This window comes from Salvelinus fontinalis, unplaced genomic scaffold, assembly GCF_029448725.1.
Source record: "Salvelinus fontinalis isolate EN_2023a unplaced genomic scaffold, ASM2944872v1 scaffold_0137, whole genome shotgun sequence".
In the NCBI taxonomy this organism is placed as follows: Eukaryota; Metazoa; Chordata; class Actinopteri; order Salmoniformes; family Salmonidae; genus Salvelinus; species Salvelinus fontinalis.
In genome coordinates this window covers 235,567-365,566 of record NW_026600346.1, presented here as the reverse complement: position 1 = coordinate 365,566, position 130,000 = coordinate 235,567, and the positions used below count along the sequence as shown (strand labels likewise).

The following is a 130,000-nucleotide window of genomic DNA, read 5'->3' as shown; positions in this document are numbered from 1 at the left end:
ATGGTTGAGTTGTTCCAGGGTCTCGTAGGGGGGAACATATGTTATCCAACAGTCAGATGGTTGAGTTGTTCCAGGGCTCGGAGAACATATGTTATCCAACAGTCAGATGGTTGAGTTGTTCCAGGGCTCGGAGAGGGAAACATATGTTATCCAACAGTCAGATGGTTGAGTTGTTCCAGGGCTCGGAGAACATATGTTATCCAACAGTCAGATGGTTGAGTTGTTCCAGGGCTAGGAGGAGAAACATATGTTATCCAACAGTCAGATGGTTGAGTTGTTCCACGGCTCGGAGGGGAAACATATGTTATCCAACAGTCAGATTTTGAATCATAACCATCTTGAATCACAAAGTCTAGTTGTAATTTAAAGATCACCTGCAGAGGGGAAAAAATAGCCTTTCAAATAAACAGATCTCACCTGGGAGGATTTAAAGGCTGAGGGTTTTAAATGTCAAGTGTTTGATGTCTGCCTTCAGCTATTCATTAGACCGGTACGTCACCGTAAGGCTGCTCTCGCAAATAATGGCACACACACAGATGGGCTGCGGATTCTCTCTCTCCCTCTCTCCCTCTCTCCCTCTCTCTCTCTCTCTCTCTCTCTCTCTCTCTCTCTCTCTCTCTCTCTCTCTCTCTCTCTCTCTCCCTCTCTCCCTCTCTCTCTCTCTCTCTCTCTCTCTCTCTCTCCCTCTCTCTCCCTCTCTCCCTCTCTCTCTCTCTCTCATATTTATATATATATCATCTCCTGTGGAGAGATGGTGTTTGTTCTTCACTGTGTGCCCTTTTCTTGTGGCAACAGGTCACAAATCTTGCTGCTGTGATGGCACACAGTGGTATTTCACCCATTAGACATGGGAGTTGATCAAAATGTGGATTTGTTTTTTGAATTCTTTGTGGGTCTGTGTAATCTGAGGGACATATGTGCCTTGTTTCAGGAAACTAAGCGTATGTCGCAGGTCACTACTTCACAGGAGAGCCGTTTGAACGAAAACTTTTAACATTTTTTATCAAAATGCGTTTTTGAGCAGAAATGTCTTCTGGAACATGTGAACTTTCATGTGCCTTAATAACAAATGTGTATGTTATCTGTAAATACGAATAAAATTGTTAAATTCCGAGCCTAGTTGGTTTAGCCTCAGAAAAAGTCAGCAACCTATCCGCTAGCCATGATTGGCTGAGATAATGAGTGGGCTGGACATGCAGAGAGATGAGTTTGGATTGGTCTGCCATATAGCACGCTTCTGTCTATTTGAGCAGGTCAGTATGTAATCCTGTCTAACGCTGATTTGTTTATTTATTATCTCGTAGTAAAACTGCCTAAGTGTCGCTCTCCACTTTCTGGAGGACCGAGTTTTTAAATCAGTGGAATTCGAGTATGATAGCTAAGGAGACGAAGGAAACACCTGTCTCCGGATTACATCTTCAAACTTAGGGCAACCATGGCATCCGACAGGACACACGTCCATCAATGATCTTACGGGTAAGATAGTCTAGCTAGCTTCATTTTCAGTTATTACAGGTTTCTAATTTTGACAAAGTCGTTTTAATTTCAAGTTAACGTGTACTGTTACGTGTATGATCTTATTATTCGAATCTGAGCCATTTGCTTGTCTAGTTATAGCTAGCTAACATTGACACTGATTGGTTACCTACCTGCAGATTCATCCAGGGTAGTAACATCATGAGTTGGGATTGTTTCCCTAGCTAGCTAACTAAATGTCTTAACTCCACTATGCAAGTAACCATTTCGGGTGCGTTCGTAAATTCAGTCTGGCCATCTACTCCGATTTCAGAGCACTCTCGTCTGAGTGTGCCAGAGCGCAGAATAACTGATGAATTTACTAACGCTCAACACCTGTTGAATACGGCCGGTGTCAGAAAACCGTTGGCAGAAAAGCGTAATTAAATTGTTGCCAGCAGCACAGTTACAGTCAACCAACGCACTGCATAACATGAAAACAGCCTAACCAGCTCTGCTACGGTGAGTAAAATGATCAGAGTGAGGTGTTCTCTCATTTGTGCTCTCTGATCAACCCTACTCCTCGACCAGTGTCCAGTGTGCTCTCAGATCAACCCTACTCCTCCTCCAGAGTGTCCAGTGTGCTCTCAGATCAACCCTACTCCTCGACCAGTGTCCAGTGTGCTCTCAGATCAACCCTACTCCTCCTCCAGAGTGTCCAGTGTGCTCTCAGATTGTCCAGTGTGCTCTCAGATCAACCCTACTCCTCAGCCAGAGTGTCCAGTGTGCTCTCAGATCAACCCTACTCCTCGACCAGAGTGTCCAGTGTGCTCTCAGATCAACCCTACTCCTCAGCCAGTGTCCAGTGTGTTCTCAGATCAACCCTACTCCTCCTCCAGAGTGTCCAGTGTGCTCTCAGATCAACCCTACTCCTCAACCAGTGTCCAGTGTGCTCTCTGATCAACCCTACTCCTCGACCAGTGTCCAGTGTGCTCTCAGATCAACCCTACTCCTCAACCAGAGTGTCCAGTGTGCTCTCAGATCAACCCTACTCCTCAACCAGAGTGTCCAGTGTGCTCTCTGATCAACCCTACTCCTCAGCCAGTGTCCAGTGTGCTCTCTGATCAACCCTACTCCTCAGCCAGTGTCCAGTGTGCTCTCTGATCAACCCTACTCCTCAACCAGTGTCCAGTGTGTTCTCTGATCACTCCGAGAGCGAAACGCTCTGAATTTACGAACGGACAATCTGACAGCACAGTTTCAGTCACCAACACTCTGGATAACTTAACAGCCTAACCAGCTCTGCTAGGGCGAAGTAACGTTCAGTGAGCTGTTCTTTAATTTGTGTCTGGAAGTAGCTAGCAAGTTAGCTTGGGTGCTTGACTGCTGTTGTTAGTTGAGAGTGCTCGGATCACCCCTTAAAGAGATGGGTGGGACTAAGGCTTAAGAGGGTGTGAACGATGCTGAATGGGTGTAGACAAAGAAGAGCTCTCCAGTAGGTACCAAAAACATTCAAGGCCATTTTCTCAAAAAGTTCAACTTTCAAAGCAGAATTACTTTCCCATTGTTCCTCAACTATAGTGTATGATATACCATGTTGTAGCTCTGAGTCTCTACTTTTATCCAATGTAAAAAAAAAAAAAAACATTTCAAATTCCGATTTGAGCCGGTCGGTCACATATGTGTTTCTAATATGGTCATACATTTGGCAGGAGAATAGGAAGTGCAGCTCAGTTTCCACCTCATTTTGTGGACAGTGTGCACATAGCCTGTCTTCTCTTGAGAGCCAGGTCTGCCTACGGTGGCCTCTTTTGATAGCAAGACTATGCTCACTGAGTCTGTACATAGTCAAAGATTTCCTTAATTTTGGGTCAGTCACAGTGGTCAGGTATTCTGCCACTGTGTACTCTCTGTTTAGGGCCAAATAGCATTCTAGTTTGCTCTGTTTTTTTGTAAATTCTTTCCAGTGTGTCAAGTAATTATATTGTTGTTTTCTCATGATTTGGTTGAGTCTAATTGTGTTACTGTTCTGGGGCTCTGTGGGGTGTGTTTGTGAACAGAGCCCCAGGACCAGCTTGCTTAGGGGACTTCTCTGATAGTTTTTTGTGTGCTCTAGGGCAATGGTGTCTAGATGGAATTTGTACTTGTGGTCCTGGCAATCGGACCTTTTTTGGAATGCCATTCATTTTGTCTGACTGAGATTTAATATCAGGGCCCAGGTCTGACAGAATCTGTGCAGAAGATCTGGGTGCTGCTGTAGGCCCTCCTTGGTTGGGGACAGAAGCACCGGATCATCAGCAAAAAGTTCCCATTTTAACCGCACACTTGTTGTTTGTGTACATGGATTTTATAATGTCGTATGTTTTAACCCCAACACCACTTTCCATCAATTTGTATAGCAGACCCTGATGCCAAATTGAGTCGAAAGCTTTTTTGAAAGACTTTGCCTTTGTTTTGGTTTCTTTGCTTGTCAATTAGGGTGCGCAGGGTGAATACGTGGTCTGTTGTACGGTAAATTGGTAAAAAAAGCCAATTAACCATTTGAGGCTGACCCTTCGTTAGAGTCCTAATTGTATTTTCATATGGTTCATTATGATGCAGTTGACTCTGGCCTGGTGAAACGAACAAGAAGAGTGCTATATCAGAAATGGGGGCCATTTTGCCCACACTGTGTTTTTTATCCTTCTGCAACACTTCAAAGCCAGCATCCCCTCCCTCCAGTGAGAAGGCTTTCTGAGCTGTCCTCCCCTCCCCCCCATCTGCTCTAAAGCTCATCAAACGAAGGGTCACGGTTTGAGGGGTTCAGCCTCTACTCTGTCCACAGCTGGGAGCTGCTGTGTGCTGGGCTGATGGCTCAGGGCTGGGAGCTGGGATGCTGTGCTGGGCAGACCAGGTGCCAGGGGACTGCGGTGGGGCTCAGAGCTCGGCTGGAGAGGAGTCACTCAAGGAGAGCTAGGGGAGAGGGAGTTTGAGGAGAGGAGGATTGGATGAAAAGGAGTTTGGGGGGAGGGGGATTAGAGGGGGAGGGGGATTAGAGGAAAGGGAGTTTGAGGAGAGGAGGATTGGAGGAAATAGAGTTTGAGGAGAAGAGGAAAGGGAGTTTGAGGGGAAGAGGATTGGAGGAAATAGAGTTTGAGGAGAAGAGGAAAGGGAGTTTGAGGGGAAGAGGATTGGAGGTAAGGGAGTTTGAAGGGAGGGGGATTGGAGGAAATAGAGTTTGAGGAGAAGAGGAAATGGAGTTTGAGGGGAAGAGGATTGGAGGAAAGGGAGCTTGAAGGGAGGGGGATTGGAGGAAAAAGAGTTTGAGGAGAAGTGGATTGGAGGAAATGGAGTTCGAGGGGAGGGGATTAGGGGAACGGGAGTTTGAGAGGAGGGGGATTAGAGGAAAGGGAGTTTGAGGGGGAGGGGGATTAGAGGAAAGGGAGTTTGAGGGGAGGGGGATTAGAGGAAATGGAGTTTGAGGGGAGGGGGATTAGAGGAAATGGAGTTTGAGGGGAGGGGGATTAGAGGAAAGGGAGTTTGAGGGGAGGGGGTTTATAGGAAAGGGAGTTTGAGGGGAGGGGGATTATAGGAAAGGGAGTTTGAGGGGAGGGGGATTAGAGGAAAGGGAGTTTGAGGGGAGGGGGATTAGAGGGGGAGAGGGATTAGAGGAAAGGGAGTTTGAGGGGGATTAGAGGAAAGGGAGTTTGAGGGGAGGGGGATTAGAGGGGGAGAGGGATTAGAGGAAAGGGAGTTTGAGGGGAGGGGGATTAGAGGAAAGAGAGTTTGAGGGGATGGGGATTAGAGGAAAGGGAGTTTGAGGGGAGGGGGATTAGAGGAAAGGGAGTTTGAGGGGAGGGGGATTAGAGGAAAGGGAGTTTGGGGGGAGGGGGATTAGAGGAAAGGGAGTTTGAGGGGAGGGGGATTAGAGGAAAGGGAGTTTGAAGGGAGGGGGATTAGAGGAAAGGGAGTTTGAGGGGAGGGGGATTAGAGGAAAGGGAGTTTGAAGGGAGGGGGATTAGAGGAAAGGGAGTTTGGGGGAGGGGGATTAGAGGAAATGGAGTTTGAGGGGAGGGGGATTAGAGGAAATGGAGTTTGAGGGGAGGGGGATTAGAGGAAATGGAGTTTGAGGGGAGGGGGATTAGAGGAAATGGAGTTTGAGGGGAGGGGGATTAGAGGAAAGGGAGTTTGAGGGGAGGGGGTTTATAGGAAATGGAGTTTGAGGGGAGGGGGATTAGAGGAAAGGGAGTTTGGGGGGAGGGGGATTAGAGGAAATGGAGTTTGAGGGGAGGGGGATTAGAGGAAAGGGAGTTTGAGGGGAGGGGGATTATAGGAAAGGGAGTTTGAGGGGGATTAGAGGAAAGGGAGTTTGGGGGGATGGGGATTAGAGGAAAGGGAGTTTGAGGGGGATTAGAGGAAAGGGAGTTTGAAGGGAGGGGGATTAGAGGAAAGGGAGTTTGAAGGGAGGGGGATTAGAGGAAAGGGAGTTTGAGGGGAGGGGGGTTAGAGGAAACGGGTTTTGAGGGGAGGGGGATTAGAGGAAAGGGAGTTTGAGGGGAGGGGGATTGGAGGAAAGGGAGTTTGAGGGGAGGGGGGTTAGAGGAAAGGGAGTTTGAGGGGGATTAGAGGAAAGGGAGTTTGAAGGGAGGGGGATTAGAGGAAAGGGAGTTTGAAGGGAGGGGGATTAGAGGAAAGGGAGTTTGAGGGGAGGGGGATTAGAGGAAAGGGAGTTTGAGGGGGATTAGAGGAAAGGGAGTTTGAGGGGAGGGGGGTTAGAGGAAACGGGTTTTGAGGGGAGGGGGATTAGAGGAAAGGGAGTTTGAGGGGAGGGGGATTGGAGGAAAGGGAGTTTGAGGGGAGGGGGGTTAGAGGAAATGGAGTTTGAGGGGGATTAGAGGAAAGGGAGTTTGGGGGGAGGGGGATTAGAGGAAAGGGAGTTTGGGTGGAGGGGGATTAGAGGGAAGGGAGTTTGGGGGGAGGGGGATTAGAGGAAAGGGAGTTTGAGGGGAGGGGGATTAGAGGAACGGGAGTTTGAGGGGAGGGTGATTGGAGGAAAGGGAGTTTGAGGGGAGGGGGATTAGAGGAAAGGGAGTTTGAGGGGAGGGGGATTAGAGGAAAGGGAGTTTGAGGGGAGGGGGATTAGAGGAAAGGGAGTTTGAGGGGAGGGTGATTGGAGGAAAGGGAGTTTGGGGGGAGGGGGTTTAGAGGAAAGGGAGTTTGAGGGGAGGGGGATTAGAGGAAAGGGAGTTTGAGGGGAGGGGGATTAGAGGAAAGGGAGTTTGAGGGGAGGGGGATTAGAGGAAAGGGAGTTTGAGGGGAGGGTGATTGGAGGAAAGGGAGTTTGAGGGGAGGGTGATTGGAGGAAAGGGAGTTTGAGGGGAGGGTGATTGGAGGAAAGGGAGTTTGAGGGGAGGGTGATTGGAGGAAAGGGAGTTTGAGGGGAGGGGGTTTAGAGGAAAGGGAGTTTGGGCTAAAGTTTTAGTTATTATAGTTATAGTCATAGTTAGTTAGATAGTTTTGCCACAAACTGTCGCGTTAAATAGACAATGTGCCTCCTCTGTTCTTGGCATGTGCACTCTAGCCAACAGCGCACAGATCCAGTGCTGGTTGGCTCTGCAGCTAGGCAGACACAGTGCTGGTTGGCTCTGCAGCTAGGCAGATCCAGTGCTGGTTGGCTCTGCAGCTAGGCAGACACAGTGCTGGTTGGCTCTGCAGCTAGGCAGACACAGTGCTGGTTGGCTCTGCAGCTAGGCAGACACAGTGCTGGTTGGCTCTGCAGCTAGACAGATCCAGTGCTGGTTGGCTCTGCAGCTAGGCAGACACAGTGCTGGTTGGCTCTACAGCTAGGCAGATACAGTGCTGGTTGGCTCTACAGCTAGGCAGATACAGTACTTGTTGGCTCTACAGCTAGGCAGACACAGTGCTGGTTGGCTCTACAGCTAGGCAGATAGTGCTGGTTGGCTCTACAGCTAGGCAGATACAGTGCTGGTTGGCTCTACAGCTAGGCAGATACAGTACTTGTTGGCTCTACAGCTAGGCAGACACAGTGCTGGTTGGCTCTACAGCTAGGCAGATAGTGCTGGTTGGCTCTGCAGCTAGGCAGACACAGTGCTGGTTGGCTCTACAGCTAGGCAGACACAGTGCTGGTTGGCTCTGCAGCTAGACAGATCCAGTGCTGGTTGGCTCTGCAGCTAGGCAGACACCGTGCTGGTTGGCTCTGCAGCTAGACAGATACAGTGCTGGTTGGCTCTGCAGCTAGACAGATCCAGTGCTGGTTGGCTCTGCAGCTAGGCAGACACAGTGCTGGTTGGCTCTACAGCTAGGCAGATCCAGTGCTGGTTGGCTCTGCAGCTAGGCAGACACAGTGCTGGTTGGCTCTGCAGCTAGGCAGACACAGTGCTGGTTGGCTCTGCAGCTAGGCAGATACAGTGCTGGTTGGCTCTGCAGCTAGGCAGACACAGTGCTGGTTGGCTCTACAGCTAGGCAGATACAGTGCTGGTTGGCTCTACAGCTAGGCAGATACAGTACTTGTTGGCTCTACAGCTAGGCAGACACAGTGCTGGTTGGCTCTACAGCTAGGCAGATAGTGCTGGTTGGCTCTGCAGCTAGGCAGACACAGTGCTGGTTGGCTCTACAGCTAGGCAGACACAGTGCTGGTTGGCTCTGCAGCTAGACAGATCCAGTGCTGGTTGGCTCTGCAGCTAGGCAGACACCGTGCTGGTTGGCTCTGCAGCTAGACAGATACAGTGCTGGTTGGCTCTGCAGCTAGACAGATCCAGTGCTGGTTGGCTCTGCAGCTAGGCAGACACAGTGCTGGTTGGCTCTACAGCTAGGCAGATACAGTGCTGGTTGGCTCTGCAGCTAGGCAGACAGTGCTGGTTGGCTCTGCAGCTAGGCAGATACAGTGCTGGTTGGCTCTGCAGCTAGGCAGACACAGTGCTGGTTGCCTCTGCAGCTAGGCAGACACAGTGCTGGTTGGCTCTGCAGCTAGGCAGACACAGTGCTGGTTGGCTGTACAGCTAGGCAGATAGTGCTGGTTGGCTCTGCAGCTAGGCAGACACAGTGCTGGTTGGCTCTGCAGCTAGGCAGATACAGTGCTGGTTGGCTCTGCAGCTAGGCAGATACAGTGCTGGTTGGCTCTGCAGCTAGGCAGACACAGTGCTGGTTGGCTCTGCAGCTAGGCAGATACAGTGCTGGTTGGCTCTGCAGCTAGGCAGACACAGTGCTGGTTGGCTCTGCAGCTAGGCAGATACAGTGCTGGTTGGCTCTATTGGAAAGGAGCATCAAGTTCATCACCGTGCACTTTCACCACCCTGTGAAGTTCATCGTAATGTATTTAATCTGTAGCCTAAAAAAACTGCATGGTTTCCTGAGTCGTAGTGGGAGAATCACACACCGTGTCATCGTGTGACAAAAAGATCATGCCATGTCAAACAAACAAATTATCTATTGGTTTTTATACAATAGAACCAAAATGTCCTGTTTCCATCACACCTGTATTGATACAATAGAACCAAAACGTCCTGTTATCACAGCTGTCGTAATTTTGTTTTATACTGTCTGATTTTCCTCCATAAAATCCGTGGATGTTGTTACTGTTGATGCAACAGGTCAAGACTATTGATACAAGTCAAGACCATTGATACAACAGGTCAAGACTATTGATACAACAAGTCAAGACTACTGATACAACAAGTCAAAACTATTGATACAACAAGTCAAGACTATTGATACAACAAGTCAAGACTATTGATACAACAAGTCAAGACTATTGATACAACAAGTCAAGACCATTGATATAACAAGTCAAGACCATTGGTACAACAAGTCAAGACTATTGATACAACAAGTCAAGACTATTGATAAAACAAGTCAAGACTATTGATACAACAAGGCAAGACTATTGAGCTAATGGCACTGATACAACAAGTCAAGACTATTGAACTGATGGCTTTGATACAACAAGTCAAGACTATTGATACAAGTCAAGACTATTGATACAAGTCAAGACTATTGGTACAACAAGTCAAGACTATTGATACAACAAGTCAAGACTATTGGTACAACAAGTCAAGACTATTGGTACAACAAGTCAAGACTATTGATACAACAAGTCAAGACTGTTGGCACAACAAGTCAAGACTATTGGTACAACAAGTCAAGACTATTGGTACAACAAGTCAAGACTATTGATACAAAAAGTCAAGACTATTGATACAACAAGTCAAGACCATTGATACCACAAGTCAAGACTATTGATACCACAAGTCAAGACTATTGATACCACAATTCAAGACTATTGATACCACAAGTCAAGACTATTGATACCACAAGTCAAGACTATTGATACAACAAGTCAAGACTATTGATAAAACAAGTCAAGACTATTGTTACAACAAGTCAAGACTATTGGTACAACAAGTCAAGACTATTGATACAACAAGTCAAGACTATTGAGCTAATGGCACTGATACAACAAGTCAAGACTATTGAACTGATGGCTTTGATACAACAAGTCAAGACTGTTGATACAACAAGTCAAGACTATTGGTACAACAAGTCAAGACTATTGATACAACAAGTCAAGACTATTGAGCTAATGGCACTGATACAACAAGTCAAGACTATTGAACTGATGGCTGATACAACAAGTCAAGACTATTGATACAACAAGGCAAGACTATTGAGCTAATGGCACTGATACAACAAGTCAAGACTATTGAACTGATGGCTTTGATACAACAAGTCAAGACTATTGATACAAGTCAAGACTATTGATACAACAAGTCAAGACTGTTGATACAACAAGTCAAGACTATTGATACAAGTCAAGACTATTGATACAACAAGTCAAGACTATTGATACAACAAGTCAAGACTATTGGTACAACAAGTCAAGACTATTGGTACAACAAGTCAAGACTATTGGTACATCAAGTCAAGACTATTGATACAACAAGTCAAGACTATTGATACAACAAGTCAAGACTGTTGATACAACAAGTCAAGACTGTTGATACAACAAGTCAAGACTATTGAGCAATTGGCACTGGTACAACAAGTCAAGACTATTGATACAACAAGTCAAGACTGTTAATACAACAAGTCAAGACTATTGATAACCCAAGTCAAGACTATTGGTACAACAAGTCAAGACTGTTGATACAACAAGTCAAGACTATTGATACAACAAGTCAAGACTATTGGTACAACAAGTCAAGACTGTTGATACAACAAGTCAAGACTATTGGTACAACAAGTCAAGACTATTGATACAACAAGTCAAGACTATTGAGCAAATGGCACTGATACAACAAGTCAAGACTATTGATACAACAAGTCAAGACTATTGGTACAACAAGTCAAGACTGTTGATACAACAAGTCAAGACTGTTGATACAACAAGTCAAGACTGTTGATACAACAAGTCAAGACTATTGGTACAAGTCAAGACTATTGATACAACAAGTCAAGACTATTGATACAACAAGTCAAGACTATTGATACAACAAGTCAAGACTATTGATACAACAAGTCAAGACTATTGATACAACAAGTCAAGACTATTGATACAACAAGTCAAGACTATTGATACAACAAGTCAAGACTATTGGTACAACAAGTCAAGACTATTGATACAACAAGTCAAGACTATTGATACAACAAGTCAAGACTATTGATACAACAAGTCAAGACTATTGATACAACAAGTCAAGACCATTGATACAACAAGTCAAGACTATTGAGCTGATGGCACTGATACAACAAGTCAAGACTATTAAACTGATGGCTTTGATACAACAAGTCAAATCACATTGAATGTTAAAAAATCTGAAGCATTTCAGAGGAAACAAAGTAATGTATTTGAATGGTTGTTGGATCATTCTGGATTTCTAGGAATTTAGAGTCTGAATCGTTCAGATCCTTCATTAGGAAAACCAAAACATTAGATATGAAACAGTTGAGTTGCTGACATTTCCAATGATACATCAACACCAAAAACAGGCACATTGAATGTAAATAACATCATAAATAAATCTTACCTTGATCATCAATGTTTAGGTTTTTGATCATCCACTGTACAATGTCAGAACCTGCAAGACAAAACAAAACACTCAACATTCTGCAAGACAAAACAAAACACTCAACATTCTGCAAGACAAAACAAAACACTCAACATTCTGCAAGACAAAACAAAACACTCAACATTCTGCAAGACAAAACAAAACACTCAACATTCTGCAAGACAAAACAAAACACTCAACATTCTGCAAGACAAAACAAAACACTCAACATTCTGCTTCTGCTGGTATGAAAAACATGTGAGCGGAAAAAATAACATATTTAAATAACTTTACATAAATGTCTCTTCTCATGTACGGTATATTGTTACGTGCATATCAAAAGGAGAGGTGAGTCTGGAACATCAGCACGGCTCTCCTTTCCTTACTGTAGCCAATCTCCTGGCAGTCTATATTCACCGCTCCCCAATCTCCTAGCAGTCTATATTCACCGCTCCCCAATCCAATCTCCTGGCAGTCTATATTCACCGCTCCCCAATCTCCTAGCAGTCTATATTCACCGCTCCCCAATCCAATCTCCGAGCAGTCTATATTCACCGCTCCCCAATCTCCTAGCAGTCTATATTCACCGCTCCCCAATCCAATCTCCTATCAGTCTATATTCACCGCTCCCCAATCCAATCTCCTGGCAGTCTATATTCACCGCTCCCCAATCCAATCTCCTAACAGTCTATATTCACCGCTCCCCAATCCAATCTCCTAGCAGTCTATATTCACCGCTCCCCAATCCAATCTCCTAGCAGTCTATATTCACCGCTCCCCAATCCAATCTCCTAGCGGTCTATATTCACCGCTCCCCAATCCAATCTCCTAGCAGTCTATATTCACCGCTCCCCAATCCAATCTCCTAACAGTCTATATTCACCGCTCTCCAATCCATTCTCCTAGCAGTCTATATTCACCGCTCCCCAATCCAATCTCCTAGCAGTCTATATTCACCGCTCCCCAATCCAATCTCCTAACAGTCTATATTCACCGCTCCCCAATCCAATCTCCTAGCAGTCTATATTCACCGCTCCCCAATCCAATCTCCTAGCAGTCTATATTCACCTCTCTCCAATCCAATCTCCTAGCAGTCTATATTCACCGCTCTCCAATCCAATCTCCTAGCAGTCTATATTCACCGCTCCCCAATCCAATCTCCTAGCAGTCTATATTCACCGCTCCCCAATCCAATCTCCTAGCAGTCTATATTCACCGCTCCCCAATCCAATCTCCTAGCAGTCTATATTCACCTCTCTCCAATCCAATCTCCTAGCAGTCTATATTCACCGCTCTCCAATCCAATCTCCTAGCAGTCTATATTCACCTCTCTCCAATCCAATCTCCTAGCAGTCTATATTCACCGCTCTCCAATCCAATCTCCTAGCAGTCTATATTCACCACTCCCCAATCCAATCTCCTAACAGTCTATATTCACCGCTCCCCAATCCAATATCCTAGCAGTCTATATTCACCGCTCCCCAATCCAATCTCCTAGCAGTCTATATTCACCTCTCCCCAATCCATTCTCCTAGCGGTCTATATTCACCTCTCTCCAATCCAATCTCCTAGCAGTCTATATTCACCGCTCTCCAATCCAATCTCCTAGCAGTCTATATTCACCGCTCTCCAATCCAATCTCCTAGCAGTCTATATTCACCGCTCCCCAATCCAATCTCCTAGCAGTCTATATTCACCTCTCTCCAATCCAATCTCCTAGCAGTCTATATTCACCGCTCCCCAATCCATTGTCCTAGCAGTCTATATCCCCCGCTCCCCAATCCAATCTCCTAGCAGTCTATATTCACCTCTCTCCAATCCAATCTCCTAGCAGTCTATATTCACCTCTCTCCAATCCAATCTCCTAGCAGTCTATATTCACCTCTCTCCAATCCAATCTCCTAGCAGTCTATATTCACCTCTCTCCAATCCAATCTCCTAGCAGTCTATATTCACCGCTCTCCAATCCAATCTCCTAGCAGTCTACATTCACCGCACCTCAATCCATTTCTTAAGGACCAGACAGAATCAAGGGAAAAGAGAGTCAGAGTCAACCTGCAGAGACTACATTACAGAATAAAGGGAAAAGTCTGACTAGGATTCAATCTGCAGAGACGACATTAGAATGTAGATTAGAACACAGAACACACAAAGCCAACTGCTGGGTTTGGATAAACAAGTCAAGTGTCTATATTTACCTGAATGCCGTTAATCACGGTTAGCTAATCAAATAAAATGACATACAATCAGTGTAAATTCTATGGAGCATTTTATTTTACAACGTAATTTCACAGTGAAAAAAAAGCAAGGCCTTGCCGAAATAAAATCCAAGGCACAGAATACAAACCTGGTCCGATCTAAATCACATAAACATATACTGTAGAGATGCACACACACAAACACTCTACGGAACCATACAATCCTAGTAGACCCTCTATGGACCCATGTGATTCTAACAGACCCTCTATGGACCCATATGATTCTAATAGACCCTCTATAGACCCATATGATTCTAACAGACCCTCTATGGACCCATATGATTCTAACAGACCCTCTATAGACCCATATGATTCTAACAGACTCTCTATGGACCCATATGATTCTAATAGACTCTCTATAGGCCCACATGATTCTAATAGACTCTCTATGGACCCACATGATTCTAATAGACTCTCTATGGACCCATATGATTCTAATAGACCCTTTATGGACCCATATGATTCTAACAGACCCTCTATGGACCCATATGATTCTAATAGACCCTGTATGGACCCATTTGATTCTAATAGACCCTCTATGGACCCATATGATTCTAATAGAATCTCTATGGACCCATATGATTCTAATAGACCCTCTATGGACACATATGATTCTAACAGATTCTCTATGGACCCATATGATTCTAACAGACCCTCTATAGACCCATATGATTCTAACAGACTCTCTATGGACCCATATGATTCTAATAGACCCTCTATGGACACATATGATTCTAACAGACCCTCTATGGACCCATATGATTCTAATAGACCCTTTATGGACCCATATGATTCTAATAGACTCTCTATGAACCCATATGATTCTAATAGACCCTCTTTGGACCCATATGATTCTAATAGACCCATACGATTTGAATATAAAAGGCTCAATCCAGCACCATGAACAGCACTACTCACAGCTCCTACAGTATTGACAGTAGCTCCTATCAGAATAATGGCTCCATTCAGAACCATGGACAGCACTACTCACTGCTCCTCCAATCAGAATAAAGGCTCCATTCAGCACCATGGACAGCACTACTCACAGCTCCTCCAATCAGAATAAAGGCTCCTTTCAGCACCATGGACAGCACTACTCACAGCTCCTCCAATCAGAATAAAGGCTCCGTTCAGCACCATGGACAGCACTACTCACAGCTCCTCCAATCAGAATAAAGGCTCCATTCAGCACCATGGACAGCACTACTCACTGCTCCTCCAATCAGAATAAAGGCTCCGTTCAGCACCATGGACAGCACTACTCACAGCTCCTCCAATCAGAATAAAGGCTCCGTTCAGCACCATGGACAGCACTACTCACTGCTCCTCCAATCAGAATAAAGGCTCCATTCAGAACCATGGACAGCACTACTCACTGCTCCTCCAATCAGAATAAAGGCTCCATTCAGCACCATGGACAGCACTACTCACTGCTCCTCCAATCAGAATAAAGGCTCCATATAGCACTACTCACAGCTCCTCCAATCAGAATAAAGGCTCCATTCAGCACCATGGACAGCACTACTCACAGCTCCTCCAATCAGAATAAAGGCTCCATTCAGCACCATGGACAGCACTACTCACTGCTCCTCCAATCAGAATAAAGGCTCCATTCAGCACCATGGACAGCACTACTCACAGCTCCTCCAATCAGAATAAAGGCTCCATTCAGCACCATGGACAGCACTACTCACAGCTCCTCCAATCAGAATAAAGGCTCCATTCAGCACCATGGACAGCACTACTCACTGCTCCTCCAATCAGAATAAAGGCTCCATTCAGCACCATGGACAGCACTACTCACAGCTCCTCCAATCAGAATAAAGGCTCCGTTCAGCACCATGGACAGCACTACTCACAGCTCCTCCAATCAGAATAAAGGCTCCGTTCAGCACCATGGACAGCACTACTCACTGCTCCTCCAATCAGAATAAAGGCTCCGTTCAGCACCATGGACAGCACTACTCACAGCTCCTCCAATCAGAATAAAGGCTCCGTTCAGCACCATGGACAGCACTACTCACTGCTCCTCCAATCAGAATAAAGGCTCCATTCAGAACCATGGACAGCACTACTCACTGCTCCTCCAATCAGAATAAAGGCTCCATTCAGCACCATGGACAGCACTACTCACTGCTCCTCCAATCAGAATAAAGGCTCCATTCAGCACCATGGACAGCACTACTCACTGCTCCTCCAATCAGAATAAAGGCTCCATTCAGAGCCCTATTCCCTATATAGAACACTACTGTTGACCAGGGCCCTATTCCCTATATAGAACACTACTGTTGACCAGGGCCCTATTCCCTATATAGAACACTACTGTTGACCAGAGCCCTATTCCCTATATAGAACACTACTGTTGACCAGAGCCCTATTCCCTATATAGAACACTACTGTTGACCAGAGCCCTATTCCCTATATAGAACACTACTGTTGAAAGGCACTAGACTTTAATTACAGCCTTATCAACCCTCATGGTGCAGGACACACCAGGTGACAGACACTTCAACTCCAGTGTTCTGATTCTATTCCAAAGTTCTAGTGTTCTAAATTCAACACCAGTGTTCTGCAGACCCTCTTGCCAATTTGTAAGTCGCTCTGGATAAGAGCGTCTGCTAAATGACTTAAATGTAAATCTATTCTAATGTTCTAGTGTTCTAAATTCAACTCCAGTGTTCTGCAGACTATTCTAATGTTCTAAATCCTACTCCAGTGTTCTGCAGACTATTCTAATGTTCTAAATTCAACTCCAGTGTTCTGCAGACTATTCTAATGTTCTAGTGTTCTAAATTCAACTCCAGTGTTCTGCAGACTATTCTAATGTTCTAGTGTTCTAAATTCAACTCCAGTGTTCTGCAGACTATTCTAATGTTCTAGTGTTCTAAATTCAACTCCAGTGTTCTGCAGACTATTCTAATGTTCTAGTGTTCTAAATTCAACTCCAGTGTTCTGCAGACTATTCTAATGTTCTAGTGTTCTAAATTCAACTCCAGTGTTCTGCAGACTATTCTAATGTTCTAGTGTTCTAAATTCAACTCCAGTGTTCTGCAGACTATTCTAATGTTCTAGTTTTCTAAATTCAACTCCAGTGTTCTGCAGACTATTCTAATGTTCTAGTGTTCTAAATTCAACTCCAGTGTTCTGCAGACTATTCTAATGTTCTAATGTTCTAAATTCAACTCCAGTGTTCTGCAGACTATTCTAATGTTCTAAATTCAACTCCAGTGTTCTGCAGACTATTCTAATGTTCTAAATTCAACTCCAGTGTTCTGCAGACTATTCTAATGTTCTAAATTCTACTCCAGTGTTCTGCAGACTATTCTAATGTTCTAAATTCAACTCCAGTGTTCTGCAGACTATTCTAATGTTCTAAATTCTACTCCAGTGTTCTGCAGACTATTCTAATGTTCTAAATTCTACTCCAGTGTTCTGCAGACTATTCTAATGTTCTAAATTCTACTCCAGTGTTCTGCAGACTATTCTAATGTTCTAGTGTTCTAAATTCTACTCCAGTGTTCTGCAGACTTGCGTAACCATCTGGAGAGCAGGGCACTAGCTACCTGTGTTATTGACAGAGTCCTCGACCCTCCTCTACTCCAAAAACACTCTCTGAAACCATCTGATCCTCTCTGATAACTTTAACCTACATTCAACTACATGACAGCCCCCACAGGAAGCAGTTCCAGTAGTATCAGAGAGAGTAGTACTGCGTCAGACCTGTACCTTCTAAGATCATGTATCCAGCAGCATGGTTCCATAATTCTGCTGGTACATTACACAACACTCAGTTAGGAAGCAGCGTCCAGGGTTAGGGTTACACAGGAAGCAGCATCAAGGGTTAGGGTTACACAGGAAGCAGCATCAAGGGTTACAAAGAAAGCAGCATCCAGGGTTAGGGTCACACAGGAAGCAGCATCCAAGGTCACACAGGAAGCAGCATCCAGGGTTACACAGGAAGCAGCATCCAGGGTTAGGGTTACACAGGAAGCAGCATCCAGGGTTACACAGGAAGCAGCATCAAGGGTTAGGGTTACACAGGAAGCAGCATCAAGGGTTACACAGGAAGCAGCATCCAGGGTTACACAAGAAGCAGCATCCAGGGTTAGGGTCACACAGGAAGCAGCATCCAGGGTTAGGGTTACACAGGAAGCAGCATCCAGGGTTAGGGTTACACAGGAAGCAACATCCAGGGTTAGGGTTACACAGGAAGCAGCATCCAGGGTTACACGGGAAGCAGCGCCCAGGGTTAGGGTCACACAGGAAGCAGCATCCAAGGTCACACAGGAAGCAGCATCCAGGGTTACACAGGAAGCAGCATCCAGGGTTAGGGTCACACAGGAAGCAGCATCCAGGGTTAGGGTCACACAGGAAGCAGCATCCAGGGTCACACAGGAAGCAGCATCCAGGGTTAGGGTCACACAGGAAGCAGCATCCAGGGTCACACAGGAAGCAGCATCCAGGGTTAGGGTTACACAGGAAGCAGCATCCAGGGTTACACAGGAAGCAGCATCCAGGGTTAGGGTTACACAGGAAGCAGCATCCAGGGTTAGGGTTACACAGGAAGCAGCATCCAGGGTTAGGGTTACACAGGAAGCAGCATCCAGGGTTAGGGTTACACAGGAAGCAGCATCCAGGGTTACACAGGAAGCAGCATCCAGTGTTAGGGTTACACAGGAAGCAGCATCCAGGGTTAGGGTTACACAGGAAGCAGCATCCAGGGTTAGGGTCACACAGGAAGCAGCATCCAGGGTTAAGGTTACACAGGAAGCAGCATCCAGGGTTAGGGTTACACAGGAAGCAGCATCCAGGGTTAGGGTTACACAGGAAGCAGCACCCAGGGTTAGGGTTACACAGGAAGCAGCATCCAGGGTTAGGGTCACACAGGACGCAGCATCCAGCATCCAGCATTAGGGTTACACAGGAAGCAGCATCCAGGGTTAGGGTTACACAGTAAGCAGCATCCAGGGTTAGGGTTACACAGGAAGCAGCATCCAGGGTTAGGGTCACACAGGAAGCAGCATCCAGGGTTAGGGTTACACAGGAAGCAGCATCCAGGGTTAGGGTTACACAGGAAGCAGCATCCAGGGTTAGGGTCACACAGGAAGCAGCATCCAGGGTTACACAGGAAGCAGCATCCAGGGTTAGGGTTACACAGGAAGCAGGGTTAGGGTCACACAGGAAGCAGCATCCAGGGTTAGGGTTACACAGGAAGCAGCATCCAGGGTTAGGGTCACACAGGAAGCAACATCCAGGGTCACACAGGAAGCAGCATCCAGGGTTAGGGTTACACAGGAAGCAGCATCCAGGGTTAGGGTTACACAGGAAGCAGCATCCAGGGTTACACAGGAAGCAGCATCACTAAAACAGCACTAAAACACACTTCCAGCTCCACCAGTCCATAGACCAGCCAGTTCTCAGACAGCCGTCAAATCAAATCAAATGTATTTATATAACCCTTCTTACATCAGCTGATATCTCAAAGTGCTGTACAGAAACCCAGCCTAAAACCCCAAACAGCAAGCAATGCAGGTGTAGAAGCACGGTGGCTAGGAAAAACTCCCTGGAAAGGCCAGAACCTAGGAAGAAACCTAGAGAGGAACCAGGCTATGAGGGGTGGCCAGTCCTCTTCTGGCTGTGGTTAGGGTTAGGGTTAGCCAGCTCTCTCTGACAGCCGTCCAGCTCCACCAGCCCATAGACCAGCCAGCTCTCTGACAGCCATCCAGCTCCACCAGTCCATAGACCAGCCAGCTCTCTGACAGCCATCCAGCTCCACCAGTCCATTCAGGTATTTTGGTTCAAAATCAAGGTTTTAGGTATGGAATATGGATTTGGAAGGTTTTAATGTTGAGGTTAGTATTCTGTGAAGTGATGTACATTATATCTGATGAGTGTTATTTATTGAATCCACTATGTTTAAATGTTACCCGATTTAATGAACTATGAAACATTTAACTCATTAGGAATTTGGGGGCACCACGGAAGAAGTTGTTTAACGAGTTACCGTCTCCAGAATTAAACTCTAGAAGATATATATAAGTTATATATATCGATAACAGTCACGTATTAATCATTACCTCATATCAGTCTCATTCGGAACAGTCGTAACCTTCTTGGATCTGCAAGAACCCCAACCTCATCATTCAGTACTATACAAATTAGTTTTAATTATCTATTTACTAACTAACTAAATAATAACACAGAATACACATACATAGAGAAAAAGGGGACATTTATCGTGGAAACATTCTAGGACTGTCTTCACATTAATCTAATACCTTCCACACGAACCGCCACATGTTTTGGTAATAAGTAGCAATGAATGTATTTACGTGTTTGAATGTCGCCGTTCGTCATCTATCTCTGTTGAAACCTTCTTGAAAGGTTTTCTTCCGTTTTGTCCACACATTTTCCATGGGATTGAGGTCAGGGCTTTGTGATGGCCACTCCAATACCTTGACTTTGTTGTCCTTAAGTCATTTTGCCACAACTTCGGAAGTATGCTTGGGGTTATTTTCCATTTGGAAGACCGATTTGCGACCAAGTTTTAACTTCCTGACTGATGTCTTGAGATGTTGCTTCAATATATCAACATAATTGTCCTTCTCATGATGCCATCTATTTTGTGAAGTGCACCAGTCCCTCCTGCAGCAAAGCACCTCCACAACATGATGCTGCCACCCCCGTGCTTCACGGTTGGGATGGTGTTCTTCGGCTTGCAAGCCTCCCCCTTTTTTCTCCAAACATAATGATGGTGATTATGGCCAAACAGTTCTATTTTTGTTTCATCAGACCAGAGGACATTTCCACAACAAGTACGATCTTTTTCAGTTGCATGTGCAGTTGCAAACCGTAATCTGGCTTTTTTATGGCGGTTTGGGAGCAGTTGCTTCTTCCTTGCTGAGCAGCCTTTCAGGTTATGTCGATATATGACTCGTTTTACTGTGGATATAGATACTTTTGTACCTGTTTCCTCCAGCATCTTCACAAGGTACTTTGCTGTTGTTCTGGGATTGATTTGCACTTTTCGCACCAAAGTACGTTCATCACTAGGAGACAGAACGCGTCTCCTTCCTGAGCGGTATGACGGCTGCGTGGTCCCATGGTGTTTATACTTGCGTACTATTGTTTGTGCAGATGAACGTGGTACCTTCAGGCATTTGGAAATTGCTCCCAAGGAGGAACCAGACTTGTGGAGGTCTACAATTGTTTTTCTGAGGTCTTGGCTGATTTCTTTTGGTTTTCCCATGATGTCAAGCAAAGAGGCACTGAGTTTGAAGGTAGGCCTTGAAATACATCCACAGGTACACCTCCAATGGACTCAAATGATGTCAATTAGCCTATCAGAAGCTTCTAAAGCCATGACATAATTTTCTGGAATTTTCCAAGCTGTTTAAAGGCACAGTCAACTTAGTGTATGTAAACTTCTGACGCACTGGAATTGTGATACAGAACATTTTAAGTGAAATGATCTGTCTGTAAATAATTTTTGGGAAAATTACTTGTCATGCACAAAGTAGATGTCCTACTAACCGACTTGCCAAAAATATAGTTTGTTAGCAAAGAAATTTGTGGAGTTGGTTGAAAAACGAGTTTTAATTAATGAATCCAACCTAAGTGTTTGTAAACTTCCGACTTCAACTGTATATACTATATATATATATCTTTCTTTCGCACTCACTCTCTCACACACAAACATATTTTTACTGTAACTATAAAAAAAAATTGTCTTACCTGAAAAAACACTTGGGATCTTAGATAAAAAACTCTTGACTGTGCGGACCGGAATTCCATTTTTCTCATCTTGCATATGAGCCATGACATCTTCCATCTGGAAAAGAAAGGAGATGGTTGAATGAATATCTCAAACATCAGCAGCATCAATAGTCAGGGGAGAGTAGGGGAAGATGAGCCACCGATGTTCCTAGGAAACAGTCAAATGAATCATGTGATCAAATATGTAGGAAGAGGTCATCATTTCATGGAGTCTGTGAAGGAAGAAACCACATGGAAAAAGTGACCAGCAAGTTAGGGCCAAAAAAACAGATTGAATGAATTTGTGTTAGTGGTTTCATTATGCTTGTATCTAAACCAACGTAGATCATTTTAACATTGTTATAAACATCAGTTGGGGGGTCTCTATTAGCTTCGATATGAGGTCCTAAATCTGGGGTCTCTATTAGCTTCAATATGAGGTCCTAAATCTGGGGTCTCTATTAGCTTCAATATGAGGTCCTAAATCTGGGGTCTCTATTAGCTTCAATATGAGGTCCTAAATCTGGGGTCTCTATTAGCTTCAATATGAGGTCCTAAATCTGGGGTCTCTATTAGCTTCAATATGAGGTCCTAAATCTGGGGTCTCTATTAGCTTCAATATGAGGTCCTAAATCTGGGGTCTCTATTAGCTTCAATATGAGGTCCTAAATCTGGGGTCTCTATTAGCTTCAATATGAGGTCCTAAATCTGGGGTCTCTATTAGCTTCAATATGAGGTCCTAAATCTGGGGTCTCTATTAGCTTCAATATGAGGTCCTAAATCTGGGGTCTCTATTAGCTTCAATATGAGGTCCTAAATCTGGGGTCTCTATTAGCTTCAATATGAGGTCCTAAATCTGGGGTCTCTATTAGCTTCAATATGAGGTCCTAAATCTGGGGTCTCTATTAGCTTCAATATGAGGTCCTAAATCTGGGGTCTCTATTAGCTTCAATATGAGGTCCTAAATCTGGGGTCTCTATTAGCTTCAATATGAGGTCCTAAATCTGGGGTCTCTATTAGCTTCAATATGAGGTCTTAAATCTGGGGTCTCTATTAGCTTCAATATGAGGTCCTAAATCTGGGGTCTCTATTAGCTTCAATATGAGGTCCTAAATCTGGGGTCTCTATTAGCTTCAATATGAGGTCCTAAATCTGGGGTCTCTATTAGCTTCAATATGAGGTCCTAAATCTGGGGTCTCTATTAGCTTCAATATGAGGTCCTAAATCTGGGGTCTCTATTAGCTTCAATATGAGGTCCTAAATGTAGCATGAAAGTGTATCCTTGTAGCTGTGTAGGCTGATATAGTCTAAATGTTTGCCTTGGGGTAAGTTGAGCCAATGGCCATGGGGTAGGTTGAGCCAATGGCCTTGGGGTAAGTTGAGCCAATGGCCATGGGGTAGGTTGAGCCAATGGCCAGGGGGTAAGTTGAGCCAATGGCCATGGGGGAAGTTTAGCCAATGGCCTTGGGGTAAGGTTGACCACCCCATACCCAGGGACCACCCCATTCCCAGGGACCACCCCGTACCCAGAGACCACCCCGTACCCAGAGACCACCCCATACCCAGAGACCACCCCGTACCCAGGGACCACCCCGTACCCAGAGACCACCCCGTACCCAGAGACCACCCCGTACCCAGGGACCACCCCATACCCAGAGACCACCCCATACCCCATACCCAGAGACCACCCCATACCCAGGGACCACCCCGTACCCAGGGACCACCCCATACCCAGAGACCACCCCGTACCCAGAGACCACCCCATACCCAGAGACCCCCCCGTACCCAGAGACCACCCCGTACCCAGGGACCACCCCGTACCCAGAGACCACCCCGTACCCAGAGACCACCCCATACCCAGGGACCACCCCATACCCAGAGACCACCCCGTACCCAGGGACCACCCCGTACCCAGAGACCACCCCGTACCCAGGGACCACCCCATACTCAGGGACCACCCCGTACCCAGAGGGAGCTATGGCTCATAAATTTTTATTTCAGATTTTCACAACTACCCATCAACCAGAAGTGTTTTAGAATCCCTGCCAGAAGACAGTAAACAGGGGGTTTGAGAAAGATAACAGAGAGAGAGAGAGAGAGGGAGATGATCAGTGACAGGAAATGCAGGATAATCCCAAAACAGGGATGACATTTGGATCAGGAGGATCCCTCCCCCTATCTCTCTCCTGGAGGGGCTTGGCAGCCATCTCCTCATTCTCTCTTCTCCTCCTCACCTCTCCTCTCCATCAATTCCCTTCCTAATTTCCCTCCCTCTTCTTCTTTTCCCTCTCTCCCCTCTAACGCTCCTCTCCCTCCCTGAACGCCCTCTCCCTCTTAATCTCCCTCCTCTCACCTCTCTCTCCCTCCTGCTCACTTCTCACTCTCTCTCCTCTTTCCCCCTCCTCTCTTCCCCTCTCGTTCACTCTTCTCTCCTCTCTCTCCCTCCTGCTCACTCCTCTCTCTCTCTCCTCTTTCTCCCTCCTCTCTTCCCCTCCTCTCGTTCACTCCGAACTCTCTCCATCCTCTCTCTCCCTCTGGCTCTCTCACCTCTCTCCTCTCTCTCCCCCTCTCATTCTCTCCTCTCGTTCACTCCTCTCTCGCCTCCCTTCCCACCCCAAAAGCCATCTTAGAGCCAACATGTTTTTCACTGCAGTAATCTTCTCTGATTGACTGAGAGAGTCAAGGAGCTATCATCGTTAACTACAGGATCAGAGTCCCTAAATCGGGACAGTTGCTTCTCAATATGCGATATGTGACTAGAATGGTGTTGTAAACAACGGCCAACTTTTCCGGGACATTGACATGTCTTATATCGTCAGAAAGCTTAAATGATTGTTAATCTCACTGCAGTGTCCAATTTACAGTAGTTATTACAGTGAAACAATACCATTCCATTGTTTGAGCATACTGTATAACAACACAGCACTTCTATCCAACTGGTTTGTTACAGCTGTCACCAAGGCAACTGGTTTGTTACAGCTGTCACCAAGGCAACTGGTTTGTTACAGCTGTCACCAAGGCAACTGGTTTGTTACAGCTGTCACCAAGGCAACTGGTTTGTTACAGCTGTCACCAAGGCAACTGGTTTGTTACAGCTGCCATCAAGGCAACTGGTTTGTTACAGCTGCCATCAAGGCAATTGGTTTGTTACAGCTGTCACCAAGGCAACTGGTTTGTTACAGCTGCCATCAAGGCAACTGGTTTGTTACAGCTGTCACCAAGGCAACTGGTTTGTTACAGCTGTCATCAAGGCAACTGGTTTGTTACAGCTGTTACCGAGGCAACTGGTTTGTTACAGCTGTCATCAAGGCAACTGGTTTGTTACAGCTGTCATCAAGGCAACCGGTTTGTTACAGCTGTCACCAAGGCAACTGGTTTGTTACAGCTGTCACCAAGGCAACTGGTTTGTTACAGCTGTCACCAAGGCAACTGGTTTGTTACAGCTGCCATCAAGGCAACTGGTTTGTTACAGCTGTCACCAAGGCAACTGGTTTGATACAGCTGTCACCAAGGCAACTGGTTTGTTACAGCTGTCACCAAGGCAACTGGTTTGTTACAGCTGTCACCAAGGCAACTGGTTTGTTACAGCTGTCACCAAGGCAACTGGTTTGTTACAGCTGCCCTCAAGGCAACTGGTTTGTTACAGCTGTCACCAAGGTAACTGGTTTGTTACAGCTGTCACCAAGGCAACTGGTTTGTTACAGCTGTCACCAAGGCAACTGGTTTGTTACAGCTGCCCTCAAGGCAACTGGTTTGTTACAGCTGTCACCAAGGCAACTGGTTTGTTACAGCTGTCATCAAGGCAACTGGTTTGTTACAGCTGTCACCAAGGCAACTGGTTTGTTACAGCTGTCACCAAGGCAACTGGTTTGTTACAGCTGTCACCAAGGCAACTGGTTTGTTACAGCTGTCACCAAGGCAACTGGTTTGTTACAGCTGTCACCAAGGCAACTGGTTTGTTACAGCTGTCACCAAGGCAACTGGTTTGTTACAGCTGTCACCAAGGCAACTGGTTTGTTACAGCTGTCACCAAGGCAACTGGTTTGTTACAGCTGTCACCAAGGCAACTGGTTTGTTACAGCTGTCACCAAGGCAACTGGTTTGTTACAGCTGTCACCAAGGCAACTGGTTTGTTACAGCTGTCACCAAGGCAACTGGTTTGTTACAGCTGTCACCAAGGCAACTGGTTTGTTACAGCTGTCACCAAGGCAACTGGTTTGTTACAGCTGTCACCAAGGCAACTGGTTTGTTACAGCTGCCCTCAAGGCAACTGGTTTGTTAGAGCTGTCACCAAGGCAACTGGTTTGTTACAGCTGTCACCAAGGCAACTGGTTTGTTACAGCTGCCACCAAGGCAACTGGTTTGTTACAGCTGTCACCAATGCAACTGGTTTGTTACAGCTGTCACCAAGGCAACTGGTTTGTTACAGCTGTCACCAAGGCAACTGGTTTGTTACAGCTGTCACCAAGGCAACTGGTTTGTTACAGCTGTCACCAAGGCAACTGGTTTGTTACAGCTGTCACCAAGGCAACTGGTTTGTTACAGCTGTCACCAAGGCAACTGGTTTGTTACAGCTGCCCTCAAGGCAACTGGTTTGTTAGAGCTGTCACCAAGGCAACTGGTTTGTTACAGCTGTCACCAAGGCAACTGGTTTGTTACAGCTGCCACCAAGGCAACTGGTTTGTTACAGCTGTCACCAATGCAACTGGTTTGTTACAGCTGTCACCAAGGCAACTGGTTTGTTACAGCTGTCACCAAGGCAACTGGTTTGTTACAGCTGTCACCAAGGCAACTGGTTTGTTACAGCTGTAATCAAGGCAATGGGTGGCTACCTTGAAGAATCTCAAATATAAAAATATATTTTGATTTGTTTAACACTTTTTTTGGTTACTACATGATTCCATATGTGTTATTTCATAGTTTTGATGTCTTCAATATTATTCTACAATGTAGAAAAAAATTACAAATAAAGAATAACCTTGGAATGAGTAGGTGTATCCAAACTTTTGATTGGTACTGTATATATATACAGTTGAAGTCGGAAGTTTACATACACCTAAACCAAATACATTTATACTCAGTTTTTCACAATTCCTGACATTTAATCCTAGTTAAAAGTCCCTGTCTTAGGTAATTTAGGATCACTTCTTTATTTTAAGAATGTGAAATGTCAGAATAATAGTAGAGAGAATGATTTATTTCAGCTTTTATTTATTTCATCACATTCCCAGTGGGTCAGAAGTTTACATACAGTCAATTAGTATTTGGTAGCGTTGCCTTTAAATTGTTTAACTTAGATCAAACATGTCGGGTAGCCTTCCACATGCTTCCCACAATAAGTTGGGTGAATTTTGGCCCATTCCTCCTGACAGAGCTGGTGTAACTGAGTCAGGTTTGTAGGCCTCCTTGCTCGCACACACTTTTTCAGTATTACCCACACATTTTCTATAGGATTGATGTCAGGACTTTGTGATGGCCACTCCAATTCCTAGACCTTGTTGTCCTTAAGCCATTTCGCCACAACTTTGGAAGTATGCTTGGGTCCATTGTCCATTTGGAAGACCCATTTGCGACCAAGCTTTAACTTCCTGACTGATGTCTTGAGATGTTGCTTCAATATATCCACATAATTTTCCTGCCTCATGATGCCATCTATTTTGTGAAGTGCACCAGTCCCTCCTGCAGCAAAGCACCCCCACAACATGATGCTGCCACCCCCGTGCTTCACGGTTGGGATGGTGTTCTTCGGGTTGCAAGCCTCCCCCTTTTTCCTCCAAACATAAGGATGGTCATTACGGCCAAGCAGTTCTATTTTTGTTTCATCAGACCAGAGGACATTTCTCCAAAATGTACAATCTTTGTTCCAATGTGCAGTTGCAAACCATAGTCTGGCTTTTTTATGGCGGTTTTGGAGCAGTGGCTTCTTCCTTGCTGAGCGGTCTTTCAGGTTATGTCGATATAGGACTCGTTTTACTGTGGATATAGATACTTTTGTACCTGTTTCCTCCAGCATCTTTACAAGGTCCTTTGCAGTTGTTCTGGGATTGATTCGCACTTTTCGCACCAAAGTACGTTCATATCTAGGAAACAGAACACGTCTCCTTCCTGAGCGGTATGACAGCTGCGTGGTCTCATGGTGTTTATACTTGCGTACTATTGTTTGTACAGATGAACGTGGTACCTTCAGGCGTTTGGAAATTGCTCCCAAGGATGAACCAGACTTGTGGAGGTCTACAATTTTTTTTCTGAGGTCTTGGCTGATTTCTTTTGATTTTCCCATGATGTCAAGCAAAGAGGCACAAATTTTGAAGGTAGGCCTTGAAATACATCCATAGGTACCATCTCCAATGGACTCAAATGATGTCAATTAGCCTATCAGAAGCTTCTAAAGCCATGACATCATTTTCTGGAATTTTCCAAGCTGTTTAAAGGCGCAGTCAACTTAGTGTATGTAAACTTCTGACCCACTGGAATCGTGATACAGTGAATTATAGGTGAAATAATCTGTCTGTAAACAATTGTTTGTGTCATGCACAAAGTAGCTGTCCTAACCGACTTGCCAAAACTATAGTTTGTTAACAAGAAATGTGGGGATTAGTTGAAAAACTAGTTTTAATGTCACCAACCTTAACTGCTGCTCCAGTTTCAACTGTTCTGCCTGCGGCTATGGAACCCTGACCTTTTCACCGGATGTGCTACCTGTCCCAGACCTGCTGTTTTCAACTCTCTAGAGACAGCAGGAGCAGTAGAGATACTCTTAATGATCGGCTATGGAACCCTGACCTGTTCACCGGACGTCCTACCTGTCCCAGACCTGCTGTTTTCAACTCTCTAGAGACAGCAGGAGCAGTAGAGATACTCTTAATGATCGGCTATGGAACCCTGACCTGTTCACCGGACGTCCTACCTGTCCCAGACCTGCTGTTTTCAACTCTCTAGAGACAGCAGGAGCAGTAGAGATACTCTGAATGATCGGCTATGGAACCCTGACCTGTTCACCGGACGTCCTACCTGTCCCAGACCTGCTGTTTTCAACTCTCTAGAGACAGCAGGAGCGGTAGAGATACTCTGAATGATCGGCTATGAAAAGCCAACTGACATTTACTCCTGAGGTGCTGACTTGCTGCACCCTCGACAACCACTGTGATTATTATTATTTGACCCTGCTGGTCATTTATGAACATTTTGAACATCTTGGCCATGTTCTGTTATAATCTCCACCCGGCACAGCCAGAAGAGGACTGGCCACCCCTCATAGCCTGGTTCCTCTCTAGGTTTCTTCCTAGGTTTTGGCCTTTCTTGGGAATTTTTCCTAGCCACCGTGCTTCTACACCTGCATTGCTTGCTGTTTGGGGTTTTAGGCTGGGTTTCTGTACAGCACTTTGAGACATCAGCTGATGTAAGAAGGGCTAAATAAATACATTTGATTTGATTTGTATGTAAACTTCCGACTTTAACTGTATATATTTACAAAAATATATGGGGGATTGGAAATGATGCAGACAATTACATTGATGGAAGATCTGCAATATTAATATTACACCCTAAAAACATTACTACAAACCCTGATTCATTATTATCAGCCATGATGCTCTCATTTAAAATAACCCTGATTCATTATTATCAGCCATGATGCTCTCATTTAAAATAACCCTGATTCATTATTATCAGCCATGATGCTCTCATTTAAAATAACCCTGATTCATTATTATCAGCCATGCTACTCTCATTTAAAATAACCCTGATTCATTATTATCAGCCATGATGCTCTCATTTAAAATAACCCTGATTCATTATTATCAGCCATGATGCTCTCATTTAAAATAACCCTGATTCATTATTATCAGCCATGCTACTCTCATTTAAAATAACCCTGATTCATTATTATCAGCCATGATGCTCTCATTTATAATAACCCTGATTCATTATTATCAGCCATGATGCTCTCATTTAAAATAACCCTGATTCATTATTATCAGCCATGATGCTCTCATTTAAAATAACCCTGATTCATTATTATCAGCCATGATGCTCTCATTTAAAATAACCCTGATTCATTATTATCAGCCATGATGCTCTCATTTAAAATAACCCTGATTCATTATTATCAGCCATGGTGCTCTCATTTAAAAGAACCCTGATTCATTAATATCAGCCATGATGCTCTCATTTAAAAGAACCCTGATTCATTAATATCAGCCATGATACTCTCATTTAACATAACCCTGATTCATTATTATCAGCCATGATGCTCTCATTTAAAATAACCCTGATTCATTATTATCAGCCATAATGCTCTCATTTAAAATAACCCTGATTCATTATTATCAGCCATGATGCTCTCATTTAAAATAACCCTGATTCATTATCAGCCCGTTTGAAGAGCAAGACTGATTCAGAAGATGCTAAATGTTTCAGTGCAACGACTTTCAGAGCATCAGAGGTCGTCACCCGTTGCTGTATTCACAGCTGCCCTCCAGGACTATAATTGATTCAGCAGCTAAACTGTGTTGGAGAGAGAACAGAGGAGAGCAGAGAGAGGAGAGGACAGGAGAGGAGAGAGAGGAAAGAGGAGAGAGGACATGAGAGGAGAGAGAGGAAAGAGGGGAGAGGACAAGAGAGGAGAGAGAGGAGAAAGGAGAAAGACGAGAGGAGAGGACAAGAGAGGAGAGGAGAGGACAAGAGAGGAGAGGAGAGAGAGGCAAGAGGAGCGAGAGAGGAGAGGACAAGAGAGAAGAGAGAGACGAGGACAAGAGAGGAGAGGAAACTGAGGAGAGAGCAGATGACAAGAGAGTAGAGGAAAGCGAGGAGAGAGGGGACAAGACAGGAGAGGAAAGCGAGGAGAGAGGGGACAAGACAGGAGAGGAAAGCGAGGAGAGAGGGGACAAGACAGGAGAGGAGAGGACAAGAGAGTAGAGGAAAGTGAGGAGAGAGAGGAGGAGAGAGAAGAGAGGGATGACCTTCCTCCGTCTGACGTTAATCTGGATAATCACTAAGAAATAAGATCTAATAACAGCATCACTACATCACCTCTTACTGTTGATAAGGAAGTGATTCCCTGGAGAGAAAATAAGATAAAATAACACAAAGACACGGCAGGCAGCAGGGCTGTGGTTTAATCTGTCATTGAGCCATCCTCTGCCAGACAGGGTTGAGGTAGTTAGGAGATGGCAGACAGCAGGGCTGTGGTTTAACTTGTCATTGAGCCATCCTCTGCCAGACAGGGTTGAGGTAGTTAGGAGATGGCAGGCAGCAGGGCTGTGGTTGAATCTGTCATTGAGCCATCCTCTGCCAGACAGGGTTGAGGAAGTTAGGAGATGGCAGACAGCAGGGCTGTGGTTGAATCTGTCATTGAGCCATCCTCTGCCAGACAGGGTTGAGGTAGTTAGGAGATGGCAGACAGCAGGGCTGTGGTTTAACTTGTCATTGAGCCATCCTCTGCCAGACAGGGTTGAGGAAGTTAGGAGATGGCAGACAGCAGGGCTGTGGTTTAATCTGTCATTGAGCCATCCTCTGCCAGACAGGGTTGAGGAAGTTAGGAGATGGCAGACAGCAGGGCTGTGGTTTAACTTGTCATTGAGCCATCCTCTGCCAGACAGGGTTGAGGAAGTTAGGAGATGGCAGACATATAATAATATAAATTAAATCTGGTGATTAAAAGGTGTCCACAATGTGCATGATATTCAAACAGTATCAGACATCAAAGGACATTCGCCCAAAGAATTTGAATAATGATTTGCTTCCCAACAGATGAACTGGACGTTTCCATCCATTTTACTTCTGGTCCTGAAGGTGTTCATCAACCTGACTCCTCAGACATTAAACTGACTCCTCAGACATTAAACTGACTCCTCAGACATTAAACTGACTCCTCAGACATCAAACTGACTCCTCAGACATCAAACTGACTCCTCAGACATTAAACTGACTCCTCAGACATTAAACTGACTCCTCAGACATTAAACGGACTCCTCAGACATTAAACGGACTCCTCAGACATTAAACTGACTCCTCAGACATTAAACGGACTCCTCAGACATTAAACTGACTCCTCAGACATTAAACTGACTCATCAGACACTAAACTGACTCATCAGACACTAAACTGACTCCTCAGACATTAAACTGACTCCTCAGACATTAAACTGACTCCTCAGACATCAAACTGACTCCTCAGACATCAAACTGACTCCTCAGACATCAAACTGACTCCTCAGACATCAAACTGACTCCTCAGACATCAAACTGACTCCTCAGACAATAAACTGACTCCTCAGGCATCGACCTGACTCCTCAGACATTAAACTGACTCCTCAGACATTAAACGGACTCCTCAGACATTAAACGGACTCCTCAGACATTAAACGGACTCCTCAGACATTAAACGGACTCCTCAGACATTAAACTGACTCATCAGACACTAAACTGACTCCTCAGACATTAAACTGACTCCTCAGACATTAAACTGACTCCTCAGACATTAAACTGACTCCTCAGACATTAAACTGACTCCTCAGACATCAAACTGACTCCTCAGACATCAAACTGACTCCTCAGACATCAAACTGACTCCTCAGACATCAAACTGACTCCTCAGACAATAAACTGACTCCTCAGGCATCGACCTGACTCCTCAGACATCAAACTGACTCCTCAGACAATAAACTGACTCCTCAAACATCAGACTGACTCCTCAGGCATCGACCTGACTCCTCAGACATCAAACTGACTCCTCAGACATCAAACTGACTCCTCAGACATCAGACTGACTCCTCAGACATCAGACTGACTCCTCAGACATCAAACTGACTCCTCAGACATCAAACTGACTCCTCAGACATCAAACTGACTCCTCAGACAATAAACTGACTCCTCAGGCATCAAACTGACTCCTCAGGCATCAAACTGACTCCTCAGACATCAAACTGACTCCTCAGACAATAAACTGACTCCTCAGACATCAGACTGACTCCTCAGACATCAGACTGACTCCTCAGACAATAAACTGACTCCTCAGGCATCAACCTGACTCCTCAGACAATAAACTGACTCCTCAGGCATCAACCTGACTCCTCAGACAATAAACTGACTCCTCAGACTGACTCCTCAGACATCAAACTGACTCCTCAGGCATCAACCTGACTCCTCAGACATCAAACTGACTCCTCAGACAATAAACTGACTCCTCAGACATCAAACTGACTCCTCAGACATCAGACTGACTCCTCAGACATTAAACTGACTCCTCAGACATTAACCTGACTCCTCAGACATCAAACTGACTCATCAGACACTAAAGGATATCAAACTGACTCCTAAGACATCAAACTGACTCCTCAGACATCAAACTGACTCCTCAGACATTAAAGGACATCAAACTGACTCCTCAGACAATAAAGGACATCAAACTGACTCCTAAGACATTAAACTGACTCCTCAGACATTAAAGGACATCAAACTGACTCCTCAGACATTAAAGGACATCAAACTGACTCATCAGACATTAAAGGACATCAAACTGACTCCTCAGACATTAAAGGACATCAAACTGACTCCTCAGACATTAAAGGACATCAAACTGACTCCTCAGACATCAAACTGACTCCTCAGACATCAAACTGACTCCTCAGACATTAAAGGACATGAAACTGACTCCTCAGATATTAAAGGACATGAAACTGACTCCTCAGACATCAAACTGACTCCTCAGATATTAAAGGACATCAAACTGACTCCTCAGATATTAAATGACATCAAACTGACTCCTCAGACATTAAAGAACTTCAAACTGACTCCTCAGACATTAAAGGACATGAAACTGACTCCTCAGACATCAAACTGACTCCTCAGATATTAAAGGACATCAAACTGACTCCTCAGATATTAAAGGACATCAAACTGACTCCTCAGATATTAAAGGACATCAAACTGACTCCTCAGACATTAAAGAACATCAAACTGACTCCTCAGACATTAAAGAACATCAAACTGACTCCTCAGACATTAAAGGACATCAAACTGACTCCTCAGACATCAAACTGACTCTTCAGACATTAAAGAACATCAAACTGACTCCTCAGACATTAAAGGACATCAAACTGACTCCTCAGACATCAAACTGACTCCTCAGACATTAAAGGACATCAAACTGACTCCTCAGATATTAAACTGACTCTTCAGACATCAAACTGACTCCTCAGACATCAAACTGACTCTTCAGACATTAAAGAACATCAAACTGACTCCTCAGACATTAAAGGACATGAAACTGACTCCTCAGACATCAAACTGACTCCTCAGATATTAAAGGACATTAAACTGACTCCTCAGACATTAAAGGACATCAAACTGACTCCTCAGACATTAAAGAACATCAAACTGACTCCTCAGACATTAAAGAACATCAAACTGACTCCTCAGACATTAAAGGACATCAAACTGACTCCTCAGACATCAAACTGACTCTTCAGACATTAAAGAACATCAAACTGACTCCTCAGACATTAAAGGACATCAAACTGACTCCTCAGACATTAAAGGACATCAAACTGACTCCTCAGATATCAAACTGACTCTTCAGACATTAAAGAACATCAAACTGACTCCTCAGACATTAAAGGACATCAAACTGACTCCTCAGACATCAAACTGACTCCTCAGACATTAAAGGACATCAAACTGACTCCTCAGATATTAAACTGACTCTTCAGACATCAAACTGACTCCTCAGACATCAAACTGACTCTTCAGACATTAAAGAACATCAAACTGACTCCTCAGACATTAAAGGACATGAAACTGACTCCTCAGACATCAAACTGACTCCTCAGATATTAAAGGACATTAAACTGACTCCTCAGACATTAAAGGACATCAAACTGACTCCTCAGACATTAAAGAACATCAAACTGACTCCTCAGACATTAAAGAACATCAAACTGACTCCTCAGACATTAAAGGACATCAAACTGACTCCTCAGACATCAAACTGACTCTTCAGACATTAAAGAACATCAAACTGACTCCTCAGACATTAAAGGACATCAAACTGACTCCTCAGACATTAAAGGACATCAAACTGACTCCTCAGATATCAAACTGACTCTTCAGACATCAAACTGACTCATCAGACATCAAACTGACTCCTCAGACATCAAACTGACTCCTCAGACAATAAACTGACTCCTCAGACATTAAAGGACATCAAACTGACTCCTCAGACATTAAAGGACATCAAACTGACTCCTCAGACATCAAACTGACTCCTCAGACATCAAACTGACTCCTCAGACATTAAAGGACATCAAACTGACTCCTCAGACATCAAACTGACTCCTCAGACATTAAAGGACATGAAACTGACTCCTCAGATATTAAAGGACATGAAACTGACTCCTCAGATATTAAAGGACATGAAACTGACTCCTCAGACATCAAACTGACTCCTCAGACATTAAAGAACATCAAACTGACTCCTCAGATATTAAACTGACTCCTCAGACATTAAAGAACATCAAACTGACTCCTCAGATATTAAACTGACTCCTCAGATATTAAACTGACTCCTCAGACATCAAACTGACTCCTCAGACATTAAAGAACATCAAACTGACTCCTCAGATATTAAACTGACTCCTCAGACATCAAACTGACTCCTCAGACATTAAAGGACATCAAACTGACTACTCAGACATCAAACTGACTCCTCAGACATCAAACTGACTCCTCAGACACTAAAGGACATCAAACTGACTCCTCAGACATTAAAGGACATCAAACTGACTCCTCAGATATTAAAGGACATCAAACTGACTCCTCAGACATTAAAGGATATTAAACTGACTCCTCAGACATCAAACTGACTCCTCAGACATCAAACTGACTCCTCAGATATTAAACTGACTCCTCAGACATCAAACTGACTCCTCAGATATTAAACTGACTCTTCAGACATCAAACTGACTCCTCAGATATTAAACTGACTCTTCAGACATCAAACTGACTCCTCAGATATTAAACTGACTCTTCAGACATCAAACTGACTCTTCAGACATCAAACTGACTCCTCAGATATTAAACTGACTCCTCAGACATCAAACTGACTCCTCAGACATTAAAGAACATCAAACTGACTCCTCAGACATTAAACTGACTCCTCAGACATCAAACTGACTCCTCAGACATCAAACTGACTCCTCAGACATTAGAGAACATCAAACTGACTCCTCAGATATTAAAGGACATCAAACTGACTCCTCAGATATTAAAGGACATTAAACTGACTCCTCAGACATTAAAGGACATCAAACTGACTCCTCAGACATTAAAGGATATTAAACTGACTCCTCAGACATCAAACTGACTCCTCAGATATTAAACTGACTCTTCAGACATCAAACTGACTCCTCAGATATTAAACTGACTCTTCAGACATCAAACTGACTCCTCAGACATCAAACTGACTCCTCAGACATTAAACTGACTCCTCAGATATTAAACTGACTCCTCAGACATCAAACTGACTCCTCAGACATTAAAGAACATCAAACTGACTCCTCAGACATTAAACTGACTCCTCAGACATTAAAGAACATCAAACTGACTCCTCAGACATTAAAGAACATCAAACTGACTCCTCAGACATTAAACTGACTCCTCAGACATCAAACTGACTCCTCAGACATCAAACTGACTCCTCAGACATTAAAGAACATCAAACTGACTCCTCAGATATTAAAGGACATCAAACTGACTCCTCAGATATTAAAGGACATTAAACTGACTCCTCAGACATTAAAGGACATCAAACTGACTCCTCAGATATTAAAGGACATTAAACTGACTCCTCAGACATTAAAGGACATACACCAAAGAATTTGAATGGTTATTTGCTTCTCAAAAGCATACACTTTCCCAGGCGTGTTTCACTTGGTCCAGTGCACTCTGAAACACCAAGCATGAGACAATCCCAGACACTATGAATACCTACAGGAAGTGTCTTCTAAAAATACAGAGAACATAACGTCTACCTACAGGAAGTGTCTTCTAAAAATACAGAGAACATAACGTCTACCTACAGGAAGTGTCTTCTAAAAATACAGAGAACATAACGTCTACCTACAGGAAGTGTCTTCTAAAAATACAGAGAACATAACGTCTACCTACAGGAAGTGTCTTCTAAAAATACAGAGAACATAACGTCTACCTACAGGAAGTGTCTTCTAAAAATACAGAGAACATAACGTCTACCTACAGGAAGTGTCTTCTAAAAATACAGAGAACATAACGTCTACCTACAGGAAGTGTCTTCTAAAAATACAGAGAACATAACGTCTACCTACAGGAAGTGTCTTCTAAAAATACAGAGAACATAACGTCTACCTACAGGAAGTGTCTTCTAAAAATACAGAGAACATAACGTCTACCTACAGGAAGTGTCTTCTAAAAATACAGAGAACATAACGTCTACCTACAGGAAGTGTCTTCTAAAAATACAGAGAACATAACGTTCATGAGTAAAGTGCAAATGGGATGATGCGCCTGGAATCACCTCAGAGGACTAGAGGGACTGACTCCCAAATGGTGCACTATTACCATAGGGCTCTAGGCAAAAGTAGAGAGAGAGAGAGAGAAAGAGAGGGAGGGAGAGAGAGAGAAAAACCTGGACTAAACCAAATAAATAAAGACATTGTCATCCTACAAGAAACCTGCAGAGAAGCTCCTCCTACCTGCTAGCTTTTAGCAGGACTGTCCCTAGAGAAAACGATAGTCCTCAAAACGTACCAACAGCCAAGGTGTTTTTTGTTTTTTACCTTAATTTAACTACGAAAGTCAATTATCACCTGGGTGCTATTTAAGAGCGGCTGGCCCAGGTGATCATGGGACAGTCACTGTTGTATTGGTGATCATGGGACAGTCACTGTTGTAGTGGTGATCATGGGACAGTCACTGTTGTATTGGTAATCATGGGACAGTCACTGTTGTAGTGGTGATCATGGGACAGTCACTGTTGTAGAGGTAATCATGGGACAGTCACTGTTGTAGTGGTAATCATGGGACAGTCACTGTTGTAGTGGTGATCATGGGACAGTCACTGTTGTAGAGGTGATCATGGGACAGTCACTGTTGTAGAGGTGATCATGGGACAGTCACTGTTGTAGAGGTGATCATGGGACAGTCACTGTTGTAGTGGTAATCATGGGACAGTCACTGTTGTAGAGGTAATCATGGGACAGTCACTGTTGTAGTGGTAATCATGGGACAGTCACTGTTGTAGAGGTAATCATGGGACAGTCACTGTTGTAGTGGTAATCATGGGACAGTCACTGTTGTAGAGGTAATCATGGGACAGTCACTGTTGTAGAGGTAATCATGGGACAGTCACTGTTGTATTGGTAATCATGGGACAGTCACTGTTGTAGTGGTAATCATGGGACAGTCACTGTTGTATTGGTAATCATGGGACAGTCACTGTTGTAGAGGTAATCATGGGACAGTCACTGTTGTAGAGGTGATCATGGGACAGTCACTGTTGTAGTGGTGATCATGGGACAGTCACTGTTGTAGAGGTAATCATGGGACAGTCACTGTTGTAGTGGTGATCATGGGACAGTCACTGTTGTAGAGGTAATCATGGGACAGTCACTGTTGTAGAGGTAATCATGGGACAGTCACTGTTGTAGAGGTAATCATGGGACAGTCACTGTTGTAGTGGTGATCATGGGACAGTCACTGTTGTAGAGGTAATCATGGGACAGTCACTGTTGTAGAGGTAATCATGGGACAGTCACTGTTGTAGAGGTAATCATGGGACAGTCACTGTTGTAGAGGTAATCATGGGACAGTCACTGTTGTAGTGGTGATCATGGGACAGTCACTGTTGTAGAGGTAATCATGGGACAGTCACTGTTGTAGAGGTAATCATGGGACAGTCACTGTTGTAGAGGTAATCATGGGACAGTCACTGTTGTAGAGGTAATCATGGGACAGTCACTGTTGTAGAGGTGATCATGGGACAGTCACTGTTGTAGAGGTAATCATGGGACAGTCACTGTTGTAGTGGTAATCATGGGTCAGTCACTGTTGTAGAGGTGATCATGGGACAGTCACTGTTGTAGTGGTGATCATGGGACAGTCACTGTTGTAGTGGTGATCATGGGACAGTCACTGTTGTAGAGGTAATCATGGGACAGTCACTGTTGTAGAGGTGATCATGGGACAGTCACTGTTGTAGTGGTAATCATGGGACAGTCACTGTTGTAGAGGTGATCATGGGACAGTCACTGTTGTAGAGGTAATCATGGGTCAGTCACTGTTGTAGTGGTAATCATGGGACAGTCACTGTTGTAGTGGTAATCATGGGACAGTCACTGTTGTAGTGGTAATCATGGGACAGTCACTGTTGCTTTGGTAATCATGGGACAGTCACTGTTGTAGAGGTAATCATGGGACAGTCACTGTTGTAGAGGTAATCATGGGACAGTCACTGTTGTATTGGTAATCATGGGACAGTCACTGTTGCTTTGGTAATCATGGGACAGTCACTGTTGCTTTGGTAGTCATGGGACAGTCACTGTTGTAGAGGTAATCATGGGACAGTCACTGTTGTAGAGGTGATCATGGGACAGTCACTGTTGTAGAGGTAATCATGGGACAGTCACTGTTGTATTGGTAATCATGGGACAGTCACTGTTGCTTTGGTAATCATGGGACAGTCACTGTTGTAGAGGTAATCATGGGACAGTCACTGTTGTAGAGGTAATCATGGGACAGTCACTGTTGTAGTGGTAATCATGGGACAGTCACTGTTGTAGTGGTAATCATGGGACAGTCACTGTTGTAGTGGTGATCATGGGACAGTCACTGTTGTATTGGTAATCATGGGACAGTCACTGTTGTATTGGTAATCATGGGACAGTCACTGTTGTAGAGGTGATCATGGGACAGTCACTGTTGTAGTGGTAATCATGGGACAGTCACTGTTGTAGAGGTAATCATGGGACAGTCACTGTTGTAGTGGTAATCATGGGACAGTCACTGTTGTAGTGGTAATCATGGGACAGTCACTGTTGTAGTGGTAATCATGGGACAGTCACTGTTGTAGAGGTAATCATGGGACAGTCACTGTTGTAGAGGTGATCATGGGACAGTCTCTGTTGTAGTGGTGATCATGGGACAGTCACTGTTGTAGAGGTAATCATGGGACAGTCACTGTTGTAGAGGTAATCATGGGACAGTCACTGTTGTAGAGGTGATCATGGGACAGTCACTGTTGTAGAGGTAATCATGGGACAGTCACTGTTGTAGAGGTGATCATGGGACAGTCTCTGTTGTAGTGGTGATCATGGGACAGTCACTGTTGTAGAGGTAATCATGGGACAGTCACTGTTGTAGAGGTAATCATGGGACAGTCACTGTTGTAGAGGTGATCATGGGACAGTCACTGTTGTAGTGGTAATCATGGGACAGTCACTGTTGTAGAGGTAATCATGGGACAGTCACTGTTGTAGTGGTAATCATGGGACAGTCACTGTTGTAGAGGTAATCATGGGACAGTCACTATTGTAGAGGTGATCATGGGACAGTCACTGTTGTGGTGGTAATCATGGGACAGTCACTGTTGTAGAGGTAATCATGGGACAGTCACTGTTGTAGAGGTAATCATGGGACAGTCACTGTTGTAGTGGTAATCATGGGACAGTCACTGTTGTAGAGGTGATCATGGGACAGTCACTGTTGTATTGGTAATCATGGGACAGTCACTGTTGCTTTGGTAATCATGGGACAGTCACTGTTGTAGAGGTAATCATGGGACAGTCACTGTTGTAGAGGTAATCATGGGACAGTCACTGTTGTAGAGGTAATCATGGGACAGTCACTGTTGTAGTGGTGATCATGGGACAGTCACTGTTGTAGAGGTAATCATGGGACAGTCACTGTTGTAGAGGTAATCATGGGACAGTCACTGTTGTAGAGGTAATCATGGGACAGTCACTGTTGTGGTGGTAATCATGGGACAGTCACTGTTGTAGTGGTAATCATGGGACAGTCACTGTTGTAGTGGTAACCATGGGACAGTCACTGTTGTAGAGGTAATCATGGGACAGTCACTGTTGTAGAGGTGATCATGGGACAGTCACTGTTGTAGAGGTAATCATGGGACAGTCACTGTTGTAGAGGTAATCATGGGACAGTCACTGTTGTAGAGGTGATTATGGGACAGTCACTGTTGTAGTGGTAATCATGGGACAGTCACTGTTGTAGAGGTAATCATGGGACAGTCACTGTTGTAGAGGTGATCATGGGACAGTCACTGTTGTAGAGGTGATCATGGGACAGTCACTGTTGTAGAGGTGATCATGGGACAGTCACTGTTGTAGAGGTGATCATGGGACAGTCACTGTTGTGGTGGTAATCATGGGACAGTCACTGTTGTAGTGGTAACCATGGGACAGTCACCGTTGTAGAGGTAATCATGGGACAGTCACTGTTGTAGAGGTGATCATGGGACAGTCACTGTTGTAGAGGTAATCATGGGACAGTCACTGTTGTAGTGGTAATCATGGGACAGTCACTGTTGTAGAGGTAATCATGGGACAGTCACTATTGTAGAGGTGATCATGGGACAGTCACTGTTGTGGTGGTAATCATGGGACAGTCACTGTTGTAGAGGTAATCATGGGACAGTCACTGTTGTAGAGGTAATCATGGGACAGTCACTGTTGTAGAGGTGATCATGGGACAGTCACTGTTGTAGAGGTGATCATGGGACAGTCACTGTTGGTAATCATGGGACAGTCACTGTTGTAGAGGTAATCATGGGACAGTCACTGTTGTAGAGGTAATCATGGGACAGTCACTGTTGTATTGGTAATCATGGGACAGTCACTGTTGCTTTGGTAATCATGGGACAGTCACTGTTGTAGAGGTAATCATGGGACAGTCACTGTTGTAGAGGTGATCATGGGACAGTCACTGTTGTAGAGGTAATCATGGGACAGTCACTGTTGTAGTGGTAATCATGGGTCAGTCACTGTTGTAGAGGTGATCATGGGACAGTCACTGTTATAGTGGTGATCATGGGACAGTCACTGTTGTAGTGGTGATCATGGGACAGTCACTGTTGTAGAGGTAATCATGGGACAGTCACTGTTGTAGAGGTGATCATGGGACAGTCACTGTTGTAGTGGTAATCATGGGACAGTCACTGTTGTAGAGGTGATCATGGGACAGTCACTGTTGTAGAGGTAATCATGGGTCAGTCACTGTTGTAGTGGTAATCATGGGACAGTCACTGTTGTAGTGGTAATCATGGGACAGTCACTGTTGTAGTGGTAATCATGGGACAGTCACTGTTGCTTTGGTAATCATGGGACAGTCACTGTTGTAGAGGTAATCATGGGACAGTCACTGTTGTAGAGGTAATCATGGGACAGTCACTGTTGTATTGGTAATCATGGGACAGTCACTGTTGCTTTGGTAATCATGGGACACTCACTGTTGCTTTGGTAGTCATGGGACAGTCACTGTTGTAGAGGTAATCATGGGACAGTCACTGTTGTAGAGGTGATCATGGGACAGTCACTGTTGTAGAGGTAATCATGGGACAGTCACTGTTGTATTGGTAATCATGGGACAGTCACTGTTGCGTTGGTAATCATGGGACAGTCACTGTTGTAGAGGTAATCATGGGACAGTCACTGTTGTAGAGGTAATCATGGGACAGTCACTGTTGTAGTGGTAATCATGGGACAGTCACTGTTGTAGTGGTAATCATGGGACAGTCACTGTTGTAGTGGTGATCATGGGACAGTCACTGTTGTATTGGTAATCATGGGACAGTCACTGTTGTATTGGTAATCATGGGACAGTCACTGTTGTAGAGGTGATCATGGGACAGTCACTGTTGTAGTGGTAATCATGGGACAGTCACTGTTGTAGAGGTAATCATGGGACAGTCACTGTTGTAGTGGTAATCATGGGACAGTCACTGTTGTAGTGGTAATCATGGGACAGTCACTGTTGTAGTGGTAATCATGGGACAGTCACTGTTGTAGAGGTAATCATGGGACAGTCACTGTTGTAGAGGTGATCATGGGACAGTCTCTGTTGTAGTGGTGATCATGGGACAGTCACTGTTGTAGAGGTAATCATGGGACAGTCACTGTTGTAGAGGTAATCATGGGACAGTCACTGTTGTAGAGGTGATCATGGGACAGTCACTGTTGTAGAGGTAATCATGGGACAGTCACTGTTGTAGAGGTGATCATGGGACAGTCTCTGTTGTAGTGGTGATCATGGGACAGTCACTGTTGTAGAGGTAATCATGGGACAGTCACTGTTGTAGAGGTAATCATGGGACAGTCACTGTTGTAGAGGTGATCATGGGACAGTCACTGTTGTAGTGGTAATCATGGGACAGTCACTGTTGTAGAGGTAATCATGGGACAGTCACTGTTGTAGTGGTAATCATGGGACAGTCACTGTTGTAGAGGTAATCATGGGACAGTCACTATTGTAGAGGTGATCATGGGACAGTCACTGTTGTGGTGGTAATCATGGGACAGTCACTGTTGTAGAGGTAATCATGGGACAGTCACTGTTGTAGAGGTAATCATGGGACAGTCACTGTTGTAGTGGTAATCATGGGACAGTCACTGTTGTAGAGGTGATCATGGGACAGTCACTGTTGTATTGGTAATCATGGGACAGTCACTGTTGCTTTGGTAATCATGGGACAGTCACTGTTGTAGAGGTAATCATGGGACAGTCACTGTTGTAGAGGTAATCATGGGACAGTCACTGTTGTAGAGGTAATCATGGGACAGTCACTGTTGTAGTGGTGATCATGGGACAGTCACTGTTGTAGAGGTAATCATGGGACAGTCACTGTTGTAGAGGTAATCATGGGACAGTCACTGTTGTAGAGGTAATCATGGGACAGTCACTGTTGTGGTGGTAATCATGGGACAGTCACTGTTGTAGTGGTAATCATGGGACAGTCACTGTTGTAGTGGTAACCATGGGACAGTCACTGTTGTAGAGGTAATCATGGGACAGTCACTGTTGTAGAGGTGATCATGGGACAGTCACTGTTGTAGAGGTAATCATGGGACAGTCACTGTTGTAGAGGTAATCATGGGACAGTCACTGTTGTAGAGGTGATTATGGGACAGTCACTGTTGTAGTGGTAATCATGGGACAGTCACTGTTGTAGAGGTAATCATGGGACAGTCACTGTTGTAGAGGTGATCATGGGACAGTCACTGTTGTAGAGGTGATCATGGGACAGTCACTGTTGTAGAGGTGATCATGGGACAGTCACTGTTGTAGAGGTGATCATGGGACAGTCACTGTTGTGGTGGTAATCATGGGACAGTCACTGTTGTAGTGGTAACCATGGGACAGTCACCGTTGTAGAGGTAATCATGGGACAGTCACTGTTGTAGAGGTGATCATGGGACAGTCACTGTTGTAGAGGTAATCATGGGACAGTCACTGTTGTAGTGGTAATCATGGGACAGTCACTGTTGTAGAGGTAATCATGGGACAGTCACTATTGTAGAGGTGATCATGGGACAGTCACTGTTGTGGTGGTAATCATGGGACAGTCACTGTTGTAGAGGTAATCATGGGACAGTCACTGTTGTAGAGGTAATCATGGGACAGTCACTGTTGTAGAGGTGATCATGGGACAGTCACTGTTGTAGAGGTGATCATGGGACAGTCACTGTTGGTAATCATGGGACAGTCACTGTTGTAGAGGTAATCATGGGACAGTCACTGTTGTAGAGGTAATCATGGGACAGTCACTGTTGTATTGGTAATCATGGGACAGTCACTGTTGCTTTGGTAATCATGGGACAGTCACTGTTGTAGAGGTGATCATGGGACAGTCTCTGTTGTAGAGGTAATCATGGGACAGTCACTGTTGTATTGGTAATCATGGGACAGTCACTGTTGCTTTGGTAATCATGGGACAGTCACTGTTGTAGAGGTGATCATGGGACAGTCTCTGTTGTAGAGGTAATCATGGGACAGTCACCGTTGTAGAGGTAATCATGGGACAGTCACTGTTGTATTGGTAATCATGGGACAGTCACTGTTGCTTTGGTAATCATGGGACAGTCACTGTTGTAGAGGTAATCATGGGACAGTCACTGTTGTAGTGGTAATCATGGGACAGTCACTGTTGTAGAGGTAATCATGGGACAGTCACTATTGTAGAGGTGATCATGGGACAGTCACTGTTGTGGTGGTAATCATGGGACAGTCACTGTTGTAGAGGTAATCATGGGACAGTCACTGTTGTAGAGGTAATCATGGGACAGTCACTGTTGTAGAGGTGATCATGGGACAGTCACTGTTGTAGAGGTGATCATGGGACAGTCACTGTTGGTAATCATGGGACAGTCACTGTTGTAGAGGTAATCATGGGACAGTCACTGTTGTAGAGGTAATCATGGGACAGTCACTGTTGTATTGGTAATCATGGGACAGTCACTGTTGCTTTGGTAATCATGGGACAGTCACTGTTGTAGAGGTAATCATGGGACAGTCACTGTTGTAGAGGTGATCATGGGACAGTCACTGTTGTAGAGGTAATCATGGGACAGTCACTGTTGTAGTGGTAATCATGGGTCAGTCACTGTTGTAGAGGTGATCATGGGACAGTCACTGTTGTAGTGGTGATCATGGGACAGTCACTGTTGTAGTGGTGATCATGGGACAGTCACTGTTGTAGAGGTAATCATGGGACAGTCACTGTTGTAGAGGTGATCATGGGACAGTCACTGTTGTAGTGGTAATCATGGGACAGTCACTGTTGTAGAGGTGATCATGGGACAGTCACTGTTGTAGAGGTAATCATGGGTCAGTCACTGTTGTAGTGGTAATCATGGGACAGTCACTGTTGTAGTGGTAATCATGGGACAGTCACTGTTGTAGTGGTAATCATGGGACAGTCACTGTTGCTTTGGTAATCATGGGACAGTCACTGTTGTAGAGGTAATCATGGGACAGTCACTGTTGTAGAGGTAATCATGGGACAGTCACTGTTGTATTGGTAATCATGGGACAGTCACTGTTGCTTTGGTAATCATGGGACAGTCACTGTTGCTTTGGTAGTCATGGGACAGTCACTGTTGTAGAGGTAATCATGGGACAGTCACTGTTGTAGAGGTGATCATGGGACAGTCACTGTTGTAGAGGTAATCATGGGACAGTCACTGTTGTATTGGTAATCATGGGACAGTCACTGTTGCGTTGGTAATCATGGGACAGTCACTGTTGTAGAGGTAATCATGGGACAGTCACTGTTGTAGAGGTAATCATGGGACAGTCACTGTTGTAGTGGTAATCATGGGACAGTCACTGTTGTAGTGGTAATCATGGGACAGTCACTGTTGTAGTGGTGATCATGGGACAGTCACTGTTGTATTGGTAATCATGGGACAGTCACTGTTGTATTGGTAATCATGGGACAGTCACTGTTGTAGAGGTGATCATGGGACAGTCACTGTTGTAGTGGTAATCATGGGACAGTCACTGTTGTAGAGGTAATCATGGGACAGTCACTGTTGTAGTGGTAATCATGGGACAGTCACTGTTGTAGTGGTAATCATGGGACAGTCACTGTTGTAGTGGTAATCATGGGACAGTCACTGTTGTAGAGGTAATCATGGGACAGTCACTGTTGTAGAGGTGATCATGGGACAGTCTCTGTTGTAGTGGTGATCATGGGACAGTCACTGTTGTAGAGGTAATCATGGGACAGTCACTGTTGTAGAGGTAATCATGGGACAGTCACTGTTGTAGAGGTGATCATGGGACAGTCACTGTTGTAGAGGTAATCATGGGACAGTCACTGTTGTAGAGGTGATCATGGGACAGTCTCTGTTGTAGTGGTGATCATGGGACAGTCACTGTTGTAGAGGTAATCATGGGACAGTCACTGTTGTAGAGGTAATCATGGGACAGTCACTGTTGTAGAGGTGATCATGGGACAGTCACTGTTGTAGTGGTAATCATGGGACAGTCACTGTTGTAGAGGTAATCATGGGACAGTCACTGTTGTAGTGGTAATCATGGGACAGTCACTGTTGTAGAGGTAATCATGGGACAGTCACTATTGTAGAGGTGATCATGGGACAGTCACTGTTGTGGTGGTAATCATGGGACAGTCACTGTTGTAGAGGTAATCATGGGACAGTCACTGTTGTAGAGGTAATCATGGGACAGTCACTGTTGTAGTGGTAATCATGGGACAGTCACTGTTGTAGAGGTGATCATGGGACAGTCACTGTTGTATTGGTAATCATGGGACAGTCACTGTTGCTTTGGTAATCATGGGACAGTCACTGTTGTAGAGGTAATCATGGGACAGTCACTGTTGTAGAGGTAATCATGGGACAGTCACTGTTGTAGAGGTAATCATGGGACAGTCACTGTTGTAGTGGTGATCATGGGACAGTCACTGTTGTAGAGGTAATCATGGGACAGTCACTGTTGTAGAGGTAATCATGGGACAGTCACTGTTGTAGAGGTAATCATGGGACAGTCACTGTTGTGGTGGTAATCATGGGACAGTCACTGTTGTAGTGGTAATCATGGGACAGTCACTGTTGTAGTGGTAACCATGGGACAGTCACTGTTGTAGAGGTAATCATGGGACAGTCACTGTTGTAGAGGTGATCATGGGACAGTCACTGTTGTAGAGGTAATCATGGGACAGTCACTGTTGTAGAGGTAATCATGGGACAGTCACTGTTGTAGAGGTGATTATGGGACAGTCACTGTTGTAGTGGTAATCATGGGACAGTCACTGTTGTAGAGGTAATCATGGGACAGTCACTGTTGTAGAGGTGATCATGGGACAGTCACTGTTGTAGAGGTGATCATGGGACAGTCACTGTTGTAGAGGTGATCATGGGACAGTCACTGTTGTAGAGGTGATCATGGGACAGTCACTGTTGTGGTGGTAATCATGGGACAGTCACTGTTGTAGTGGTAACCATGGGACAGTCACCGTTGTAGAGGTAATCATGGGACAGTCACTGTTGTAGAGGTGATCATGGGACAGTCACTGTTGTAGAGGTAATCATGGGACAGTCACTGTTGTAGTGGTAATCATGGGACAGTCACTGTTGTAGAGGTAATCATGGGACAGTCACTATTGTAGAGGTGATCATGGGACAGTCACTGTTGTGGTGGTAATCATGGGACAGTCACTGTTGTAGAGGTAATCATGGGACAGTCACTGTTGTAGAGGTAATCATGGGACAGTCACTGTTGTAGAGGTGATCATGGGACAGTCACTGTTGTAGAGGTGATCATGGGACAGTCACTGTTGGTAATCATGGGACAGTCACTGTTGTAGAGGTAATCATGGGACAGTCACTGTTGTAGAGGTAATCATGGGACAGTCACTGTTGTATTGGTAATCATGGGACAGTCACTGTTGCTTTGGTAATCATGGGACAGTCACTGTTGTAGAGGTGATCATGGGACAGTCTCTGTTGTAGAGGTAATCATGGGACAGTCACTGTTGTATTGGTAATCATGGGACAGTCACTGTTGCTTTGGTAATCATGGGACAGTCACTGTTGTAGAGGTGATCATGGGACAGTCTCTGTTGTAGAGGTAATCATGGGACAGTCACCGTTGTAGAGGTAATCATGGGACAGTCACTGTTGTATTGGTAATCATGGGACAGTCACTGTTGCTTTGGTAATCATGGGACAGTCACTGTTGTAGAGGTAATCATGGGACAGTCACTGTTGTAGTGGTAATCATGGGACAGTCACTGTTGTAGAGGTAATCATGGGACAGTCACTGTTGTAGAGGTAATCATGGGACAGTCACTGTTGTAGTGGTAATCATGGGACAGTCACTGTTGTAGAGGTAATCATGGGACAGTCACTGTTGTAGAGGTAATCATGGGACAGTCACTGTTATAGTGGTAATCATGGGACAGTCACTGTTGTATTGGTAATCATGGGACAGTCTCTGTTGTAGTGGTAATCATGGGACAGTCACTGTTGTAGAGGTGATTATGGGACAGTCACTGTTGTAGAGGTAATCATGGGACAGTCACTGTTGTAGAGGTAATCATGGGACAGTCACTGTTGTAGAGGTAATCATGGGACAGTCACTGTTATAGTGGTAATCATGGGACAGTCACTGTTGTATTAGTAATCATGGGACAGTCTCTGTTGTAGTGGTGATCATGGGACAGTCACTGTTGTAGAGGTGATCATGGGACAGTCACTGTTGTAGAGGTAATCATGGGACAGTCACTGTTGTAGTGGTAATCATGGGACAGTCACTGTTGTAGTGGTAACCATGGGACAGTCACTGTTGTAGAGGTAATCATGGGACAGTCACTGTTGTAGAGGTGATCATGGGACAGTCACTGTTGTAGAGGTAATCATGGGACAGTCACTGTTGTAGAGGTGATCATGGGACAGTCACTGTTGTAGAGGTAATCATGAGACAGTCACTGTTGTAGTGGTAATCATGGGACAGTCGCTGTTGTAGAGGTGATCATGGGACAGTCACTGTTGTAGAGGTGATCATGGGACAGTCTCTGTTGTAGAGGTAATCATGGGACAGTCACTGTTGCTTTGGTAATCATGGGACAGTCACTGTTGTAGAGGTGATCATGGGACAGTCTCTGTTGTAGTGGTGATCATGGGACAGTCTCTGTTGTAGAGGTAATCATGGGACAGTCACCGTTGTAGAGGTAATCATGGGACAGTCACTGTTGCTTTGGTAATCATGGGACAGTCACTGTTGTAGAGGTGATCATGGGACAGTCTCTGTTGTAGAGGTAATCATGGGACAGTCACCGTTGCTTTGGTAATCATGGGACAGTCACTGTTGTAGAGGTAATCATGGGACAGTCACTGTTGTAGAGGTGATTATGGGACAGTCACTGTTGTAGAGGTAATCATGGGACAGTCACTGTTATAGTGGTAATCATGGGACAGTCACTGTTGTATTGGTAATCATGGGACAGTCACTGTTGTAGTGGTAATCATGGGACAGTCACTGTTGTAGTGGTAACCATGGGACAGTCACTGTTGTAGAGGTAATCATGGGACAGTCACTGTTGTAGAGGTAATCATGCAACTCCTGATTCTATGGTATGGTATCCAAAACACGACCATCCATAGAAGGCAACGAGTTATCATTCCATTATGGAGAGAGTACCAACACCCACCACCTGAACAATCTGGGTCGGGGACTGAGGAGAGGTATCAGAACCCATTAGGAGGAGAGGTATCAGAACCCAGTAGGAGGAGAGGTATCAGAGCCCATTAGGAGGAGAGGTATCAGAACCCATTAAGAGGTACCAGAACCCATTAGGAGGAGAGGTATCAGAACCCATTAGGAGGAGAGGTACCAGAACCCATTAGGAGGAGAGGTACCAGAACCCATTAGGAGGAGAGGTACCAGAACCCATTAGGAGGAGAGGTACCAGAACCCATTAGGAAGAGAGGTATCAGAACCCATTAGGAGGAGAGGTATCAGAACCCATTAGGAGGAGAGGTGTCAGAACCCATTAGGAGGAGAGGTGTCAGAACCCATTAGGAGGAGAGGTACCAGAACCCATTAGGAGGAGAGGTATCAGAACCCATTAGGAGGAGAGGTACCAGAACCCATTAGGAGGAGAGGTAACAGAACCCCATTAGGAGGAGAGGTATCAAAACCCATTAGGAGGAGAGGTATCAGAACCCATTAGGAGGAGAGGTATCAGAACCCATTAGGAGGAGAAGTATCAGAACCCATTAGGAGGAGAAGTATCAGAACCAATTAGGAGGAGAAGTATTAGAACACATTAGGGGGAGAGGTATCAGAACCCATTAGGAGGAGAGGTGTCAGAACTCATTAGGAGAGGTATCAGAACCCATTAGGAGGAGAGATATCAGAACCCATTAGGAGGAGAAGTATCAGAACCCATTAGGAGGAGAGGTATCAGAACCCATTAGGAGGAGAGGTATCAGAACCCATTAGGAGGAGAGGTATCAGAACCCATTAGGAGGAGAGGTATCAGAACCCATTAGGAGGAGAGGTATCAGAACCCATTAGGAGGAGAGGTATCAGAACCCATTAGGAGGAGAGGTACCAGAACCCATTAGGAGGAGAGGTATCAGAACCCATTAGGAGGAGAGGTAGCAGAACCCATTAGAAGGAGAGGTAGCAGAACCCATTAGGAGGAGAGGTACCAGAACCCATTAGGAGGAGAGGTACCAGAACCCATTAGGAGGAGAGGTAGCAGAACCCATTAGGAGGAGAGGTAGCAGAACCCATTAGGAGGAGAGGTACCAGAACCCATTAGGAGGAGAGGTATCAGAACCCATTAGGAGGAGAGGTATCAGAACCCATTAGGAGGAGAGGCATCAGAACCCATTAGGAGGAGAGGTATCAGAACCCATTAGGAGGAGAGGTACCAGAACCCCTTAGGAGAGGTATCAGAACCCATTAGGAGGAGAGGTATCAGAACCCATTAGGAGGAGAGGTATCAGAACCCATTAGGAGAGGTATCAGAACCCATTAGGAGGAGAGGTATCAGAACCCATTAGGAGGAGAGGTATCAGAACCCATTAGGAGGAGAGGTACCAGAACCCATTAGGAGGAGAGGTATCAGAACCCATTAGGAGGAGAGGTATCAGAACCCATTAGGAGGAGAGGTATCAGAACCCATTAGGAGGAGAGGTACCAGAACTCATTAGGAGGAGAGGTATCAGAACCCATTAGGAGGAGAGGTACCAGAACCCATTAGGAGGAGAGGCATCAGAACCCATTAGGAGGAGAGGTATCAGAACCCATTAGGAGGAGAGGTATCAGAACCCATTAGGAGGAGAGGTATCAGAACCCATTAGGAGGAGAGGTGTCAGAACCCATTAGGAGAAGAGGTGTCAGAACCCATTAGGAGGAGAGGTATCAGAACCCATTAGGAGGAGAGGTAGCAGAACCCATTAGGAGGAGAGGTATCAGAACTCATTAGGAAGAGAGGTACCAGAACCCATTAGGAGGAGAGGTATCAGAACCCATTAGGAGGAGAGGTACCAGAACCCATTAGGAGGAGAGGTATCAGAACCCATTAGGAGGAGAGGTAGCAGAACCCATTAGGAGGAGAGGTATCAGAACCCATTAGGAGGAGAGGTATCAGAACCCATTAGGAGGAGAGATATCAGAACCCATTAGGAGGAGAGGTACCAGAACCCATTAGGAGGAGAGGTATTAGAACCCATTAGGTGGAGAGGTATCAGAACCCATTAGGAGGAGAGGTATCAGAACCCATTAGGAGGAGAGGTTTCAGAACCCATTAGGAGGAGAGGTATCAGAACCCATTAGGAGGAGAGGTATCATAACCCATTATGAGGAGAGGTATCAGAACTCATTAGGAGGAGAGGTATCAGAACCCATTAGGAGGAGAGGTATCAGAACCCATTAGGAGGAGAGGTATCAGAACCCATTAGGAGGAGAAGTATCATAACCCATTAGGAGGAGAGGTATCAGAACCCATTAGGAGGAGAGGTATCAGAACCCATTAGGAGGAGAGGTATCAGAACTCATTAGGAGGAGAGGTATCAGAACCCATTAGGAGGAGAGGTATCAGAACCCATTAGGAGGAGAAGTATCAGAACTCATTAGGAGGAGAGGTATCAGAACCCATTAGGAGGAGAGGTATCAGAACCCATTAGGAGGAGAGGTACCAGAACCCATTAGGAGGAGAGGTATCAGAACCCATTAGGAGGAGAGGTACCAGAACCCATTAGGAGGAGAGGTATCAGAACCCATTAGGAGGAGAGGTGTCAGAACCCATTAGGAGGAGAGGTATCAGAACCCATTAGGAGGAGAGGTATCAGAACCCATTAGGAGGAGAGGTATCAGAACCCATTAGGAGGAGAGGTATCAGAACTCATTAGGAGGAGAGGTGTCAGAACCCATTAGGAGGAGAGGTATCAGAACCCATTAGGAGGAGAGGTATCAGAACCCATTAGGAGGAGAAGTATCATAACCCATTAGGAGGAGAGGTATCAGAACCCATTAGGAAGAGAGGTATCAGAACCCATTAGGAGGAGAGGTATCAGAACCCATTAGGAGGAGAGGTATCAGAACTCATTAGGAGGAGAGGTATCAGAACCCATTAGGAGGAGAGGTATCAGAACCCATTAGGAGGAGAGGTATCAGAACCCATTAGGAGGAGAGGTATCAGAACCCATTAGGAGGAGAGGTATCAGAACCCATTAGGAGGAGAGGCATCAGAACCCATTAGGAGGAGAGGTATCAGAACCCATTAGGAGGAGAGGTATCAGAACCCATTAGGAGGAGAGGTACCAGAACCCATTAGGAGGAGAGGTATCAGAACCCATTAGGAGGAGAGGTATCAGAACCCATTAGGAGGAGAGGTATCAGAACCCATTAGGAGGAGAGGTATCAGAACCCATTAGGAGGAGAGGTATCAGAACCCATTAGGAGGAGAGGTATCAGAACCCATTAGGAGGAGAGGTACCAGAACTCATTAGGAGGAGAGGTATCAGAACCCATTAGGAGTAGAGGTATCAGAACCCATTAGGAGGAGAGATATCAGAACCCATTAGGAGGAGAGGTATCAGAACCCATTAGGAGGAGAGGTATCAGAACCCATTAGGAGTAGAGGTAGCAGAACCCATTAGGAGGAGAGGTATCAGAACTCATTAGGATATTTACATTAGATGCCTTTCTTACCTTTCTGTAGACCAGCATGTTGGGGGGTTCATCAGCCACTCCATTGCTGCTCTGACTATAACTGTTTGTCTGCGCCATGGCTTAACGTGATCTCCTGGCAGTGTGAAGTGCTCCTGGAAGAGAGAGATGGGAAAGAGAAGATGTTTTGTTTTATTTCACCTTTATTTAACCAGGTAGGCTAGTGGAGAACACCTTTATTTAACCAGGTAGGCTAGTGGAGAACACCTTTATTTAACCAGGTAGGCTAGTGGAGAACACCTTTATTTAACCAGGTAGGCTAGTGGAGAACACCTTTATTTAACCAGGTAGGCTAGTGGAGAACACCTTTATTTAACCAGGTAGGCTAGTGGAGAACACCTTTATTTAACCAGGTAGGCTAGTGGAGAACACCTTTATTTAACCAGGTAGGCTAGTGGAGAACACCTTTATTTAACCAGGTAGGCTAGTGGAGAACACCTTTATTTAACCAGGTAGGCTAGTGGAGAACACCTTTATTTAACCAGGTAGGCTAGTGGAGAACACCTTTATTTAACCAGGTAGGCTAGTGGAGAACACCTTTATTTAACCAGGTAGGCTAGTTGAGAACACCTTTATTTGACCAGGTAGACTAGTGGAGAACACCTTTATTTAACCAGGTAGGCTAGTGGAGAACACCTTTATTTAACCAGGTAGATAAGTGGAGAACACCTTTATTTAACCAGGTAGGCTAGTGGAGAACACCTTTATTTAACCAGGTAGGCTAGTGGAGAACACCTTTATTTAACCAGGTAGGCTAGTGGAGAACACCTTTATTTAACCAGGTAGGCTAGTGGAGAACACCTTTATTTAACCAGGTAGGCTAGTGGAGAACACCTTTATTTAACCAGGTAGGCTAGTGGAGAACACCTTTATTTAACCAGGTAGGCTAGTTGAGAACACCTTTATTTAACCAGGTAGGCTAGTTGAGAACAAGTTCTCATTTACAACTGCGACCTGGCCAAGATAAAGCAAAGCAATTCGACACATACAACAACACAGAGTTACACATGGAATAAACAAAACATACAGTCAATAATACAGTAGAAAAAGAACATTGAAAAGAAAAATGAAAAAATCTATGTACAGTGTGTGCAAGGGAGGTAAGGCAATAAATAGGCCATAGTGGCAAAATAATTACAATTTAGCAAATAAACACTGGAGTGATAGATGTGCAGAAGATGAATGTGCAAGTAGAGATATTGAGGTGCAAAGGAGCAAAAAATAAATAAATAACAGTGTGGGGGATGAGGTAGTTGGGTGGGCAATTTACAGATGGGCAATTTACAGATGGGCTATGTACAGGTGCAGTGATCTGTGAGCTGCTCTGACAGCTGGTGCTTAAAGCTAGTGAGGGAGATGTGAGTCTCCAGCTTCTGTTAACTATTGCGGATAGCCTACACCCAATCACTCTTCTGTTTCATTTTAGGATTACAATTCAGGTATTTTGTCTTGGAAATATCTAGTTTCAGAATAAAAACATGTAAAATCCTGAACCTTTCAGTGAAAAAACGTAGCTTTAGTGTAGATAACCCTCACAATACTTATTTTTCTTCTCAAAATGAGCAATCAACTTATTTTACATCGATGTTATGGAACCGTCAAGGAAGGAGGTGACACCTTATTCAAATATGATGTTAAATGACCGTATCCTAGTCGGTTTTAAAAACGGAAACTTTTAAGTGTATCAACATGCACAGGGTAGCAAGCCACCCACATGAATCTATTCAATAACTAAGGGGTGAAACGCCAGTAATATATTAGGAGCTACTATCGGTTCCAGGACCTGGGACAGCTCCTATAGCTAAAGTGAGGCGCGCAATGCAACTAGTACAGCTATCCGGTCTAGATTTGTTGTCCCGGTACGTTCCCCGGAGGAGAAAACAAAGACGTGTTGCTAGCTAAACCACGAGAGATATTTGAGGTGTATCCTACCCCGATCAAAGCCCGTGAGGAAGACTCTGTGTTCCGATAGAGACCGTCAGATCAGGTTGTCAGTTGTCAGTCGAAGGAATGTGATGATAATTCATTGGAAATGATGTAAATATGGCGTTCTTTCTATCGATGCTTGCAGTCAGACTGTGGCGCTCTCTCTACCAGTCCTCTCCTCTTTACTCTTCTCTTCTCTCTACACCACGAACGGAGCTTGATGTCAGGCACAGATTATCTATTATATTGGACAGATAATCAAGTGGCCGCTCTAACAATGGAAAATAAGTGTCCTCAAAAATGGAAGGTAGTCCGGAGGCGTGAAGATCAGGTGGGACCATTCTAACCAATGACAGTGCAGATACGCAGGTAAACGACAGGCACAACGGTTTCCAATAGTTACCAAAGCCACAAAGTCAAAACGTCTATCACAAATTAATTGAGCTTTTTGGTCTTCATTTAAGGTTAGGCATAAGGTTAGCAGTGTGACTAGGGTTAGGTTTAAAATCACATTTTAAGAAGATAAATTGTACACATGGGCGGTTTTTAAGACTTTGTGGCTGTGATAACTAGTGACGACCAGACACAACTCCGATATAAAGTGTTTTTTTCTCAAAGTTGCCCGGATGTCTCGTGTCCTACTTATATCAGTACACTCGTAATAACCTCATCATGAAGAAACGTCTGTTTGATCAAATAAGCCATACGTGTTTTTTAAAACAAATTTTACAACCTCTCATAGACCTCCATATAAAAAGATCCTCACCGGTGAGTGAAAACAACGAAAAAATGACACCTGCTGGAAAAGACAGTTTGGCGGCCCAGCTATCCCTCTCGCTTCACCATCCTCTCTGTTACAGACGGGCGCGGGGCTGGCGGGAGCGCGCTCATAACTAGCACGTGGACGCGCATCGACTCCTTGGCCAATCACGTGTCAGGAATCTCGAGCGCCTTGACAACTGCACGGCTAAAAAGGCATCGACCTCCGTCCTCCCTCTCCTCTCCACACAACCTGCCTTCCTGCCATATATCTCAAAGAACAAATTAATGTAACAGTCTAATAGTACTGCCTCTACAATAAACAATAGATAAGGTTTATGGCTTATTATGTTCTTTTGTAGACCAAGGTGTTATACTGAAAATGTATCAAGAAAGATATCTTTCCCCTCTTTTCAAAGGGAAAAGAGTACACATTTTTATTAAATTTTTTAAATGTTGAAAAGCATTTCGTAACCTAACACTCGAGCTTGACTATTTTCCCTCTTACTGGCTCTGACTTTGCTGGTAGCTATTTTACTGAGGAAAACATGGACTCACTACGAGTGTGATATGTGGTGGCTGTCTGAAGAGGAATGCACTAACTGTAAGTCTCTCTGGATAAGAGCATCGGCTAAATGACTAACATGATCGATTGTAAAAGGGTAAAGGCCTTCGCTGTTTCAACACAATACGAATCACTGAAAACATTAATTATATAAAGGTATCATCAAACAGTTTACTGTCTGTACATCTTAGTTAGTATGTCCCCTGTGTCTAGCTGGAGTCATCATCTGTACTAACACAATGGAAGTGAACTCAAACAGTTCATAGACTCCTGAAGCTTGAAGACAAACAGTTCATTGACTCCTGAAGATTGAAGACAAACAGTTCATTGACTCCTGAAGATTGAAGACAAACAGTTCATTGACTCCTGAGTCTTGAAGACAAACAGTTCATTGACTCCTGAAGATTGAAAACAAACAGTTCATTGACTCCTGAGTCTTGAAGACAAACTGTTTATTGACTCCTGAGTCTTGAAGACAAACAGTTCATTGACTCCTGAGGATGGAAGACAAACAGTTCATTGACTCCTGAGTCTTGAAGACAAACAGTTCATTGACTCCTGAGTCTTGAAGACAAACAGTTCATTGACTCCTGATGAGTGAAGACAAACAGTTCATTGACTCCTGAGGATGGAAGACAAATAGTTCATTGACTCCTGCTGGACTGACTGCTTCGTGTGTTGAATGCACAATCAACCAGATGGTCCTATCACACCGTGTACGTTCTCCTACCTAATCCACCAGACGTTCCTGAGATGTAGGATCCACACCCTGTACGTTCTCCTACCTAATCCACCAGACGTTCCTGAGACGTAGGATCCACACCGTGTAACGTTCTACTACCTAATCCACCAGACGTTCCTGAGACGTAGGATCCACACCGTGTAACGTTCTACTACCTAATCCACCAGACGTTCCTGAGACGTAGGATCCACACCGTGTAACGTTCTACTACCTAATCCACCAGACGTTCCTGAGACGTAGGATCCACACCGTGTAACGTTCTACTACCTAATCCACCAGACGTTCCTGAGACGTAGGATCCACACCGTGTAACGTTCTACTACCTAATCCACCAGACGTTCCTGAGACGTAGGATCCACACCGTGTAACGTTCTACTACCTAATCCACCAGACGTTCCTGAGACGTAGGATCCACACCGTGTAACGTTCTACCACCTAATCCACCAGACGTTCCTGAGACGTAGGATCCACACCGTGTAACGTTCTACCACCTAATCGAGGAAATCTTTGACATCTCCCCAAAAGCTAAAATATTTCAAATGGGAAAAAACACCATCAGATTGAGTATAACCTGAACACGACAATTTGCAGACTTTTGTGTCAATGAATAAAGCATCGATGTTGAAATATGCATGTGGTTGTGGCTAAGGGCAGATAATGAGAAACAGGTCTTATAGCCTGGTTTCCATACTAATGAACAAGCCTCTGCCAGAAAGGGCATGACTTGCTAATGCCTCCTCTCCTAATCAGCTAGCCCACAATCAACACATCTCAGCAGGGGTCCAGCTAACAGAGCCAGGGCCTGCGTCCCAAACGGCTCCCTATTCCCTATACAGTGGAATACTTTTCTCCAGAGCCCTACGGCTCGTGGTCAAAAGAAGTGTACTCTATAGGGAATAGGGTGCCAATTGTGTTGCAGTTAAGGTCGGCAGGGTGTCTGCCCTTAGCCAGGCTGCCACGGCTCTGGAGGTCTGAGCTAAGTCCTTCCCCAGGGGAGATACCTGCTGGTCTCCTACATGTCACTCTAACTCTCCTCATCTCGCCTCTCTGTCCTAAATGGAACCCTATTCCCTGTAAAGTGCACTACTTTATACTACAGCCCTATTCCCTATATAGTGCACTACTTTATACTACAGCCCTATTCCCTATATAGTGCACTACTTTATACTACAGCCCTATTCCCTATATAGTGCACTACTTTATACTACAGCCCTATTCCCTATATAGTGCACTACTTTATACTACAGCCCTATATAGTGCACTACTTTATACTACAGCCCTATTCCCTATATAGTGCACTACTTTATACTACAGCCCTATTCCCTATATAGTGCACTACTTTATACTACAGCCCTATTCCCTATATAGTGCACTACTTTAGAACAGAACCCTATTTGGGACACAGGCCTCCCTGTCTCAATAAGCTTACAGCCAGGTCTATATCCCCATTAGTTAGTCCAGGTCTATATCCCCATTAGTTAGTCCAGGTCTATATCCCCATTAGTTTGTCCAGGTCTATATCCCCCTTAGTTAGTCCAGGTCTATATCCCCATTAGTTAGTCCAGGTCTATATCCCCATTAGTTAGTCCAGGTCTATATCCCCATTAGTTAGTCCAGGTCTATATCCCCATTAGTTAGTCCAGGTCTATATCCCCATTAGTTAGTCCAGACCAGAGAGGTAGTAGGATTACGGTGGTGACAGACAGGTCTATATCCCCATTAGTTAGTCCAGGTCTATATCCCCATTAGTTAGTCCAGGTCTATATCCCCATTAGTTAGTCCAGACCAGAGAGGTAGTAGGATTACGGTGGTGACAGACAGGTCTATATCCCCATTAGTTAGTCCAGGTCTATATCCCCATTAGTTAGTCCAGACCAGAGAGGTAGTAGGATTACGGTGGTGACAGACAGGTCTATATCCCCATTAGTTAGTCCAGGTCTATATCCCCATTAGTTAGTCCAGACCAGAGAGGTAGTAGGATTACGGTGGTGACAGACAGGTCTATATCCCCATTAGTTAGTCCAGGTCTATGTCCCCATTAGTTAGTCCAGGTCTATATCCCCATTAGTTAGTCCAGGTCTATGTCCCCATTAGTTAGTCCAGGTCTATATCCCCATTAGTTAGTCCAGGTCTATGTCCCCATTAGTTAGTCCAGGTCTATATCCCCATTAGTTAGTCCAGGTCTATATCCCCATTAGTTAGTCCAGGTCTATGTCCCCATTAGTTAGTCCAGGTCTATGTCCCCATTAGTTAGTCCAGACCAGAGAGGTAGTAGGATTATGGTGCTGACAGGAACAGTTGAAGTCGGAAGTTTACATACACTTTTTACTGTGGTCTTGGTTGATTTCTTTGGATTTTCCCATGATGTCAAGTAAAGAGACACTGAGATTGAAGGTAGGCCTTGAAATACATCCACAGGTACACCTCCAATTGACTCAAATGACGTCAATTAGCCTATCTGAAGCTTCTAAAGCCATGACATCATTTTCCGGAATTTTCCAAGCTGTTTAAAGGCACAGTCATCTTAATGTATGTAAACTTCTGACTCACTGGAATTGTGATACTGTGAATTATAAGTGAAATTATCTGTCTGTAAACAATTGTTGGATGAAGTACTTGTGTCATGCACAAAGTAGATGTCCTAACTGACTTTCCAAAACTATAGTTTGTTAACAATACATTTGTGGAGTGGTTGAAAAACGAGTTTTAATGACTCCAACCTAAGTGGATGTAAACTTCCGACTTCAACTGTATGTATCTATGTAATTGTAAATTAATCTATGTAGTTGTATATGTATCTTTGTAAAAAATAGGGACCACAATGGAAATAAGTTCCCAGTCACTTTAAAAATATATGTTTTTTTTTACTGACAAATAATATCAATCAATTTATTAATTAATCAATCCAAACTGTGCAGTAGCCAATTGATGAATAGAAAGACAGCTCTTACAAAACACCTAAAAGTTTAATGACTTTCAGAGATTGTCAAGCCAAGCCTTAGATACTGGGTAAGACTACGAGGTAGGGAGGAATGTTCTGTTTGTCCACCTTGTCTATTTATTGTGGTGTTGAAACACACAAACCATGATATTGAAGTCAGGATGCTTTGTTTATTGGGTTGCATTGTCACAGAAACCTGTTGGTGGGAAAATGTCATCAAAATGTTGAAAATGTGATTCCCCCCCCCCCCGAGCTGATCGTCTGACGCCGGCTCTGATTTATAGTGTAATGAGACAGACGGAGAGGGAGCTCATCGGTGGTGGTCGCCGAACCCACAGCTTCTACTGTACCACAAAAGCATGCAGAAGTGGCACAGTTGATATCCATGTTTATGAACACGGGGTTATTTGAGGTTAGATGTTTGAGTTGCGGCCCTTGATAAACACACCTCATTGAAGGCTTGATGGCAAGTTGCTTCGGGTGTGCTTGTCCAGGGTTACAAAAAAGCTGTCTTCTGTTGGGGGTACTGGAGAACCAGGGTTGGGGGGTACTGGAGGACCAGGGTTGGGGGGTACTGGAGGACCAGGGTTGGGCTGTTGGGGGTACTGGAGGACCAGGGTTGGGCTGTTGAGGGTACTGGAGGACCAGGGTTGGGGGGTACTGGAGGACCACGGTTGGGGGGTACTGGAGGACCAGGGTTGGGCTGTTGGGGGGTACTGGAGGACCAGGGTTGGGGGGTACTGGAGGACCAGGGTTGGGCTGTTGGGGGGTACTGGAGGACCAGGGTTGGGGGGTACTGGAGGACCAGGGTTGGGCTGTTGGGGGGTACTGGAGGACCAGGGTTGGGGGGTACTGGAGGACCAGGGTTGGGCTGTTGGGGGTACTGGAGGACCAGGGTTGGGCTGTTGGGGGGTACTGGAGGACCAGGGTTGGGCTGTTGGGGGGTACTGGAGGACCAGGGTTGGGCTGTTGGGGGGTACTGGAGGACCAGGGTTGGGCGGTTGGGGGGTACTGGAGGACCAGGGTTGGGCTGTTGGGGGGTACTGGAGGACCAGGGTTGGGCTGTTGGGGGGTACTGGAGGACCAGGGTTGGGCTGTTGGGGGGTACTGGAGGACCAGGGTTGGGCTGTTGGGGGGTACTGGAGGACCAGGGTTGGGCTGTTGGGGGGTACTGGAGGACCAGGGTTGGGCTGTTGGGGGGTACTGGAGGACCAGGGTTGGGCGGTTGGGGGTACTGGAGGACCAGGGTTGGGCTGTTGGGGGGTACTGGAGGACCAGGGTTGGGCGGTTGGGGGTACTGGAGGACCAGGGTTGGGCGGTTGAGGGGTACTGGAGGACCAGGGTTGGGCTGTTGGGGGGTACTGGAGGACCAGGGTTGGGGGTACTGGAGGACCAGGGTTGGGGGTACTGGAGGACCAGGGTTGGGCTGTTGGGGGGTACTGGAGGACCAGGGTTGGGGGTACTGGAGGACCAGGGTTGGGCTGTTGGGGGGTACTGGAGGACCAGGGTTGGGCTGTTGAGGGTACTGGAGGACCAGGGTTGGGGGGCACTGGAGGACCAGGGTTGGGCTGTTGGGGGGTACTGGAGGACCAGGGTTGGGCTGTTGGGGGGTACTGGAGGACCAGGGTTGGGCTGTTGGGGGGTACTGGAGGACCAGGGTTGGGCTGTTGGGGGGTACTGGAGGACCAGGGTTGGGCTGTTGGGGGGTACTGGAGGACCAGGGTTGGGCTGTTGGGGGGTACTGGAGGACCAGGGTTGGGCTGTTGGGGGGTACTGGAGGACCAGGGTTGGGCTGTTGGGGGGTACTGGAGGACCAGGGTTGGGGGGTACTGGAGGACCAGGGTTGGGCTGTTGGGGGTACTGGAGGACCAGGGTTGGGCTGTTGGGGGGTACTGGAGGACCAGGGTTGGGCTGTTGGGGGGTACTGGAGGACCAGGGTTGGGCTGTTGGGGGGTACTGGAGGACCAGGGTTGGGCGGTTGGGGGGTACTGGAGGACCAGGGTTGGGCTGTTGGGGGGTACTGGAGGACCAGGGTTGGGCTGTTGGGGGGTACTGGAGGACCAGGGTTGGGCTGTTGGGGGGTACTGGAGGACCAGGGTTGGGCTGTTGGGGGGTACTGGAGGACCAGGGTTGGGCTGTTGGGGGGTACTGGAGGACCAGGGTTGGGCTGTTGGGGGGTACTGGAGGACCAGGGTTGGGCGGTTGGGGGTACTGGAGGACCAGGGTTGGGGGGTACTGGAGGACCAGGGTTGGGCTGTTGGGGGGTACTGGAGGACCAGGGTTGGGGGGTACTGGAGGACCAGGGTTGGGCTGTTGGGGGGTACTGGAGGACCAGGGTTGGGCTGTTGGGGGGTACTGGAGGACCAGGGTTGGGCTGTTGGGGGGTACTGGAGGACCAGGGTTGGGCTGTTGGGGGGTACTGGAGGACCAGGGTTGGGCTGTTGGGGGGTACTGGAGGACCAGGGTTGGGCTGTTGGGGGGTACTGGAGGACCAGGGTTGGGCTGTTGGGGGGTACTGGAGGACCAGGGTTGGGCTGTTGGGGGGTACTGGAGGACCAGGGTTGGGCTGTTGGGGGGTACTGGAGGACCAGGGTTGGGCTGTTGGGGGGTACTGGAGGACCAGGGTTGGGCTGTTGGGGGGTACTGGAGGACCAGGGTTGGGCTGTTGGGGGGGTACTGGAGGACCAGGGTTGGGCTGTTGGGGGGTACTGGAGGACCAGGGTTGGGCTGTTGGGGGGTACTGGAGGACCAGGGTTGGGCTGTTGGGGGGTACTGGAGGACCAGGGTTGGGCTGTTGGGGGGTACTGGAGGACCAGGGTTGGGCTGTTGGGGGGTACTGGAGGACCAGGGTTGGGCTGTTGGGGGGTACTGGAGGACCAGGGTTGGGCTGTTGGGGGGTACTGGAGGACCAGGGTTGGGCTGTTGGGGGGTACTGGAGGACCAGGGTTGGGCTGTTGGGGGGTACTGGAGGACCAGGGTTTGGCTGTTGGGGGTACTGGAGGACCAGGGTTTGGCTGTTGGGGGTACTGGAGGACCAGGGTTGGCTGTTGGGGGGTACTGGAGGACCAGGGTTGGCTGTTGGGGGGTACTGGAGGACCAGGGTTGGGGGGTACTGGAGGACCAGGGTTGGGCTGTTGGGGGTACTGGAGGACCAGGGTTGGGCTGTTGGGGGGTACTGGAGGACCAGGGTTGGGGGGTACTGGAGGACCAGGGTTGGGCTGTTGGGGGGTAGTGGAGGACCAGGGTTGGGCTGTTGGGGGGTACTGGAGGACCAGGGTTTGGCTGTTGGGGGTACTGGAGGACCAGGGTTTGGCTGTTGGGGGTACTGGAGGACCAGGGTTGGCTGTTGGGGGGGTACTGGAGGACCAGGGTTGGGGGGTACTGGAGGACCAGGGTTGGGCTGTTGGGGGTACTGGAGGACCAGGGTTGGGGGGTACTGGAGGACCAGGGTTGGGCTGTTGGGGGGTACTGGAGGACCAGGGTTGGGCTGTTTGGGGGTACTGGAGGACCAGGGTTGGGCTGTTGGGGGGTAGTGGAGGACCAGGGTTGGGCTGTTGGGGGGTACTGGAGGACCAGGGTTGGGCTGTTGGGGGGTACTGGAGGACCAGGGTTGGGCTGTTGGGGGGTACTGGAGGACCAGGGTTGGGCTGTTGGGGGGTACTGGAGGACCAGGGTTGGGCTGTTGGGGGGTACTGGAGGACCAGGGTTGGGCTGTTGGGGGGTACTGGAGGACCAGGGTTGGGCTGTTGGGGGGTACTGGAGGACCAGGGTTGGGCTGTTGGGGGGTACTGGAGGACCAGGGTTGGGCTGTTGGGGGGTACTGGAGGACCAGGGTTGGGCTGTTGGGGGGTACTGGAGGACCAGGGTTGGGCTGTTGGGGGGTACTGGAGGACCAGGGTTGGGCTGTTGGGGGGTACTGGAGGACCAGGGTTGGGCTGTTGGGGGGTACTGGAGGACCAGGGTTGGGCTGTTGGGGGGTACTGGAGGACCAGGGTTGGGCTGTTGGGGGGTACTGGAGGACCAGGGTTGGGCTGTTGGGGGGTACTGGAGGACCAGGGTTGGGCTGTTGGGGGGTACTGGAGGACCAGGGTTGGGCTGTTGGGGGGTACTGGAGGACCAGGGTTGGGCTGTTGGGGGGTACTGGAGGACCAGGGTTGGGCTGTTGGGGGGTACTGGAGGACCAGGGTTGGGCTGTTGGGGGGTACTGGAGGACCAGGGTTGGGCTGTTGGGGGGTACTGGAGGACCAGGGTTGGGCTGTTGGGGGGTACTGGAGGACCAGGGTTGGGCTGTTGGGGGGTACTGGAGGACCAGGGTTGGGCTGTTGGGGGGTACTGGAGGACCAGGGTTGGGCTGTTGGGGGGTACTGGAGGACCAGGGTTGGGCTGTTGGGGGGTACTGGAGGACCAGGGTTGGGCTGTTGGGGGGTACTGGAGGACCAGGGTTGGGCTGTTGGGGGGTACTGGAGGACCAGGGTTGGGCTGTTGGGGGGTACTGGAGGACCAGGGTTGGGCTGTTGGGGGGTACTGGAGGACCAGGGTTGGGCTGTTGGGGGGTACTGGAGGACCAGGGTTGGGCTGTTGGGGGGTACTGGAGGACCAGGGTTGGGCTGTTGGGGGGTACTGGAGGACCAGGGTTGGGCTGTTGGGGGGTACTGGAGGACCAGGGTTGGGCTGTTGGGGGGTACTGGAGGACCAGGGTTGGGCTGTTGGGGGGTACTGGAGGACCAGGGTTGGGCTGTTGGGGGGTACTGGAGGACCAGCGTTGGGCTGTTGGGGGGTACTGGAGGACCAGGGTTGGGCTGTTGGGGGGTACTGGAGGACCAGGGTTGGGCTGTTGGGGGGTACTGGAGGACCAGGGTTGGGGGGTACTGGAGGACCAGGGTTGGGGGGTACTGGAGGACCAGGGTTGGGCTGTTGGGGGATACTGGAGGACCAGGGTTGGGCTGTTGGGGGGTACTGGAGGACCAGGGTTGGGCTGTTGGGGGGTACTGGAGGACCAGGGTTGGGCTGTTGGGGGGTACTGGAGGACCAGGGTTGGGCTGTTGGGGGGTACTGGAGGACCAGGGTTGGGCTGTTGGGGGGTACTGGAGGACCAGGGTTGGGCTGTTGGGGGGTACTGGAGGACCAGGGTTGGGCTGTTGGGGGGTACTGGAGGACCAGGGTTGGGCTGTTGGGGGGTACTGGAGGACCAGGGTTGGGCTGTTGGGGGGTACTGGAGGACCAGGGTTGGGGGGTACTGGAGGACCAGGGTTGGGCTGTTGGGGGTACAGGAGGACCAGGGTTGGGAAACACTACGAAGTGTGTCCACGATCAGCAGTCATCTGTCCATAGATCAGGCCTGTCTGTTCCTGCACTGAGGAACGGAACATCTAATTGGCTCATCCACCCCCCCCTGTAACTATTCCCCAAGTCGTTGCTATAAATGACAATGTGTTCTCAGTCAACCGGTAAAATAAAGTTTAAATAAAATACAATGTGTTCCAACAAAAACATGTTTTATTTTATTTGTACAAAGACACAAAGACATTTATAACCATCGACATTCTGCAGTGTGTAATGTTCTACTTGGGTCCCAGCATCTCATGTGGCTTGACCCACGCGTCAAACTCTTCTGCCGTCAGGTAGCCCAGCTTGATAGCGGTTTCCTTAAGGTTTCCTCCCTCTTTGTGGGCCGTCTTGGCGATCTTAGCAGCTTTGTCGTAACCTGTTGAGAAGATGGGAGAAGGAATTCAGACGTTACACTACTGAAGCGTCGTTAAGACTGATGACAAACAATGACATTCTACCTCCAGCTCTAAAACACTGAAGACCTGACCCTCAGAGAACTAAATTAAGGAACCAATAGCAGACTCTCGAAGACTATAGAGGAGGTGATATATGTGGTCGTGACAGTTGGCTGAGAGCTCCCGGGTTCTGTAATGTCCCGACAGAGAGCTCCCGGGTTCTGTGATGTCCCGGCAGAGAACTCCCGGGTTCTGTGATGTCCCGGCAGAGAACTCCCGGGTTCTGTGATGTCCCGGCAGAGAACTCCCGGGTTCTGTGATGTCCCGGCAGAGAACTCCCGGGTTCTGTGATGTCCCGGCAGAGAACTCCCGGGTTCTGTGATGTCCCGGCAGAGAACTCCCGGGTTCTGTGATGTCCCGGCAGAGAACTCCCGGGTTCTGTGATGTCCCGGCAGAGAACTCCCGGGTTCTGTGATGTCCCGGCAGAGAACTCCCGGGTTCTGTGATGTCCCGGCAGAGAACTCCCGGGTTCTGTGATGTCCCGGCAGAGAACTCCCGGGTTCTGTGATGTCCCGGCAGAGAACTCCCGGGTTCTGTGATGTCCCGGCAGAGAACTCCCGGGTTCTGTGATGTCCCGACAGAGAACTCCCGGGTTCTGTGATGTCCCGACAGAGAACTCCCGGGTTCTGTGATGGCCCGACAGAGAACTCCCGGGTTCTGTGATGGCCCGACAGAGAACTCCCGGGTTCTGTGATGTCCCGACAGAGAACTCCCGGGTTCTGTGATGTCCCGACAGAGAACTCCCGGGTTCTGTGATGTCCCGACAGAGAACTCCCGGGTTCTGTGATGTCCCGACAGAGAACTCCCGGGTTCTGTGATGTCCCGACAGAGAACTCCCGGGTTCTGTGATGTCCCGACAGAGAACTCCCGGGTTCTGTGATGTCCCGACAGAGAACTCCCGGGTTCTGTGATGTCCCGACAGAGAACTCCCGGGTTCTGTGATGTCCCGACAGAGAACTCCCGGGTTCTGTGATGTCCCGACAGAGAACTCCCGGGTTCTGTGATGTCCCGACAGAGAACTCCCGGGTTCTGTGATGTCCCGACAGAGAACTCCCGGGTTCTGTGATGTCCCGACAGAGAACTCCCGGGTTCTGTGATGTCCCGACAGAGGGAGCCACACACTAAGCCACCAGACAGAGGGGCGGACTCCCTACACACTAAGCCACCAGACAGAGGGGCGGACTCCCTACACACTAAGCCACCAGACAGAGGACGGACTCCCTACACACTAAGCCACCAGACAGAGGGGTGGACTCCCTACACACTAAGCCACCAGACAGAGGGGTGGACTCCCTACACACTAAGCCACCAGACAGAGGGTGGACTCCCTACACACTAAGCCACCAGACAGAGGGCGGACTCCCTACACACTAAGCCACCAGACAGAGGGCGGACTCCCTACACACTAAGCCACCAGACAGAGGGTGGACTCCCTACACACTAAGCCACCAGACAGAGGGTGGACTCCCTACACACTAAGCCACCAGAGGGCGGACTCCCTACACACTAAGCCACCCGACAGAGGGGTAGACTCCCTACACACTAAGCCACCAGACAGAGGGCGGACTCCCTACACACTAAGCCACCAGACAGAGGGGTGGACTCCCTACACACTAAGCCACCAGACAGAGGGGTGGACTCCCTACACACTAAGCCACCAGACAGAGGGTGGACTCCCTACACACTAAGCCACCAGACAGAGGGTAGACTCCCTACACACTAAGCCACCAGACAGAGGACGGACTCCCTACACACTAAGCCACCAGACAGAGGGGTGGACTCCCTACACACTAAGCCACCAGACAGATGGTGGACTCCCTACACACTAAGCCACCAGACAGAGGGCGGACCCCCTACACACTAAGCCACCAGACAGAGGGGTGGACTCCCTACACACTAAGCCACCAGACAGAGGGGTGTACTCCCTACACACTAAGCCACCCGACAGAGGGGTGGACTCCCTACACACTAAGCCACCAGACAGAGGGGTGGACTCCCTACACACTAAGCCACCAGACAGAGGGGTGGACTCCCTACACACTAAGCCACCAGACAGAGGGGTGGACTCCCTACACACTAAGCCACCAGACAGAGGGGTGGACTCCCTACACACTAAGCCACCAGACAGAGGGGTGGACTCCCTACACACTAAGCCACCAGACAGAGGGGTGGACTCCCTACACACTAAGCCACCAGACAGAGGGGTGGACTCCCTACACACTAAGCCACCAGACAGAGGGGTGGACTCCCTACACACTAAGCCACCAGACAGAGGGCGGACTCCCTACACACTAAGCCACCAGACAGAGGGGTGAACTCCCTACACACTAAGAAACCAGACAGAGGGTGGACTCCCTAGACACTAAGCCACCAGACAGAGGGGCGGACTCCCTACACACTAAGCCACCAGACAGAGGGTGGACTCCCTACACACTAAGCCACCAGACAGAGGGGTGGACTCCCTACACACTAAGCCACCAGACAGAGGGGTGGACTCCCTACACACTAAGCCACCAGACAGAGGGGTGGACTCCCTACACACTAAGCCACCAGACAGAGGGGTGGACTCCCTACACACTAAGCCACCAGACAGATGGTGGACTCCCTACACACTAAGCCACCAGACAGAGGGGTGGACTCCCTACACACTAAGCCACCAGACAGATGGTGGACTCCCTACACACTAAGCCACCAGACAGAGGGGCGGACTCCCTACACACTAAGCCACCAGACAGAGGGTGGACTCCCTACACACTAAGCCACCAGACAGAGGGGTGGACTCCCTACACACTAAGCCACCAGACAGAGGGTAGACTCCCTACACACTAAGCCACCCGACAGAGGGTGGACTCCCTACACACTAAGCCACCCGACAGAGGGTGGACTCCCTACACACTAAGCCACCAGACAGAGGGGTGGACTCCCTACACACTAAGCCACCAGACAGATGGTGGACTCCCTACACACTAAGCCACCCGACAGAGGGTGGACTCCCTACACACTAAGCCACCCGACAGAGGACGGACTCCCTACACACTAAGCCACCAGACAGAGGGGCGGACTCCCTACACACTAAGCCACCAGACAGAGGGGTGGACTCCCTACACACTAAGCCACCAGACAGAGGGGTGGACTCCCTACACACTAAGCCACCAGACAGAGGGGTGGACTCCCTACACACTAAGCCACCAGACAGATGGTGGACTCCCTACACACTAAGCCACCAGACAGAGGGCGGACTCCCTACACACTAAGCCACCAGACAGAGGGGCGGACTCCCTACACACTAAGCCACCAGACAGAGGGGTGGACTCCCTACACACTAAGCCACCAGACAGATGGTGGACTCCCTACACACTAAGCCACCAGACAGAGGGTGGACTCCCTACACACTAAGCCACCAGACAGAGGGGGGACTCCCTACACACTAAGCCACCAGACAGAGGGGTGGACTCCCTACACACTAAGCCACCAGACAGAGGGGCGGACTCCCTACACACTAAGCCACCAGACAGAGGGTGGACTCCCTACACACTAAGCCACCAGACAGAGGGGTGGACTCCCTACACACTAAGCCACCAGACAGAGGGGCGGACTCCCTACACACTAAGCCACCAGACAGAGGGTGGACTCCCTACACACTAAGCCACCAGACAGAGGGCGGACTCCCTACACACTAAGCCACCAGACAGAGGGGCGGACTCCCTACACACTAAGCCACCAGACAGAGGGCGGACTCCCTACACACTAAGCCACCAGACAGAGGGGTGGACCCCCTACACACTAAGCCACCAGACAGAGGGGTGGACTCCCTACACACTAAGCCACCAGACAGAGGGGTGGACTCCCTACACACTAAGCCACCAGAGGGCGGACTCCCTACACACTAAGCCACCAGACAGAGGGGTGGACTCCCTACACACTAAGCCACCAGACAGATGGTGGACTCCCTACACACTAAGCCACCAGACAGAGGGGTGGACTCCCTACACACTAAGCCACCAGACAGAGGGCGGACTCCCTAGACACTAAGCCACCAGACAGAGGGGCGGACTCCCTACACACTAAGCCACCAGACAGAGGGGTGGACTCCCTACACACTAAGCCACCAGACAGAGGGGTGGACTCCCTACACACTAAGCCACCAGACAGAGGGGTGGACTCCCTACACACTAAGCCACCCGACAGAGGGTGGACTCCCTACACACTAAGCCACCAGACAGAGGGTGGACTCCCTACACACTAAGCCACCAGACAGAGGGGTGGACTCCCTACACACTAAGCCACCAGACAGAGGGGTGGACCCCCTACACACTAAGCCACCAGACAGAGGGTGGACTCCCTACACACTAAGCCACCAGACAGAGGGGTGGACTCCCTACACACTAAGCCACCAGACAGAGTGTCTCAGTAGGACTCTACTGCAGTAGACAGACTCTGTGGTGTAGAGCAAAACATCTCATTGACAATAGTCACATTACAGTCTGGTGAATCTCAGCACTGCTGAAACGTGGGACTGTGAGTTACTGCCCTCTAGTGGTTCTGTGTGGTTAATGGCGAAAGACAGATGGATAATCAGGAGTAAACGTCAGTTGGCTTTTCATAGCCGATCATTCAGAGTATCTCTACCGCTCCTGCTGTCTCTAGAGAGTTGAAAACAGCAGGTCTGGGACAGGTAGCACGTCCGGTGAACAGGTCAGGGTTCCATAGCCGATCATTCAGAGTATCTCTACTGCTCCTGCTGTCTCTAGAGAGTTGAAAACAGCAGGTCTGGGACAGGTAGCACGTCCGGTGAACAGGTCAGGGTTCCATAGCCGATCATTCAGAGTATCTCTACCGCTCCTGCTGTCTCTAGAGAGCAGGTATCTAGAACTCGTTCATGACTTTTGGTCCCCTGCTGTATGTCCATACACTACTTTGAAGCACCTGCGTTACTACGACACATACCTATGTGTGGGTTGAGGGCTAAGACACATACCTATGTGTGGGTTGAGGGCTAAGACACATACCTATGTGTGGGTTGAGGGCTAAGACACATACCTATGTGTGGGTTGAGGGCTAAGACACATACCTATGTGTGGGTTGAGGGCTAAGACACATACCTATGTGTGGGTTGAGGGCTAAGACACATACCTATGTGTGGGTTGAGGGCTAAGACACATACCTATGTGTGGGTTGAGGGCTAAGACACATACCTATGTGTGGGTTGAGGGCTAAGACACATACCTATGTGTGGGTTGAGGGCTAAGACACATACCTATGTGTGGGTTGAGGGCTAAGACACATACCTATGTGTGGGTTGAGGGCTAAGACACATACCTATGTGTGGGTTGAGGACTAAGACACATACCTATGTGTGGGTTGAGGGCTAAGACACATACCTATGTGTGGGTTGAGGGCGAAGACACATACCTATGTGTGGGTTGAGGGCTAAGACACATACCTATGTGTGGGTTGAGGGCTAAGACACATACCTATGTGTGGGTTGAGGGCTAAGACACATACCTATGTGTGGGTTGAGGGCTAAGACACATACCTATGTGTGGGTTGAGGGCTAAGACACATACCTATGTGTGGGTTGAGGGCTAAGACACATACCTATGTGTGGGTTGAGGGCTAAGACACATACCTATGTGTGGGTTGAGGGCTAAGACACATACCTATGTGTGGGTTGAGGGCTAAGACACATACCTATGTGTGGGTTGAGGGCTAAGACACATACCTATGTGTGGGTTGAGGGCTAAGACACATACCTATGTGTGGGTTGAGGGCTAAGACACATACCTATGTGTGGGTTGAGGGCTAAGACACATACCTATGTGTGGGTTGAGGGCTAAGACACATACCTATGTGTGGGTTGAGGGCTAAGACACATACCTATGTGTGGGTTGAGGGCTAAGACACATACCTATGTGTGGGTTGAGGGCTAAGACACATACCTATGTGTGGGTTGAGGGCTAAGACACATACCTATGTGTGGGTTGAGGGCTAAGACACATACCTATGTGTGGGTTGAGGGCTAAGACACATACCTATGTGTGGGTTGAGGGCTAAGACACATACCTATGTGTGGGTTGAGGGCTAAGACACATACCTATGTGTGGGTTGAGGGCTAAGACACATACCTATGTGTGGGTTGAGGGCTAAGACACATACCTATGTGTGGGTTGAGGGCTAAGACACATACCTATGTGTGGGTTGAGGGCTAAGACACATACCTATGTGTGGGTTGAGGGCTAAGACACATACCTATGTGTGGGTTGAGGGCTAAGACACATACCTATGTGTGGGTTGAGGGCTAAGACACATACCTATGTGTGGGTTGAGGGCTAAGACACATACCTATGTGTGGGTTGAGGGCTAAGACACATACCTATGTGTGGGTTGAGGGCTAAGACACATACCTATGTGTGGGTTGAGGGCTAAGACACATACCTATGTGTGGGTTGAGGGCTAAGACACATACCTATGTGTGGGTTGAGGGCTAAGACACATACCTATGTGTGGGTTGAGGGCTAAGACACATACCTATGTGTGGGTTGAGGGCTAAGACACATACCTATGTGTGGGTTGAGGGCTAAGACACATACCTATGTGTGGGTTGAGGGCTAAGACACATACCTATGTGTGGGTTGAGGGCTAAGACACATACCTATGTGTGGGTTGAGGGCTAAGACACATACCTATGTGTGGGTTGAGGGCTAAGACACATACCTATGTGTGGGTTGAGGGCTAAGACACATACCTATGTGTGGGTTGAGGGCTAAGACACATACCTATGTGTGGGTTGAGGGCTAAGACACATACCTATGTGTGGGTTGAGGGCTAAGACACATACCTATGTGTGGGTTGAGGGCTAAGACACATACCTATGTGTGGGTTGAGGGCTAAGACACATACCTATGTGTGGGTTGAGGGCTAAGACACATACCTATGTGTGGGTTGAGGGCTAAGACACATACCTATGTGTGGGTTGAGGGCTAAGACACATACCTATGTGTGGGTTGAGGGCTAAGACACATACCTATGTGTGGGTTGAGGGCTAAGACACATACCTATGTGTGGGTTGAGGGCTAAGACACATACCTATGTGTGGGTTGAGGGCTAAGACACATACCTATGTGTGGGTTGAGGGCTAAGACACATACCTATGTGTGGGTTGAGGGCTAAGACACATACCTATGTGTGGGTTGAGGGCTAAGACACATACCTATGTGTGGGTTGAGGGCTAAGACACATACCTATGTGTGGGTTGAGGGCTAAGACACATACCTATGTGTGGGTTGAGGGCTAAGACACATACCTATGTGTGGGTTGAGGGCTAAGACACATACCTATGTGTGGGTTGAGGGCGGTGACCAGCATCAAGGACTCGTTCATGAGTTTGTTGATCCTGTCGATGTTCGCTTCGATGCCCACCACACAGTTATCAGTGAAGGAGACTGAGGCGTCCCCCAGCAGCCTGGCTGAGTTCAACACGTTCTTGATCTGGGAGGAGGAGGAGAGAGGTGGAGTTACAGTATGACTGAGAACTGGCTGAGTTCAACACTTAATCTGGGAGGAGGAGGAGAGAGGTGGAGTTACAGTATGACTGAGAACTGGCTGAGTTCAACACTTAATCTGGGAGGAGGAGGAGAGAGGTAGTTACAGTATGACTGAGAACTGGCTGAGTTCAACACTTAATCTGGGAGGAGGAGGAGAGAGGTGGAGTTACAGTATGACTGAGAACTGGCTGAGTTCAACACTTAATCTGGGAGGAGGAGGAGAGAGGTGGAGTTACAGTATGACTGAGGCCTCCCCCAGCAGCCTGGCCGAGTTCAACACTTAATCTGGGAGGAGGAGAGGTGGAGATACAGTATGACTGAGGCCTCCCCCAGCAGCCTGGCCGAGTTCAACACTTAATCTGGGAGGAGGAGAGGTGGAGTTACAGTATGACTGAGGCCTCCCCCAGCAGTCTTGCTGAGTTCAACACTTAATCTGGGAGGAGGAGGTGGAGTTACAGTATGACTGAGGCCTCCCCCAGCAGCCTGGCCGAGTTCAACACTTAATCTGGGAGGAGGAGAGGTGGAGATACAGTATGACTGAGGCCTCCCCCAGCAGCCTGGCCGAGTTCAACACTTAATCTGGGAGGAGGAGAGGTGGAGTTACAGTATGACTGAGGCCTCCCCCAGCAGCCTGGCTGAGTTCAACACTTAATCTGGGAGGAGGAGAGGTGGAGTTACAGTATGACTGAGGCCTCCCCCAGCAGCCTGGCCGAGTTCAACACTTAATCTGGGAGGAGGAGAGGTGGAGTTACAGTATGACTGAGGCCTCCCCCAGCAGCCTGGCTGAGTTCAACACTTAATCTGGGAGGAGGAGAGGTGGAGTTACAGTATGACTGAGGCATCCCCCAGCAGCCTGGCTGAGTTCAACACTTAATCTGGGAGGAGGAGGAGAGAGGTGGAGTTACAGTATGACTGAGGCCTGGCTGAGTTACCCACTTAATCTGGGAGGAGGAGAGAGGTGGAGTTACAGTATGACTGAGGCCTCCCCCAGCAGCCTGGCCGAGTTCAACACTTAATCTGGGAGGAGGAGAGAGGTGGAGTTACAGTATGACTGAGGCCTCCCCCAGCAGTCTTGCTGAGTTCAACACTTAATCTGGGAGGAGGAGGTGGAGTTACAGTATGACTGAGGCATCCCCCAGCAGCCTGGCTGAGTTCAACACTTAATCTGGGAGGAGGAGAGAGGTGGAGTTACAGTATGACTGAGGCCTCTCCCAGCAGCCTGGCTGAGTTCAACACTTAATCTGGGAGGAGGAGAGAGGTGGAGTTACAGTATGACTGAGGCCTCCCCCAGCAGCCTGGCTGAGTTCAACACTTAATCTGGGAGGAGGAGAGAGGTGGAGTTACAGTATAACTGAGGCATCCCCCAGCAGCCTGGCTGAGTTCAACACTTAATCTGGGAGGAGGAGAGAGGTGGAGTTACAGTATGACTGAGGCATCCCCCAGCAGCCTGGCCGAGTTCAACACTTAATCTGGGAGGAGGAGAGAGGTGGAGTTACAGTATGACTGAGGCATCCCCCAGCAGCCTGGCTGAGTTCAACACTTAATCTGGGAGGAGGAGGAGAGAGGTGGAGTTACAGTATGACTGAGGCCTCCCCCAGCAGCCTGGCTGAGTTCAACACTTAATCTGGGAGGAGGAGAGAGGTGGAGTTACAGTATGACTGAGGCCTCCCCCAGCAGCCTGGCTGAGTTCAACACTTAATCTGGGAGGAGGAGGAGAGAGGTGGAGTTACAGTATGACTGAGGCATCCCCCAGCAGCCTGGCTGAGTTCAACACTTAATCTGGGAGGAGGAGGAGGAGAGGTGCGGTGAAACTGGCCTATTGGCATCGTCTCAGTCCGCGGTGAAACTGGCCTATTGGCGTCGTCTCAGTCCACGGTGAAACTGGCCTATTAGCGTCGTCTCAGTCCACGGTGAAACTGGCCTATTAGCGTCGTCTCAGTCCAGGGTGAAACTGGCCTATTAGCATCGTCTCAGTCCAGGGTGAAACTGGCCTATTAGCATCGTCTCAGTCCAGGGTGAAACTGGCCTATTAGCATCGTCTCAGTCCAGGGTGAAACTGGCCTATTAGCGTCGTCTCAGTCCACGGTGAAACTGGCCTATTAGCGTCGTCTCAGTCCAGGGTGAAACTGGCCTATTAGCGTCGTCTCAGTCCAGGGTAAAACTGGCCTATTAGCGTCGTCTCAGTCCAGGGTGAAACTGGCCTATTAGCGTCATCTCAGTCCACGGTGAAACTGGCCTATTAGTGTCGTCTCAGTCCACGGTGAAACTGGCCTATTAGTATTGTCTCAGTCCACAGTGAAACTGGCCTATTAGTATCATCTTAGTCCACGGTGAAACTGGCCTATTAGTATCGTCTCAGTCCACGGTGAAACTGGCCTATTAGTATTGTCTCAGTCCACAGTGAAACTGGCCTATTAGTATTGTCTCAGTCCACAGTGAAACTGGCCTATTAGTATTGTCTCAGTCCACAGTGAAACTGGCCTATTAGTATTGTCTCAGTCCACAGTGAAACTGGCCTATTAGTATTGTCTCAGTCCACAGTGAAACTGGCCTATTAGTATTGTCTCAGTCCACAGTGAAACTGGCCTATTAGTATTGTCTCAGTCCACAGTGAAACTGGCCTATTAGTATTGTCTCAGTCCACAGTGAAACTGGCCTATTAGTATTGTCTCAGTCCACAGTGAAACTGGCCTATTAGTATTGTCTCAGTCCACAGTGAAACTGGCCTATTAGTATCGTCTCAGTCCACAGTGAAACTGGCCTATTAGTATTGTCTCAGTCCAGGGTGAAACTGGCCTATTAGTATTGTCTTAGTCCAGGGTGAAACTGGCCTATTAGTATTGTCTTAGTCCAGGGTGAAACTGGCCTATTAGTATTGTCTCAGTCCACAGTGAAACTGGCCTATTAGTATTGTCTCAGTCCACGGTGAAACTGGCCTATTAGTATTGTCTCAGTCCAGGGTGAAACTGGCCTATTAGTATTGTCTCAGTCCAGGGTGAAACTGGCCTATTAGTATCGTCTTAGTCCAGGGTGAAACTGGCCTATTAGTATTGTCTTAGTCCAGGGTGAAACTGGCCTATTAGTATTGTCTCAGTCCACGGTGAAACTGGCCTATTAGTATTGTCTCAGTCCAGGGTGAAACTGGCCTATTAGTATTGTCTTAGTCCACGGTGAAACTGGCCTATTAGTATTGTCTTAGTCCAGGGTGAAACTGGCCTATTAAATTGTCTTAGTCCAGGGTGAAACTGGCCTATTAGTATTGTCTCAGTCCACGGTGAAACTGGCCTATTAGTATTGTCTCAGTCCACAGTGAAACTGGCCTATTAGTATTGTCTCAGTCCAGGGTGAAACTGGCCTATTAGTATTGTCTCGGTCCACAGTGAAACTGGCCTATTAGTATCGTCTCAGTCCACAGTGAAACTGGCCTATTAGTATTGTCTCGGTCCACAGTGAAACTGGCCTATTAGTATCGTCTCAGTCCACAGTGAAACTGGCCTATTAGTATTGTCTTAGTCCAGGGTGAAACTGGCCTATTAGTATTGTCTCAGTCCACAGTGAAACTGGCCTATTAGTATTGTCTTAGTCCAGGGTGAAACTGGCCTATTAGTATTGTCTCAGTCCACAGTGAAACTGGCCTATTAGTATTGTCTCAGTCCAGGGTGAAACTGGCCTATTAGTATCGTCTCAGTCCACAGTGAAACTGGCCTATTAGTATCGTCTCAGTCCAGGGTGAAACTGGCCTATTAGTATCGTCTCAGTCCACGGTGAAACTGGCCTATTAGTATTGTCTCAGTCCAGGGTGAAACTGGCCTATCAGTATTGTCTTAGTCCACGGTGAAACTGGCCTATTAGTATCGTCTTAGTCCAGGGTGAAACTGGCCTATTAGTATTGTCTCAGTCCACTGTGAAACTGGCCTATTAGTATTGTCTTAGTCCACAGTGAAACTGGCATATTAGTAACGTCTTAGTCCACAGTGAAACTGGCATATTAGTAACGTCTTAGTCCACAGTGAAACTGGCCTATTAGTATTGTCTTAGTCCACAGTGAAACTGGCCTATTAGTATTGTCTCAGTCCAGGGTGAAACTGGCCTATTAGTATTGTCTTAGTCCACTGTGAAACTGGCCTATTAGTATTGTCTTAGTCCAGGGTGAAACTGGCCTATTAGTATTGTCTCAGTCCAGGGTGAAACTGGTCTATTAGTATTGTCTCAGTCCAGGGTGAAACTGTCCTATTAGTATTGTCTCAGTCCAGGGTGAAACTGGCCTATTAGTATTGTCTCAGTCCACGGTGAAACTGGCCTATTAGTATTGTCTTAGTCCACGGTGAAACTGGCCTATTAGTATTGTCTTAGTCCACGGTGAAACTGGCCTATTAGTATCGTCTTAGTCCACGGTGAAACTGGCCTATTAGTATCGTCTTAGTCCACGGTGAAACTGGCCTATTAGTATTGTCTTAGTCCACGGTGAAACTGGCCTATTAGTATCGTCTTAGTCCACGGTGAAACTGGCCTATTAGCATTGTCTTAGTCCGGGGTGAAACTGGCCTATTAGTATCGTCTCAGTCCGGGGTGAAACTGGCCTATTAGCATTGTCTTAGTCCGGGGTGAAACTGGCCTATTAGCATTGTCTTAGTCCGGGGTGAAACTGGCCTATTAGTATTGTCTCAGTCCAGGGTGAAACTGGCCTATTAGTATTGTCTCAGTCCAGGGTGAAACTGGCCTATTAGTATTGTCTCAGTCCAGGGTGAAACTGGCCTATTAGTATTGTCTCAGTCCAGGGTGAAACTGGCCTATTAGTATTGTCTCAGTCCAGGGTGAAACTGGCCTATTAGTATCGTCTTAGTCCACGGTGAAACTGGCCTATTAGCATTGTCTTAGTCCGGGGTAATATCAGTTCTTACCATCATTGGCTTGAAGACGTTAAGCTCAAAGTGTCCGTTGCTTCCTCCGATGGTCACAGCCACGTTGTTCCCCATCACCTGGGCTGCTACCATGGTCATGGCCTCACACTGGGTGGGGTTAACCTTCCCTGGAAGACAACCATCACACACAGTTACAACCCCATGGTTACGGCCTCACACTGGGTGGGGTTAACCTTCCCTGGGAGACAACCATCACACACAGTTACAACCCCATGGTCATGGCCTCACACTGGGTGGGGTTAACTTTCCCTGGAAGACAACCATCACACAGTTACAACCCCATGGTCACGGCCTCACACTGGGTGGGGTTAACCTTCCCTGGAAGACAACCATCACACAGTTACAACCCCATGGGTCAAACACACAGTTAAACCCCCATGGGTCAAACACACAGTTAAACCCCCATGGGTCAAACACACAGTTAAACCCCCATGGGTCAAACACACAGTTAAACCCCCATGGGTCAAACACACAGTTAAACCCCCATGGGTCAAACACACAGTTAAACCCCCATGGGTCAAACACACAGTTAAACCCCCATGGGTCAAACACACAGTTAAACCCCCATGGGTCAAACACACAGTTAAACCCCCATGGGTCAAACACACAGTTAAACCCCCATGGGTCAAACACACAGTTAAACCCCCATGGGTCAAACACACAGTTAAACCCCCATGGGTCAAACACACAGTTAAACCCCCATGGGTCAAACACACAGTTAAACCCCCATGGGTCAAACACACAGTTAAACCCCCATGGGTCAAACACACAGTTAAACCCCCATGGGTCAAACACACAGTTAAACCCCCATGGGTCAAACACACAGTTAAACCCCCATGGGTCAAACACACAGTTACAACCCCATGGGTCAAACACACAGTTACAACCCCATGGTCAAACACACAGTTAAACCCCCATGGGTCAAACACACAGTTAAACCCCCATGGGTCAAACACACACAGTTAAACCCCCATGGGTCAAACACACACAGTTAAAACCCCATGGGTCAAACACACACAGTTAAAACCCCATGGGTCAAACACATACAGTTAAAACCCCATGGGTCAAACACATATTAGTTAAAACCCCATGGGTCAAACACATATTAGTTAAAACCCCATGGGTCAAACACATATTAGTTAAAACCCCATGGGTCAAACACATATTAGTTAAAACCCCATGGGTCAAACACATATTAGTTAAAACCCCATGGTTAAAACACATATTAGTTAAAACCCCATGGTTAAAACACATATTAGTTAAAACCCCACGGTTAAAACACATATTAGTTAAAACCCCACGGTTAAAACACAGTTAAAACCCCACGGTTAAAACACAGTTAAAACCCCATGGTTAAAACACAGTTAAAACCCCATGGTTAAAACACAGTTAAAACCCCATGGTTAAAACCCATATTAGTTAAAACCCCATGGTTAAAACCCATATTAGTTAAAACCCCATGGTTAAAACCCATATTAGTTAAAACCCCATGGTTAAAACACATATTAGTTAAAAACCCCATGGGTTAAAACACATATTAGTTAAAAACCCCATGGGTTAAAACACATATTAGTTAAAAACCCCATGGTTAAAACACATATTAGTTAAAACCCCATGGTTAAAACACATATTAGTTAAAACCCCATGGTTAAAACACATATTAGTTAAAAACCCCATGGTTAAAACACATATTAGTTAAAAACCCCATGGTTAAAACACATATTAGTTAAAAACCCCATGGTTAAAACACATATTAGTTAAAACCCCATGGTTAAAACACATATTAGTTAAAACCCCATGGTTAAAACCCCATGGTTAAAACACATATTAGTTAAAAACCCCATGGTTAAAACACATATTAGTTAAAAACCCCATGGTTAAAACACATATTAGTTAAAAACCCCATGGTTAAAACACATATTAGTTAAAAACCCCATGGTTAAAACACATATTAGTTAAAAACCCCATGGTTAAAACACATATTAGTTAAAACCCCATGGTTAAAACACATATTAGTTAAAACCCCATGGTTAAAACACATATTAGTTAAACCCCCATGGTTAAAACACATATTAGTTAAACCCCCATGGTTAAAACACATATTAGTTAAACCCCCATGGTTAAAACACATATTAGTTAAACCCCATGGTTAAAACCCCATGGTTAAAACACATATTAGTTAAAAAACCCCATGGTTAAAACACATATTAGTTAAAAAACCCATGGTTAAAACACATATTAGTTAAAAACCCCATGGTTAAAACACATATTAGCTAAAACACATGATGGTTAAAACCAACAGTCGACGACCCCTTGGTTAAAACACATGTTGGTTAAAAGCAACAGTCGACGACCCCTTGGTTAAAACACATGTTGGTTAAAACCAACAGTCGACGACCCCTTGGTTAAAACACATGTTGGTTAAAACCAACAGTCGACGACCCCTTGGTTAAAACACATGTTGGTTAAACCAACAGTCGACGACCCCTGTCGGCCTTTTCCCCCTGCTGGATATACTGTTGTCATTTACTGTTACAAACTGTTCTATTTGTGCAAATAAACTAAACAAAGTCCAAGGCAGAGCTGTAACGTTACACCGGCTCCAATCACAACCGGTTGGAATCCTACAACACGACAGCTGAACAGAGGTCAACATGACAGCTGAACAGAGGTCAACACGACAGCTGAACAGAGGTCAACACGACAGCTGAACAGAGGTCAACACGACAGCTGAACAGAGGTCAACACGACAGCTGAACAGAGGTCAACACGACAGCTGAACAGAGGTCAACATGACTTCTGAACAGAGGTCAACACGACAGCTGAACAGAGGTCAACAAGACTTCTGAACGGAGGTCAACACGACAGCTGAACAGAGGTCAACACGACAGCTGAACAGAGGTCAACATGACAGCTGAACAGAGGTCAACAAGACTTCTGAACGGACGGTAAACACTGGACAGCACCACTTTCAAGGCTCTCAAACATGTCAAGACTGTCTTCAGTAGAAACTGTTCTGTAATCAGTCCGATCCCTTCATGTCAAGACTGTCTTCAGTAGAAACTGTTCTGTAATCAGTCCATCAGTCCGATCCCTACATGTCAAGACTGTCTTCAGTAGAAACTGTTCTGTAATCAGTCCGATCCCTTCATGTCAAGGTCATCTTCAGTAGAAACTGTTCTGTAATCAGTCCATCAGTACGATCCCTTCATGTCAAGGCTGTCTTCAGTAGAAACTGTTCTGTAATCAGTCCATCAGTCCGATCCCTTCATGTCAAGGTCATCTTCAGTAGAAACTGTTCTGTAATCAGTCCATCAGCACGATCCCTTCATGTCAAGACTCTTCAGTAGAAACTGTTCTGTAATCAGTCCATCAGCACGATCCCTTCATGTCAAGGCTGTCTTCAGTAGAAACTGTTCTGTAATCAGTCCATCAGCACGATCCCTTCATGTCAAGGCTGTCTTCAGTAGAAACTGTTCTGTAATCAGTCCATCAGTACGATCCCTTCATGTCAAGGCTGTCTTCAGTAGAAACTGTTCTGTATTCAGTCCATCAGCACGATCCCTTCATGTCAAGGCTGTCTTCAGTAGAAACTGTTCTGTATTCAGTCCATCAGTACGATCCCTTCATGTCAAGGCTGTCTTCAGTAGAAACTGTTCTGTAATCAGTCCATCAGTACGATCCCTTCACGTCAAGACTGTCTTCAGTAGAAACTGTTCTGTAATCAGTCCATCAGTACGATCCCTTCATGTCAAGACTGTCTTCAGTAGAAACTGTTCTGTAATCAGTCCATCAGTACGATCCCTTCACGTCAAGGCTGTCTTCAGTAGAAACTGTTCTGTAATCAGTCCATCAGCACGATCCCTTCATGTCAAGAGCGTAGGATCCTTACCCTTTGAAATCCTCTAGAAGTATTTGTCAACATGTTATTGTGCGGCTGTCTGAATAAAGGCAGGTTGTGGGTAGCCAGAGAGGTAGTCTGAATAAAGGCAGGTTGTGGGTAGCTAGAGAGGTAGTCTGAATAAAGGCAGGTTGTGGGCAGCTAGAGAGGTAGTCTGAATAAAGGCAGGTTGTGGGTAGCTAGAGAGGTAGTCTGAATAAAGGCAGGTTGTGGGTAGCTAGAGAGGTAGTCTGAATAAAGGCAGGTTGTGGGTAGCTAGAGAGGTAGTCTGAATAAAGGCAGGTTGTGGGTAGCCAGAGAGGTAGTCTGAATAAAGGCAGGTTGTGGAGAGGTAGTCTGAATAAAGGCAGGTTGTGGGTAGCTAGAGAGGTAGTCTGAATAAAGGCAGGTTGTGGGTAGCTAGAGAGGTAGTCTGAATAAAGGCAGGTTGTGGAGAGGTAGTCTGAATAAAGGGAGGTTGTGGGTAGCTAGAGAGGTAGTCTGAATAAAGGCAGGTTGTGGGTAGCTAGAGAGGTAGTCTGAATAAAGGCAGGTTGTGGGTAGCCAGAGAGGTAGTCTGAATAAAGGCAGGTTGTGGAGAGGTAGTCTGAATAAAGGCAGGTTGTGGGTAGCTAGAGAGGTAGTCTGAATAAAGGCAGGTTGTGGGTAGCTAGAGAGGTAGTCTGAATAAAGGCAGGTTGTGGGTAGCTAGAGAGGTAGTCTGAATAAAGGCAGGTTGTGGGTAGCTAGAGAGGTAGTCTGAATAAAGGCAGGTTGTGGGTAGCTAGAGAGGTAGTCTGAATAAAGGCAGGTTGTGGAGAGGTAGTCTGAATAAAGGCAGGTTGTGGGTAGCTAGAGAGGTAGTCTGAATAAAGGCAGGTTGTGGGTAGCTAGAGAGGTAGTCTGAATAAAGGCAGGTTGTGGGTAGCTAGAGAGGTAGTCTGAATAAAGGCAGGTTGTGGGTAGCTAGAGAGGTAGTCTGAATAAAGGCAGGTTGTGGAGAGGTAGTCTGAATAAAGGCAGGTTATGGGTAGCTAGAGAGGTAGTCTGAATAAAGGCAGGTTATGGGTAGCTAGAGAGGTAGTCTGAATAAAGGCAGGTTGTGGGTAGCTAGAGAGGTAGTCTGAATAAAGGCAGGTTGTGGGTAGCTAGAGAGGTAGTCTGAATAAAGGCAGGTTGTGGAGAGGTAGTCTGAATAAAGGCAGGTTGTGGGTAGCTAGAGAGGTAGTCTGAATAAAGGCAGGTTGTGGGTAGCTAGAGAGGTAGTCTGAATAAAGGCAGGTTGTGGAGAGGTAGTCTGAATAAAGGCAGGTTGTGGGTAGCTAGAGAGGTAGTCTGAATAAAGGCAGGTTGTGGGTAGCTAGAGAGGTAGTCTGAATAAAGGCAGGTTGTGGGTAGCTAGAGAGGTAGTCTGAATAAAGGCAGGTTGTGGGTAGCCAGATAGTATAAAGACCATCTCCTGCTGAAGTAGAGGTCAAGGAGGGGGAAGAAAAGGCCTGGACAAAAATACGTCTTGAAACCTGCTCTGTTATAACAGTTAGGTGGGGTCATGTAGCTCTGTTATAACAGTTAGGTGGGGTCATGTAGCTCTGTTATAACAGTTAGGTGGGGTCATGTAGCTCTGTTATAACAGTTAGGTGGGGTCATGTAGCTCTGTTATAACAGTTAGGTGGGGTCATGTAGCTCTGTTATAACAGTTAGGTGGGGTCATGTAGCTCTGTTATAACAGTTAGGTGGGGTCATGTAGCTCTGTTATAACAGTTAGGTGGGGTCATGTAGCTCTGTTATAACAGTTAGGTGGGGTCATGTAGCTCTGGTATAACAGTTAGGTGGGGTCATGTAGCTCTGTTATAACAGCTAGGTGGGGTCATGTAGCTCTGTTATAACAGCTAGGTGGGGTCATGCAGCTCTGTTATAACAGTTAGGTGGGGTCATGCAGCTCTGGTATAACAGCTGGGAGTTAGGTGGGGTCATGTAGCTCTGTTATAACAGTTAGGTGGGGTCATGCAGCTCTGTTATAACAGTTAGGTGGGGTCATGCAGCTCTGTTATAACAGTTAGGTGGGGTCATGCAGCTCTGGTATAACAGCTGGGAGTTAGGTGGGGTCATGTAGCTCTGTTATAACAGTTAGGTGGGGTCATGCAGCTCTGTTATAACAGTTAGGTGGGGTCATGCAGCTCTGTGCCACTTAGCTAATGCCGGACCACTGGGACAGATAGATGGCATAGTACCCAAGTTATTGTGTTCCATGGCATGTCCAAATACTGTTCACTCTTTCAGATCTCCTTCACTACTTTAATAATGTCTCCTTAATAATGTCTATATATCCTGCATTACTCATCTCATATGTATATACCGTATTCTATACTATTCTACTGTATCTCAGTCTATGTATTACTCATCTCATATGTATATACCGTATTCTATACTATTCTACTGTATTTTAGTCTATGTATTACTCATCTCATATGTATATACCGTATTCTATTCTATTCTACTGTATTTTAGTCTATGTATTACTCATCTCATATGTATATACCGTATTCTATACTATTCTACTGTATCTCAGTCTATGTATTACTCATCTCATATGTATATACCGTATTCTATACTATTCTACTGTATTTTAGTCTATGTATTACTCATCTCATATGTATATACCGTATTCTATTCTATTCTACTGTATTTTAGTCTATGTATTACTCATCTCATATGTATATACCGTATTCTATACTATTCTACTGTATTTTAGTCTATGTATTACTCATCTCATATGTATATACCGTATTCTATACTATTCTACTGTATCTTAGTCTATGTATTACTCATCTCATATGTATATACCGTATTCTATACTATTCTACTGTATCTCAGTCTATGTATTACTCATCTCATATGTATATACCGTATTCTATACTATTCTACTGTATCTTAGTCTATGTATTACTCATCTCATATGTATATACCGTATTCTATACTATTCTACTGTATCTCAGTCTATGTATTACTCATCTCATATGTATATACCGTATTCTATTCTACTGTATCTTAGTCTATGTATTACTCATCTCATATGTATATACTGTAATCTATTCTATTCTACTGTATCTCAGTCTATGTATTACTCATCTCATATGTATATACTGTAATCTATTCTATTCTACTGTATCTCAGTCTATGTATTACTCATCTCATATGTATATACTGTATTCTATTCTATTCTACTGTATCTCAGTCTATGTATTACTCATCTCATATGTATATACTTTATTCTATTCTACTGTATCTCAGTCTATGTATTACTCATCTCATATGTATATACTGTATTCTATACTATTCTACTGTATCTCAGTCTATGTATTACTCATCTCATATGTATATACTGTATTCTATACTATTCTACTGTATTTTAGTCTATGTATTACTCATCTCATATGTATATACTGTATTCTATTCTACTGTATTTTAGTCTATGTATTACTCATCTCAAATGTATATACCGTATTCTATACTATTCTACTGTATCTTAGTCTATGTATTACTCATCTCATATGTATATACTGTATTCTATACTATTCTACTGTATCTTAGTCTATGTATTACTCATCTCATATGTATATACTGTAATCTATTCTACTGTATCTCAGTCTATGTATTACTCATCTCATATGTATATACTGTATTCTATTCTACTGTATCTCAGTCTATGTATTACTCATCTCATATGTATATACTGTATTCTATACTATTCTACTGTATCTCAGTCTATGTATTACTCATCTCATATGTATATACTGTATTCTATACTATTCTACTGTATCTCAGTCTATGTATTACTCATCTCATATGTATATACTGTATTCTATACTATTCTACTGTATCTCAGTCTATGTATTACTCATCTCATATGTATATACTGTATTCTATACTATTCTACTGTATTTTAGTCTATGTATTACTCATCTCATATGTATATACTGTATTCTATTCTACTGTATTTTAGTCTGTGTATTACTCATCTCATATGTATATACTGTATTCTATTCTACTGTATCTCAGTCTATGTATTACTCATCTCATATGTATATACTGTATTCTATTCTACTGTATTTTAGTCTATGTATTACTCATCTCATATGTATATACTGTATTCTATTCTACTGTATTTTAGTCTATGTATTACTCATCTCATATGTATATACTGTATTCTATTCTACTGTATTTTAGTCTATGTATTACTCATCTCATTAGTATATACTGTATTCTATTCTACTGTATTTTAGTCTATGTATTACTCATCTCATATGTATATACTGTATTCTATTCTACTGTATCTCAGTCTATGTATTACTCATCTCATATGTATATACTGTATTCTATTCTACTGTATTTTAGTCTATGTATTACTCATCTCATATGTATATACTGTATTCTATTCTACTGTATCTCAGTCTATGTATTACTCATCTCATATGTATATACTGTATTCTATACTATTCTACTGTATCATAGTCTATGTATTACTCATCTCATATGTATATACTGTATTCTATTCTACTGTATTTTAGTCTATGCCGCTCTGACATTGCTCATTCATATATTTATATATTCTTAATTCCATTCCTACTTAGATTTGTGTGTATTGGGTTTTTGTTGTGGAATTTGTTAGATTACTTGTTAGATAATTACTGCACTGTCGGAACTAGAAACACAAGCATTTCGCTACACCCGCGATAACATCTGCTGAACACGTGTTGATTTGACAGTGAACTATATCGTGTTATGCTTGACAACAACGGTGAAAACCAGACCCCGGAAACTCACCAGGCATGATGCTGTTACCAGGCTCGTTCTCAGGCAGAGAGAGTTCTCCCAGAGCGGGGCCCGGACCCTAACTTACTCACCAGGCATGATGCTGTTACCAGGCTCGTTCTCAGGCAGAGAGAGTTCTCCCAGAGCGGGGCCCGGACCCTAACTTACTCACCAGGCATGATGCTGTTACCAGGCTCGTTCTCAGGCAGAGAGAGTTCTCCCAGAGCGGGGCCCGGACCCTAACTTACTCACCAGGCATGATGCTGTTACCAGGCTCGTTCTCAGGCAGAGAGAGTTCTCCCAGAGCGGGGCCCGGACCCTAACTTACTCACCAGGCATGATGCTGTTACCAGGCTCGTTCTCAGGCAGAGAGAGTTCTCCCAGAGCGGGGCCCGGACCCTAACTTACTCACCAGGCATGATGCTGCTACCAGGCTCGTTCTCAGGCAGAGAGAGTTCTCCCAGGCCAGAGCGGGGCCCGGACCCTAACTTACTCACCAGGCATGATGCTGTTACCAGGCTCGTTCTCAGGCAGAGAGAGTTCTCCCAGAGCGGGGCCCGGACCCTAACTTACTCACCAGGCATGATGCTGTTACCAGGCTCGTTCTCAGGCAGACAGAGTTCTCCCAGAGCGGGGCCCGGACCCTAACTTACTCACCAGGCATGATGCTGTTACCAGGCTCGTTCTCAGGCAGAGAGAGTTCTCCCAGAGCGGGGCCCGGACCCTAACTTACTCACCAGGCATGATGCTGTTACCAGGCTCGTTCTCAGGCAGAGAGAGTTCTCCCAGAGCGGGGCCCGGACCCTAACTTACTCACCAGGCATGATGCTGCTACCAGGCTCGTTCTCAGGCAGAGAGAGTTCTCCCAGGCCAGAGCGGGGCCCGGACCCTAACTTACTCACCAGGCATGATGCTGTTACCAGGCTCGTTCTCAGGCAGAGAGAGTTCTCCCAGAGCGGGGCCCGGACCCTAACTTACTCACCAGGCATGATGCTGTTACCAGGCTCGTTCTCAGGCAGACAGAGTTCTCCCAGAGCGGGGCCCGGACCCTAACTTACTCACCAGGCATGATGCTGTTACCAGGCTCGTTCTCAGGCAGAGAGAGTTCTCCCAGAGCGGGGCCCGGACCCTAACTTACTCACCAGGCATGATGCTGTTACCAGGCTCGTTCTCAGGCAGAGAGAGTTCTCCCAGAGCGGGGCCCGGACCCTAACTTACTCACCAGGCATGATGCTGTTACCAGGCTCGTTCTCAGGCAGAGAGAGTTCTCCCAGAGCGGGGCCCGGACCCTAACTTACTCACCAGGCATGATGCTGTTACCAGGCTCGTTCTCAGGCAGAGAGAGTTCTCCCAGAGCGGGGCCCGGACCCTAACTTACTCACCAGGCATGATGCTGTTACCAGGCTCGTTCTCAGGCAGAGAGAGTTCTCCCAGAGCGGGGCCCGGACCCTAACTTACTCACCAGGCATGATGCTGCTACCAGGCTCGTTCTCAGGCAGAGAGAGTTCTCCCAGGCCAGAGCGGGGCCCGGACCCTAACTTACTCACCAGGCATGATGCTGTTACCAGGCTCGTTCTCAGGCAGACAGAGTTCTCCCAGAGCGGGGCCCGGACCCTAACTTACTCACCAGGCATGATGCTGCTACCAGGCTCGTTCTCAGGCAGAGAGAGTTCTCCCAGGCCAGAGCGGGGCCCGGACCCTAACTTACTCACCAGGCATGATGCTGTTACCAGGCTCGTTCTCAGGCAGAGAGAGTTCTCCCAGAGCGGGGCCCGGACCCTAACTTACTCACCAGGCATGATGCTGCTACCAGGCTCGTTCTCAGGCAGACAGAGTTCTCCCAGAGCGGGGCCCGGACCCTAACTTACTCACCAGGCATGATGCTGCTACCAGGCTCGTTCTCAGGCAGAGAGAGTTCTCCCAGAGCGGGGCCCGGACCCTAACTTACTCACCAGGCATGATGCTGTTACCAGGCTCGTTCTCAGGCAGAGAGAGTTCTCCCAGAGCGGGGCCCGGACCCTAACTTACTCACCAGGCATGATGCTGTTACCAGGCTCGTTCTCAGGCAGAGAGAGTTCTCCCAGAGCGGGGCCCGGACCCTAACTTACTCACCAGGCATGATGCTGCTACCAGGCTCGTTCTCAGGCAGAGAGAGTTCTCCCAGAGCGGGGCCCGGACCCTAACTTACTCACCAGGCATGATGCTGTTACCAGGCTCGTTCTCAGGCAGAGAGAGTTCTCCCAGAGCGGGGCCCGGACCCTAACTTACTCACCAGGCATGATGCTGCTACCAGGCTCGTTCTCAGGCAGAGAGAGTTCTCCCAGAGCGGGGCCCGGACCCTAACTTACTCACCAGGCATGATGCTGTTACCAGGCTCGTTCTCAGGCAGAGAGAGTTCTCCCAGAGCGGGGCCCGGACCCTAACTTACTCACCAGGCATGATGCTGTTACCAGGCTCGTTCTCAGGCAGAGAGAGTTCTCCCAGAGCGGGGCCCGGACCCTAACTTACTCACCAGGCATGATGCTGTTACCAGGCTCGTTCTCAGGCAGAGAGAGTTCTCCCAGAGCGGGGCCCGGACCCTAACTTACTCACCAGGCATGATGCTGTTACCAGGCTCGTTCTCAGGCAGAGAGAGTTCTCCCAGAGCGGGGCCCGGACCCTAACTTACTCACCAGGCATGATGCTGCTACCAGGCTCGTTCTCAGGCAGAGAGAGTTCTCCCAGAGCGGGGCCCGGACCCTAACTTACTCACCAGGCATGATGCTGCTACCAGGCTCGTTCTCAGGCAGAGAGAGTTCTCCCAGGCCAGAGCGGGGCCAGGACCCTAACTTACTCACCAGGCATGATGCTGTTACCAGGCTCGTTCTCAGGCAGAGAGAGTTCTCCCAGGCCAGAGCGGGGCCCGGACCCTAACTTACTCACCAGGCATGATGCTGCTACCAGGCTCGTTTTCAGGCAGAGAGAGTTCTCCCAGGCCAGAGCGGGGCCAGGACCCTAACTTACTCACCAGGCATGATGCTGCTACCAGGCTCGTTCTCAGGCAGAGAGAGTTCTCCCAGGCCAGAGCGGGGCCCGGACCCCAGGAAGCGGATATCGTTGGCGATCTTCATCATACTGACGGCCACCGTGTTCAACGCTCCGCTCAGCTCCACCAGGGCATCGTGGGCCGCCAGAGCCTCAAATTTGTTGGGAGCCGTCACGAAAGGCAGACCTGGAGACAGGATATGACATCATGTAGACAGGTCTTGATAATAGAAACAATTCAAGGTTGACAGTGTATGTACTGTATGACTCATGATAACAGCTGGGAGGGTGAACTGTAGCCATAATACCACACTGTAAACCCTCTGACAGAACCAAGTGACTTGGTGTACAGAGAAAACAGGAGAGGACCTAGTGCAGAGCCCTGAGGGACACCAGTAGTGATACATTAAAGAATACCTAGTGCAGAGCCCTGAGGGACACCAGTAGTGAGACATTAAAGAGGACCTAGTACAGAGCCCTGGGGGACACCAGTAGTGAGACATTTAAGGGGCCCTAGTACAGAGCCCTGGGGGACACCAGTAGTGAGACATTAAAGGAGCCCTAGTACAGAGCCTCGAGGGACACCAGTAGTGAGACATTAAAGAGGACCTAGTACAGAGCCCTGGGGGACACCAGTAGTGAGACATTATAGAGGACCTAGTACAGAGCCCTGGGGGACACCAGTAGTGAGACATTAAAGGGGCCCTAGTACAGAGCCCTGGGGGACAACTGTAGTGAGACATTAAAGATGACCTAGTGCAGAGCCCTGGGGGAACACCAGTAGTGATACATTAAAGATGACCTAGTGCAGAGCCCTGAGGGACACCAGTGGTGAGACATTAAAGAGGACCTAGTGCAGAGCCCTGAGGTACACCAGTAGTGAGACATTAAAGAGGACCTAGTGCAGAGCCCTGAGGGACACCAGTGGTGAGACATTAAAGAGGACCTAGTGCAGAGCCCTGAGGGACACCAGTGGTGAGACATTAAAGAGGACCTAGTGCAGAGCCCTGGGGGACACCAGTAGTGAGAAAACATGGACCATACATGACCATGATAACCATTATGAAATGTGTGTGTGTGTGTACCCTCCTGTACCTGTGAGAGACGCGACAGTAGCTGCTACTTTCTCAGCGAAGCCGATGCGTGTGTTGAGGCCTGTGCCCACGGCAGTACCTCCCGCTGCCAGCTCATATATTCTGGGCATGGCCGTCTTCACTCGCACAATACTGTACTTTACCTGCTGCACGTACCCACCGAACTCCTGTAAAAACGCAGAGAAACAGGACAGTTAGAGAAACAGGACAGCATAGCCTGGTTCCTCTCTAGGTTTCTTCCTAGGTTTTGGCCTTTCTAGGGAGTTTTTCCTAGCCACCGTGCTTCTACATCTGCATTGCTTGCTGTTTGGGGGTTTTAGGCTGGGTTTCTGTACAGCACTTCGAGATATTAGCTGATGTACGAAGGGCTATATAAAATAAAATTGATAGTTGCCTGGTAGAAATACATTTTAAAACGTCTCATTAGGATAGTTTGACATCTAGCAGATTGGTATGTTACTAGTGTTGCACGTACAGGACACCGAAACATCTGCACTTTTCCAATACAACACGAAAAAATGGGTCGGTACAATTTTATTTTGTAACTTTCGTTTCTTCTATCAAAAATGTGTCTCTCACGTTTGGAAACCAAGTTAAATGCTTTGAAATTAATTAAATTTGTCCAAGTTTATCATAAAACCATCAACAGTTATTCGTATTCCCTGCAACTTTCTCAAGAGGCAACGGCAAGGGAATGCCCGTCTGCCGGTAGCTGGAAAGGCGATAATGAGGCGATAATGCTAATGACAACCGTCTGCCGGTAGCTGGAAAGGCGATAATGCTAATGACAACCGTCTGCCGGTAGCTGGAAAGGCGATAATGAGGCGATAATGCTAACGACAACCGTCTGCCGGTAGCTGGAAAGGCTAATGAGGCGATAATGCTAATGCAACCGTCTGCTGGTAGCTGGAAAGGCTAATGAGGTGATAATGCTAACGACAACCGTCTGCCGGTAGCTGGAAAGGCGATAATGAGGCGATAATGCTAACGACAACCGTCTGCCGGTAGCTGGAAAGGCTAATGAGGCGATAATGCTAATGCAACCGTCTGCCGGTAGCTGGAAAGGCTAATGAGGCGATAATGCTAACGACAACCGTCTGCCGGTAGCTGGAAAGGCGATAATGCTAATGGCAACCGTCTGCTGGTAGCTGGAAAGGCTAATGAGGCGATAATGCTAATGGCAACCGTCTGCTGGTAGCTGGAAAATCGATAATGAGGCGATAATGCTAACGACAACCGTCTGCCGGTAGCTGGAAAGGCTAATGAGGCGATAATGCTAATGCAACCGTCTGCCGGTAGCTGGAAAGGCTAATGAGGCGATAATGCTAATGACAACCGTCTGCCGGTAGCTGGAAAGGCTAATGAGGCGATAATGCTAATGACAACCGTCTGCCGGTAGCTGGAAAGGCGATAATGCTAATGACAACCGTCTGCCGGTAGCTGGAAAGGCGATAATGCTAATGACAACCGTCTGCCGGTAGCTGGAGAGGCGATAATGCTAATGACAACCGTCTGCCGGTAGCTGGAAAGGCTAATGAGGCGATAATGCTAATGACAACCGTCTGCCGGTAGCTGGAAAGGCTAATGAGGCGATAATGCTAATGACAACCGTCTGCCGGTAGCTGGAAAGGCTAATGAGGCGATAATGCTAATGACAACCGTCTGCCGGTAGCTGGAAAGGCTAATGAGGCGATAATGCTAATGACAACCGTCTGCCGGTAGCTGGAAAGGCTAATGAGGCGATAATGCTAATGACAACCGTCTGCCGGTAGCTGGAAAGGCTAATGAGGCGATAATGCTAATGACAACCGTCTGCCGGTAGCTGGAAAGGCTAATGAGGCGATAATGCTAATGACAACCGTCTGCCGGTAGCTGGAAAGGCTAATGAGGCGATAATGCTAATGACAACCGTCTGCCGGTAGCTGGAAAGGCTAATGAGGCGATAATGCTAATGCAAACGTCTGCTGGTAGCTGGAAAGGCTAATGAGGCGATAATGCTAACGACAACCGTCTGCCGGTAGCTGGAAAGGCGATAATGCTAATGGCAACCGTCTGCTGGTAGCTGGAAAGGCTAATGAGGCGATAATGCTAACGACAACCGTCTGCTGGTAGCTGGAAAGGCTAATGAGGCGATAATGCTAATGGCAACCGTCTGCTGGTAGCTGGAAAGGCTAATGAGGCGATAATGCTAATGGCAACAGTCTGCCGGTAGCTGGAAAGGCTAATGAGGCGATAATGCTAATGACAACCGTCTGCCGGTAGCTGGAAAGGCTAATGAGGCGATAATGCTAATGACAACCGTCTGCCGGTAGCTGGAAAGGCTAATGAGGCGATAATGCTAATGACAACCGTCTGCCGGTAGCTGGAAAGGCTAATGAGGCGATAATGCTAATGACAACCGTCTGCCGGTAGCTGGAAAGGCTAATGAGGCGATAATGCTAATGACAACCGTCTGCCGGTAGCTGGAAAGGCTAATGAGGCGATAATGCTAATGACAACCGTCTGCCGGTAGCTGGAAAGGCTAATGAGGCGATAATGCTAATGACAACCGTCTGCCGGTAGCTGGAAAGGCTAATGAGGCGATAATGCTAATGACAACCGTCTGCCGGTAGCTGGAAAGGCTAATGAGGCGATAATGCTAATGACAACCGTCTGCCGGTAGCTGGAAAGGCTAATGAGGAGATAATGCTAATGACAACCGTCTGCCGGTAGCTGGAAAGGCGATAATGAGGCGATAATGCTAATGACAACTGTCTGCCGGTAGATGGAAAGGCGATAATGAGGCGATAATGCTAATGACAACCGTCTGCCGGTAGCTGGAAAGGCGATAATGAGGCGATAATGCTAACGACAACCGTCTGCCGGTAGCTGGAAAGGCTAATGAGGCGATAATGCTAATGCAAACGTCTGCTGGTAGCTGGAAAGGCTAATGAGGCGATAATGCTAACGACAACCGTCTGCCGGTAGCTGGAAAGGCGATAATGCTAATGGCAACCGTCTGCTGGTAGCTGGAAAGGCTAATGAGGCGATAATGCTAACGACAACCGTCTGCTGGTAGCTGGAAAGGCGATAATGCTAATGGCAACCGTCTGCTGGTAGCTGGAAAGGCTAATGAGGCGATAATGCTAACGACAACCGTCTGCTGGTAGCTGGAAAGGCTAATGAGGCGATAATGCTAACGACAACCGTCTGCTGGTAGCTGGAAAGGCTAATGAGGCGATAATGCTAATGGCAACCGTCTGCCGGTAGCTGGAAAGGCTAATGAGGCGATAATGCTAATGGCAACCGTCTGCCGGTAGCTGGAAAGGCTAATGAGGCGATAATGCTAATGACAACCGTCTGCCGGTAGCTGGAAAGGCTAATGAGGCGATAATGCTAATGACAACCGTCTGCCGGTAGCTGGAAAGGCTAATGAGGCGATAATGCTAATGACAACCGTCTGCCGGTAGCTGGAAAGGCTAATGAGGCGATAATGCTAATGACAACCGTCTGCCGGTAGCTGGAAAGGCTAATGAGGCGATAATGCTAATGACAACCGTCTGCCGGTAGCTGGAAAGGCTAATGAGGCGATAATGCTAATGACAACCGTCTGCCGGTAGCTGGAAAGGCTAATGAGGCGATAATGCTAATGACAACCGTCTGCCGGTAGCTGGAAAGGCTAATGAGGCGATAATGCTAATGACAACCGTCTGCCGGTAGCTGGAAAGGCTAATGAGGCGATAATGCTAATGACAACCGTCTGCCGGTAGCTGGAAAGGCTAATGAGGCGATAATGCTAATGACAACCGTCTGCCGGTAGCTGGAAAGGCTAATGAGGCGATAATGCTAATGACAACCGTCTGCCGGTAGCTGGAAAGGCTAATGAGGCGATAATGCTAATGACAACCGTCTGCCGGTAGCTGGAAAGGCTAATGAGGCGATAATGCTAATGACAACCGTCTGCCGGTAGCTGGAAAGGCTAATGAGGCGATAATGCTAATGACAACATATCCCATGCCTACCTGGCAGAATGACATCATGATTATTTACATCAATCCAGTGGCCATTTGTTTTGATAAACTAAATACAGTGTGACAGAGCGAGAAGCTGCTTTCTCTGCCATGGTATCATTTCTGGTATCGAGTGCGTGTGTACTGTACCTGTCCCAGAGACAACGGCACAGCGTCCTGTGTGTGTGTGTACTGTACCTGTCCCAGAGACAACGGCACAGCGTCCTGTGTGTGTGTGTACTGTACCTGTCCCAGAGACAACGGCACAGCGTCCTGTGTGTGCGTACGTCCGATCTTGATGATGTCTTTAAACTCCACAGCCTTGGCGTGCAGGGCGTCGTGGAGGTGTTGTAGACCGGGCAGCAGAACCTCGTGGATCTCTTTGGCTGCTGCGATGTGCATGGCTGTGGGGAACGTATCGTTGGAGCTCTGCGAGACGAAAAGGTGGCGTCAACTAAACAGGTCCATTCAAATACTCTGAAAGACCAAACTATTTACATTAAATACAGATTATATATCAAACTCTTTGCCTGAGCTTTTAAGATGCCCATAAATAATAAGACAAGTATCTGCAAACGTTGCAGCCTGTTACCCTTCTGAGGGTCCAAATAAAAGTTCTTCACTTAGGCCCAGAAGATAGGATATGCATATAATTGGTAGATTTGGATAGAAAACACTCTAAAGTTTACAAAACTGCTAAAATAATGTCTGTGAGTATAACAGCACTGATATGGCAGGCGAAAACCTGAGGAAAATCCATCCAGGAAGTACTATTATTTTGAAAGGATGTTTTTCCATTGAAATCCACCATACAAAGACTTAGGACCCAGTTCACGAGCTCTGTGTCTTCCTCTACATGTGACCAGTCTTTAGGCATTGTTTCAGGCTTTTACTCTGAAAAATGAAGGAGATACAGCACTTTCGATGAGAGGACAGTGGAAATTTCCAGACATGAGTCCAGCGCGTGATCGGGAGAGCGCCTTTCTTGTTTCTCCTTTTCTATTGACGAAGCTTTCGTCCGGTTGAAACATTATTGATTATTTATGACAAAAACCTGAGGATTGATTTTAAACATCGTTTAACATGTTTCTATGAACTTTTATTGTACTATTTTTACTTTTCGTCTGGATGTTGAGAGCACGCTGTGTGCCATTTGGATTACTGAACTAAACGCACCAACAAAACGGAGGTTCTCGGACATAAAGAGGGACATTATCGAACAAAACAAACATTTATTGTGTAACATGGAGTCCTGGGAGTGATCAAAGGTAAGTGATTAATTTAAATCGCTCTTTCTGACTTTTGCAAGTCCTCTCCTTGGCTGGAAAATGTCTGTATGGTGTTGTGGCTAGGCGCTGTCCTAACATAATCGCATGGTGGGCTTTCGCCGTAAAGCCTTTTTGAAAATCGGACACTGTGGTTGGATTAACAAGAAGTTTATCTTTAAAACGGTGAATAATACTTGTATGCTTGAGGAATTTTAAATTATGGGATTTCTGTTGTTTGAATTTGGAGCCCTGCAATTTCCCTGGCTGTTGTCGAGGTGGGACGCTAGCGTCCCAATGATACCAGAGAGGTTATTTCCTTCTTCAACATTTTGTATGAAATGAGAAAGTGTTTCTGAATGGTTAGCCTACCTGGCTTTTGTTGACGTGGTCGTTGGGGTGAACAGGGTCCTTGCTCCCCAGCTTCCCTCCGAGGATCTCGATGGCCCTGTTGCTGATCACCTCGTTGACGTTCATGTTGGACTGAGTTCCTGACCCGGTCTGCCACACCACCAGAGGAAAGTGGTCATCCAGCTTACCAGCTGCCACCTGGTAAAGGAACATGGACATCAGACCAGAGAGGTCAACATGCCTTAGTCTGGTCCAAGGAACACGGACACCAGACCAGAGAGGTCAACATGCTTTAGTCTGTGTTCCTTGGACCAGACACCAGACCAGAGAGATCAACATGCCTTAGTCTGGTCCAAGGAACACGGACATCAGACCAGAGAGGTCAACATGCCTTAGTCTGGTCCAAGGAACATGGACATCAGACCAGAGAGGTCAACATGCCTTAGTCTGGTCCAAGGAACACGGACATCAGACCAGAGAGGTCAACATGCCTTAGTCTGGTCCAAGGAACATGGACATCAGACCAGAGAGGTCAACATGCCTTAGTCTGGTCCAAGGAACACGGACATCAGACCAGAGAGGTCAACATGCCTTAGTCTGGTCCAAGGAACACGGACATCAGACCAGAGAGGTCAACATGCCTTAGTCTGGTCCAAGGAACACGGACACCAGACCAGAGAGGTCAACATGCCTTAGTCTGGTCCAAGGAACACGGACACCAGACCAGAGAGGTCAACATGCCTTAGTCTGGTCCAAGGAACACGGACATCAGACCAGAGAGGTCAACATGCCTTAGTCTGGTCCAAGGAACATGGACATCAAAACAGAGAGGTCAACATGCCTTAGTCTGGTCCAAGGAACACGGACATCAGACCAGAGAGGTCAACATGCCTTAGTCTGGTCCAACATCTGTTTGTGCCATCTCTAACTCCTATTGTCATTGCGGCGCCATGTTTGGGACCATCTGGGACGAGGCTAACACTGGCTATAATGTTACATTTAGGTAATTATATTGTTCAGTATTGTACCAAGACCAGTACCAAGGCCGGTACCAAGGCCAAGGCCGGTACCAAGTACCACCTGAGCAGTACCAAGGCCAAGACCGGTACCAAGTACCACCTGAGCAGTATCAAGGCATTAAATCAGTAGAATGAGGGCACCATGGCTAAATGTAACTAGTAGGTCTAATGTAGCTAGCGAATAGCTTGATCCCAGATCTGTTTGTGCCGTCTTGCCAACAACACAAACAGGCCTGGCACCAGGCTAGGTAGCAAGGTGTAAGTGCTCTGCTTTTTGCTCAGTACCGTATCAAAAGCTATAGCTATTCTCTACAGCAGTGTAGCCTAATGTTAGAAGTAGACAGGTACCCAGGCTGACCTGTCTACTCTGTGAACTCACAACGCTGACAGTCATGCAACCCTCTCGCTCTCTCCTGTAGTGGTGTCGCTGTTCACCCTGTATTAGGCACCTCATCAGCAGCCTGCACGATGGCATCAGCCAGCTTCGGGTCCAGTCCGTAGTCCTTGTTGACCTCTGCAGCAGCCCTCTTCAGAATGCCAAAGGCTTTGATCACCTGGATCTGTTGGGACAGAAAGCAGTAGTGAGGACGTGTGGAGCTACGATGGTTTTACTGTTACACAGGGATGCACTGGATACAGGAAGTAACCTTTAGTCTGATCTGAATCTGGGAAAATAGGACAGAAATCTACAGCCATGTCTCAGGACAAGCTACAATGATTCTCTGAGACGTGGTGGGACTGGTGACTTACAGCCACAGGAACCCACAGCCATGTCTCAGGACAAGCTACAATGATTCTCTAAGACATGGTGGGACTGGTGACCTACAGCCACAGGAACCCACAGCCATGTCTCAGGACAAGCTACAACTTGACAGATGAAGTAACATTTAGTCTGAACTTACTGGCATTCTCTCCGACGGTCCTCCGATCTTGAAGTTCATGGTGGACCTGACAGTCTGAGCCCCATAATACTTGTCCACTGGCACCTTCAGCTCTCCAAAGGTGTCCGCTTCAATTCTGTACTCTGAAGACTGAACAACAACATGGACACGGTCAAATAGCAAAGATGAAAAGTTAGTCTGGGTTATTTGACGGCGGCGAGCTACGCGGTTACCCGGCGGCGGCGTGCTACGGGGTTACCCGGCGGCGGCGTGCTACGGGGTTACCCGGCGGCGGCGTGCTACGGGGTTACCCGGCGGCGGCGTGCTACGGGGTCACCCGGCGGCGGCGTGCTACGGGGTCACCCGGCGGCGGCGTGCTACGGGGTCACCCGGCGGCGGCGTGCTACGGGGTCACCCGGCGGCGGCGTGCTACGGGGTCACCCGGCGGCGGCGTGCTACGGGGTCACCCGGCGGCGGCGTGCTACGGGGTCACCCGGCGGCGGCGTGCTACGGGGTCACCCGGCGGCGGCGTGCTACGGGGTCACCCGGCGGCGGCGTGCTACGGGGTCACCCGGCGGCGGCGTGCTACGGGGTCACCCGGCGGCGGCGTGCTACGGGGTCACCCGGCGGCGGCGTGCTACGGGGTCACCCGGCGGCGGCGTGCTACGGGGTCACCCGGCGGCGGCGTGCTACGGGGTCACCCGGCGGCGGCGTGCTACGGGGTCACCCGGCGGCGGCGTGCTACGGGGTCACCCGGCGGCGGCTAGCTACGGGGTCACCCGGCGGCGGCTAGCTACGGGGTCACCCGGCGGCGGCTAGCTACGGGGTCACCCGGCGGCGGCTAGCTACGGGGTCACCCGGCGGCGGCTAGCTACGGGGTCACCCGGCGGCGGCTAGCTACGGGGTCACCCGGCGGCGGCTAGCTACGGGGTCACCCGGCGGCGGCTAGCTACGGGGTCACCCGGCGGCGGCTAGCTACGGGGTCACCCGGCGGCGGCTAGCTACGGGGTCACCCGGCGGCGGCTAGCTACGGGGTCACCCGGCGGCGGCTAGCTACGGGGTCACCCGGCGGCGGCTAGCTACGGGGTCACCCGGCGGCGGCGTGCTACGGGGTCACCCGGCGGCGGCGTGCTACGGGGTCACCCGGCGGCGGCGTGCTACGGGGTCACCCGGCGGCGGCGTGCTACGGGGTCACCCGGCGGCGGCGTGCTACGGGGTCACCCGGCGGCGGCGTGCTACGGGGTCACCCGGCGGCGGCGTGCTACGGGGTCACCCGGCGGCGGCTAGCTACGGGGTCACCCGGCGGCGGCGTGCTACGGGGTCACCCGGCGGCGGCGTGCTACGGGGTCACCCGGCGGCGGCGTGCTACGGGGTCACCCGGCGGCGGCGTGCTACGGGGTCACCCGGCGGCGGCTAGCTACGGGGTCACCCGGCGGCGGCTAGCTACGGGGTCACCCGGCGGCGGCTAGCTACGGGGTCACCCGGCGGCGGCGTGCTACGGGGTCACCCGGCGGCGGCTAGCTACGGGGTCACCCGGCGGCGGCGTGCTACGGGGTCACCCGGCGGCGGCGTGCTACGGGGTCACCCGGCGGCGGCGTGCTACGGGGTCACCCGGCGGCGGCGTGCTACGGGGTCACCCGGCGGCGGCGTGCTACGGGGTCACCCGGCGGCGGCGTGCTACGGGGTCACCCGGCGGCGGCGTGCTACGGGGTCACCCGGCGGCGGCGTGCTACGGGGTCACCCGGCGGCGGCGTGCTACGGGGTCACCCGGCGGCGGCGTGCTACGGGGTCACCCGGCGGCGGCGTGCTACGGGGTCACCCGGCGGCGGCGTGCTACGGGGTCACCCGGCGGCGGCGTGCTACGGGGTCACCCGGCGGCGGCGTGCTACGGGGTCACCCGGCGGCGGCGTGCTACGGGGTCACCCGGCGGCGGCGTGCTACGGGGTTACTTGGCGGCGGCGTGCTACGGGGTTACTTGGCGGCGGCGTGCTACGGGGTTACTTGGCGGCGGCGTGCTACGGGGTTACTTGGCGGCGGCGTGCTACACGGTTACCTGACGGCGGCTAGCTACACGGTTACTTGACGGCGGCTAGCTACATGGTTACTTGACGGCGGCTAGTGTAACGGATGTGAAATGGCTAGCTAGTTAGCGGTGGCGCGAGCTAGCAGCCTTTCAGTCGGTTACGTCACTTGCTCTGAAACCTAGAAGTAGTGGTTCCCCTTGCTCTGCAAGGGTCGTGGCTTTTGTGGAGCGATGGGTAACGATGCTTCGTGGGTGACTGTTGTTGAGGTGTGCAGAGGGTCCCTGGTTTGCACCCGAGGTCGGGGCGAGGGGATTCCATAAAGTTATACTGTTACACTAGCTACATGGTTACTTGGTTAGAGAGGAATAATCTAAAAAAATAGCTAGCTAGTTATTGACATTTGAAAGCTAACCTCTTCTAAGACTGAACAACAAAATGGCTGTTTCTCAGGCTGACCTATCAGGTGTTCAGATACATAACTCCTCGCTAATTGTATAGGTAAACACATAATTACGCAGCCATTTCCACAGTGCTCTGTGCCAGCGGTAGTGTTGGTATGCAGTTTGTCAAGTACCTCGACTCCTCCACGGAGTTGAGAGTGGACCGTTTTTTAAATGAACCTCTGTGGCGGTCATGAAATGATGGCAGCAAAAGGACGCCGGTCAGTAATTTATGGTTAAATAACATGTTTAGAATCTCCAGGCCTCCAACATACAAGCCGCCGATGCGCGCCTTTGGAACATCTACAGTTTAAAATAGATTTATTACACTATTTAATATATGTAACGGATGTGAAATGGCTAGCTAGTTAGCGGTGGTGTGCGCTATAATAGCCTTTCAGCCGGTGACGTCACTTGCTCTGAGACCTCGAAGTAGTGGTTCCCCTTGCTCTGACTCATACTTGAGTAAAATTAAAAGATATCTTAAAAGAAAATGACTCACCCCGTAAAATACTACTTGAGTAAAAGTCTAAAACTATTTGATTTTAAAATGTACTTAAGTATCAAAAGTTAAAAAATAATTTAATAAAATTATATAAATAAAATAAAATAATTTAATAAAATTAATAAAATAATAATTCCTTATATTAAAGCAAAAGACACGATTTTCTTATTTTAATTTTTTTGTACAATTTTCCTGTCCTGCTTATCATTCAAAATGTACTTTTGGGTGTCAGGGAAAATGTAAGGAGTAAAAATTACATTATTTTATATAGGAATGTAGTGGAGGTAAATGAAAAGCTGTCAAATATAAATAAAGTAAAGTACAGATACTAAAAAAACAACTTAAGTAGTACTTTCAATTATTTTTTACCTAAGTACTATACACCACTGAGCATATGTAACGGATGTGAAATGGCTAGCTAGTTAGCGGTGGTGCGCGCTAATAGCCTTTCAGTCGGTGACGCCACTTGCTCTGAGACCTTGAAGTAGTGGTTCCCCTTGCTCTGCAAGGGCCGCGGCTTTTGTGGAGCGATGGGTAACGATGCTTCGTGGGTGACTGTTGTTGATGTGTGCAGAGGGTCCCTGGTTCGCGCCCGGGTCTGGGCGAGGGGACGGACTAAAGTTAAACTGTTACACATAGGGTAACCAGTACATCCACTATGCATAATAAAAGTTCATACTCAAAGGCGATTACTCAAATGTATTTAATTTTGGAGTTTAGGCAATTATGTACCAAAGACATCTTAAATCCGTTTGGTTTTGTGTTTTTCTGCACTTGGTAATATGTGGTAGGCTATGTATTGTGTAACAGTATAACTTTAAACCGTCCCCTCGCCCCGACACGGGCGCGAACCAGGGACCCTCTGCACACATCAACAACTGACACCCACGAAGCGTCGTTACCCATCGCTCCACAAAAGCCGCGGCCCTTGCAGAGCAAGGGGAAACACTACTTCTAGGTTTCAGAGCAAGTGACGTAACTGATTTAAACGCTATTAGCGCGTACCCGCTAACTAGCTAGCCATTTCACATCCGTTACACTTGGTAATATGTGGTAGGCTATGTATTGTATAACGGCACAATGGTCTTTTTAATTCAGGTTTTTCCTTTCGGCTTGGCCTCATAAGCCTATGGATATGCATAAGCTCTAATATGTTTATGGTTGTTTTGAATGAATCATCACAGTCCCCAAGTCCAGACTATGGGAGGCGCACAGTACTACATAGACCCATGGCTACATGGAACTCTATTCCACATCAAGTAACTAACAAAAGCTGTAAATTCTGATTTAAGAAACAGATTTTTTTTTAAATACACATTATTGAACAGTGAGGACTTTAGAGAGTCACACACACATACATACAACACACACGCAGACCTGGATTGTGATGTAGTAGAGTAGTGGCCGAAGGGCACACAATGTATTGTGAAATCTGTTGTAAATTATATTTTAATGTTTAAAAAATGGTATTATAATGTATATTACTGCCTTCATTTTTGCTGGACCACAGGAAGAGTAACGGCTGCCTTGTATGTTGAAATTCAACAGTCTGTGGTATGACTGTTCACCAAAAGTGAGCCTACATGTTAGAGACGAGAGAGGAGTCTTCCACTCTCGGATTCCTAGGGGCTACTTTTACCCCTAACGTTACCTACTTTCACCAACTACCTCGTACCCCTTTGCACATCGACTCGCTAAGTTACTCCTTGTATAGCCGCGGTATTGCTACTTTAACTATTTGCTTTTTTTATTTAGGACATTTTTCTTACGTTTGCACTCTGTATTGTTGGGAAAGGGCTCGTAAATAAGCATTCCACGGTAAAGTCTACACCTGCTGTATTCGACGCATGTGACAAATACAATTTGATTTGAACTCCGTGTGAACTTGGCAAGTAAGTTATGCAGTGAAAGTTAGCCAGCTAGCACTCTTGTTAGCTAGCAGATAGTTGTAAACTGACTTTGACCTTCTGCTAGCTTGACAAGATAACATTAGCCAAATGACAAACTAGCTTGCTTGCTACCAGAATATTGCTGTGAATACTTGTTTCTTGTTTGAAAGACTATCTGCGGTTGTCCTAAAAAAACAGCATTACTACATTCGTGTAAAGCTAGACAGCAAGATGGCTAACTATTCATTCATTTTAGCTAATACCGCTAACTAGCCAGTTAGCTTGGCTAACTAATAAGGTCATTTGCGGGCCTGCGATGGGCTAACAACTGACTCCAATCTCCGAAAAGACCAAACGTACCATTCTGGAGGATGTGAAGATGACTCCTGCTGCAGGACTGTGCTTTGTGTTGGCTAGGTTCCTCTGCAACGCCTGGAGTTGGCCGGTAAATCGCTGGACGTTTCTCAAAGAGCGATACATTGCGCTAACTCAGCTGTCACTTCAGACCAGGGAGCAGAGCGGAACTAAAATGAGCCAACCACAAGCCTGTGTTAGGGGGCGGAAACATATATTTGCAACATTTCTTGTGCATGTGGGGGGGATCATTTAAAACAGCACACTGAATCAAAAGCAGTATACAATGTTATACTACATTTGACTGTCTTCGTGCCGTTGAAACATGTGACGTTGTTTGATATTACAGTATTTGTCATTACATTTTAGGCCTTTTGGTTTGTCAAAACTAGTGTTGGTTAATTGCAAATGTGTAAAGAATCATGTAGCCTGTATAGCCGCTAGTGGGCGCTATTTACATATTTTTTGACGGAGTTTAACGTCAAAAGACAGGTAAATAGCGGACACTAGCGGCTTTCTAGGCTAGAAATCATGTAATGTTAAGTCCTAAAATGCTATCTCTAATAACTGATACTGACAGAGGGATACCAATTTAATTGTCTAAACTTGAATTTATCCTATGAGGATTTTTAGGCTAAGTTGTTTTTAAGCCTTTGTGTGTTTGTTTGTTGGTAAAAAAGAGCTTGAGCAGAGTCCCTACAACAGTTTTTCGGAGTTGTCACAAGTCCTGATTTTACTTGGGCAGGAAAATAAAAGTAAGGCATGTAATCCATCAGAAATTGTTTAATGGAATTATAGACAACATAAAATACTGTCAGTAAAAGTGTGCCTCACTTCTGTCATCATGAAGTGCTTTGAGAGGCTCGTTAAGGATCATATCACCTCTACCTTACCTGACACCCTAGACCCACTTCAGTTTGCTTACCGGCCCAATAGATCCACGGACCATGCAATCGCTATTGCATTGTACACTGCCCAAACCCATCTGGACAAAAGGAATACCTATGTAAGAATGCTGTTCATTGACTACAGCTCAGCATTCAACACCATAGTACCCTCCAAACTCATCATTAAGCTCTGGGTCTGCACCTCGCCATGTGCAATTGGGTCCTGGACTTCCTGACGGGCCGTCCCCCAGGAAACAACACCACTATGCTGATCCTGAATACTGGGGCCCCACAAGAGTGTGTGCCCAGCCCTGTCCTGTACTCCCTGTTCACTCATGACTGCATGGCCACGCACGCCTCCAACTCAATCATCAAGTTTGCAGACAACACAACAGTAGTAGGCCTGATTACCAACAATGACGAGACAGCCTACAGGGAGAAGGTGAGGGCCTTGGCGGAGTGGTGCCAGGAAAATAACCTCTCCCTCAACATCAACAAAATTAAGGAGCTGATCGTGGACTTCAGGAGACAGCAGAGGGAGCACGCCCCCTATTCACATCGATTGGACCGCAGTGTTGAAGGTGAAAAGCTTCAAGAGGAACTTGACAATCTGAAATGGTCCACCCACACAGACAGTGTGGTGAAGAAGGCGCGACAGCGCCTCTTCAACCTCAGGAGGCTGAAGAAATGAGTCTTGGCCCCTAAGACCCTCACTTTTACAGATGCACAATTGAGAGCGTCCTGTCAGGCTGTATCACCGCCTGGTACGGCAACTGCACCACCCGCAACTGCAGGGCTCTCCAGAGGGTGGTGTGGTCTGCACAACGCATCACCGGGGGCAAACTACCTGCCCTCCAGGACACCTACACCACCCGATGTCACAGGAAGGCCAAAAAGATCATCAAGCTGGGACCGAGAGACTGGAAAAACAGCTTTTATCTCAAGGCCATCAGACTGTTAAATAGCCATCACTAGCCGCCTACCACCCGCTTACTCAACCCTGCACCTTAGAGGCTGCTGCCCTATGTTCAGTTGAAGTCGGAAGTTTACATAGACTTAGGTTGGAGTCATTAAAACTCGTTTTTCAACCACTCCACAAATTTCTTGTTAACAAACTATAGTTTTGGCAAGTCGGTTAGGACATCTACTTTGTGCATGACACAAGTAACATTTCCAACAATTGTTTACAGACAGATTATTTCACTTATAATTCACTGTATCACAATTCCAGTGAGTCAGAAGTTTACATACATTAAGATGACTGTGCCTTTAAACAGCTTGGAAAATTCCAGAAAATTATGTCATGGCTTTAGAAGCTTCAGATAGGCTAATTGACGTCATTTGAGTCAATTGGAGGTGTACCTGTGGATGTATTTCAAGGACTACCTTCAATCTCAGTGCCTCTTTGCTTGACATCATGGGAAAATCAAAAAGAAATCAGCCAAGACCTCAGAAAAATTATTGTAGACCTCCACAAGTCTGGTTCATCCTTGGAAGCAATTTCCAAATGCCTGAAGGTACCACGTTCATCTGTACAAACAATAGTACGCAAGTATAAACACCATGGGACCACGCAGTCGTCATACCGCTCAGGAAGGAGACGCGTTCTGTCTCCTAGAGATGAACATACTTTGGTGCGAAAAGTGCAAATAAATCCCAGAACAACAGCAAAGTACCTTGTGAAGATGATGGAGGAAACAGGTACAAAAGTATCTATATCCACAGTAGAACGAGTCCTATATCGACATAACCTGAAAGGCCACTCAGCAAGGAAGAAGCCACTGCTCCAAAACCGCCATAAAAAAAGCCAGATTACGGTTTGTACTTTTTGGAGAAATGTCCTCTGGTCTGATGAAACAAAATAGAACTGTTTGGCCATAATGACCATCGTTATGTTAGGAGGAAAAAGGGGGGGGCTTGCCAGCCGAAGAACACCATCCCAACCGTGAAACACGGGGGTGGCAGCATCATGTTGTGGGTGTGCTTTGCTGCAGGAGGGACTGGTACACTTCACAAAATAGATGGCATCATGAGGCAGTAAAATGATGTGGATATACTGAAGCAACATCTCAAGACATCAGTCAGGAAGTTAAAGCTTGGTCGCAAATGGGTCTTCCAAATGGACAATGAACCCAAGCATACTTCCAAAGTTGTGGCGAAATGGCTTAAGGACAACAAAGTCAAGGTATTGGAGTGGCCATCACAAAGCACTGACCTCAATCCCATAGAACATTTTTGGGCAGAACTGAAAAACTGTGCGTGAGCAAGGAGGCCTACAAACCTGACTCAGTTACACCAGCTCTGTCAGGAGGAATGGGTTAAAATTCACCCAACTTATTGTGGGAAGCATGTGGAAGGCTACCCGTAATGTTTGACCAAAGTTAAACAATTTAAAGGCAATGCTACCAAATACTAATTGAGTGTATGTAAACTTCTGACCCACTGGGAATGTGATGAAATAAAAGCTGAAATAAATCTTTCTCTCTACTATTATTCTGACATTTCACATTCTTAAAATAAAGTGGTGATCCTAACTGACCTAAGACAGGGAATTTATACTTGGATTAAATGTCAGGAATTGTGAAAAACTGAGTTTAAATGTATTTGGCTAAGGTGTATGTAAACTTCCAACTTCAACTGTACATAGACATGGGAATCACTGGTCACTTCAATAATGGATTACTAGTCACGTTATTAATGTTTACATACTATTTTACTCATCTCATATGTATATACTGTATTCTATTCTACTGTATTTTATGCCACTCTGACATTGCTCATCCTAATATTTATATATTCCTTAATTCCATTATTTTAGATTTGTGTGTATTGTTGTGAATTGTTAGATACTACTGCACTGTTGGAGCTAGAAACACAAGCATTTAGTTAGATACTACTGCACTGTTGGAGCTAGAAACACAAGCATTTAGTTAGATACTACTGCACTGTTGGGGCTAGGAACACAAGCATTTAGTTAGATACTACTGTTGGAGCTAGGAACACAAGCATTTAGTTAGATATTACTGTACTGTTGGAGCTAGGAACACAAGCATTTAGTTAGATACTACTGTACTGTTGGAGCTAGGACCACAAGCATTTAGTTAGATACTACTGCACTGTTGGAGCTAGAAACACAAGCATTTAGTTAGATACTACTGCACTGTTGGAGCTAGGAACACAAGCATTTAGTTAGATACTACTGCACTGTTGGAGCTAGGAACACAAGCATTTAGTTAGATACTACTGCACTGTTGGAGCTAGGAACACAAGCATTTAGTTAGATACTACTGCCCTGTCGGAGCTAGGAACACAAGCATTTAGTTAGATACTACTGCACTGTTGGAACTAGAAACACAAGCATTTAGTTAGATACTACTGCACTGTTGGAGCTAGAAACACAAGCATTTAGTTAGATACTACTGCACTGTTGGAGCTAGGAACACAAGCATTTAGTTAGATACTACTGCACTGTTGGAGCTAGAAACACAAGCATTTACAGATACTACTGCACTGTTGGAGCTAGAAACACAAGCATTTAGTTAGATACTACTGCACTGATGGAGCTAGGAACACAAGCATTTAGTTAGATACTACTGCACTGTTGGAGCTAGAAACACAAGCATTTACAGATACTACTGTACTGTTGGAGCTAGGAACACAAGCATTTAGTTAGATACTACTGCACTGTTGGAGCTAGGAACACAAGCATTTAGTTAGATACTACTGCACTGTTGGAGCTAGGACCACAAGCATTTAGTTAGATACTACTGCACTGTTAGAGCTAGAAACACAAGCATTTAGTTAGATACTACTGCACTGTTGGAGCTAGGAACACAAGCATTTAGTTAGATACTACTGCACTGATGGAGCTAGGAACACAAGCATTTAGTTAGATACTACTGTTGGAGCTAGGAACACAAGCATTTAGTTAGATACTACTGCACTGTTGGAGCTGGGAACACAAGCATTTAGTTAGATACTACTGCACTGTTGGAGCTAGGAACACAAGCATTTAGTTAGATACTACTGCACTGTTGGAGCTAGGAACACAAGCATTTAGTTAGATACTACTGCACTGTTGGAGCTAGGAACACAAGCATTTAGTTAGATACTACTGCACTGTTGGAGCTAGAAACATAAGCATTTCGCTACATCCTCAATAACATATTTTAAATAGGTGTATGTGACCAATAACATCTGCTAAATATGAGTATGTGACCAATAACATCTGCTAAATATGTGTATGTGACCAATAACATTTTATTTGATTCGATTTTTAATTATAGATACAGTTCATATGGGTTTTATACCTAATGTATGTATAAACAGCCTCTACAATATAGCCTCCTCGGTGTCACCAGCGAAGCACCATCACACCTCCTCCTCCATGCTTCACGGTGGGAACCACACATGCGGAGATCATCCGTTCACCTACTCTGTGTCTCACAAAGACACGGCGGTTGGAACCAAAAATTACAAATTTGAACTCATCAGATCAAAGGGACAGATTTCCACCGGTCTAATGTTTCTTGGTCTCTTCTTCTTATTGGTGTCCTTTTAGAAGTGGTTTCTTTGCAGCAATTCGACCACGAAGGCCTGATTCACACAGTCTCCTCTGAACAGTGGATGTTGAGATGTGTCTATTACTTGAACTCTGTGAAGCACTTATTTGGGCTGCAATCTGAGGTGCAGTTAATCTCTAATGATCTTATCCTCTGCAGCAGAGGTAACTCTGGGTCTTCATTTCCTGTAGCGGTTCTCATGAGAGCCAGTTTCATCAAAGCGCTTGATGGTTTTTGCGACTGCACTTGAAGAAACTTTAAAAGTTCTTGAAATGTTCCTGATTGACGGACCTTCATGTCTTATAATCATGATACTGTTGTTTCCCTTTGTTTATTTGAGCTGTTCTTACCATAGTATGGACTTGGTCTTTTACCAAATAGGGCTATCTTCTGTATACCACCCCTACCTTGTCACAACACAACTGATTGTCTAAAACACATTAAGAAGGAAAGAAATTCCACAAATTAACTTTTAAGAAGGCACACCTGTTAATTGAAATTCATTTCAGGTGACTACCTCATGAAGCTGGTTGAGAGAATGCCAAGAGTGTGCAAAGCTGTCATCAAGGCAAAGGGTGGCTACTTAAACAAATCAAAATATACTTTATATTTGAGATTCTTTAAACACTTTTTTTTGGTTACGACATGATTCCATATGTGATATTTCATAGTCTTTCAGGGTTTTGTTTTGATGTCTTCGCTATTATTCTACAATGTAGAAAATAGTAAAAAAAAAAAAAAAAAAAACCTTGAATGAGTATGTGTGTCTAAACTTTTGACTGGTACCATGTGTTTTTTTTTTTTAAGGCAGTAAATGAGGCTGAATGAACTGTGTCGCTGCCAGACAAGGCTCCGCTGATAACCAGGTGTAACAGTGGTAAGGATTCACTCCATGGTGCTGAAAATAAAGTTCTGCTGTTGGGGAAAGCTTTATAAAGACCCTAACAGTTTGTGGGCACCGTTTGTCACCATTATAGTGCAATTATTGTATTGTTTGGTGTTGTGTTGTGTAGTGGCTTTGCTGGCATGCATTTTTTTTTAAATGAGTTTGCCATACCAAGATTTACATGCTAATATCGCCACTGATTCTAGTATTCTAATTCCTAATTCTATGGAAAATACTGTATCTTGAAAACCGGAAACATCCGCTTTCAGCCGCTCCCCCTGGAGAGATTTTGGTTGGCTGAGTCATGTAGAAAAGGAGGAGATAAGAATCCCAGCAGGAAATGAATAGAGGAACATATAACGCTCCGCCCAGCAGAATATCGACCAATCACGTTCCCGTTATCAGCGGTTGCTAAGCTAATCGTCAAGCAATCCCTTCTAAAAGTCTGGGTATGACTTTAATAGAAACCTCCCTGTTTTCCTCGAAAGTACGTAATGTCATGATTTCAACGCTTTACGATATTGCAGATGACAAGTTAAGCTTTAGATAACTGTAATATAAAGCGCTATACAAATTAAATGTACAAATTCTCAAATACTGGAAAATATTTAATATGTTGAGCTTCTTGTTCACGTAATTGGTGCTCAGGTTGGAGTTTTGTGCTAGCGCCAAATGGACTCCTTGAAGGAGAGAGAAGTTTAAAGGAGAGATCAGTTTGAAAACTTCAACCTTTTCTCTCATTTGCATGGCAATTTTTTGTTTGTAGAATTGCAGGAAATTAGCTTTAAACGGCATACATTTCTCTACACCACCAAGATGGGGGGGGCTTTTCTAAAATCCCTGTCACGGCCACCATATCAGCCCCTTTTTAACCCAGAAAATAACTGTTTGTTTGTTTTGAATTTAGGCGGGCTTTTCTCGGCTGTTTGTTCACGTGGCATTTTGTGAAAATTCGGGATCCGAAGTTTACGCCCCTTTCGTCGGTGATTGGTCAACAGTACTACTCCTAGTGGGAGTGGGAACATGACATGTTTGTTGTTGTCATTCAATAGGAGATGCACCGTTTTTACCCTTCAGAAATAAAAAACTAGTCTGCTCCTATATATCTATCTTCCTGTAGATGGCAGCAATGTTGCTCCTTCTGTTTAGGTGGTCCATAAATCACACAGGCGGGCAGCACTCAATGGGGACAAGTGAAACCATGATAGGGCCACCCTATGTGTTTTTTAATCTAACCTTTGTTTAACCTTTATTTAACTAGGCTAGTCAGTTAAGAAAAAAAGTCTTATTTACAATAACGGCCTACAGGGGATCAGTGGGTTAACTGCCTTGTTCAAGGGGCAAAATGACAGATTTTTACCTTGTCAACTCGGGGATTCAATCTAGCAACCTTTCGGTTACTAGTCCAACGCTCTAACCACCAGGCAGCATAAAGCAGGTCGCAAACCATAAGCATTTTAATTGTTGTCCAAAATCTAGGATGTTACTTGGTAATCTGGGGGCGGATAAACTATAATTACATGTAGGCAGACTAATCATCATAACGAGTCCTTCATTTTAACACCATAAAGCTATCAGGTGATAACACCGTTGAAGACTCACTTTGTATCATTTGTTGAAAACGAATATCCAACTGTGCCATTACAGATTATAGTCCTAAAGCCTGTGACTACACCATTTAACGTTCTCTCACAATTGACTGGATAAAGTAGCCTAGACGGCCTATGGATATTCATGAGATTAGCTTTAATAAAATACCACATATTTAAAATAGAGACAGTTGGGTGTTTGATGATAATTTATTTTAGTAAAACCTTTTCTATTAATTGACTCCATTCAATTCAAAACGTCTGTAAAATCGGACATGTGGCGCCAACAAGGTCCCTGCCGCTTGACGACGTTAGACAGCGATAACCACCCACCCTGCTCTCTGTAAATTATCAGCTGTTGTCGGAACAGGAGTCCGACGCCACTCCGATCAATTCACTGCAATGATTGTCAAACGTCCAAATATTAGCCATCTAGTGATTTGACTTTCATGTGAGGCGATATGTCTCAGCTTCTCTCATGTCAGTGTTTATTCTTTGGGTCTCTGTTATCTAAATCACAACGTTAGAAAGTGTCCACTATTGGAGTGACTCGCTTGTAGAAGAATCGCATGGGCTAATCAGTGGAACTATTGTCAATGGGATTTCAGCTTTGCGGCACAATTTTGCATCAAGACAAAAAATAACTGTTAAAAGAGCTGAAAAGAGCCGAGTTAGAAAAATTGCAGCTTCAGTGAATATAGAATACACACCCAAATAGCTGCGAAATATTACACAAAATGTTCAAAATATAGGCTAGGGCCTGCTCGTAGTCATAGGCTCTGTTTTAAACTGGAGAGAGCACAGATGACTTATTATTGATCAAACTGACACATTAGAGAAGTTTATAACGGAATGTATTCATTACTGTTTAACAGAGAAGAGGAAACGATGCGGGAATAATCCGATAGAGGCCTACTCGGTTAGCTATTTAAAACCACTAACATTCATAATAGGCCACAACACACAACACTGTTATAGTGTCTCTCTATTGGCTCACTGATACAGGAATCACCCTCAGTATCATTTTAATCATCCAAATCATGAGTTAATCACCTGTCACAGACACAATTGTATTTTACAATCTGTTGTTGCCGTTTAAATATGTAGTAATAGTCTGTGATAATGTGCTCCAAATATCCTATCCGATTGATCCATTATAATTCACTTTGTACAGATTAGAGATTTTTTTCTACGTTTTACGCACATGGAAAACCACATGAATAGTCTATTTAATCTGGAAAACCACGTGCCTATTGAATCACTTATAAGGAAATGTCTTATTACATGTGCCACACGTCAGGAGATGTTCATACCATCTTTAACAAACACACAGATAACATGTAAAGGCCTATTTTATTAATGAACATAGGCGCTTAAAGGTAAGATAAAGGATAGCCTAATGATTGGATATTATTGAATGATAAAGTGTATTTGCCGAGGGGACCAATCGCAGTGTGTGTGTGTGTGTACCTGCAGGAAGTGGCCTGCTCCGTTATCTCCTCCCTCTAATGCTGAGATATGAAGTAGCTTTAACTGGGGTCACACTCACCAGCGAACAAACCTCAGCTTACTCATGGAGAGAGAGAGAGGCAGGCGCCTATAGGTTTCCTACACTTCTTCCTTTGACAGCAGAAGATAATATAGTTGGATAGAGATATTATTCATTACGCAAGATGCAGTACCAACACAGTGCGCCTTCAGCCATGGGTGTTCCTCTTTACGCGCCGACCCCTATCCAGCCCGTCCACCCGACTCCTTTCTACATAGAAGACATCCTGGGGAGAAATGAGACCCTGGCCCAGTCTTCAGCGGTGGTCTCCACGCCAAATCTACCGTCACCGAATTCATCCTTCACCAGTTTGGTCTCTCCGTACCGGACCCCCATCTATGAACCGACACCGATCCACCCTGCGTTCTCTCACCACGCCGCGCTGACAGCCACGTATGCCTCGGGGGCTTTCGCTAATTCACTGTATCCATTCCACCGCACTATGGGGGACTATACTCATGCTCTGATCAGGCACGATCCGCTTGGTGAGTTCACCTCATATCAATCTCTTGTTTGTTTGAATGATTTTTATGCTGAAATTCGTTAAGATACTTTTAATGTTGACAACTACTATGCATCTGTAATAACCTGTGTACAATGTGTAGGCGAAAGGAGATGAAACGTTTGTGCGTGTACTTGATTTTGAAACTAGATTCTCATTCCCTGCGTGCTGCAGGTTTCCATCCTAAAGTGGTAGTATGTTTTAGAGGTAAAAATGTATAAGCATTGTATCATGCTTGAACATAGTTGATTTACTTCAGGCATCATTTGCCTATACATCATTTGCCTAAATACATTAAGTAATCTGTTTAATTAGCTAATTGTTAAAGTGTTTGGGCCACTTAATAAATCAACAACCTTGAGTTTTTTTTGTGTTGCAAAATCCGTTATTGTTTCAAACATCTGATGCATCCTGCGACTAAAACATCCTCTATATCACTTGTTATTTCAGCATGAAAGTGTCGCCCTGGGGTGAACTGCCTCTCTGCTCAGCAAGCCTGACCCTTTCCGTTCATACAGGAAGTCTTGAGCTCTCGATAGGAGTAAATCTGCTTTCAGAAGCTGTTGAATGTTTTCCTGGCGGCCTCGAGCTGCCTCTTCCCCGGGAGTCGTGCATGATGCTGATTATTTTATCGACATCCTCAATACAGACACATTCAGGAAACACTCGACTTCTGATAGCCGGGATCCGTTTGTCTGATATTGTTCATTTCCTTTGTGGTGAATTGTGACTTTATGGTTGCTAAAATAATCAAACTGCAATCATGAAATAGGCCTATGCACTGACTGACGCAATTTAAAATCTTTAGGGTGACTTTGAATTTATTAGAATTTCACTATTTTATCCAATTTATTTCATTTATTAAATGATTCAATTCATGCCTATAAGAAAAATCTGGGTTTGATCATTGTGCCACAAAACTAATATATTTTTGGGGGTATAATGAATCACATAACCTTTTAAAAAGCGATTATTTATTTCTTGCCTTTTGGAAGATATGTATGTATGTGTGTATATGTATATATATATTTTTTTTTTTTAAAGATTGAATTGTTATGGTGATTATTATTGTATTCTTATGAGGTTATGGTTATAGTTAAATGAGATAAGCTGATTAAAACATATTTCGATTTTTAATAGCATCACTTGCAGTATGTTGACGGAAAGGTCGTTAGTAATGAGAGAAACTGGTAAGGCAACAGGAAACACCGGACGGATATTTTGCCATAGTTTTACTCTCTCCACTCAGCTTCAAGTTTCATCTCACGGCCTTCCTTAAAAACGGAGGTGAAACGGATGCCTGCAAAAACGGACAAGAAAGATTACAATAGCTGTAAATATTTGCATAGAAACATTTAGGCCTCTGCTGGAGGAGAAACGAATCAAGTTAACGAAAACAATTTTGATTTATTTTCACTTTTTTTTCCTGGGGGGCTACTTTAAAGGTGTAACATTAACCACATAATTCTGCCCCGTTTGTATAAACATGTTTTTAAAATATGAAATCATTATTTTTTGTTATTTTTTTTGTCTTCAAAGGTAAACAACTTCTATGGAGCCCGTTCATTCAGCGTCCACTGCACAAGAGAAAAGGTGGACAAGTCCGATTCTCCAACGACCAGACGATAGAGTTGGAGAAGAAGTTTGAGACACAGAAGTACCTTTCACCCCCAGAACGAAAACGACTGGCGAAAATGTTGCAACTGAGTGAACGACAGGTCAGCAGTATGTTTTATTAGGGTCCACGTCCAGGCTCTATTCATGTCAGATTACCTTCGGTAAATCAGTTGGCTTTTATCCGTTTCATCCGTATCATCAATTACATGTTTCGTTCAACTGATTTCCACATAGGCCTTTAGTCGAAGGTAAATGATCTGACACAGAATCTAATAGACTGACATTTTAAAACATTTCTCGTTGACATTGTTTTCCAGGTGAAGACGTGGTTCCAAAATCGAAGAGCCAAGTGGAGGCGACTGAAGCAGGTATGAATAAATTAGGACTGGGTTTATTCATGTACTTTTCGATTAAAGTTGTCAATTATGAATAGAGTAAAGACTATTTATATCTAATTTCAAGCTAAAAAATGAAATGTATTATAGATTTCGTGCTTGAGTAGCCTGTGCGTAAAATTCATGCACAATGCCAATGACGTACCCAATGTGAAATGTTCGTTGTGGTTGATTGGTCACCGTTGTTGTTATTTCCCCCAGGAGAACCCTACCGGCAGTAAGACAGATCTGGAGGACGAGAGCACCGGGAGAAACTGCGAGGAGGGACCGGAGTCCGGTGTGAGCCTCAGCCCGGGCCGGGACCAGAGATGTAGGGCTACAGAGATGACGCACACTCACAGTCGGTTGCAGTGTTCCACATCGCCTCTATCACAAGGACAAATAGAGTCAGACATGTCAGATGATACAGACCAAGAGCTGGACATAGAGGATGACATGGAGTTCCCACTGAATCCACAGATATGAGCTCATCAGATCACTGTTTACAGGTCAACCTGGATGTTGTCCCACTGGGTGACTGACGGCCCGGGAAGAGGACCAACGTCAGTAAACATTTGTCGTAGCATCTGGGACATTGATTTGTTTTTTGTATATAATTACCTGTATATTTTGTGATGTTGTTTTAATGTCATTATGAGTTTAAAAAAATAAATATGAATTGAGAAAAAAAAATGAGCGTCGGAAACGGTTAGGCCTACGAACGACATGTTTTGATCTAGGACGACCACAAACCTCTCTGGACGGGAACGTAAACATTTCACGGTATCCGGCTTATGTGACATATACAATTTGATTTGAAGGAAGCCTCGTACCGGTTAAAAACGTGAATGGAATTATGTGGAAGTAGTTTAGTGCCGTTTATTTTTGTTGTTAAATACGGGTACAAATATGAAAATAAAATCCCGATCGTTCTTATACCCCTCAGATAAAGGACAGACACTTTAAAACAAACTTCCTTTTGATACATTGTTTTTGTGACTAAATCAAAAAGCGAAATGATTCTTGGTATGACCATCTGAAACCAATTCCATATGTTAGTTTAGTAGAACCCTTGGCATAGACTCTTCATTAAGCTAGCGATATCTGGGCTGCGTCTCAGTATGCCACATCCGTGTCTGTGGTGGAAGGTGTTTTCTACAGGGTTTTGTAGATGGGATGTAGTTTATGTCAGAACTGACTTTTCAGGGTTTTGTAGATGGGATGTAGTTTATGTCAGAACTGACTTTTCAGGGTTTTGTAGATGGGATGTAGTTTATGTCAGAATTGACTTTTCAGGGTTTTGTAGATGGGATGTAGTTTATGTCAGAACTGACTTTTCATAGCAGGTGTGTTTGTCAGAATATGGTGTGACATCCCGAAAATCTGTCTTCTCAGGAAAATGTCTGCAGAGTCTAAAGAGTTTTGTTTTGATCTACCACGCCCACAACATTGTCTGAAGGTAACCCAGTACTGACTGTCTGAAGGTAACCCAGTACTGACTGTCTGAAGGTAACCCAGTACTGACTGTCTGAAGGTAACCCAGTACTGACTGACTGAAGGTAACCCAGTACTGACTGACTGAAGGTAACCCAGTACTGACTGACTGAAGGTAACCCAGTACTGACTGACTGAAGGTAACCCAGTACTGACTGACTGAAGGTAACCCAGTACTGACTGTCTGAAGGTAACCCAGTACTGACTGACTGAAGGTAACCCAGTACTGACTGACTGAAGGTAACCCAGTACTGTCTGAAGGTAACCCAGTACTGACTGTCTGAAGGTAACCCAGTACTGACTGACTGAAGGTAACCCAGTACTGACTGTCTGAAGGTACCCCAGTACTGACTGTCTGAAGGTAACCCAGTACTGACTGTCTGAAGGTAACCCAGTACTGACTGACTGAAGGTAACCCAGTACTGACTGACTGAAGGTAACCCAGTACTGACTGACTGAAGGTAACCCAGTACTGACTGACTGAAGGTAACCCAGTACTGACTGACTGAAGGTAACCCAGTACTGACTGACTGAAGGTAACCCAGTACTGACTGAAGGTAACCCAGTACTGACTGTCTGAAGGTAACCCAGTACTGACTGACTGAAGGTAACCCAGTACTGACTGACTGAAGGTAACCCAGTACTGACTGACTGAAGGTAACCCAGTACTGACTGAAGGTAACCCAGTACTGACTGTCTGAAGGTAACCCAGTACTGACTGACTGAAGGTACCCCAGTACTGACTGACTGAAGGTAACCCAGTACTGACTGAAGGTAACCCAGTACTGACTGTCTGAAGGTAACCCAGTACTGACTGACTGAAGGTAACCCAGTACTGTCTGAAGGTAACCCAGTACTGACTGTCTGAAGGTAACCCAGTACTGACTGTCTGAAGGTAACCCAGTACTGACTGACTGAAGGTAACCCAGTACTGACTGACTGAAGGTAACCCAGTACTGACTGACTGAAGGTAACCCAGTACTGACTGACTGAAGGTAACCCAGTACTGACTGACTGAAGGTAACCCAGTACTGACTGAAGGTAACCCAGTACTGACTGTCTGAAGGTAACCCAGTACTGACTGACTGAAGGTAACCCAGTACTGACTGACTGAAGGTAACCCAGTACTGACTGTCTGAAGGTAACCCAGTACTGTCTGAAGGTAACCCAGTACTGACTGAAGGTAACCCAGTACTGACTGTCTGAAGGTAACCCAGTACTGACTGAAGGTAACCCAGTACTGACTGAAGGTAACCCAGTACTGACTGTCTGAAGGTAACCCAGTACTGACTGAAGGTAACCCAGTACTGACTGTCTGAAGGTAACCCAGTACTGTCTGAAGGTAACCCAGTACTGTCTGAAGGTAACCCAGTACTGACTGTCTGAAGGTAACCCAGTACTGTCTGAAGGTAACCCAGTACTGTCTGAAGGTAACCCAGTACTGACTGTCTGAAGGTAACCCAGTACTGACTGTCTGAAGGTACCCCAGTACTGACTGTCTGAAGGTAAACCAGTACTGACTGTCTGAAGGTAACCCAGTACTGACTGTCTGAAGGTAACCCAGTACTGACTGTCTGAAGGTAACCCAGTACTGTCTGAAGGTAACCCAGTACTGACTGTCTGAAGGTAACCCAGTACTGACTGACTGAAGGTAACCCAGTACTGACTGTCTGAAGGTAACCCAGTACCGACTGTCTGAAGGTAACCCAGTACTGACTGTCTGAAGGTAACCCAGTACTGACTGACTGAAGGTAACCCAGTACTGACTGTCTGAAGGTAACCCAGTACTGACTGTCTGAAGGTACCCCAGTACTGACAGTCTGAAGGTAACGCAGTACTGACTGTCTGAAGGTAACCCAGTACTGACTGAAGGTAACCCAGTACTGACTGAAGGTAACCCAGTACTGACTGTCTGAAGGTAACCCAGTACTGACTGTCTGAAGGTAACCCAGTACTGACTGAAGGTACCCCAGTACTGACTGTCTGAAGGTAACCCAGTACTGACTGTCTGAAGGTAACCCAGTACTGACTGTCTGAAGGTAACCCAGTACTGACTGTCTGAGGGTAACCCAGTACTGACTGTCTGAGGGTAACCCAGTACTGACTGTCTGAAGGTAACCCAGTACTGACTGACTGAAGGTACCCCAGTACTGACTGAAGGTAACCCAGTACTGACTGACTGAAGGTAACCCAGTACTGACTGTCTGAAGGTAACCCAGTACTGACTGTCTGAAGGTAACCCAGTACTGACTGACTGAAGGTAACCCAGTACTGACTGTCTGAAGGTAACCCAGTACTGACTGACTGAAGGTAACCCAGTACTGACTGACTGAAGGTAACCCAGTACTGACTGAAGGTAACCCAGTACTGACTGTCTGAAGGTAACCCAGTACTGACTGTCTGAAGGTAACCCAGTACTGACTGCCTGAAGGTACCCCAGTACTGACTGTCTGAAGGTAACCCAGTACTGACTGTCTGAAGGTAACCCAGTACTGACTGTCTGAAGGTAACCCAGTACTGACTGTCTGAAGGTAACCCAGTACTGACTGCCTGAAGGTACCCCAGTACTGACTGTCTGAAGGTAACCCAGTACTGACTGTCTGAAGGTAACCCAGTACTGACTGTCTGAAGGTAACCCAGTACTGACTGAAGGTAACCCAGTACTGACTGAAGGTAACCCAGTACTGACTGTCTGAAGGTAACCCAGTACTGACTGAAGGTAACCCAGTACTGACTGTCTGAAGGTAACCCAGTACTGACTGTCTGAAGGTAACCCAGTACTGACTGAAGGTAACCCAGTACTGACTGAAGGTAACCCAGTACTGACTGTCTGAAGGTAACCCAGTACTGACTGTCTGAAGGTAACCCAGTACTGACTGAAGGTAACCTAGTACTGACTGTCTGAAGGTAACCCAGTACTGACTGTCTGAAGGTAACCCAGTACTGACTGTCTGAAGGTAACCCAGTACTGACTGAAGGTAACCCAGTACTGACTGTCTGAAGGTAACCCAGTACTGACTGAAGGTAACCCAGTACTGACTGTCTGAAGGTAACCCAGTACTGACTGAAGGTAACCCAGTACTGACTGTCTGAAGGTAACCCAGTACTGACTGTCTGAAGGTAACCCAGTACTGTCTGAAGGTAAACCAGTACTGACTGTCTGAAGGTAACCCAGTACTGACTGTCTGAGGGTAACCCAGTACTGACTGAAGGTAACCCAGTACTGACTGTCTGAAGGTAACCCAGTCCTGACTGACTGAAGGTAACCCAGTACTGACTGTCTGAAGGTAACCCAGTACTGACTGTCTGAAGGTAACCCAGTACTGACTGTCTGAAGGTAACCCAGTACTGACTGTCTGAAGGTAACCCAGTACTGACTGAAGGTAACCCAGTACTGACTGTCTGAAGGTAACCCAGTACTGACTGTCTGAAGGTAACCCAGTACTGACTGTCTGAAGGTAACCCAGTACTGACTGTCTGAAGGTAACCCAGTACTGCCTGTCTGAAGGTAACCGAGTACTGACTGTCTGAAGGTAACCCAGTACTGACTGTCTGAGGGTAACCCAGTACTGACTGTCTGAAGGTAACCCAGTACTGTCTGAAGGTAACCCAGTACTGACTGAAGGTAACCCAGTACTGACTGTCTGAAGATAACCCAGTACTGACTGTCTGAAGGTACCCCAGTACTGACTGTCTGAAGGTAACCCAGTACTGACTGTCTGAGGGTAACCCAGTACTGACTGTCTGAAGGTAACCCAGTACTGACTGTCTGAATGTAACCCAGTACTGACTGTCTGAAGGTAACCCAGTACTGACTGTCTGAAGGTAACCCAGTACTGACTGTCTGAATGTAACCCAGTACTGACTGACTGAAGGTACCCCAGTACTGACTGTCTGAAGGTAACCCAGTACTGACTGTCTGAAGGTAACCCAGTACTGACTGTCTGAAGGTAACCCAGTACTGACTGACTGAAGGTAACCCAGTACTGACTGTCTGAAGGTAACCCAGTACTGACTGTCTGAAGGTAACCCAGTACTGACTGTCTGAAGGTAACCCAGTACTGACTGTCTGAAGGTAACCCAGTACTGACTGTCTGAAGGTACCCCAGTACTGACTGCCTGAAGGTAACCCAGTACTGACTGTCTGAAGGTAACCCAGTACTGACTGAAGGTAACCCAGTACTGACTGAAGGTACCCCAGTACTGACTGAAAGTAACCCAGTACTGACTGTCTGAAGGTAACCCAGTACTGACTGTCTGAAGGTAACCCAGTACTGACTGTCTGAGGGTAACCCAGTACTGACTGAAGGTAACCCAGTACTGACTGTCTGAAGGTAACCCAGTACTGACTGTCTGAAGGTAACCCAGTACTGACTGACTGAAGGTACCCCAGTACTGACTGAAGGTAACCCAGTACTGACTGACTGAAGGTAACCCAGTACTGACTGTCTGAAGGTAACCCAGTACTGACTGTCTGAAGGTAACCCAGTACTGACTGACTGAAGGTAACCCAGTACTGACTGTCTGAAGGTAACCCAGTACTGACTGACTGAAGGTAACCCAGTACTGACTGACTGAAGGTAACCCAGTACTGACTGAAGGTAACCCAGTACTGACTGTCTGAAGGTAACCCAGTACTGACTGTCTGAAGGTAACCCAGTACTGACTGCCTGAAGGTACCCCAGCACTGACTGTCTGAAGGTAACCCAGTACTGACTGTCTGAAGGTAACCCAGTACTGACTGTCTGAAGGTAACCCAGTACTGACTGTCTGAAGGTAACCCAGTACTGACTGCCTGAAGGTACCCCAGTACTGACTGTCTGAAGGTAACCCAGTACTGACTGTCTGAAGGTAACCCAGTACTGACTGTCTGAAGGTAACCCAGTACTGACTGAAGGTAACCCAGTACTGACTGAAGGTAACCCAGTACTGACTGTCTGAAGGTAACCCAGTACTGACTGAAGGTAACCCAGTACTGACTGTCTGAAGGTAACCCAGTACTGACTGTCTGAAGGTAACCCAGTACTGACTGAAGGTAACCCAGTACTGACTGAAGGTAACCCAGTACTGACTGTCTGAAGGTAACCCAGTACTGACTGTCTGAAGGTAACCCAGTACTGACTGAAGGTAACCCAGTACTGACTGTCTGAAGGTAACCCAGTACTGACTGTCTGAAGGTAACCCAGTACTGACTGTCTGAAGGTAACCCAGTACTGACTGAAGGTAACCCAGTACTGACTGTCTGAAGGTAACCCAGTACTGACTGAAGGTAACCCAGTACTGACTGTCTGAAGGTAACCCAGTACTGACTGAAGGTAACCCAGTACTGACTGTCTGAAGGTAACCCAGTACTGACTGTCTGAAGGTAACCCAGTACTGTCTGAAGGTAAACCAGTACTGACTGTCTGAAGGTAACCCAGTACTGACTGTCTGAGGGTAACCCAGTACTGACTGAAGGTAACCCAGTACTGACTGTCTGAAGGTAACCCAGTCCTGACTGACTGAAGGTAACCCAGTACTGACTGTCTGAAGGTAACCCAGTACTGACTGTCTGAAGGTAACCCAGTACTGACTGTCTGAAGGTAACCCAGTACTGACTGTCTGAAGGTAACCCAGTACTGACTGAAGGTAACCCAGTACTGACTGTCTGAAGGTAACCCAGTACTGACTGTCTGAAGGTAACCCAGTACTGACTGTCTGAAGGTAACCCAGTACTGCCTGTCTGAAGGTAACCCAGTACTGACTGTCTGAAGGTAACCCAGTACTGACTGTCTGAGGGTAACCCAGTACTGACTGTCTGAAGGTAACCCAGTACTGTCTGAAGGTAACCCAGTACTGACTGAAGGTAACCCAGTACTGACTGTCTGAAGGTAACCCAGTACTGACTGTCTGAATGTAACCCAGTACTGACTGACTGAAGGTACCCCAGTACTGACTGTCTGAAGGTAACCCAGTACTGACTGTCTGAAGGTAACCCAGTACTGACTGTCTGAAGGTAACCCAGTACTGACTGACTGAAGGTAACCCAGTACTGACTGTCTGAAGGTAACCCAGTACTGACTGTCTGAAGGTAACCCAGTACTGACTGTCTGAAGGTAACCCAGTACTGACTGTCTGAAGGTAACCCAGTACTGACTGTCTGAAGGTACCCCAGTACTGACTGCCTGAAGGTAACCCAGTACTGACTGTCTGAAGGTAACCCAGTACTGACTGAAGGTAACCCAGTACTGACTGAAGGTACCCCAGTACTGACTGAAAGTAACCCAGTACTGACTGTCTGAAGGTAACCCAGTACTGACTGTCTGAAGGTAACCCAGTACTGACTGTCTGAGGGTAACCCAGTACTGACTGAAGGTAACCCAGTACTGACTGTCTGAAGGTAACCCAGTACTGACTGTCTGAAGGTAACCCAGTACTGACTGTCTGAATGTAACCCAGTACTGACTGTCTGAAGGTAACCCAGTACTGACTGTCTGAAGGTAACCCAGTACTGACTGTCTGACGGTAACCCAGTACTGACTGTCTGAAGGTACCCCAGTACTGACTGAAGGTACCCCAGTACTGACTGTCTGAAGGTAACCCAGTACTGACTGTCTGAAGGTAACCCAGTACTGACTGTCTGAAGGTAACCCAGTACTGACTGTCTGAAGGTAAACCAGTACTGACTGACTGAAGGTAACCCAGTACTGACTGTCTGAAGGTAACCCAGTACTGACTGTCTGAAGGTACCCCAGTACTGACTGCCTGAAGGTAACCCAGTACTGACTGTCTGAAGGTAACCCAGTACTGACTGAAGGTAACCCAGTACTGACTGAAGGTACCCCAGTACTGACTGAAAGTAACCCAGTACTGACTGTCTGAGGGTAACCCAGTACTGACTGAAGGTAACCCAGTACTGACTGTCTGAAGGTAACCCAGTACTGACTGTCTGAAGGTAACCCAGTACTGACTGTCTGAATGTAACCCAGTACTGACTGTCTGAAGGTAACCCAGTACTGACTGTCTGAAGGTAACCCAGTACTGACTGTCTGACGGTAACCCAGTACTGACTGTCTGAAGGTACCCCAGTACTGACTGAAGGTACCCCAGTACTGACTGTCTGAAGGTAACCCAGTACTGACTGTCTGAAGGTAACCCAGTACTGACTGTCTGAAGGTAACCCAGTACTGACTGTCTGAAGGTAACCCAGTACTGACTGAAGGTAACCCAGTACTGACTGTCTGAAGGTAACCCAGTACTGACTGTCTGAAGGTAAACCAGTACTGACTGACTGAAGGTAACCCAGTACTGACTGTCTGAAGGTAACCCAGTACTGACTGACTGAAGGTAACCCAGTACTGACTGAAGGTAACCCAGTACTGACTGACTGAAGGTAACCCAGTACTGACTGTCTGAAGGTAACCCAGTACTGACTGTCTGAGGGTAACCCAGTACTGACTGTCTAAAGGTAACCCAGTACTGACTGTCTGAAGGTAACCCAGTACTGACTGTCAGAAGGTAACCCAGTACTGACTGTCTGAAGGTAACCCAGTACTGACTGTCTGAAGGTAACCCAGTACTGACTGACTGAAGGTAACCCAGTACTGACTGAAGGTAAACCAGTACTGACTGACTGAAGGTAACCCAGTACTGACTGTCTGAAGGTAACCCAGTACTGACTGACTGAAGGTAACCCAGTACTGACTGAAGGTAACCCAGTACTGACTGTCTGAAGGTAGCCCAGTACTGACTGTCTGAAGGTAACCCAGTACTGACTGAAGGTAACCCAGTACTGACTATCTGAAGGTAACCCAGTACTGACTGTCTGAAGGTAACCCAGTACTGACTGTCTGAAGGTAACCCAGTACTGACTGTCTGAAGGTAACCCAGTACTGACTGTCTGAAGGTAACTCAGTACTGACTGTCTGAAGGTAACCCAGTACTGTCTGAAGGTAACCCAGTACTGACTGTCTGAAGGTAACCCAGTACTGACTGAAGGTAACCCAGTACTGACTGTCTGAAGGTAACCCAGTACTGACTGTCTGAAGGTAACCCAGTACTGACTATCTGAAGGTAACCCAGTACTGACTGTCTGAAGGTAACCCAGTACTGTCTGAAGGTAACCCAGTACTGACTGTCTGAAGGTAACCCAGTACTGACTGTCTGAAGGTAACCCAGTACTGACTGTCTGAAGGTAACCCAGTACTGACTGAAGGTACCCCAGTACTGACTGTCTGAAGGTAACCCAGTACTGACTGTCTGAAGGTAACCCAGTACTGACTGAAGGTAACCCAGTACTGACTGAAGGTAACCCAGTACTGACTGAAGGTAACCCAGTACTGACTGTCTGAAGGTAACCCAGTACTGACTGTCTGAAGGTAACCCAGTACTGACTGAAGGTAACCCAGTACTGACTGTCTGAAGGTAACCCAGTACTGACTGTCTGAAGGTAACCCAGTACTGACTGAAGGTAACCCAGTACTGACTGTCTGAAGGTAACCCAGTACTGACTGTCTGAAGGTAACCCAGTACTGACTGTCTGAAGGTAACCCAGTACTGACTGTCTGAAGGTAACCCAGTACTGACTGTCAGAAGGTAACCCAGTACTGACTGTCTGAAGGTAACCCAGTACTGACTGTCTGAAGGTAACCCAGTACTGACTGAAAGTAACCCAGTACTGACTGTCTGAAGGTAACCCAGTACTGACTGGGTCGTGAGGAGGTAACCCAGTACTGACTGTCTGAAGGTAACCCAGTACTGACTGTCTGAAGGTAACCCAGTACTGACTGAAGGTAACCCAGTACTGACTGTCTGAAGGTAACCCAGTACTGACTGTCTGAAGGTAACCCAGTACTGACTGTCTGAAGGTAACCCAGTAATGACTGCCTGAAGGGTAAATTAATGGAAGTGAACAGGTCAAAGGGTCATTCCACTGTAAAACAATTGTAAATCCTGAGCTTTCTAATAACGCTCAGATATAAGACAGACACCTCAGATATAAGACAGACACCTCAGATATAAGACAGACACCTCAGATATAAGACAGACACCTCAGATATAAGACAGACACCTCAGATAGACGACAGACACCTCAGATATAAGACAGACACCTCAGATATAAGACAGACACCTCAGCCTGACCAACAGGTGACTCGTTGGAGGGGAGAAAAGCCCGACCAACAGGTGACTCATTGGAGGGGAGAAAAGTCAATGACACAGTCATGACACCTCAGTGATAAAGGCGTGTTGTCATCAGATATTCACCTGGACGTTTTAACAGCTTCTGTGCGTCATCACTTGGTTGCTGAGAAAAGACGAGGGATGTGTCAGGTGTCTTTATCATGTCTTCAGTTCAATACCACTTCCTGGATCCCCTTAGTTACCAATATACATAATGTTAGAAACAAGGCTTCCAAAACGGTTGTTCGGCTGTCCCCGTACCAGAACCCTGTTGGGTTCCAGGTGGAACCCTCTGTAGAAAGGGTTCTGCATGGAACCCACCTGCAACCAAAGACGGTTAATCAAAGGGTTCTCCTATGGGGACAGCTGAAGACCCCTTAAAGGGTTCACCTATGGGGACAGCTGAATAACCCTTAATTAAAGGGTTCTCCTATGGGGACAGCTGAAGACCCCTTAAAGGGTTCTCCTATGGGGACAGCTGAAGACCCCTTAAAGGGTTCTCCTATGTGGACAGCTGAAGACCCCTTAAAGGGTTCTCCTATGGGGACAGCTGAAGACCCCTTAAAGGGTTCTCCTATGGGGACAGCTGAAGACCCCTTAAAGGGTTCTCCTATGTGGACAGCTGAAGACCCCTTAAAGGGTTCTCCTATGGGGACAGCTGAAGACCCTTTTAAGGGTTCTCCTATGGGGACAGCTGAAGACCCCTTAATTAAAGGGTTCTTCTATGTGGACAGCTGAAGACCCCTTAAAGGGTTCTCCTATGTGGACAACTGAAGACCCCTTAAAGGGTTCTCCTATGGGGACAGCTGAAGACCCCTTAAAGGGTTCTCCTATGGGGACAGCTGAAGACCCCTTAAAGGGTTCTCCTATGGGGACAACTGAAGACCCCTTAATTAAAGGGTTCTCCTTTGGGGACAGCTGAAGACCCCTTAATTAAAGGGTTCTCCTATGGGGACAGCTGAATAACCCTTAATTAAAGGGTTCTCCTATGGGGACAGCTGAAGACCCCTTAAAGGGTTCTCCTATGGGGACGGCCGAAGACCCCTTAAAGGGTTCTCCTATGGGAACAGCTGAAGACCCCTTAATTAAAGGGTTCTCCTATGGGGACAGCTGAATAACATTTAATTAAAGGGTTCTCCTATGGGGACAGCTGAATACCCCTTAATTAAAGGGTTATCCTATGGGGACAGCTGAATAACCCTTAATTAAAGGGTTCTCCAATGGGGACGGCTGAAGACCCCTTAAAGGGTTCTCCTATGGGAACAGCTGAAGACCCCTTAATTAAAGGGTTCTCCTATGGGGACAGCGGAATACCCCTTAATTAAAGGGTTCTCCTATGGGGACAGCTGAATAACCCTTAAAGGGTTCTCCTATGGGGACAGCTGAATAACCCTTAATTAAAGGGTTCTCCTATGGGGACAGCTGAAGACCCCTTAAAGGGTTCTCCTATGGGGACAGCTGAAGACCCCTTAAAGGGTTCTCCTATGGGGACAGCTGAATAACCCTTAATTAAAGGGTTCTCCTATGTGGACAGCTGAAGACCCCTTAAAGGGTTCTCCTATGGGGACAGCTGAAAGCCCCTTAAAGGGTTCTCCTATGGGGACAGCTGAAGACCCCTTAAAGGGTTCTCCTATGGGGACAGCTGAATAACCCTTAATTAAAGGGTTCTCCTATGGGGACAGCTGAATAGCCCTTAATTAAAGGGTCTCCTATGGGGACAGCTGAAGACCCCTTAATTAAAGGGTTCTCCTATGGGGACAGCTGAAGACCCCTTAAAGGGTTCTCCTATGGGGACAGCTGAATAACCCTTAATTAAAGGGTTCTCCTATGGGGACAGCTGAATAACCCTTAATTAAAGGGTTCTCCTATGGGGACAGCTGAATAACCCTTAATTAAAGGGTTCTCCTATGGGGACAGCTGAATAACCCTTAATTAAAGGGTTCTCCTATGGGGACAGCTGAATAACCCTTAATTAAAGGGTTCTGATATGGGGACAGCTGAAGACCCCTTAAAGGTTCTAGATAGCACATGTTCTGTCTAAAAGTGTATCTTCCTTTTTAAGTTAAACATTAATTTCATTGTAAATGAGCTCAATGGTTTCTACTGTATTCCTATAGGTTATTGACTAAATCCATGTTATGAGTGTGAATACAGGACATGCATTCCATTTCCAAGAAGCCTATTTCCTGTTGAATCACCAGGATGTAGACCTGGTACACAGCCCTGTTGAATCACCAGGATGTAGACCTGGTACATTGTCCATCACAGCTCTGTTGAATCACCAGGATGTAGACCTGGTACATTGTCCATCACAGCCCTGTTGAATCACCAGGATGTAGACCTGTTACATTGTCCAACACAGCTCTGTTGAATCACCAGGATGTAGACCTGGTACATTGTCCAACACAGCCCTGTTGAATCACCAGGATGTAGACCTGGTACATTGTCCATCACAGCCCTGTTGAATCACCAGGATGTAGACCTGGTACATTGTCCATCACAGCCCTGTTGAATCACCAGGATGTAGGTTTGGTACATTGTCCATCACAGCTCTGTTGAATCACCAGGATGTAGGTCTGGTACATTGTCCATCACAGCTCTGTTGAATCACCAGGATGTAGACCTGGTACATTGTCCATCACAGCCCTGTTGAATCACCAGGATGTAGACCTGGTACATTGTCCATCACAGCCCTGTTGAATCACCAGGATATAGACCTGGTACATTGTCCAACACAGCCCTGTTGAATCACCAGGATGTAGACCTGGTACATTGTCCATCACAGCTCTGTTGAATCACCAGGATATAGACCTGTTACATTGTCCATCACAGCCCTGTTGAATCACCAGGATGTAGGTCTGGTACATTGTCCATCACAGCCCTGTTGAATCACCAGGATGTAGGTCTGGTACATTGTCCATCACAGCCCTGTTGAATCACCAGGATGTAGACCTGGTACATTGTCCATCACAGCTCTGTTGAATCACCAGGATGTAGACCTGGTACATTGTCCATCACAGCTCTGTTGAATCACCAGGATGTAGACCTGGTACATTGTCCATCACAGCCCTGTTGAATCACCAGGATGTAGACCTGGTACATTGTCCATCACAGCCCTGTTGAATCACCAGGATGTAGACCTGGTACATTGTCCAACACAGCTCTGTTGAATCACCAGGATATAGACCTGGTACATTGTCCATCACAGCCCTGTTGAATCACCAGGATGTAGACCTGGTACATTGTCCATCACAGCCCTGTTGAATCACCAGGATGTAGACCTGGTACATTGTCCATCACAGCTCTGTTGAATCACCAGGATGTAGGTCTGGTACATTGTCCATCACAGCTCTGTTGAATCACCAGGATGTAGACCTGGTACATTGTCCATCACAGCCCTGTTGAAT

General features: G+C 46.6%; 3 protein-coding genes and 2 long non-coding RNA genes across 8 annotated transcripts; 3 read left to right on the top strand and 2 right to left on the bottom strand.

Annotated features, from left to right (window-relative positions):
* Nucleotides 1-11,194: 11,194 nt before the first annotated feature.
* On the bottom strand, nucleotides 11,195-55,544 carry LOC129843451 (regulator of G-protein signaling 7-like). The gene is made up of 4 exons (XM_055912162.1): nucleotides 55,198-55,544; nucleotides 53,248-53,360; nucleotides 21,491-21,587; nucleotides 11,195-11,528 (listed from the first exon to the last, which is right to left on the bottom strand). Exons 2-4 carry the CDS (start codon nucleotides 53,323-53,325, stop codon nucleotides 11,461-11,463), a joined length of 243 nt encoding a protein of 80 aa, XP_055768137.1. The 5' UTR covers nucleotides 53,326-53,360; nucleotides 55,198-55,544; the 3' UTR covers nucleotides 11,195-11,460.
* Nucleotides 55,545-65,676: 10,132 nt separating this feature from the next.
* Nucleotides 65,677-116,196, bottom strand: LOC129843448 (fumarate hydratase, mitochondrial-like). The gene is made up of 11 exons (XM_055912161.1): nucleotides 116,107-116,196; nucleotides 103,981-104,144; nucleotides 98,784-98,912; nucleotides 98,331-98,441; nucleotides 96,884-97,060; nucleotides 95,493-95,675; nucleotides 91,259-91,424; nucleotides 90,147-90,350; nucleotides 78,427-78,554; nucleotides 73,316-73,469; nucleotides 65,677-65,902 (listed from the first exon to the last, which is right to left on the bottom strand). The coding sequence occupies exons 2-11, from the start codon at nucleotides 104,098-104,100 to the stop codon at nucleotides 65,760-65,762; spliced, it is 1,515 nt and encodes a 504-aa protein (XP_055768136.1). The 5' UTR covers nucleotides 104,101-104,144; nucleotides 116,107-116,196; the 3' UTR covers nucleotides 65,677-65,759.
* Nucleotides 73,625-74,147, top strand: LOC129843450 (uncharacterized). Its single transcript, XR_008757852.1, has 3 exons — nucleotides 73,625-73,685; nucleotides 73,972-74,045; nucleotides 74,118-74,147. It is a non-coding gene; the product is annotated as an uncharacterized LOC129843450 (long non-coding RNA).
* LOC129843449 (uncharacterized) lies at nucleotides 82,351-83,622 on the top strand. 4 transcript variants are annotated; one of them, XR_008757851.1, is made up of 4 exons: nucleotides 82,351-82,447; nucleotides 82,494-82,630; nucleotides 82,669-83,350; nucleotides 83,427-83,622. It is a non-coding gene; the product is annotated as an uncharacterized LOC129843449 (long non-coding RNA). The 4 variants fall into 4 exon arrangements; XR_008757849.1 differs by having other exon boundaries at nucleotides 82,494-82,785; nucleotides 82,824-83,350; XR_008757850.1 differs by having other exon boundaries at nucleotides 82,494-82,880; nucleotides 82,919-83,350.
* Nucleotides 113,348-116,851, top strand: LOC129843447 (hematopoietically-expressed homeobox protein hhex-like). The gene is made up of 4 exons (XM_055912160.1): nucleotides 113,348-113,932; nucleotides 115,489-115,667; nucleotides 115,884-115,934; nucleotides 116,163-116,851. Exons 1-4 carry the CDS (start codon nucleotides 113,572-113,574, stop codon nucleotides 116,424-116,426), a joined length of 855 nt encoding a protein of 284 aa, XP_055768135.1. The 5' UTR covers nucleotides 113,348-113,571; the 3' UTR covers nucleotides 116,427-116,851.
* The last annotated feature ends 13,149 nt before the right edge of the window (nucleotides 116,852-130,000 follow it).

Excerpts from the sequence above, each read along its gene's own strand:
- LOC129843451 (XM_055912162.1), bottom strand. The coding sequence starts at position 53,325 with ATGGCGCAGACAAACAGTTATAGTCAGAGCAGCAATGGAGTGGCTGAT. Across the intron at positions 21,588-53,247 it reads ACATGCTGGTCTACAGAAAG|ATGGAAGATGTCATGGCTCA; the intron begins GTAAGAAAGGCA and ends TTTCTTTTCCAG. Across the intron at positions 11,529-21,490 it reads GATCCCAAGTGTTTTTTCAG|GTTCTGACATTGTACAGTGG; the intron begins GTAAGACAATTT and ends TTTGTCTTGCAG.
- LOC129843448 (XM_055912161.1), bottom strand. The coding sequence starts at position 104,100 with ATGTATCGCTCTTTGAGAAACGTCCAGCGATTTACCGGCCAACTCCAG. Across the intron at positions 73,470-78,426 it reads ACGTCTTCAAGCCAATGATG|ATCAAGAACGTGTTGAACTC; the intron begins GTAAGAACTGAT and ends TCCTCCTCCCAG. Across the intron at positions 65,903-73,315 it reads CGCCCTCAACCCACACATAG|GTTACGACAAAGCTGCTAAG; the intron begins GTATGTGTCTTA and ends TCTTCTCAACAG.
- LOC129843447 (XM_055912160.1), top strand. The coding sequence starts at position 113,572 with ATGCAGTACCAACACAGTGCGCCTTCAGCCATGGGTGTTCCTCTTTAC. Across the intron at positions 113,933-115,488 it reads GATCAGGCACGATCCGCTTG|GTAAACAACTTCTATGGAGC; the intron begins GTGAGTTCACCT and ends TTGTCTTCAAAG. Across the intron at positions 115,935-116,162 it reads AGTGGAGGCGACTGAAGCAG|GAGAACCCTACCGGCAGTAA; the intron begins GTATGAATAAAT and ends TATTTCCCCCAG.